The sequence below is a fragment of the Elgaria multicarinata genome, chromosome 4 (assembly GCF_023053635.1).
Source record: "Elgaria multicarinata webbii isolate HBS135686 ecotype San Diego chromosome 4, rElgMul1.1.pri, whole genome shotgun sequence".
NCBI lineage: Eukaryota > Metazoa > Chordata > Lepidosauria > Squamata > Anguidae > Elgaria > Elgaria multicarinata.
The window spans coordinates 67,649,982-67,754,842 of record NC_086174.1 but is presented as its reverse complement, the minus strand read 5'-3'; the positions used below and the strand labels follow the sequence as shown (position 1 = coordinate 67,754,842).

At 41.8% G+C, this 104,861-nt stretch overlaps 1 protein-coding gene across 1 annotated transcript; it reads right to left on the bottom strand.

Annotated features, from left to right (window-relative positions):
- Positions 1–9,184: 9,184 nt before the first annotated feature.
- On the bottom strand, positions 9,185–79,151 carry AGPAT4 (1-acylglycerol-3-phosphate O-acyltransferase 4). Its single transcript, XM_063125677.1, has 9 exons — positions 79,084–79,151; positions 68,744–68,977; positions 42,142–42,311; positions 32,065–32,226; positions 27,284–27,437; positions 23,477–23,579; positions 23,175–23,250; positions 20,969–21,167; positions 9,185–9,481 (listed from the first exon to the last, which is right to left on the bottom strand). Exons 2-9 carry the CDS (start codon positions 68,919–68,921, stop codon positions 9,390–9,392), a joined length of 1,134 nt encoding a protein of 377 aa, XP_062981747.1. The 5' UTR covers positions 68,922–68,977; positions 79,084–79,151; the 3' UTR covers positions 9,185–9,389.
- Between the last annotated feature and the right edge of the window lie 25,710 nt (positions 79,152–104,861).

Sequence of the window (104,861 nt, the reverse complement as noted above, 5' to 3'; positions counted from 1 at the left end):
TGTCACATCACAATATAATCACATGGTCATATAGTTTAATAGAAATTACAAACTCAACAATATTTTAATTTGTCTTTATTTTCATATAAACAAACTTACTTTAGTTAAGGCAATTTTAAAACATACACTTGCTCATGGGAAGTAAACACTGATACTTAACAAGACAATATGGAATTGCTTTAACACACCAAACCAGAGTTAAATCTAATTATTTTTGGCGAGTACTCTTTCACTCTTGGTTAATTTCTCCGTACACGCTCAATTTTGGAGGAGTTGCTCTTCAATTGGAGTTGGTGCTCTCGCAAAAGTGCCGGTCCAAATTTTTAAAATATTTCTACACTGGTAAAATAGGTATCAATGATCATACCAACCCCAGACAGTTTTCGTTCTTCCAACTCTCACTACAAGTGGAATGAATTGGGGTGGCATACAGAATGATGATTCAGGTATGAAAATATAATATATGTCTTTTGTAAATTGCTGTTCCAAAAGGATATACTAGAGCAGCCATGTTGAGTCAAACTAGATTGAATTTGTTTGTAATTGCCAGGTATTTTTTATATACAGTGCCATCCATTTACAAGGACTTTTATAGGGTGGTGGTGGTTTTGCAAAAAAGAAAAGAAAAGAGGTGTCGCTTTTAACAATGCAATCACTCCATTCTCGGCCATAATCTTCTAAATTATTAGAGACACTATCAATATTAGGATATTGATAGTGTCTACAATCCCAAGGGTTAGATCTGTAAGCGAATTGGTTGTTGAAACACCCGGGTTTTCCAAGGATTTGTGCCTGCACCTTTTGGTATCTATTATCAGCCGCCCTCTAGCTGTGTTGGACTTCAGCTCCCATCAGCCCCAGCCATCATGGCCAATTATCAGGAATGCTGGGAGCTATATTCCAAAACATCTAGAGGGCATTAGGTTGGGAAAGACTAAACTATATTCTTAGGAATTATCCAAAGGCCCGTGCCTTGCACCAACGTTTGTAAAGGTATTTTCCCATCAGCAGCTCTTTGGTACAATGCCAAACTGAAAATTAAATTATTTTAGGATCTTAGCAGAGGGAAATTGCAGATTGGAAAATAGCATGCAAAAAATGTTCATAGCAGCAGCTCCTGTGCCAGTTTATATTCAAACTTGGGTGACCTTGTGGCATGAGGTCGGAGGGGGTTGTCCTAAAAGGATAGAATCTGGTAATGCTTCGTACATGTATCCAGTGAGGACTCATGCTAGTGTCACTTGAGAACCATTCAAGTGCCTAGTCCACAGCAGATTTTATTTAGCCAAGCAGCTCCCCATACCTCAGTTATTTTTAAAGTGTCTATGCTGTCCTATTTTAAGGTAGCTAATTTCCTTAAGACTTCTTGAGCTATAGTATTTTCTACAATATGCCCCTTATGGATGCAGTAATATTCTAGGCCCCCAAATCACCTTGCTTTTCTGAATAAGATGCATCAATGAAGATTCAGGCTTCAAGTGGAGACGGTATAGTCAGCTTAACAGTGCAGTTTAAATGAAAGAGACACACATTTGCTTGTTACTGACTGGTGTCAAAGCATTATCTTGCAAGTATTAATATGCATCATTTGTAGCAGCTTTTCAAATTGTGTTCTCAAACATGGACTGAATAAACATTTCTCATACTGTTCACATATGGGATACATGCGTTTTCTAATCATACTTGTAATTTTACAGGAAAGTAATGCATAAAGCAGTCTTAATGGTTTTGAGCTGTAAGTAATTCTAAACATGCTGCATGTATGGAACTACCATCTGAGAGCGTTTGGAAACATGTATATTCTAGAAGTACACTCTTCAGGATCAGCTGTAGCTCCGGTTAGGTTCACTGTGTACAGCATTCGATTTCGCTACACTTCATGGCTAACTAATGGGTATGTCATCAGCCTCCAAATGGTGCTTTAGTAGATGTTGTGGACTACATTAGTTGTCTTGCTCCTCTCTTGTAAGCTGCAGTTCTCTTAAAGGGCAGCAAAGGGGTGGATTTTTCTTTCATGCTGCAATAGCTTTGGCTTTAACGCATGAAAGAAATCTGTAATCTGCATATTTGGGGAAAAGACCCTAACCCAGGATCAGTTTGGGCATGGTGACGTTTTGCCTCCTCCCTCTCGATAGCCACAGGGCAACATCCCGTGTCGTATGAGTAGACCTCCTTGCTTGCCAGGCCTTCTCCTCTCCCTGCACACCCTAAATCTGCTCTAGGGGTCCCCCAACCTCTGAAGCAGATTTGGCGGTATGCAGTAGGGAAGGGCAAAACTGTTCAGCCAACGGGTCCCATTCCGCCAGCAGATGGACGCTGTTGGATTTCATATGCAGTTCCTGGAGAGGTATTTGGCACAGTCTTCAAGTGAATACAACTCTCAATGTAAGACAACATTGATACCCACTGTGGCATGCAGAATTTAATGAGGGGAGCTTCTGGGTTTTATTTTATTTACTGCTTCTGGGGCTTTTAAGATAATATAGACTACCACTGATTGCCACATGAGCTATAGCACAATGCTTCCCCCCCCCCCATCTTGTAACGGGACTAAGAACATTATACAGTCAGCAGAAGTAGTAAACTACTTCCCAGATCATATCACTTCAGGCTGTAAGTAGGGAGGTATACATTCAAATGTTTTCCCATGACAATATTCTCTTCATAAGGAAAAGCAGATCCTTTATCCTCCCATGCTCATTTTCTATTTAATTTTTTTAAAAAATCTTCATCCAAATATCAATGAAAAAACAAACAAACAAAAACATAATAAAATGTTGGAGATAATAAAAACAGTTCAACCAGCTAAAGTGTACAATAAATTTAAATGTCTGGAAAAATAAAAATGTTTTCATCTCATGCCGAAAGGAGTACAATCTTGGTGCCAGTCTTACCTCCTTAGGGAGGGTATTCCAAAGTCGGGAACCACCACTAAAAAGGCCTTCATAGATGTGTGATATACCTCTCCTAAGGATGGAACTTGGAGAAGAGTCTCATCTGGTGACCTTAACACACAAGCAGTTCATCTAGGAGGCACTCCTTCTGGTATTTAAACCCCCAAGCCATTCTATGTACAGATAGAGTATGGGAGCATGGACGTTGCTCAGCCTTTAGTTTCCTTAAATACACAATCATCTCAAATAGTCACCAAGGGCCCTGCTTCCACAGGTGGTCCATCTCTAGAATATGTGCAGGTGAGGCGATGTCATGGCTGGTTTACTGCAAATGTACATGGTAGTTAACAGGAAAGTTCAAGAACCACTGATCTTAAAAGCTAGAGCCATGTGCACATCCTTGGAATGGACATTTTAAAAGAAAGTAAAATCTCTGAATGTTAATAACATTTCAAATCTGAGCATCAGCTGTTCTGCTCATGGAGTTTGGCAGCAAAAAGATAACGTGTCTCTAGCCAAATACGTTTATCGTTAATACAGAACTTGGATTAGCTCCAAAATCCCTAAAAAAGAATGAGTGACTGTTATATCACTGCATGTACACCAACTTTTCAATGTAGAAACAGACTGGCTATATTGTTGGTAAAAATGCTGTAGGGATAAGAATTCTAATTCTCTCTTTCATTAGCTCTCTTCCTTCTCTATTTCAGCTATGAAACATACGGGAAAAAGCATATCTGTAAAAGTGCCAAATACTTACTTTTAAGTGGATATGGATATTTAGGTCTAAATAACACAGCTATGTAATTTACTTGACTTCAACAAGCAACTGCTGCTACTTATCCCAGCCCAGCATCAGGCCACTCACTGCTATTAAAAAAAAAATAGGGGTGGGGGGAGAAATCCTAGCATAGCCTAACAATGATTTCTAACATAGAAATCCTAACGTCAAAAGTTTCTCATACACAAGATGATATTAAACCGATGCAGGGACAGGAAAAGTGACATGATAGTACATCAATATCAAGGACACAATCTAGCCAAAATTAAGTCCTTTTGAGTCCAATTGAATTCACGCACATGCTTAACTTCCTCGAATTGAAAATGCTTCACTTTGGGTTGATCATGTCCTTTGCACACAGAAATCTCTTGCGCCCAATTCAAGGCAGGCACAGCTTCTCTCCATACACCGGCCACCCTCCACAAAAGTTTCTAAAGGCAACTGGCAATGCTACTCTGCAATCCACCAACATTGGTAGGCTTACACGTAACACAAAGACGTTCAGCATTAGGGTTCAGAAAGCAGCCTTTCTAGCAGTTTGCATCACTTCATTCCTCAGTGCTAGTCCACTTTGTTAACGATATGACAAAGAGTACATTTATATCTTGACATTTGAACAGCTGCTATGGCAGTAGCCGAACTACACAAAGACATCACCCACAAAATCCTGAGTCCACACTGAAATGGAGCAGATCCTTTACCCTTTATACGGCAATTTTTTTTTTATGTCAACCAGTATGCTTTACCACAGGATGTCACCTCTGCCTCCCTACATACATTTTACAATGAAATTTTAGTGGAAAGCTCCTTAAACTGTGGCATCCTTTGGTAAAGCTTAACTTTCAAATTAATTTAACAGGGACATTTGTCACTTATCAAACATGAGTAACTATGTTTCACTTCTACTTTTTAAACATGGCTCTCCTAACCTAATTGGCTACAGCAGCTGTTGGGGGAAGCTAGCCAGGAGTATAAAAGTAAGGCAAGCTTGTGAGGGAACCCTGCTCTACAAGCAAGAGGAGAGCCCCAGCTGATGAACCATCTCAACCCCAATGATAAATCATCAAGGTAAAGCAGGCAGGTGAATTAAACACCTGTGAGTTTAGCCTCAGGGCCAGGAGGCCAGGGCAGTAAAGAAAAGGAAAGGAACCTCTCGTACAGGCACTGAGTCATTACTGACTCTTGGAGGGACACCAGCTTTCGCTACCGTTTTCTTGGCAGTCCTTATAGCGGGGTGGTTTGCCGTTGCCTTCCCCGGCCGTTATTACCTTTCCCCCAGCTAACTGGGTACTCATTTTACCAACCTCAGGAGGATGGAAGGCTGAGTCCACCCGAACCGGCTGCCTGAAACCAGCTTCCGCTGGGATCGAACTCAGGCCATGGGGAGAGTTTCAGCTGCAGAAACTGCTGCTTTACTGCTCTGCACCACACGAGGCTCTAGGGCAGTAAAGCCTCCCCTTTTTGAACGGACAGATTTGAACTTCCCAAGTAAACAAACTCACACAGTGATGAAGGTAGTGAGCCAGCGGGGGTGTAGGAGTTTGCCAACATCCTGCACAGTGTCACAGACACAACTGTCTGCTTGCAGGGCAGAAGTCACATGCGTTCAGTGCAGTGAGCTCCCCTGATGACCGCTACCATAGAAAAGCCAAGAGAGGTTTGGAGTGAAGGTCTTCAAGGACACGATAGTGGCATCCCATTCCCAGCGTTCAGCTCTTTTGCTGGGATAGAGAACAAGGGTCTTGGGTAAGGAGAGTGTCACACTGAGGGAAGAGTGACACAATCTCTTAGGAGGGAACCCCCTCCTTATGGAGTGAACTGTTACTCTCTCGTACCAAAGACACATTTCTGGGAGCTCCCAGCAGTGGGCAATTTGATCATTAGAAATGCCCATTGTGATGGGTGTGTCGATTGTACAGTGAGCTGCCTCCCTGATGCAAAGGTCATGAATGTCCTATTTTATCTAGATATGCTAGTATTGCTGGTAAGGAATCAGCAGTTATTGGTGCATGTTGGCAACAATGATGTAAAGTCCTGGAAACAAATTTTAGGTTGCTAGGTAAGAATTTAAAATCCAGCAAGTGGTAATCTCTGAAAATGCACAGTATCACTTTGGGTGGCAATTCAGGTCCTAAAAGTACTGAGGACATATAGCACTCAGACCAAAATACTTTGGGCGATTTTGAGAATGAAAGCAGAGAGGCATTCTCTGCTTGGTAAATGACTGGGTAAATGTATGTTCTGTTCATGACAAAGAGGCAAACTTTCTAGATAGCCTAAACAATGTTGCCCTTGAACAGGTAGTCATAGCCATTTAGGATTAATGCAAGACCACTTGCACTGATGATTTAGGATTAGGATAGCCATTTAGGAGTAATGAAAGACAAGTTGTTGAAGGAACAGTAACCACAGTGCTCTCAAAAGGTCTGACAATCACATTTGACTGCAGAAGGGGATATTTGTAGGGGATCAGGGGAAATGAAGTTGAAAGGGAAAGTTAAACTGGACAGGTCTTTTCAGAATGGGGTTTTTGCCTATTAAAAACCACAACAGATACTCAGCTAGAATGTATATTGCAGATAAAAAAGGTACCATTACTTCTAAGAATATGCCACTGTAATTACTGAGCCCAAGTCAAGTCATTAGAGGCAAGGAGGTTTCTTTCAGAAAATGAAAATCTAGCAAAATGAAGAGAACAAAATGGAAAACAAACATGTGTGTACACATGCTATGCAAGCAGTCAATTAAAGATACAAAAAATTAATAATTTGAGTATATCACTAAATGCATCTGATGCAGGAAGCCATCTAGGGAGATGGTTTGAATATTGGATGACATCAAACGGTGGGCTCAAGGAGGACAGAAAGATCGCAGGAAAGCAGAATGAATTATTTGCATTTGTCTTTGCTGCAAAAGATATAGGGCAGACAGTCCTGCCTGCTTATTGCAGGAAAGAAGTCTGAAGAACTGTGCTCAATAGTAGTGACAGGAGACTGATATTGTAGGCATTATCGCCAAATTAAAAAATTGACAGAAAACCAAACCTGAATGGTATCGGTTCAGAAGTTCTTAAATAACTCAAATGTGAAACTGCTGATCTTTTTTTTTTAAAAAAAGTAACTTTGACCTATGATCAGTATCTGTAATAGAGGATTGGAAAGCAGACAATTTAATACCAGTTTTTAAAGAGGGACTGTGGTGATCCAGGAAATTACAGGCCAGCTACCTAAAAGTCTATAACGATGAAAACATTATTAAAGATAGTTATCAAGCATATAGAAAAGGGGTGGGGAACATTTTTTAGTACAGAGAGCTGGATTTGTTTTTTGAGAGGATCTTGGGGGCTACATTCCAGTGGTGGGCAGAAGTGAGCGAGCCTGAAAATTCTAATTCTCACCAAATTCCATTGTTACCAATAGGAAGCATGCCTACTCAGAAATAAGCATAAGGATCCTACTAACAAGTAAGCAGGGCAAGCTTCTGGGAATAAGGCTCAGAAGGAAGCAGGGCAATCATTCAGAAGCTTCCTACCCCCCCTCTACCCCCATAAGGAAAAGCTCTCATCTCTGATCAGCAATTGACGGAGATAAAGAGTTTCTGCCCCCATGGCAAAGGGGCTGAGGCCAGGGGAAGAGGCTGCTGGGCCAGGTGGCAAATCCCCATAGGCCTTATCAGGACCATGGGCTAGAGGTTCTCCATCGCTGATATTTATTTATTTATTACATTTATATCCCACCTTTTTTCTTCCAAGGAACCCAAGGCAGCAGACATAATCCTCCTCCCCTTCATGTTATCCTCACAACAACCCTGTGAGGTAGGTTGGGCTGAGAGTCTGTGACTGGCCCAGTCACCCAGTGGGTTTCCATGGCCAAGTGGGGACTAGAACCCAGATCTCCCGGCTCCCAGTCCAACACCTTAGCCACTACACCACTGATATATAGACTAAGTCTTGAAGAAGAAGAATCAGCATGGCTTCTGCAAAGTTAACTCCTGTCTCACTGACCTTTTAGAGATTTTTGAGAGTGGTGATATGCATGTGGATAAGGATGATTCAGCAGAAAATTGTTTCCAAAAGCTTCGAGCAAAATATGTCAGCAAGGTCTCCTGCGTAAACTTGATGGGATAAGACGACAGGTAACTGGTTAGAGAACAGGAAGCAGAGAAAAGCATAAAGGGGCCTTTCTTACAACAGAGAGAAAGATATACGAAGTGGGGTTTGCAAAGGATCTGTATCGGTACAGGTGTGTTTTAATAGGTTCATACATAACCTAGAGTTAGAGGCAAGCAGTGAGGTGGCCACGTTTGTGGATAATACTAAAATTATACAAGATGGTTAAAAGAAAAAGAAAAAGGATTGTGAAGCACTCCAAAAGGATCTCCAAAATGAGTGGACAGGCAACAAACATGGCAAATGCTTTTCAAAGTAAGTGTAAAGTGATACAAAATGAGCAAAAATCCAAATTTCACACTGATGGGGTTTCAAGCTGGCAATGACTTGACTAGGAAAGGTGACTTGGGTTTGTGGTACAAAGCTTGATGAAAACAACATCCCAGGATGTGGCAGGTGTGAACAAGGTGCAATTCCATGTTAGGGATCATTAGGAAAGGGACTGAAAATAAAACTTCCAATATCATAAGTTTATATAAATCTATAGTGCAACTACATGTGGAATACTGTGAGCAGTTCTGGCTGCCACATTTCAAAAAGGGTATTCTGGAGCTGGAGAAGGTGCAGAATAGAGCAGTCAAGGGACTTGAGCCACCCAACCCTCCATAAGGAAAAGGGTACAATATCTGGGGCTTTTTCATGTCTTAAAAAAATAAAGTTGAGTCAGGTGGGACAGGTTAGACTTAGTAGAGGTTTATAAAAGTATGCAGGGTGTTAAGAAAGTGGATAGGAAGTAGCTTTTCCCCACCTTTCATGATGCTATAACCACAGGTCATCCAATCAAGTCTAAGGGTGGGACATTCCAGATAGAAGGAGCTATGTCTTCCCACATAGTTATACTATGGAATTCACTTCCACAAGATGTAGTGGTAGCCGCCAGTTTGGACAGCTTTAAAAGGGGAACAGGCAAATTCATAGAGGATAAGGCCATCAACGGCTACTAATAATGTTGGCTGTATATTACCTCCAGTATCGGAGTGGAACAACTGCAGGAGGGGGCTGTTGTCCCCATGTTCTGCTCATGAGCTTTCCAAAGCCATCTGCTGAGCTTTCTGTTTGGCCACTGTTCGAACAGAATGCTAGACTTGTTGTCCCTTTGGTCTGATCTAGCAGGGCTCTTATTTTCTTAGATACAGAATATCTATTTAGTCATCTTATCCGCCGCTGTTAACCCATAAAAGATTTGGAAGGGAGCAAGAGAAAAGAAATTAATTTCTTCAAATGCTTGCTACGGTGTCTTTGTGCGCATATCTATCTATCTATATATATATATATATATATTAATTTTTTTAAAAAGAGACACTTCCTGTGAAAAAAAGATTTTTTTAAAAAAATTGGATTGGAAAATAATGATCAAATCATGTGCAGAAGGGTGACTAATATCCCCAGCAGGAAGGGTTGGGGGAAGAAGAGAATGAATCCAGCTCATCTATGGCCATCTCTCCGTTAGGCTTCCTCGTCTTCGTATTTGAAGGAGAATGATGTGCACAACAGTTCGCAGCAGGTGTGTGTCTTCCCTTTGGGTATGAAGCAGTCTTTGGAGAGTTCACTTCCGTTTTCCCTTGTGACCGTGGTTGCCATAAGCCGAGCCTCTGTTAATTTCTGTAGCACCTATCATCCATCGAACACCAGCTGAAGCTGAAGTAAGAAAAAGGAGACATTTTTGTTAAGCACCATCCAAGAAAGAAGCCTAACCGACAGCAAATCTGCCTTCAAATAGCTAGAAAATAATATCAAAAACACTGTGTTGCCTTATTAATCATGGGCAACCTTAGAACATTATGCAAAAAAGAATGAACTTCCATGACCCTTTGGGTACACAAAATGGTTTTGTCTAAAGTTATACAAAAGTACAGCTAAGGATGTGGGGCTGCAATGTACAAAAGCAAAAGTGCAACCTGCTGGCTGTCAAATACTTTTTTTTTTTTTTTTTGGTGCACAAGAATACTTATTGCCTATTCTAGCTATGTCACTCATTCACAATCATTCATATACCCTCTACTGCTAGGGATGTGATCAGAGAAGTTATTCTCCAAAGCCTTCCTCCTTCTCTCAGTGTCAAGGTATCTTGTTCAGTGTTAAGCGGCCAACAACACTACTTTACAGCAATTTCCAGGAACAAGAGTATGCAGAACAAAGATTTTGAAACCAAATTACAAATTGCACTGTGGTTCTTTGTTTTTAAAAATAAAAAGGCAATTAACAGTACAATCCTATCCATGTCCATGCAGAAGTAAGACCCACTGAATTCAATGGGACTCGCTCCTAGGTAAGCAGGAATAGAATTGCAGCCTTTAAAATGTTGACTCCTGATTTAAAGTACAACTGATTATAGTTCTTAAATAGATAAATGGAAGACTACTACAGGTGTGGTTGTACGGCATGCTGGAGCACTGGTTAAATCCCAATAAAGGGCAAAAGGAAACCATTTCCCCATCTTTACCTGCAAAGATTTTACTTTTACTTTTTTTTTATTTAAGTCAGTTTTACTTTTACTTTATTTTATTTAAGTCAAGTTCTATCTCTTACTGAACTCATATTATGGAGCCTATAAGACATGATGAACTTACTTGTCTACTCTAGCAGGAATGACAGTGCAATGTTTAATGTTACGGTTCAACAGCAAAAATGCTAAAATGGCGTTGTGCATGGAGCAGAAATGTTTCAGTCAGTGTTACCATTAGGGCTGTGCATAGTTTCACGCCCACCCACCTGCCTCGGAGGCCATTTCAGAGTCTGGTATCGCCTTGTATTCAGGCCCGGACTGGACCACCTCACCTCAGATTTGGGGCTTTGGCCGGAGGCAGTGCACATCCCTAGTTACAATCCCTCTCTCATGACACTACAATTCCTCTCATAATACCAGAACACAATGGGGTCATCCCATGAAGCTGATTGGTGGGAGATTCAGGACAGATAAAAAGAAGTACTTCTTGACACTGCGCATATGGAACTCATTACCACAAAATGTAGTGATGACCACCAATTCAGATGGCTTTAAAGAGGAGTTTGATAAATTCCTGGAGGAGAAGGCTATGAATGGCTACTAGTCCTGTTGGTTGTGTACCACCTCCAGTATCAGAGGCAGTAAGCCTATATACACCAGTTGCTAAGGAACATGGGCGGGAGAGTGTTATTGAACCCGCATCCTGTTTATTGGTTCCTGGTTGCCAACTGGTTGGCCACTGTGTGAACAGAGTGCTGTACCAGATGGACCCTTGTTCTGATCTAGCATGGCTCTCCTTATATTCCTAATTTAAAAAAAAAAACATTTGTTATGAAGTCAACATAGGTTTCAAACTATAGAAAACCAATTAACTCAGAAAAACTTCATGCTTGCCCAGCAAGTCTGGCTTTACAGGCTTCACAGAATGGCACTGAGTGCTAGCGTTACACAGTTTCAGGAGCAGAACCAGCCATCAGAGGCAAGACAGCAGCTCTAGACAAGGAGACGGAAAGTGGTCTTAGTAGTGCCATTTGATTACAACAATAGAAAAAAGAATCCATCCCATGTGGTTCTCAAAGGACCAAAATAGGTTCAGATGACCAAACTCCAGCTTATTGGTCAGAAGCGTAAGAAAACATAGCTGTGCAGTTCCACAAATGACATGCAAGTCCTTGCACAAACCATGTAACCCTTCCCCAAGCTGGTGCCTTCCAGATATTTTGGACAGCAACTCCCAGAATTTCTGATCATTAGCTGTGCTGGTTGGGGCTGATGGGAGTTGAAGTCCACATCTACAGGAAGGCTGAGCTAGGTGTGAAGGCTGAAGCAAGCTTCCGCACGGAGCAGAGCCTGGCTGTAGCTCGACTGTGTGCAAAAGCCGTAAGTTAAGATAATTCGGAAAGAGGAGGTCACTGGATCCTGGCCATTAAGCCATATTGCAAATGGAAACTGCAGTTGCTGCTTGGGGCTGAATGAGTGGGCCATGGGAAGTATCTCTTTGGCAAGTCAATCTGTGACGTACAAGAAAACTAGTCAAGGATCTCTGCTGTGATTTTTGCCAGTCCTTGCATCTATGGCTACTAAAGCTGAAGCATCAGAAACCCAGGGCATAATCTAGCCCAAATCAAACACTTCAAAGCCAATAGGATAGATCTGAGCATGTCTCTACCCTCTTGAAAAAGCAAGGGGACTTAAAAGCACTCAATTTAATCATGCACCTAATCTATACAACACTAATCTCTACAAAGGTCAGCTCACTAGCAAACGGTAAAATCCAATAAGGATCCCAACAGGTATAGGAAAATGATTAGCACCTCTCAAGTGCACATCAATGCTGGCTATAGAGCTCTCATTTTTTTAAAAAAAGAAAAGCCCACATTAGATACACACTGCATTGGGCCTGCTCAGATTTGCAGAAAAATGGTTAGACCATGGTTATGTAGCCACCAGGATTAGGAATGGTTCACATGACACACTAAGCCATAATGTTTAGCTCAAAAAGCTTCACCACCATAGCTTAATGTGTCGTCTGAACAGCATCAATGACCAAAAGCAAAGCATTTCCCCACATTAGAATGCTCCGGTTGTATTTTGACTCACAGGGAAGGTCATAACAAAAACCCTGTGAAGTAGATGCCTTTTCAGTGCCATTTTCTTGGTAAAAATGTGGGTATAAATCAAACAAAACCAGGGTAAAATATAGTCAAATTGCTTCAGACCAAACACTCTAAATCCTGTAGTGTATCATGACACTCCAGAGGCAGGAAATGCAACAAATAATTTACTACAACCATTAGGATTATGTGTGTGCATGCGCGTGCACGCACACACACACACACACACAGTACATAGGAAGTACTATTTATTTGTATCACCCAGTTTTGGCTATTCTGACTGGAACTACCTCTCCAATGTGTCAGGCAAGCAAAACTCTTTCTGATGACCTACTTGACCCTTTTTACTGGAGATGCCAGGAATTGAACATCTGTGGAGAAAAAGTCTCCACTGATTTCAGTGGGAGCAATAACAAGAATGTGATGTATCAGCTGTTTTTTAAAATAGCTTGTCTAGGACGGAGGTGGAAAACCTCTGGCTAGTGGGGCCAATGTGGATCTCCAGGCCTTTCAATCCAGGTCTCCAGATCACCCCTGACCATGCCCCTGACCACCTCCACTCCACTCTGGAATATTGATGTTATTTACTGTGTCCCCCAACTGCAAACCTGAGGAAGGGAGGGAGGGAGGGAGAATGACAGGATGAAGAGCTCTCCTCCCTCCACTCCCCACACCCACCCCGCCCTGCATCCTGAACAAAGCTAATAGTCACCATCCATTATTCAGCTCAACTTTGGGCTCTGGCCACATCCACTGCAGGAATGTAGACCCCAACAAGGTTCCATCATCACCATCATCATCATGTCAACAAGAAGCCTCTTATCTGGGCTGTCCCGCTCAGCTTGCATTCCAAATCCCCGTAAAACATGATGACATCAACATATTCTCATCTGTATCCTGACTGGTGGCCACTTTGCAAATGGCAACCAAAAATGCAATTTTGTAGTCACCGGTTCTGCCCACATCTTATTCTTCTCAATGGATTCCCATATCAACTGCAATGAAATAAATGGAGAATATTCCCGAGGCAGTTCCTGGCCAGCCTCTAGCCTAGTTTTCAGACTGGGATACTGCTCTACCCACCTCTTGGCTGTTCTTTGTTACTGCGCATCTGCTAGATAAGTGATAGTTGCAGAATGCAGGAATGTTACTATAATTTTAAAACTTGAATTAATAAAACTTTAAAATATTCTTCCTTGCTAAAGATGAAACAAAGCAAGTCAGGGAAATCTTATTGTCCTGGATGTTTTACATAAAGGTTTACTTAAAAATAAAATAATTGGAATCCCAGCAGCAGCTTGGCAAAGAGGAAAACCACAGGTTCAAAGTTCTCATATCCAATCCCACTGCTATTGTTCTAATTTCCCTTGGAAACTCCTGGCTGCTGGATGAGCTCAAACAATTTCACTTACTAGCTTCAAGCCTTCTCCAAGGTCCTTAAACCAATAGTCACCTAGCAGAGTCCTAGAAAGAAGGAAGGGAGAGAGACAGAGAGAAAGAAAGAAAAGCACAGACACATCCACACACACACACACAGAAACACATGCACAATTCAATCAAAAATGCATGCTCATGCTCTTATGTAAAAGGCATTCTACTGGGGCCAACTCTGCTGTTGACGGCACTAAAAGGAGTTACACTACCCAGTAGGAGTCCAGGTACTGCCTTCCTAACAAGCTACTAACCCAAATTCCCACAGCTTCTCTTGTTTTAGCTTGAAACAGATCTTTCAGGTAGGAGGAAGGAAGAGAGGAAAGTGTTAACAGGAACCACAACAAAGAGTGACATACCAGGTAAGGGTGGAAGGGAAGGAGAGAAGGAAAGAGAACCCCCCCCCCTTTTTTTGACTGTGCTTCCTCTTCTGCCTTTCTCACAAGCCCACCTTCAGGCAATGAAGTCCCGCTCTAGTGGAGGTTAAGCACACATCCCATTGCTTCCAGGAAGGCTTGATTTCGTTGTAACTAACTTGATCCATTCATTTCAATGATATTTAGTCGTGACTACCTATAGTGGAATTGGGACCAAGGTGAACTGTAGACACATGGGGCTGTCACGATAGCTACAATTAAGCAGAACGGGGGAGCTTTTCCCCCCACTGATTCTTCAAAAGAGCACGCCAGCAAATTGAAGGGCTTAGCACAACCCTAAAGGTATTGGTGCCATTTTATAATGCCTAATGTAAAAAAAGCTGAGATTACACCTCGCTACCCACCATGGCCATGGAACTGGAAAGGTTTTGGTACTTACTGGCAGAGTGCATATCATTAGAGGAAAGCTTCACCACAGGGGAAAAAGTATTGCCATAAACGACAAGCACACATGACTTAATTCATGATAGTTTCAATGGTGATTAGGCTGACTTAAATCAACAGGCAAGTATGTTCACTGTTTGATCATAGAAAATGATTTTGACAATGTTATATTACACATTAACCCAGAGAGTTATGGTAGTTTTCCCAGTTTTGAAATATAAACAGTAGCAAATACTGTGATTCACTTCCTTTCCCAGATTGCTCAGCTGAAATTCACAAAAACGATTCAGGTATCAACCAGAGGAATTATTAACCACAAAACAACAGCTTAGGAGGGGTCAAAATAGGCAGTTGCATAGAAAATTAAAATCTTCTGGATATAAACTGGATAGAAAATAAATGTACTTGGCTTTCCTGATAGCAACAGCTACATTTTCTATTCAGAGACATCAGTGAATTAATTTGCTATAGAGAGGTTATTCCTTTGCTGGCCAGTAGATGGCTTCTTGCAACTTCCTCTGAAACACTTCATGGAGGAGATTCTGAGAAGAATAAAATTCCAGTCATGTGCGAGATAGAAGACCTGCCTCCCCCTCACCTGCTTTCCAAGCCTTACCATACCACCTAGTGCAGCGGTTCTCAACCTGTGGGTCGGGACCCCTTTGGGGGTCGAACGACGCTTTCACAGGGGTCGCCTAAGACCATTGGAAAACACATATTTCCGATGGTTTAGGAAACTGTATTGACTGAACTATGTCATGTATCATCTTTTGTATTATTAAAGCTATTGTTATGTATTATTTTCATTAGCAAACCATCCCATGACAATGGATCGTGTAGAGAAGAACGAAAATAATTTTATGGTTGGAGGTCACCACAACATGAGGAACTGTATTAAAGGGTCGCGGCATTAGGAAGGTTGAGAACCACTGACCTAGTGGGAGCTCAGATGGTGTGTCTGCAGAGGCAAAGGCTTCAAAAACATAGAGCGTTCTGTTAGGATCTTCATCTTACAATCCACGGAGAAGTATCATTACATTACTGACAGAAGATATCATTAACAACCTTTCCATTACAAAAATCAATGGATGCAGCCTCTACCTTCACACCAACCCAAATCATAATTGTGATCATGCAGTTTTATATCTCTCATCATTTTTCATGTTTATTTTTAAGACAAGCTCATTCTCTTGCCTGTAAAATGTATGATCTGGAAACAATCCATAACATCTCTGATGCTCTTAGCATTAAATACTCAGAAGCATCATCTTGATGTTTTGGGTCCCAGTATTAGGTAAAAGGTGGAATAATAATAATAATAATAATAATAATAATAATAATAATAATAATAATAATAGATCCCCACCTTAAAAAAACAGCACAGTCCTTCTGGCACTGAACATGGGACTACCACAATACTGTTAATAGCTCTGTAAACAATCACTGCTGATGCAACCTTGCCTCAAGACATAAGACAAGTTGCTCCTGTCTCTTATACGGGGAAAGAGACATGCAAATTTTTAAACAGAAGAGCTTCTATGACACTCACTGCACCAATCCTGCCCCCCCCCAAAAAAAACCCAGCCCTCTTGGCTTATTTCCATATAAAGGTGGCCGCCTTATATTAGGGACAGATTCACTTGGCCAGCCTGAGCCGTTTTTCTTCCAGTCTGGAGAATACTGCACCTCTGTTCAATGAAAGAATCCTCCATTTCACTTGCCATAAGGACAAGTGTCATGACACTTCACTGCCTGGTTAACTAACGTGGGTCAGTATGTGCAGGTGACATGCAAAGCTGTTCATAGGCAATTATTGGGATGACCCCCTCGCCATGCCCCCCCATGCAATAAAAGTGTACAACCTCATGTAGATCAGTCACTTGAACTGGTCCAGTGCCATCATCTCAGACTAGTATCACGTCTAGCCCAGTTCCTCTGCACTGTCTCAGACAGAAACCTTTCCAAACCCATGATTTCAAATGCCTTAACTGGTAAATACCAGGATCAATCTTCAGAAGTCTTCTGTAGGGGAGAAAGCACACACTCTATATCCTGCAATTGAAAGCAGGGCTGTAAGCGTTCTGGTCAAGAGTAAATGTTTGGAATTGGATGCATCTTTTCCCTTAAATACAAAACATCTCTATATGTACAACAATGTACATATGTACGACATATGTACATATGTAAAACAATGGAATCAGTTACCTAGGGAGGTGGTGGGCTCTCCCACACTAGAGGCATTCAAGAGGCAGCTGGACAACCATCTGTCAGGGATGCTTTAGGGTGGATTCCTGCATTGAGCAGGGGGTTGGACTCGATGGCCTTGTAGGCTCCTTCCAACTCTGCTATTCTATGATTCTATGTTATGGTTGTAAAAACAGACTTGAAAATGTGTGCATGATGCCTGCTGAGAATTCACAAGCCTGTGATGGGAGATGCAGGGAAAAAAATACAACAGGCAGCATTTTAGTGCCCTAAACATGGTTCTTATCCCTGCTCCCATCCCACACACACACACCCTGAGTAATTGTTAAGTAATTAGGCCATGTAAGAATGGAAGACATGAGAATAAGTACATCTCTGCCAAAACATTTGTGCCTTCCAGCTCCCCAGTTCTGTATCTAAATTATGAGGTTCTAAGAGAGCACGGGACGCATGAAGACAGATTTGGGGCAGGTGAGGGAGAAACAAAGGAGGAGGCCGTAGCAAGAATGGTGCCTCCATGAACCGCCCGGAGAGCTTCGGCTATTGGGCGGTATAAAAATGTAATAAATAAATAAAACAAATGAAATCATTGGCCCCACGCTCAAAATAGCGAAAAGGGAGATGAGAGAAGGAGACCAACACCTAATCCTGCCTCCCCTGCCTCATGTTATCTGTGCTTCTCCATTCTTAGGGCCTTATCTCCTTCCTGAAACGTATTACCAGTGCCCAAAACAAAGCCTTCCATCAAGCAGAACCTATCAACAACTAGGTCTCCCTGTTGCCCATTGATGACCTTCCATATTGTTCTAGATTTCCATGAATCAGTAAAACAGCATGTTCTGTTGCTAGGCAATGACCCCATATGCAATGACTTTAATGGTCTGGCCAGAAATGGTAGGAAGGAAGAGGAGAAAAAGAGAGAAACTGGTTTTTAAGGATAGGGGATGAGAAGGAAAGAAGCTGTGATGTCTGGTGGTGAGGAGGAGGAGGAGGAGGAGATTGGCTAGTTGAGAGGAGCAAGCAGTTCCCCCCTCCTGTGGTTCCCATATCCTAATGTATGCATGAAGGGATCCACTGGCAAAGCTAGTTGCCAGCTAGGGATTTAAATGATTTGTAAAAGAATATCTCCAGGATGTTATTTTTGTGGTTAGAGAAAATATACATCTGCAATCCATACCCCTATATTGAGTTTTTCTATTGCAAAGAAATAAATTGCTTTTGTATCTTCAGTTTATTCCAGTTCTAACATTAAGACATGAATTGATCTGATAATATTTCAGAAAGATTCATGATGGCTGAATCTGAGATCAAAAGCAAGGTGCAAAGTTTTCCAGAAGCGCCTGTTATTAACATGCATCCACAATATACAATACACATATATTCAATGTCATTTTTAAGTGTGAATGCACTGACTCTCAGTAGAAGAGAGTGTGTGTGTGTGTGTGTGTGTGTGTGTGTGTGTGTGTGTGTGTGTATCCTCTGAAGAGGATCTGGATGTTCAACATGAATTCCTTGAAACAGACTGAGGCTAATATGCAAAAATTCTATATCAAGGAGAAGCTTGGATTACTAAAGATCTGAGTTTCTCTGTACGTGACACATGAGCTTTAACCACAACTAAAGAGGAATGTTGGGTTAGCTGCAGCAGTCCTATAGCCCTTAATCTAAGCAATTATACTTTATTGCAGAAAAGCTCAACAATATGGAATATAAATAATTTCAAATATAAAGAAATGGAATCAAAAAGTTGGTGAATGTACTGCGATGTTCATAAGGGTTCAGAAAATTAATGGAATTTGGCAAACTGATATGCTGGCGGGTGGGGTGGGGTGGGGAGAAGTTTTCTTTGGTAGCCAGCAACACCAGCAGACCAAAAGCAGAAAGGGTGCTGACGTGGGGACTGAAGAGTTCTGCCACAAAGGTGCCTGGAACACATGCCGGGACCAAGCAGGAGGACTGAAGGGGGAAATATGCAGAGCACCCGATCTTCTACCAGGTTAGTGAGCAAAGAACCAACCCGTGCTGTCTTATTCTCAGGGTGGCTTAGCGTGTCAGGTAAACTAATTCAATGTCTTGATTGTATCACTAGGAGTCCTCCATTTGGAAATACCCTCATTCTGAGCCACCAGAGCTAAAAATTATACTCTCTTAATACACCCTGCCCTAAAGAAAGAAAGAAAGAAAGAACGCTCCTTATCAAAAAATATTTGCTTGAGTAATGCACAAGACTTTGTGGTATCTGGAAATCCATATCCTTCCAGACTGAAGGCTCCTAGTGATAATAAGAAAAAGGCATTGTGCAATTTCCTCCTTCACAAATTTCTATTCTGCTAAGAGAAAAGTCAGAAGCAGCTGCAGAAAAACACGGGAGGGCTCCAAAGTGAAGACAATGGGGCAGGGCAACTGCACATCATCATCATTATTATTATTATTTGTTATATTTATATATTGCCTTTCTTCCAAGGAGCCATGCATGTTCCCCCTCCTCCATTTTATCCTCACAACAACTCTGTGAGGTAGGTTAGGCTGAGAGTTACTGCCTGACTCAAAGTCACCCAACAGGCTTTGTGGCTGAGGGGGCCTAGAACTCAGATCACCAAAGTCCCAGCCGAACACGCTAACCACTACACCACACTGGCTCTCAATAAGCCTCATCTGCGAGCGCCCACAAGCTAATACCATATACTTCTCCTAACTGCTTTTGAAAAGGTTGCTCTGGGTGTGTTCTTTTACAACTGCAAAGTTTTAAAATCAGGCACGTCCTGTTGCGTACCGAAGGGGATCCTGCACTGTTATGTACCTAAAGGTTCGCTGTCTTGAATACTTTTTAACAAAAAACAAAAGAAAAGAAAAACCCGGGTTAGCCTGGTTCATTCTGAGACTCAAACATGAGAGCATTTCAAAACCTGCCAGCGTCAATGTGGTCCTTTCTACTTTTGCTCCCTGGCTGGAAGTAAAATCATTAGTTCTTCAGTTTGATTTTTTAAGAGGCACTTCCCAGTCCAGTTCTGCAGGTTTAAAAAGCAACAATAATTCACAGGGGAGGAAAAAAATACATTCCAGTGATCTATAATAGTGCAGTGACGTTTCAGTAATCATTAGTATAATAATGCAGTGAAACTTCAGAGCAGTCTATGGGGGAAGCTAATGCATGGTGTTCCTCTCCCACCCACCCCATTATCCCATGACTGAAAGCTTTATCATACCAGCCTTATAGTCTGCTGTCGCAGCGAACTGCTTGCAAAGGACTCAGATGATGCTAATGTTATAGTCTGCTGTCAGGGCAAAGGACTCCTATGATACCAACCATTTCCTGCTGTGATTGTGGTTCTCCCCCCTCCCCTTAGTGACATATTTTGGTGCACGGAAAGTCCGGTTCTTCTGGTAATGTGAAAACACACCACTCAAGCTGTAACATGTATTTGCATCCCTCGTTTTCAATCCGATGTTCTGTGGGCGGGTTTTCAAGGGGCAGTATTGCTGACGAAAGAGATTTACTCAAAAGTAAATCGCATTGATTTCAACTGTGCTTGGAGGGGAGAGAAATGGTGAGGGAGGGGGCTGGAAAGATTTCCCCTCTTTCCGCACCCAGGAGCTTTTCCTAAGGAGGAGCCATGGAGAGAGGGAGGGACGCCCTGCGTCACCCGGGCCTCTCTCTCTCTGCCGCCTCTGGAAGGCCGACCGCTTCGCCCCTCACTCCCGAGCGCATCATCCCAAGGGGACTTTCCTGTTGCCCTGTCGAGAACTGGCACCGCTGATGAGGCCCAGTATTGGGCAAAAGGCGTATGTTCAAGCTGTGCATCTTCAATGGGATTTACTTTCCTCAAAAGCAATGTGCTACAGGAGTGGTATAAAGAGGCTTGGGACGTACAAGCACACAGATGTAAGTTTGCAAACTTTCATACGCTATGGAAACAAAGTGGGATAATTTGAGGGAAAACCAGGAAAAATATGTAGGTGGGATGGAGCTCTGAGCCAAATACATATGCGTGCATCTAACTGCTGAATACATGTTCAAGAGAATGAACTACAGGCATAATGCAAAGAGAGCCTCTTTTCTTGTGAGGGTTCTTTTCCAGATGCACCTTTAAATTTGTGCATAACTCACTTGCCACGAAGACAAAGGCAAAAGTAGCAAGCGTCAGTGACGAGCCACTGCTGATCATGTCCATGAGCAGCTTGAACAGAGGAAAGAGCAGCAATAAGGCCCAGAAAAGCCAATTCAAGAGAGTCCATGGCCGCCGAGGTGGAACTATTGGAGTGCCCGGATATGCTCCTGTCCTGTAGTATTCCTCTTGAAAGGAGTCCTGATTGGGGCAAAAAGGAAAGACACAAGACATCAAGTGGTAGAAGGTACACTCATCTGTAGATCTACATCCTCCCACACCATTCTCTCAGCATGCAACGCAAAATCCTTGTTCCCATTAATACCCAATTTCCCACCTCACTATTCTCTCTTAACTTGGCCCAGAAACCCAAGAATGGAATTTATTTATTTATTTATTTATTTATTTATTTATTTATTTATTTATTACATTTCTATACCACCCAATAGCCGGAGCTCTTAAACACCGAGGGACAGAAATGCACATGTAACCTCAGCTTTCTATTCCCAAGTAGCTCCTACTATCCAAAGAGACAAACTACAGTACTGTTTTAAATTCTGCTGCCTATCTGGCCATGGAAACCGCTGCAGCAAGAAGTGAAAGCAAAGCACCAGCTATATGAACAGTTCTCTCCTTTCATGCATATATTCAACCTATGAATTCCAGGTCAGTCCTGAAAGAATATCTCTCTCTCTCTCTCTCTCTCTCTCTCTCTCAGGTGTGTCTCTTGGTGTGGAGGAATATCTCAGAGGAAACAAACTTCATAAACGTGCTATTTCCTACCTTTAGGCTGTCAGGCCCTGACTCACCAACTCTGCATTTTCAAAGAGCTCTCATCTCTAAGACAATTAAACCAAAACCAAAGAATGTTTCCAGGTATAGATCTTGGTATAGAATTTTTTTATCAACAGCACAGCTGGAGTGTCTTGAATTGCTATTACCAAAGAATAAACATGTAGCATAGAAAGGCTGATGGATTAATAGCACTGCCTCATAAATTGATTACATAAATTCATCCCAGTTTTTAAACAGTGGATTTAAAAAAGACACGCGCAATCAGATGTCACCAATCAGAGTTCAATGTGTCCCGTAAAATGATTTCTGGTGTCAGCAACACTTACGTAAACAATGTATGCACACTTAAGCTAATTTATGTACCTATAGCTATGTTCATGGCATGTATTAATGCTTATATGTGAATGTATGTTTTACACTTGATCCTTACCTTGTACAAAAGTCAATTCACTTAACTCCACATCTGCTTTTTTCTTTTATCTTGTGAGCTGAGACACTTCCTCCCCACCTCTCTTTGCTCCCTATTTTTGTTACTGGAAGTGTTCTAAAAAGACGCCAGAGAGCTGTACGTGTGATTTCCTCATTTTATCTTGGGACAGTATTGGCCCAAGATCACCTAATGCATTTTATGGCTGAACAGGGATTTGAATCCTTATATTCCTAGCATACATCCAAACCTTCTAACCACTAACCCATATTACCCCTCTAGAGAACTTGCCTGAATAATTATACTTTGAGAAGAGACATTAAAAGTACTTCTGGGGGGGGGGGGGAGAGTATGGTTAGCAAAATAATTGCATTTGTCACGTTTCTTTACAAAGCATTTTTTTCAGACTATAACAGTGAAGACAAGTGAGGGAAGAGCTTTGTGTACCACCACTTCTGGAGGTGGGATGGAAGAGTACACTTCCTCTCTTTGTAACACGATAGCTTCACAGTTTCTAATCAAATTGAAGCGCTGTCAGCCAATTGCCCAAGTAGACAGATTAATATAAACAAATGGATAGAGGATTTGAAGCAGGAGAGTAAAGAAAAAGTGAAAAGGGGTGTTGGATATAATGGCTTGTGCATGGTTTATGGCACACCTGATAATACTAGTTCCATTAGCAGGTGCATTTTGTGTGTGGCCATAGAAGAAAGCAGCAGATTCATTATGCTCGCAAGGCGGCCTCTCCTCTCCTTTGCTCTTCCGTCTGCTAGTTTATTTATTTATTTATTTATTACATTTCTATACCGCCCAATAGCCGGAGCTCTCTGGGCGGTTCACAAAAAGTTATGAGCAGTTGCTTTTTTAAAATGCATTAAGGAAATACAGCTCAACACAAGCATTGCAAGAGAAAATGGTGCCTAGAAAGAGGCTAAAATCCATGCAGAAACGTAAGCATTACAAGAGCTGCTAAATCTTAAACCAACCTTTTCTTGATAGAGTTTATGAAGCCAATGAGAACATTCCTCCTCATCTTCCGGGACTTCTTCTAATGGAATCCGCCTACAAACAGTAAAAGGGGAGCACTGATTGAAGAAGAAAAACCACTTGCTTTCATTTAGCATGGCATTTAAACAGTGTCAACTCGACAAAAAGGAGGTTGTGTGTGGACATATAGGTGGACATATTCCATTGTAAAGGCATACTACTGAGCCAAAACTGCAGTAAATGGCTACTAGTTTAATGTGCCACACCAGTGTATTACAGACAGAAACAGTAATATACTTGCCTGACATATAAGTCTGCATGGTATTTTTTCCCATTTAAAATTCCTAGTAAAGTTGGATTTTCATTATTTCTAAAGTTCAGTGTAGAATCGTACACAGCTGAAACTAGAAAGGAAAACAAAGGTACCACAATGTGAGTTGCTGTCACAGATCAATTTTTATAATTACTAGGTCACCTCAATGAACATTATTTAAAGTCCATGTTGGGGTCTTGTTTTGTACACTGCCCTGACACTTTTGGATGAAGGATAGTTTAAAAAACTTGCTGCCATCATCATCATCATCATCGCTCATTGGGTTTATCAAAGCGATAACAATGAAGACCTTCTTTAGTCAAGAGACAAGGGTGAAGTCTTATTAATTACTGACAGAATTGCTTCTGTCAATGGCACAGAGAGAGGGATGATTCCTCTTCGCACATACAGTTACCTAAGAGAATGGCAGGAAGAGGCATTTTATTTAAAGCACTCAGCAGTTTACAGACTTATTCAGAGTTCAAAGCCTAAGTGAACACAAAAGAAGGACTGCAACTCCAGAAACTAGGAGGATTTGAAATACTGCAAGTAAAATGAAAATGAAAAATGTCCTCTGGAGATTGCGCTTTCACTTTCTGGAAGCGACGGATAATCCAATAACAGCAGTATGCAAGGCTGTAATGCAAGAAGAACTGACAAAATGAATTAGGGATCTGAGGAAAGTGCGGAGAGAGGAGAGCCTTTCAAAAGAATGAACTGTAGTGCTTGTTCAGCTGCCAATAGAACTAATGATGTAAAGTCAATCTGCAATTAAACTTGCCAGTTCATATCAGCCTCCTACCATAGTCCAAAGGCCTAGTTGTTATCACAGAGGAAATTTTCAACTCTGATTTCAGGTTTACTTGAAGTTTTATTTTATTTTTTGATAAACATTTCATTCAGGGTGGATGTTGCTGACATTGTCTCACGGGAACAGCCAAGCTCCTAAATATCATGTCATTTACCTTGCTCTTTATTGTTTGGTCCAATTGTAAATAAGCCCCAATATGCAAATAAAAAATATGTCTGTGTATGAAAAAAGCTGTTTGGGGGACACACACAATGTAGAGCAAACCCCCACATCTTTCTGCCTACTGATGTTGCAAATCAAAAAGTGGGTTTGTTTGTTTAAATGCACAATATTTTTCAAGGCAAGGAAATACAAGATAGGAAGCATTATGCAGAAAAAATAGGCCCAAATTAAACATGTGAAGCTGCCCATCCCCAAGGCATGGATGGCAGAATTATTTCCCTCCAAAATCTGGTAATATTCCAAATTACTTCAGAAACAGGATAGGTAATGAGGAGATGAAAGATATTGCAAATATGGTGGCTAATGGCAGTGTACTCTCTCTGTGTTGAGAAACTGAACACAATCCACAATCCAATATAGAAGATCTCCAACAACTGTGGGAACAAACACAAGTCACAAAATATAGCTGCATTGGCATACTTGAAGAAGCCATTTTGTGCTTGCTCTCACCCACCCCCATACACAGTGGGCCTAGTATTTAGGGATACACCAGATTTACAGTCTGTGCCTTAGGTGATTCCAGACAGACAGCTCTTACTGCTACCAATCAAAAAACATTGTGCATCTATTCTTTCTTTCTCTTGTTAACATTTTTCTGTGATAGAACAAAGATGGGGAAAGTGGTGGGAAAACATGAAAGGATTAGAAATGGAAGACTACATCATCTTTGAGTCCTCGTTTAAATTCCATGAATGAGGCAGGGTGATTGCACAATTAAAGCCTCACCTGGAAGCCCCCTCGCTAAAAAGGACAAAAAATACACATGATGTTGTAGAACAAAAAGATGAGAACAGGAGAGGCCCATGAAACCCTCATCCCTTTGGAAGGTAAAAAACATCAGACAAATCTGAAAAGAAACTGAAAATAATTGAAATCCAGATTTCCCAACACCCACCATTCTCTCAAGAAATTATAGATCATCACATTACTGCTTAAGCTTGTGTATATGCAGCACTTTTAAAAATGCTTCCCTCATATATTGTTTTAAAGGATAACAAATGAGCAGAATTATTTGCTTTGCACCTGTAAACCTTTCTGTGATCACAGCGAACTAATTTCCAAGTTCAGCCATTATAGCTTAACAGAATTTACTTTTCATGCTAACAAAGAACATGACTACATATATTAAGTTCTCTATTACTAACCTAGCACTCTACATATCCTGTGAAAAGAGCCTGTAATGTACAATATCGTGTGCTCCTATCTTTCATGGAACACTTCGTTTCTTTGAATATGGTACTTAATATTAAATGGATTTAGAATACAATCTATGCATGTTTAGACAGACAGAACTCCTACAACTCCCAGCATTCCACAGCCAGCCATAATTTGCTGGGACAATCAGTTCAGGCAAGCTAAGGTGAACTAAAGCAGCCTCCAAACCATGGTTTGCTAACCCACTTCCAAACACAGTTTCAAAGCATGATCTGCAGACCATTGTGAGAGAGACGCCCGCAAGCCAATGGGGTGCTCAAGCCAACAGGATGCTCATGGTGGCCATGATGTTTGAACCAAGCAGGCATAACAACACTATTATTTTCGAAGCTTCATTTGAAGCAGCTTCTTTTTTCACACCCAAAATGGATAATTAAGGACACATCAAACGAGGGGGAATACTCCCCTCCCCCAAGAGAAGGTTTGCTTATTCACATTTGATATTAAGCAAAGTCAATGAAAATAGATGACTTCACTCTTCCAGCTCTGGCAGTCAACTCTTGCAGTTCTTTTCAAAAGCAAACAAAAATGAAGGGGGGGGGGGTGGAATCTAAGATGAGATTAATATAATGTGCGTTCACACCTCACTGTTTATACATCATGACTGCAAATATTGAAGCACCGCTTGGGCAATAAAGAACTGTCTATCATGGTTAAGCAATTTTATTGCATGCTTGCAGGGTTCCATCAATAGAGAGGTTGTGCAAGCTAAACAAATTGTTGCTTTTGTTCTATATGACATCAACATACACTGCACTTTAAAAGAGGTCCATAAGCCCCCCAAAAAGAGGGGGGGTTTAGATCTTTTGCTACTGGAGCACACAAACCAGGACATCTTCCATTAACTGCAGTTCCCTATTTTGTCCAAATCATGGAACAACCATTAACACCTTCAGAACAAGCAAGAGTATTAAGTTAACTTTAAACCATGGTTTAATATCCTAGCTTGTTTCAAAGTTGTTACCCACATTTTCCTGGTTTGGCCAAAATGATGGGAAACTATAAACAACTCAAATGATGGTTTGTTTTCTTCAAAGTGAGGAGCAAAGGATCTGTGGTGTGTGTGTGTGTGTGTGTTGGTGTATATACTGTATATAGACTCTAGAAGATAGCCTGAACTGGGTTTTCAGGAGGAATTTGAAGGAAGAACGATAGCATTGCTTTGAGATTATCACAAGCCAACAGTAAGTGAACAGAACTTTCTTATAACATCTGCAGAAAACTGGCTCATTTAGTTACTGATGTGAACAAGAGGCAACTGCTACTTCATAAGAACATAAGAAGTGCCCTGCTGGACCAAGGGTCCATCTAGTCCAGCACTCTGTTCACACAGTGGCCAACCAGCCATCAGCCAGGGATGAACAAGCAGGACATGGTGCAACAGCACCCTTCCACCCATGTTCCCCAGCAACTGGTGCACACAGGCTTACTGCCTCATATACTGGAGATAGCACAGTTTCTAGAAACCTATTTAATTGTGGAACACAGCTAACTATGAAAAGAAATTTAAAACAGTCTTAGAATTTGTTCTGTTTGTCATTTCTTACCTACATTTCTCAAACACTGGACGGTGACAGCAAATCCTTTTGTCCGTGGCAGGAGATGATGCTTGAGTTTGGGCAGGCCTTTGGCTTCTGCCACCTGCATGCTGATTTTGTGTTTTTGCTCTGTGAACCTTGTGCCTTCACAGTGAATCAGAAACTGAAAGGGGAAGGGGAAGAAAAAGAAGCAGCTAGATAAGGAAGATAAATGGGCTACAAAAAACCAACTGCAATAAATTCTTCATGTTTTATCATTTGCTGGCAGGTAGTTAGCATGGAAGAAAACAAACGACTATTGCTGATCCACATATTTTAAAGCAGCATTGCAGATAAATCACAAAAGTGCACCTGTTTCCCACGGCTTAAGCATTAAGGTGCTGAAAGCTGAACAGCTAAAACTAGGGAGCACCAGGTGGCAAAGAGCATTTCACAGCACTACTGCATGTTGGAATGACTTCAAACTATTTATTAAGGACCACTTGCTCATGAAAGTTCATCGGTACCGATCCAGAACACTTATCATAGAATCATACAGTAGCAAAGTTGGAAGGGGCCTACAAGGCCATCGAGTCCAACCCCCTGCTCAATGCAGGAATCCACCCTAAAGCATCCCTGACAGATGGTTGTCCACTTCAATCCAGTTCGGCAGTGATTTTCAAACTCCATTCTGAAAAAGCCCAGGATTCCTCAGAAATTCATTAGGGATCCCCTGGGAGAAGATCTGCATTGGTAAACCGGCCTCCCTGAAAGACATCTTGCTCAGCACCCCTAAACTGCCCACCCTACTCCACGAGTGTACAGCTGCAGAACAGTGTTGGTTGTGTTAAATGAGAAGTTCTGTAAATTACATAGAGTACAGCTCCCTCTCTACTTTTTATTTGAAACAAGCATATGGTCCATCCCAATCTGGATTGGGACCACCATATACAGGGAGGGGAGATTTAGTTGTTCTCACTTGAAAATTCAAACACACATTAGAAAGAAAAAGCCTTCATGAACACCAAACACACCAAGGGCCAAGCTAGACAGGACCTTAAAGGCACCTTTGCATCTAACCTGCAGAATTCTTCAAAATGCCACGTCACATCATCAGTGGAAGAGGGAGATAATTAATGGCATCATAGCAGGCACAAAAAGAGAATAAGGGGCCTTTTCTCCCCTGGAGTGGTCCTGAGGAAAAGCCCTCCCCTGAAACTGGTACTTGCATTGAATTCTAAAATGCTTGAGTTCTCTGGCAGGAACAGAGGGATTCCACAGAAGATCAATTGGCATGGAAACAATTCCCTGAAGGTAGGTAATAGGTACTAATCAGGCCTAACCCTGCTTAGCTTCCGAGATCAGACGAGATCGGGCGTGTTCAAGGTAGTATGGCCGTAGGCAGGTAGGTAATAGGCAGTATCCTATATTTCCCACAAGCTTTGATCCTTAACCAAAGGGAAAGGAGCAGAAACATCTGTTTCCAGATTGGGGCAGGTCAGCCAAACTCGTAGAAGGGAGCTCGGCTATCCTGTTGCAATCCGAAATGAGAGTTCCCACCTGTTTCCAGAATTTCTTAAGGATCTGCTAGCTTCCTATTGTACTAGCTGTGAGTCCTGCTGTAAAATAAAGTTTTCCTAGCACAATAGCATCCAAGCCATATTGTGCTATAGACTAGATCAGTAGCCCTTCAAGCCTTGCAGATCTGGGATCCATCTTTACGAACAAGCATACATTTGGGGACTAACTTAATTTTTACCATATATTTATGGTAGTGGTGGTATTGCTGTTGCAACCCATCTTAAATCATATCAGGACCCAATAGTAGACCCTGACCCACCAGTTGAAGACGATGTTCCAAACCAGAGACCTTTTAAGCTTCCATACTGCTCCTGAATAAATTTTTCTTCTATCTGCAATCAGGTTGTATTCGTTACTGAAGGTAAAACACTACAATGTTTTTCTCTTCTTATATGGCTGCTGAGACTGTAGAAGGAATTATAGCAGTGTTGTGTGGTAGTCTTAAAGACCAGCCCCAAGTCACTGAAATTAGTCAGTCAACCTTTACAGAAAGAAGGAAATCTAATATGTTTGGAAAATAGGATTCAATGCAATCCCATACACGCTTACCTGGGGGTAAGCCCCATTGAATTTCAAGGAACTTACTTATGAGTAGACATGTAAAAGATTGCACTGTAAATCTTGCTTAGACTAGATAGGGTTCTAAAGAATAGAATCATAGAATAGTAGAGATGGAAGGGGCCTGTAAGGCCATTGAGCCCAGAGAGCTTCGGCTATGGGGCGGTATATAAATGTAATAAATAAATAATCCCCCTGCCCAAGACTCTTTCAGTCTCTCCACATAGGGCTTTGGTTACAGACCCCTGATCATCCTCGTTGCCCTCCTCTGAACACGTTCCAGCTTGTCTGCATCCTTCTTGAAGTGTGATGCCCAGAACTGTATGCAATACTCAAGATGAGGCCTAACCGGTGCCAAACAGAGGGGAATCAGTACCTCTATTTGGTAGAATTCAAACAGTGGGTAAAAGGTGTTTGAAAAGCAATGGGTGTGAAGCACAGGAAAGTGGAGGCAGAAATAAGTATATAAAACAATATTTTGTTTGCTGATGTACATGTAAACATTGGGTGGGTTGTTGGTTTTTTTGGAATGTCCTTAAGTTTCAAATATTCTGAACCAATTCAATCCACCTCAATTTTCAGAGGATGAATAAATGATCACCCCACTTATCACTCCATTTGCTTTGCCCTTTAATGGAAAAATTAAAAGACCTAAAGACGGTAGTGCACGCGCTGGTAACTTCAAGGCTCGACTTCTGCAATGCGCTCTACATAGGGCTACCTTTGTGCCTAGTCCGGAAACTTCAGTTAGTTCAAAATATGGCAGCCAGGTTGGTCACTAGTACACCTAGGGGGGACCACATTACACCAGTTTTAAAATCTCTTCACTGGCTGCCAATTAGTTTCAGGGCGAAGTATAAAGTGTTGGTTATTACTTTTAAAACCATACGTGGTTTGGGTCCAGGCTACCTGCAGGATCGCCTTCTCCCATACAATCCGCCCTGCACACTCAGGTCCTCTGGGAAGAATCTACTTCAGTGTGCCAAAATTAGTCTGACAAATCCTGTCAGACTAATTTGATCTCATTTTTTGATAGGGTAACCTCCCTTCTGGACTGTGGGAATGCTGTGGACGTCATATATCTTGACTTCAGCAAAGCTTTTGACAAAGTACCACATGACATTCTGATTAACAAACTAGCTAAAAGTGGGCTAGATGGAACAACTATTAGGTGGATTCACAGTTGGCTACAGAATCGGACTCAAAGAGTACTTATCAATGGAACCTTCTCAAACTGGGGAGAGGCAACGAGTGGGGTACCGCAGGGCTCAGTCCTGGGCCCAGTGCTCTTCAACATTTTTATTAATGATTTGGACAAGGAGGTGCAGGGAATGCTTATCAAATTTGCAGATGACACAAAATTTGGTGGGATAGCTAATACCCTGGAAGACAGAAACAAACTTCAAAGTGATCTTGATAGGCTGGAGTGCTAGGCTGAAAACAACCGAATGAAATCTAATAGGGATAAATGCCAAGTTCTACATTTAGGAAATAGAAACCAAATGCACAGTTACAAGATGGGGGATACTTGGCTCAGCAATACTACAAACGAGAAGGATCTTGGAATTGTTGTAGATCACAAGCTGAATATGAGCCAACAGTGCGATATAGCTGCAAGAAAGGCAAATGCTATTTTGGGCTGCATTAATAGAAGTATAGCTTCCAAATCGCGTGAGGTACTGGTTCCTCTCTATTCGGCCCTGGTTAGGCCTTATCTAGAGTATTGCGTCCAGTTCTGGGCTCCACAATTTAAGAAGGACGCAGACAAGCTGGATCGTGTTCAGAGGAGGGCAACCAGGTGATCAGGGGTCTGGAAACAAAGCCCTATGAAGAGAGACTGAAAGAACTGGGCATGTTTAGCCTGGAGAAGAGAAGATTGAGGGGAGACATGATAGCACTCTTCAAATACTTAAAAGTTTGTCACGCAGAGGAGGGCCAGGATCTCTTCTCAATCCTCCCAGAGTGCAGGACACGGAATAACGGGCTCAAGTTAAAGGAAGCCAGATTCCAGCTGGACATCAGGAAAAACTTCCTGACTGTTAGAGCAGTACGACAATGGAACCAGTTACCTAGGGAGGTTGTGGGCTTTCCCACACTAGAGGCCTTCAAGAGGCAGCTGGACAACCATCTGTCAGGGATGCTTTAGGGTGGATTCCTGCATTGAGCAGGGGGTTGGACTCGATGGCCTTGTAGGCCCCTTCCAACTCTGCTATTCTATGATTCTATGATTCTAAGTATTACCCAGAGGACCTTTTCTTCTGCTGCTCCCAGACTGTGGAATGGCCTGTCAGAGGAGACTCGTCAACTTAATCATCTTTTAGTATTGAAGAAAGCTATAAAGACTGATCTATTCCGGCAGGCCTATCCAGTGGAATTTCAGGATGTTTTAATAATGTATACTATGTTTTTAATTCAGTTTTATGTATTTTATACTTACCGTTGTTCCCCACCTCGATTCAAATGGAGAGGCTGGTAAGAAATATTACTATTATTATTATTATTATTATTATTATTATTATTATTATTATAAAATGAAAGGGAAAACACTACTCTAGTTTTCCTTATTTATAGCACCTGCCACATAGCAAATAGAGGGTGTTCTACATTTTTATGATTTCTGTGCCAACTGCAAGTGTAATAGCGATCAGTTCTACTCGGCTGGCCATATTTACCCAGAAGATTTCAGGGTAGTCTCTGAGATTAAGCAGGCCTTGCATGACAGTTTTCCGATCCTCTTCCCACTTGCGCCTGCAGAAAACCATCTCAAGGAAATACCACATCCAGCCAATGATCGGCATATAGGAAAGTTCCTTCTTTGCAAGTACTTTGGAACTCTGCAAAAAAAAGAAGATCATGCAGAAAAAGGATTGTTGTTTTAAAAAAGAAGAGAAAAAAATTCTAAGGGGGACGGTAAGGGAGCCGTAACTAGAGATAAAATACCTGCACACCTATTCTTATGCATTTATGCCTCTAGTTGGAGGGAATGCTGCTGGCTTCAGATGAATTAGCTCTAGAGCAGGAATGTAATGATCATCATAAGGTTTGGTTTTAAGGATTTGCATGCAACACACAAGGCAGCCAGTCCCAGAAGTTAAACCTTTATCCCACAAAACAATGCAATATCCAAAGGAGTTAAATTACAACTTCCGTGCAATCCTCTTGGAAAATTTAAATTTCAGTTCACAACTAGATTTCCTGCACAAGGCAATGTTTGCCTTCCCTTCACGGTAAGATGACAAAGGGAGGGTTTGTGTTCAATATACAATGAGCATCTGCTGGTACCCAACATTTTTTTTAAAAAGGAATTGAGTGAATCAGCCATTGAATTCATGTTGCTTTCTGTTTTCTTGATCTTCATTGTCTGGATTGCATAGGTCAGTGGAGGATAATATAAGTACCATCTTTGGGGTTGTGGAGGTGGACGGTGACAGGATTATGACTTTTTCATGGGTAATTAATTGTGCCCATGAGAACATTATGGTGAAGCTGTACAAATGTTTTGAGTCGCATGACCTTGTCTTCAGGTGAGATCATCAGAGCAAGCTGAGGGCAGGTTAAAAAAAAAAAGCAACCAAACATGTTCTCCCAGAGTTAAGAGAGAAGAAACCAGAGAGGGAGGTTTTTCAGAAAGGGCAGATTGGGGGAAACTGCAACCAAACTGCCTTAATTTTGTGAGACATCATAAACCTGGCTGAAATTTCAAGAATGGGAAATGTGACAAGAATGGCATAAGCAAAGGACTTGAGAATTTTGCATGGGTGACAAGAGTGCATTGTATTTTTACTACTCACATAGCAAAAGCCTCCATTTCTTAAAAAGGAGACTAGTTCTCTGCATTTTTACTCAGAAGTAAATCCCATTTACAGACTAGGAACACTTTATATAATCAGACTATACATTTAATAGGATTAACTCCGGAGTTAAACTGCATATGTCTACAGCCTTAACCAAATGAGCACGTTGTATTACTAATAAAGTGTAGCACATTATCTTAAACCTGTGTGGAGGTGGTTTCAATTACCAGCAGAAGAGAGCCATTAAAGGTTTAGCTAGGCTCAATTACTATTCAAAGTGCCAAGATAATATGTCCTCTATGGTCAATCCTCTGTTTATTACACTTGCAAACACAGAGAATCAATGTTTAAAAACTTTAAAAATTATGAACCTCTACATTTCACATTTATATATCCACCAGAAGTCAACTTGTACACTTTTGGAGTTTCCATAAGTCACTTTACTGGCATAGGTTTTGTGGCTCTGTAGCATTAACCTGCAACTTCCAGAGAGCTGAAAAGGAAGGGATCAAATGTGTTTTTATAGACAAGGACAGTCGTAATGTAATCCTCAAATCATTATTCTTATTAGAAATGTTGCTCCTAAATTTTAGGGATAGAGGGTGCAGTCTTATGGAGATAGCTGTCAGCCCCAGAACTCAGAGGTTGATGACTATCCAATGTAGAATGGCTGGAGCACAGAGGCAATCCTCACCTCCATGCTCCAGGCGCACTGCATTTTTGGCTAGACAGGCGATTTTGCTTGTCTAGCCAGGAAGATTTGGAGGGAGAATGGGGAGGCCACGTGGTGCATAAGAGGCTGCGTAACAGGGCTTCCACAATCTCCTCTCCTCCATGCCCCCAGGACTGCCACCTTTTCCATTTCTGAGTGTGGGGATGGGGAAAAACCATGCTAGCTATGAGGGGGCGGGGAGTGTGGTTTCTGGGAACTGCAGTCAGAGCCCTGGCTCCAACCTTGGAAACCAAAAAATCCTATGTACATCTAGACATTGTCTAGTGGCCATAGGATTGTACCTGAAAAGTATTAAGAATTGCCACAAATAAGAAGTTATTTATCTGAATTTATAGCCAACCATATCATGAAGAATGGACAAAGTAAAGAGTAAATAACCAATTAAAGCCCAGAAAGCTAATAGTTTTAATTTATTTGCAGAAAAAACAGAGTGGCATGAGACAATGACTAACAAATTTATTATAACTATTCCATGGATTAGAGTCTACTTCATTAACTGCATGGTTTTGTTCTCTGTTGGTCAAGACTTCATGCATCTGATGGGAGTAGATTGTAGTCCAGAAAAACTTAGGCCGTAATACATTTATTAGTTTTTCCCACCCTTTGCTGTTTTTTTTCCATTTGTACCCAACTTGCCTAAAGTTACAGGAATCTTCAGCAGACACTTAAGCACTATTTAGATTTCCCAGGGCTGGCCCTACCATTAGACAGATTGAGGCAGATTGATTGCAAGTGGCAGATACTAAGCGGCGAGAAAGAGCTGCAAGATGTTGGAGGGAAGCACTGTATTGGCCAGATGGCTGCTTGTGCCCCCTAAGCCAGCCTCATGCCCTTACGTTTAGTGGAGAATGCTGCCCCATCACCAGTGAGGAAGTAAGACTGAGCTGCAGGTCTAGTTGGTTTCCTTACATGGAACTGGGGTGGGGAGCTTCTTGTCCTTCTTGGATAGCAAAATGTCTTGGGTTAGTCTTTCTTTCCACCCTCTAGGTTCTTTTTCAGGTTACCCTTGCATTACTTTTCTACAAACAAGCATGATCAGCCTCAGGCAAGTCCTACTAATCCAAAAGAAGAGTTAAATATGGGCTTAACGATCTCTAAATGAAATGAGTGAGATTCCTGTTTCAATTTAGTTGGAGTGTGCCCACCATATTTTTTATTACAATTGGCCAACTCTGAATAAAATGTAGCAACTTATCCATATTAACACTACTTCTAAAACCTGGGGAAGTGACAATATGTTCTTCCTGTAGGTGTACACAGCAGGCTTAAAGAGGGTCTGATTTATCAAACATCATCCATACACTGTAGCTTTCGCTGTACTGATTTTAAATTTCCTCTTTCATTCAGAAACAAAACACAGAGCCCTTAACTGCAACACTGTCATTCTGCTTTGAGCTGTTCTTTGTTGCTTTTCTTCTTTCATTCTAGTTTGTCAGCTTGAACTTTGTTATTAAGATGCCTTATTGAACTGTCAAGTGGAAACTAGATCTAAAAATTGTGTGAAATATTACTTCAGCAACAAGTGAAAAATAAATGCTTCTTGCACTGAATAAATGTGTCCGTTTCATTTATATTTCATTAGTTCAACCTTTAAAACACACTTCAATCACATACCACCACCCCCACAAAAGACTCATAGAAAATTATATCACACCAGCAACCATAGCATGTTTCAACATCTGGAATCATAGACATCAGCCAGATATATGGACTTTTGAGACCAATTTTGTAATATATAAAAGCAGTCAACGTGATGCAAAAGGCCTGCCTTGCCAGGCATTATAAATACCAATCCAGGAACTCATTCTAGACCACTTAATATTGTTGGCTACTGTTAAAAATGCATGACGGTCCTTTGTCAGCTGGATTACTAGAGCAAGAGGGAATTGCAAAATTTCCCTCCTCTTTACAAAAAAAGTATAAGAAGAATTGACAAAGAACTATATAAACTATAGCAATGAACAGCCATAAACCAGGAAGACATAAAAATGAGAAAAAAATCCCCTGCCCCCTCAAATCAGTTCTGCTCATAAGAATTCCAGCAGCTGTACTAGCATAACCAAGGACCCTGGCTTCTAATTCTCACCCCACTCCTAATATGCATTTACATCCAGATCAGTAAGAAAGGGAGTTCTAATGCCACTGAATTTGTCGTAAAACAGAAGTTGGAATCAGAGACACTAGTTATGAATGCTATGCTCATTCCCAGAAGTTAATGTCAGAGACTACATAAGAACGTAAGAAGTGCCATGATGGATCAGACCAAAGGTCCATCTAGTCCAGCACTCTGTTCACACAGTGGCCAACCAGATGTCAACCAGGGACTAATGAAACAGGATATGATGCACTTTGTTTTGGTTCACGATCAGGTGGACCAACACTGTCAGGGACTCAACTAGGAGATAAAGGGAAGTGTTATTTCACACAGCTAGAAAAGAGTTCAGAATTTTTAAAAATCCAGTTTGGAATTAGGAGCACAGACTGTCATGGTTTGCACGACACGATAAGCTACAGTGGGTTGTCACTGAACAGTTTCCTCAGCATGGTTTGTTAACCACGCACAAGCCACGCTAAGAAACCATGGCTTGTTTTCAGGGTGTCTTGTTGGGATGTCCAAACCCAGCAGGGCAACTTCATCATGGGTTATTGTGAATGGCTAGAAAGCTGCCCAGCAAGAGCAGCACAAACCTCTCCCACTCATGATCTCTCTAGCGCCACCGCCATCCTCCCTCATCCCTTTTCAGTGCCCTCCTCCCCATGCTGCTAAAAATTGAGAAGACAAGACACTGTGGTGTGTCTTAAATATGTTCGCAACCTTATTTTTTTCCCTTTTCAATCTTGCGCAAGCACACACATTCAACAGTCCGCTGCTACAAAATTTCCATAACGTCTCCCTCCACTTTTCTGCTCTGCCATGAAATTTGCGTACCTTTACTGATCCCCAGCACTGCTCTATAGCTTATATGCACATCTAACAGCTAACAATAGAGTAGTGGACAGAAGAGACGAGCGTGAAGGTTGTAGGAGATGGCTGTAGGAGACGGAGCTTTTCAGGGAGGTGTAATTAGTAGGGGAAGCAGCCTAGTGTGGCAACCCCCAAAGTGGTGGATGAAATTGACCAGAGGGGCCATTGCGTTATGCTGGGCTAAATAGCAGGCAGCCAGTCTTGCACTCGTGTGCAAGACCCCAGATAAAAAAACAAAACAAATATGTAATATGGGTATTTGAGCGTTCTAAGTTTTATATTTAGTCCTATTTTGGATTCGCTTCATAATTGATGTTTGCTAGAAGGTTTCTTATAAAACATTCTCTTAAGTGCTGGAGTGAGAAATTACTTTTAATACCCAAAGTGATACACACTGAGTGTAATGCTGTGTGCTTTTCGGCCAGAATTCTGCAGTACGTAAGAATAAGGTCTTCAACTACAATAAGTAACTATTGACTGCATATTCTCTGTAATCCATTGGCAAAATGCACTCTTACAGAAGGAATGCAGACCAATTACTTGAAATGAAGACTTGGCTGAGCTCTCGGCACTGTATTTTTCATTCTAAATCTCAAGCTGGCTTTGCAGTCAAGGATTCAGTTTCGTATACAACCCTGAGGACTCACAAATAAAGTTTTATGATAAGCCCATAACCTGCAATGTTTAAACTTGCCTAATACAGAAGAAATTGATAATTCTGTGATTCAGCTTATTCCCAGCAGTGCTTCCAATTCATTGGCTTCCAATTCACTTCAGAATCCAATATAAACTTCTCCTGTTAACCTTCAAAGCTTTTCACGGTCTAGCTCCTTCCTATCTCTCCTCTCTCATCTCACACTATTGCCCCGCTCGTGCTCTTCGCTCCTCTGATGCCATGTTTCTCGCCTGCCCAAGGGCCTCTACTTCCCTTGCTCGGCTTCGTCCATTTTCGTCTGCTGCCCCTTACGCCTGGAACGCTCTTCCAGAACATTTGAGAACTACAAGTTCAACCACAGCTTTTAAAGCTCAACTAAAAACTTTTCTTTTTCCTAAAGCTTTTAAAACTTGATGTTGTGCAGACTTCTACTGTTACTTTCTACTGTTAGTTTTTCCCTACCCTGTGCCTGCTTACCCTTCCCTGTACCTGTTTGCATTCTCTTCCCCTCATTGTTTTACTATGATTTTATTAGATTGTAAGCCTATGCGGCAGGGTCTTGCTATTTACTGTTTTACTCTGTACAGCACCATGTACATTGATGGTGCTATATAAATAATAATAATAATAATAATAATAATAATAATAATAATAAGTGCAATAAGTTGCAATTTTCTTATCACTTGGAAAACATGAGACCTGACCTTCATATCTGAATATATGGCATACACTAACCATTTCAGGAGAGATACTGAAACTCTGAATGGTCTCTCGTAAGAAAAGGCAACCTGCACTTGCAGAATTAGGATAGCAGGAGGAAAAGGTGCAAGCTAAGGTGGCTGCTTATGGATTGCCAAAAAAAAAAGAGGAATTCTATCACCAAACCAAGCACAGAAGAGAACACTAATCTGCATAACATTTGCATAAGCACATTTACATGTATGAGTACACATTTAGAAATAATAACTATATTGTAAAATAGAAATACAATGAATCTCACCACAGTGGAGAAGCCTGATCAGGTGACCTATGTGGCTGCTCAGTCTGCTGTGCAGGTGCTGACTGCTGATGCCCCCTCCCCCCGCTGCCATCCTTATGGTTCTTTGACTTTAAACCAGACTTGGACTGAACAGTCCATTAAACAGAGGACAAGTTAATATACAGGACTCTCCTCTGCCAGGTCTCCAAAACGGAGAACCTCTCATCTGCAAGAAGGATGCCTGATCTCTCTAGTGCTAGCCCATCCAGCTCCTTAATGTGCTACTTTTCTACATACAGAGAGGTTGGATTCCCCCCACCCAGTTTTTCTAAACATGTTGAAATATTCAAGCATGCAATCCCTCTCCTGCAATTCTGACAGTCCCAACAATTATGTCCTTGCTAAGATTACTTGGAATATATATCAGCCTTCTTCAACTTGATGCCCTCCACATGTGTTTGTCTACAGCTCCCATTATTCACAGAAGCATAGCTATTCTTATCCATCCATCCATCCATCCATCCATCATCTTATGCAAAGGCCATTGGCCAAAAGCAATAAACGTGTCTATCAATCTATCTATCGCCCTTGTTGCCTGTATGCCTGAGTGCGCTTGAAGGGATCTTTTAACATTGAGCACTGGGTGTCCCCAAAGCTAAGCACCTTACGGAGAAGTCTGAAGTTCGAAGACACAATTCTTTAACCCAGAAGTAATTTATTGGAAAGAATCAAAGACAGGCATTCAAGAGATTAGATCATAGCAATAGGAGTGTTAAGGGATTGCTATTCTTTTGTACAAATTCTAGTTCTGATGATTAAGACCGATGAATTGAAAGCAACAGTTTGGTGTAACTGACCATCAGAGGGGAGGAGAAGGTGTTTTGGGCTGTGGAGAGGTGGGGGGGGTGGAATGGATCTTGGGACTTACAGGGGAAGGAAATAGAGGCTGGTACTACAGTTACTGAATGGGGAGAGGCAGCTAGCAAGTTGTCTATCTCTGAAGGAAGAAGCAGAGAAAGTTGACTTAGTTCTCCGGCAAAGTGGGATGATGATGGAAGAGAAGGGGGGGGGGGAACCTGGTAAGATAGTAGACTTTTTGGAAAGAAGTTAGTAAGAGGCTGGTTATCTCTCCATATCTGCGCTGTCTGGGGTGCGATGACGTTGGAGGCAGTGGAGGGCCCCTTCAGTAATGAAGAAAGAAAGAAAGAAAGAGAGAGGTGGAAGGAGGAAGAAGAGGGAATTTCACAAGATTCCTCTTGTGAGAAAGAGTGAGGCTTCTCTTGGTTCAAAGAGACCCCCACTACCTATTGGGCTGCCCAGGAAGAGGTTATACGCCCCAAACTTTTTTTTAGTCCTTAAAACTAAAACAATCACTATAATCCTTAAACAATGGCTTATTGAAATAATATTTGGATATCAAACTTTTCCTTCCTCTGAGCTCAAACAGGTAAACACTAACACTCAATGAGTGGATTTCCTGATGACTCTCTTGGGATGACATTTTGGAGACTTAATGTAACTTGAAGATAGGATTAAAGGAGGGTAAGAGGTCAAGGAGTCAAATCCGAGGAATCATGGTCATGCTGGAGGAGGGGACTGATGGCTTTGCATCATGTACACCATTTAGCTTTGAGGGTCAGTCCTGGCCCTTAGAATGGCAGATTTCTCCTATGCTTTCTCAAGCTGGAATGAAACCTTCCTTTTCTTGCCAAAATCAGCAGAATATTAGCTTGTCTGGCAACAATGCACTCAGGCATACAGGCCACATCACCCACCCTTTCATTCTGGCAGGAATAAGACAAAAGTCAGAAAGGTTCAGTTTGTTCAAGGTGTACAAATAGCACCCTCCCATGAATTAATGGATCAGGCCATCAAAAGAGCACAGAAAGTGAGAATTTTCTTTTCCTCTTCTTCCTGCTATGAAGCTGACCCAAGTTGTCAGGGGCAGCATGAATAATAGTTTTTCATCAGTTTCTACTAGCTTGGGCAATTTTTGAAATGCCTGGGGATGGGGGACAAAAGCACAGTGGCTTCTTTCCCCCCCGTTGATCGTGCGAACCCTAGTTCATACAGACATGTACATGACTGGATTATTCAAGGTGACAACTCTTTGCTGACTGCTTGAGGCAGTCACTAATGAAAAGTGTTGCGTTCAAATTCATATTGGCTGGCAAACGACACTTGCAAGTTTAGCATTTACTTGGAGGAGCGTGTCATTTGCCCCAGGTGAGCAGCAAGGTAAATTCTAAGAGCTTTTTAATCCCGGGAAGCTAGAAACCATTGGATTTTTTAAAGTATTAACATTCCAATTTTACCATCCTCAGCAATAGCTGTTGTTGAACTATTTTATGGGAATATTTATATCTGTCTTTCTGCAATAAACTCAAGGAGAATGCTTCCAAAATCATAATTCGAAAGCAAATAATCAGCGACAACTGAAAACAGAAGCAACATTTTAACAAAGAACAGTTGAAGCATCCGATACACACACACACACAATTCCTGAGGCCATTCTAAATTAGCCCAGAGGCTTTCCTGAAAAGCCATGTTTTGGCTGCACACCAGAAGGGCAGTATATATGGTGTGTGTTTTTTTGGAAATGGCACTCCACAACCTCGAACTTGTTTACACTTACCTGTCAAAAATAAAGTGGCAACAGTAGAGATGCACAGATTTTACGAAACCCGTTCCGTCTTTCACAGATTGTCAGGTGCTTTCATTCTATCGTCCACTCATTGATAGAACCAGTTTTTTTTCCAATTTCCCAAATTTGTGCAAATCCCCCCTCCAAATGTGCATTTTCATACCATAACCTATTGGGGAAATGGGTATTTTTGGCTTTTTATTTTATTTTATGTATCTTTCTATGACTAAATTTGTAAAATTCCAGGATTTTGGTTTTTTTAAAAAAATGGTCTGCAATTCTGCAGAATCCATGCAATTCAGGAAAAACCAGTCAATTGTGGAATCCAAAAGTTGGATTCATAGAATTCTGTATTTGATTCCATTGTGGATTTCTCGAACATCCCTAGGCAGGATAGCTTATGCTGATGAACGAAGCATATAGTAGGCCAATTTATAAGGAAGAAGGCAGTCCTTGAGACAACACTTTGAATTGGGCCCATCAGCAAGTTGGCAACTAGTGCAGCAGATAGCTGGAGTAAGGTGATTAAATAATGCCCCCCCCACACACACACACACCAATAACAATCTGGAAGATATGTTCTGGACTATTACATATACCAGGACCGTACAGCTTGTGACTACCAAGCTGATCACAGTCCGCCAGCTATGTATGGCAACTCAGAAAGAATTGGATAAATGTTTGGTAGTGTGGCTTGCTTGGAACTACTAAATTAGGTTATTGTGAAGCACCTAGCAAGCCACTGTAAATGATTATTGGGTATGTTTGATAGTTCATGAGTTGTACATGCACCATGGTAATGCATCTTTTTTTCCAAATAAACATTTGCAAGCCAATAAAAGTAAACCTATTAGGGCTATAAACACACTCAAATCAAATGAAAACTGCCATAGGAACTGTCCAAATTCTGGGTGAAAGCAGATTTGCTATATATAGTTATGGTGAAAGATAACTGGTTGAAATACTAGTCAAAACTCACCCCTAAAACCCCAAATCTTTCACAAAAGTTCCAACCACAGAGAAAGTCGATTTCAAAGTTGTGATTAAGGATTACGATGGCATTCTCTTTCCCGTACTTGAGGTAATTCTGTGAGTCTGTGTAGAGGGTGCAAGTAGTGCCTGACCACCATTCCAGCAACATCACCAACTCTGGAACAAACAACAACAAATCAGTGAATATACAGAGTACATGTGTGCCAACATAACCAATTGTTTAGCTAGAGCATTTCTTTTTGATTCCTCAAAACTTGGTGAAAATGGCTGAAGTTTTTTCTAAACAAAATCCTGTACCACCAACTAACAAATAGACTTGTGCAAGAAGAAGCAGGGCCCTGCTGTAGAAAGGGCAGATAAGGAGAAAGAAAGCATTGGTTGAAGCAATTCTTAGGCACTGATTGAAGGATTTGAATCCGGCTTTTTATATTCTATGGACGTCTGTATTTTTAGCTGCCATTTAAGTTGTTATGACTAGTATACAAGTAGATGACTGATGTTTCCTTTAAAGGAAACCCAGGGAGAGGGGAGACGTGGGATTGACCTGTTACAACACACTCTACTGAAAACCATGCATACAGACAGGGCAACTTAAAACCTCCTGGTCCTAGCGTTACCATCCTACTACTGTCGGTGGAAACATAGCAGTATAAACAGAGTCTGTCTAATAAGAGAATTTTAAAAACACCATCCCAGCATTCCTAAACAAACTCTGTAGATTCCAAGATTTCTCATGAAACAAACTGATTCTTGGCAGGTTTGCCAAAAGCAGGTTGCCGTTCACTTTTTTTAATAGCTCAACTCTTTCCAAGAAGGCATACTATTTTCCTAGAACATAGTATTTCTTTTCCCAAGAGAATTACACATTTGGAAGGGGGCTAATCACAATATGTACCTCAGAACAAAAAACATTTTCACGCAGCTGTCATTCTGGGATAGGGTGCAATTTAAGGTGCAGGGTGGGGAAATGGATGCTGCCTGCTGCCTTTGCCCTCCCCCACCCCCAACATTCAATTGTGCTTTTTTTCAAGCTGGGCTGGCCTTGCTGCCACATAGTTGACACTGAGACTCGAAAGAAGAAACATGGGAGGCTGAATAAGCAGCTCATTTTTTCAATCTCAACTCTGCTTCAAAACTTGGCAGAGGAAGCAAAAAACAAAAACGAAGCCTCCTCTTTTATGTTAAACATCAGATCACCTCTATCCCTTTTAATTTTGTGGTGGTTTTGCACATGCCCACTGCTCATTGATCCAGTTTTCTCTTGAAGGCAGAAAAGTGACTGTATTCTGGACCACAGAGGGAGATGTTATTGAAATCCAAGCGACAACATTTCTCAGCAGGCTAATGGGAGGTATCCCTTGTCAGGTATACTGAGATCCCAAACTTCACTACAAGAGAGACACTCTGAATTTAACATACACATTATTCATTCCACCCTGTTGAATGAGAATCCACTTTTTAGAAACTCACTTTAGCTTTAGAACCCAGCAATGGCAGGGCAAATGCCATGTCCCAAAGGGCCTCATTATTTTTTATTATTATTATTTCCCTTCCCTGCTCCACTACACAACATAGAGCCCAAAAGCATTTGGGGGCAGTTCGGAGGGTGGCGGCACCTGCACCCACTTAATCCAGTGCTGGCCCCCAAACCCACTGCTGTGCACTGCTCTGCCCCCATGGAAGGCCTACTGACAGGAGGCACAAGGGGTTACTTGCCCAGGGCTGTCAAACCTGGCTCCAGCACAGGATTTGGCAAAACCTATATTCTGTTACTTTAACTGACAAGCTCTCACCTACTACTGAAGCCCTGGTTCAGCTTCTTCAGAAAAAAGTTTCTTGTTGAATAGATGCATTAAAGGAATTTTAAGAAGCATTTTTTTATTTCATAATAATTGTACTAATGTTATCAACACAGGACTGAATGCTTCTCACCCTTTAAAACAAAATGAGTTGCACCTTTACAGACCTCGTGGACGGGCCCATTTGAATGCGTAGTACAATTGTCATTCTATGTGCAGAACCATGGAGCTGCCCAAATACATCTGTGACCATCAGGCATAGTCACATACAGTCTGGCCTATGAACAAGGTTCTCCGAAGGCTGGCCTAAATTAGTGCATGCGCCGGAACCCCATCTGCCCCTCCTGCAAACTTCGTCATTTCCCTGTGAAAGAGGCAGTCATTTCTATGCCTCTTTCGTTGGGATGTTGACAATTTTGGAGAAGTTTATTGGGGCTTCCCTTATGTAAAGGAGATGGCTGAGGGCTTTCTGCATGCTCTTTCTTTTACCATTTCCCTGTTTGTGTCCTTACAGTGGCTGCGGCTGCTTGAGCTTCTTGGAAAACCCCTTAGAGCAGTGGTCCCCAACGTTTTTGGCACTAGGGACCGATTTCGTGGAAGACAATTTTTCCACGGACCGGGGGGGGGGGGTTGAGGGGATAGTTTTGGGATGATTCAAGCACAGTACAGTTATTGTGCACTTTATTTCTATTATTATTACCTTTGAAAAGGGAAGCTGGGGCCCCCTCCTGCCTTCGTTCCTTTCCCCTCACCCCAGCCCCGCCCCACCGCCTCCCCGGAGGTGTGGAGGAATGGAGAGGCAGAACATCCACACAAAAACAACAACAGCCCACCACAACCCATGGAGGCTGGTGGCTCCAATTTCAGTGGGGCTGTGAACCCATCCTGGGTTTCACTTAGAAACAGACAGAATGCTGAAGGCATTATTATTGCATTTATATCCCACCTTTTTTCCTGCAAGTAACCCAAGGTGGCATACATAATCCTCCTCTCCACTTTATCCTCACAACAGCAACCCTGAGAGGTGGGTTACGCGGAGTCTGTGACTGGCCCAAAGTCACCCAGAGGGTTTCAATGGCCAAGTGGGGACTAGAACCTGGATCTCCCAATTTCAGCGCCTTGGAGGATGACTCCTAGATTTCTGACTGAAACCCAGGATGGGTTCACAGCCCCACCGAAATCGGAGTCACCAGCCTCCAATGGCTTGCTTCTGAGTCGAACGCGCAGCACGGGATGGCCATAGGTGGGCTACCGAGGGCTTCACCGGGGGCGCCGGGGCTGCCCAATTCCCCCAGGAGTGACCTAACCCTTTCGCACCCTGTTTGATCCAACAGAAAGCCTTAAACCGGATCAGCCTCGCCCTGCTCGTTCCCCTTTACCGGGTTTCCCCCAGTGAGGCGCGAGGGGGTGGGGGGAGGCCACACTCGCTGCCAAGAACTGGCGAGAAAGTTGTTCAATTCAAGGGAAAGAAAAAGAAAAATGTCCCAGCGCCCTCGCCCCCCAAGGAGAGGGACGCGCCGCTGCCGCCGCCGCCCCCCAACCTGGGCTTCTGAGACGGCCAAAGAAAAGAAAGGGAAGTTTTGCGCCTCAACCAGGTTCAGGCAGTCGTAGTCGGAGGCCAAGGTCCACTTCGCCGGGCCCCCCAAATACCTGGTGCTTGCTTCACGGCATCGTCCCTCGTCCTCTTTTTCCTCCTCGCACGCACGGTCTGCTGCTGCTCTTCGCGCCGGCTGGACTGCGGCTGTGCTGCTCAGTCTAGTCAGCCAGCTGGAAAGCTGCCTGCACGCACGTGCAAGGGCGCCTGACCTGCCGCCGACACACAAGCCTCGGCGCGACGAGTAGGCCGTGGAGGTCGCCCGCCATCTCGCCCGCTCAGCTGAATCCTAGAGCCAGCCGGCTCAGCCCCATGCTGCCTGCCGGCCGCTGCCTACCAGCGCGACGCCCCTCTTACGTTGGCGCTATAGCGCCGGGCCTGCTGGTGAGAACGCGGCCCGGTTCCTAACAGGCCACAGACTGGTACCGGGTTGGGGACCCCTGCCTTAGAGGACTTAGCCAGGACTTCTTCCCTTGGAGCTTTCCGGTGCGGCTGCCTGCTGCCTGCCTGAAAGCTGAGCAAGGCATTTTTGGTTTTGTGTTGCTGTTATTAAAACCCTTTTTAACAACAATAACAACTCCTTGCTCAGCCTTCAGGCACGCAGCAGGCAGCTGCACCATAAAGCCCTAAGAAAGAAAGTCCGGGCTAAGTCTTCGAGGGGGTCTTTTCATGAAGCTCAAGCAGTTAGAGATGCTTCAAGGACAGAAGGGGGGGAAAGGTGAGGGAAAGAGCACACAGGAACTCCTCAGCCACCTTCGTTTACCAAGGGAAGCCCTGCACCCTGAGAAATTTCTCCAAAATTCTCACCCCTTCCCACAATTTTCGGCTGCAATTTTTTTTCAACCCCTCTCCCCCAAGAAATGGTTGAAAATAAACATCAAAAGTTTGGCACAGTGCTAGCCTAAATGGCAACCTTGAGATCTCCTTCAGCACCGCCAGGCTCAGTGTCAACACCTGACACACCCTTAGGAAACTGGCAGAGCTCGCTGGGAAGGATGCCTGGCTGGTGTTAAGCAGGCAGCTACAGCATCAACCAGCCATTTAAACTTCCCACAATGCCCCAAAGCAATGCTCTGAGGCATTGTGGGAAATTTAAATGGCTGCTGCCACCAGGTAAGTCTGAGCTGAGAGCCCACCAGCCTAGGAGGGAACCCAGCAGAGGGCACTTGGCTGAGGGCTCCCTGAAGGTTAGAGCCAGCCCTGAGAACCTCAACTAACAGATCAACAAGCACAGCACCGCTTCAATTCCTGTACAGAAACTTGGAGATGGGCTCCTGTTCTGCCTCATGGTCTAGCCATGATATTCACAAGGTCCACATTTCCGTTCAGTGTACCACAGACTGGCCTGCTCATGCCTCTGCAGGGAAGGCTGGCTTCACAGTTTAAGAGGCTTCCAACTGAAGTCATCTATTAAGAATCTTCTTTAGGTAACATAATGCATTAAACAAAACAGTATGATCTCAAAGCTGACTGCAACAAACTGATGAGAAACATCATTCATAACGGTTCTGTACTTGTTAAATTCAGAGGTATATCTGTAGTGTTTATCTAGACAGCAGCCTTTTAATAAAGCAACAGTAGTAACATTGTAAAGCAGCTTAATGCTAACAAGCTTTAGCATCACCTCTATGTGCAGCAACTGCAAATACTCTCACCCCACCCTCAGTTCTGGGAACAGACAGTTCCTATGTTGCAAAGCATAGCAGCAGCATTTAAAGCATAGGTGTGGGCAAGGGGTATGCCAGGTGTGCCCAGGCACACCCTAATGTCTCAAACCGCTGACTCAAGAGAGCACCATTGCTCCTGGCAGCAGGAACGAAAAGGAATCGCTCTGCTGGGAGCCTTTCTGCTGGGAGTTGTGCTTCAAAGAGGCCAGGAGGAGGGCCCCTGAACACTAATATCACCTCGTGATCTGCTGGGCTTAAGGAGCAGCTTCTCATTCCCTCCCCAACACCTGCACCAGCCCTCCTGCGGTCAGGCAAACCAAACGCAGAGTAGGGCATCAGTGTCTACAGTGTTTAATAAATGAATAAAAATAATGTCCTTTTTGAAAATGTTTGCCTTTTTTTTTAAAAAAAATCCCTATGTGTACACTCCAATGAAATTCGCTGTGCATACCTATGAATATAGGCTAAATAAACACATGATCAGGCACTTACTGGTCAACGTTTTCTTTAAGAATTAGAATCTAACTCTTTTTTGCCACCTTTAAGGATATATCACTGCTCCAAAAATGACCAGAAAAAAAATCTTTTCATTTGTGGGTTTGTATTTGCTAGGAAAAAGAAAAATTCATTAAAAATAACTGCCTAAGACCAGCAAACTATTGCTCAGAATTGAGCGCACCAATTATTAAACAATCACAATAATCCTTATGGCTACAATGGCACTGTAAGTACTTTGCTCTAGTATTGCAGCCGCATATTCAAGCACTAATACTTGGTAAGTTTTATGTCCAGTTGTACAGTTGACAGCATCTTTTAGAACTCAAAAACAGAACAAGAAATAAAGTTTTGTTTAGTGTGTGTGTTTGGAGAGTGGGGCAGGTAACAACTTGTTTGTTTATTGCTACTAAATTTACCACTTAGGAAATACACCTCATAGGAAACCATTGTTTCCTGATGATTGAATGAGCCCACATTTAAACTAAACTCATTGCAGTTCCCCCGGTAGACAAACTTTCAAATAGATTTAAAATATGGTTAGTGAGAACAAGCTGGGATATGAAACCACAGTTTAATCCTGGATTGTTTTCACTAAGCATAATTTAAATCCAGGTGGACAAACTGCAACCCTTGCTTGGATTTCGAAAACCCTCTCCAAGCAGTAAGTTTATTCTTTTAATTTACTGTTACATTTACATCCTGCCATTTTTCCTCTTGCAAGGAACCCAAGGAGGCTTACATACTCCTCCTCTTCGTTTTATCCTTACGACATCCCTGTGAGGTTGGTTAGCCAGTGACTGGCCCAAAGTCACCCAGTGAGCTTCATAGACAGCATGGTCTAGTGTTGGACTGAGACTAGGGAGATCCAGGTTGTAGTCCCCACTTGTTGGGTGACTATTGGCCAGTCACTGACTCTCTAAACCTAACCTACCTCACAGGATTGTTGTGAGGATAAAATGGAGAGCAGGAAGAATATATAAGCCTCCCTGGATTCCTTGCAAGAGGAAAAAATGTGGGATACAAATGCAAAAATAAATTAATCATAAATATCTGAGTGGGGGACTATAACCTGGATCTCTTGAGTCCTAGTCCAATACTTTAGTCCAATCACTATGCCACACTGGCTCTCAAGCTCAGACCTCTGGCAAAAATGACAAGGACAGTGGCATTACCCTGCCCATGGCTGGCTTTGGCCCTACCACCAACAGTATTCAGTCCCCGACAGATTACCCCCAAGGGAATGTGGAGAGTGACAGAAAAAATGTATCTTCACCCCTGGTTGAGACAAACCATAGCTCCATGAATTCAGACATCATGAGAAACTGTTATTAGTTTAAACATGGATGCTTTCCATCTCTTCCTCTGATGTGCAAAAGAGGGGAGTGTGCAAGCCTAGGAGTTGTGCATGCTTGTTCAAGTAGCATGAAGTCATAGCTTCCTGCTATGTCTGAACTGGCCAAAGAGAAAGAATAGTAAAGGACCTCCAATCACGTTTCATGAGGGTAAGCTCCTTTCCATCACGAGCATCCTATTTTAATCCTAGAGTCTTAATTTTAAGCACAAAACTGATTTGAGGAAATTAATAATGCACCAGGCTCTTGATTGCACAGAGAGATTCCTTGCAGAGAGATTTTCAATCATATGCTTCTTGCAGATTCACAACATTTCCATGAGATAACAACTACAGTTTGTGCAGTGAATTTTATTTATTGGGATAGTTGCCAGTGTACGGACGACGATAGAAGAACCTTTCACAATTTTACTCATTTATAGTCAGCTCTCTAGTGTAAAACCTAAAATACAAAACACGGGTTTTGTACAGGTAAATCACAAGATTTTTTTAAAGTCTCCCTACCATTTTCATTCCAACTCTGATGTTGTCAGGTGACCGTTGCCAGTGCACTATAATCCCAGTATCATGCTACCAGTTTACTCCCAGAGATTGCCACAGGAATTTATTAGCCAGCAACTCAGCATCATTCAAAACATATTCCTGCCAATTACCTCCCATGTACTAAAGGTGACCAGGACAGAACAATTATACATTCTTCCAGAGAAGCCCACATCCATTTGTGTTCCAACAGGCAATGTGATAGGCAAAAAATTAAAAGATGCCAGTTTTGAGCCCCTCTCCTTCAAAGTCAGCAAGATACACAATGTATAAAAATTCTGTTTGATTTTTTTTAAAAAAACCAACCAAACATAATAAAGCATAGAATTTTCCTACTTGTGAAAAGTTATTTGCATCCAGGCAATGCAAAGAGGCTACCATTGAGTATGGAGCACCATTGGCCATGCTGGCTGAGAATTATGGGAGCTTCCATCCAACATACCTCGTTGGCGTAGGTAGAGAGTTCATGGCAAAGATTCAAACAAAGCACTTCCTGATTCCTAACTCAGTGACCTGGTTAACATGTAACAACAATTTATGAGTTGTTCAATCCATGAATTGCCAAGGCCATGTGGGAGCGAGTAAGCACACTGCCTCCCAGCTGCTCACTACTTCCGCTGTGCATCCTCTCTCTCAAATAACCCAGGTATTCCCTATTCCTGGGTTTTTGATGTGACATCCAAACCCAGAACTCTGATGTGAGGAGGGACAAACAACTCAGAATTCTAATCCAACAACAAACCATGGGTCCAAACTCTGGGTTGTTTGTCCTTCAATATCCCAGAGTTCCTGGTTCAGACATTGTATCAAGAAAGCCAGGAATGGGGCGTTCCTGGGTTGTTTGAGTAATCGGATGCAAAGTGGAAGCAGCAGGTAGGCAGTAGGCATCATGCTCGCTCCCATGCAGCCCCAACAACCCATGGGTTGTTGTTACTTGTAAAATAGGATAGCCACTATGCTGCAGTAGCTCTTTTATATTATGGTACGGATTTTGAAAAATCAAAATAGTAGTGAGATATGAATCCATGAGATACAAAAATGCACTCTGTCAACAGTCAGTACGAGGTGGCTTCTACAGAACTAGGACATCGGAACTTAAAATGATGTTTGACTTTTAAGTTTCTAAAACAATCCTAAATTCAAAAATGCTTTCCCCAATTTAAGGATCAATGCCATGAGGAACATCAAGCCAGCTGGAAGCTCAAAATAGTTCTTTCAAGTGCACTTGAAAAGTGACATTTAAATCAGGTTATTATGCAGAATAGTAAAATGACTACATGATTATACACTTGTACATAATTTATTCGGGGGAGTATTAAAGATAGATATCACATTAGAATTGTGTTCAACTTGCCCATTTTTCTGTTGGATTATTGTGTTGTAAGTCACATATAAGCTTTAGTTCCATCCACAATGCTCAGATATCTACATAATACCCGCCTGGGGGTATTTTGTAGATAGGCGGGGTATAAATTGAATTAATAAAGAAATATTAATAAATAAATGCCAGCCATTGTCACACATGCACAAGTGTGAGCGCACACACACTTAGTATAAACAGGATATCATTCCCTCTACTTTTGATATTCAGGCTGAGAGTGTCGTTGCTTTGTAGTCAAAACAGCAGCACCCACGTGCGAAAGGGAGGCACCCACAGACTCAGGAGAGGCCCAAGAGTTGCAGAAATATTAAAACAGCCCAATGAGGCTGAGCATATTCAGTGGGCATGGAATGCTGACCAATTTTAATGGGGAAGGGTAGTGGTGAGATGACAGAAAACCTGATGGGAGAAGGAATGGAATGGAGTGACCAGAACCCTGAACAGAAGCACTCCACACTAGGACATTTTGTTGCAGATCCTACTTGTAAATAACTGTTTCAGTTTGGTATCCCACAAATTGACTATGCCAGATCAATGAAGCAAATGCTCCCAAATCATCGTTGATGCCCTCTACTGTTTTACCCAAAGGAGACAGCTCTGATTCAGAGCTCCTGATCTAGGAAGTCCACTCAGTGCTGGCAGTATGAGGTTCTCGATGGCATGACAGGAGGTGGAGCAAGAAGTTCAGGCAAAGTATTGACAGATAATCCAAGTTTATCTAGCAGCTTTGCCTGAATGAAAGAGGATGAGCAGCACTCTTATAAGAAGTCATCATAGGGGAAAGCAATGAATAAAAGAGAGTCCAATACAGCTAAGCCAGAATGCCAAACTAATTAGCTTACACAAAGGTATCAACTATGTTGAATAATGCTGATACATCTGACGAGCTGCCCTTGTTTTTTTCATATCTCCAGCCAGTATTAATGGAACCTCTCCACCGTGCCTGGGTCCAGCTCCAGTTGAGAGCCCCCTCCCTCCTGCTACCAACTGTCTCTGCAGAGGCCACCAGTGAGGGAGGAAGCAGCAGCCAGGCACCTCTCCACCGTGCCTGGGTCCAGCTCCAGCTGAGAGCCCCCTCCCTCCTGCTACCAACTGTCTCTGCAGAGGCCACCAGTGAGGGAGGAAGCAGCAGCCAGGCACCTCTCCACCGTGCCTGGGTCTAGCTCCAGCTGAGAGCCCCCTCCCTCCTGCTGTCAACTGTAACTGCTGAACTTTACAACTAAGACTGTAGTGCCTGAATTTGCTTTGCTTTCCCCCTCCTCCTCCCTCCCAATCCCCTTTCCTTTTGTGTCATGTCTTTTAGATTGTAAGCCTGTGGGCAGGGACTGTCAAGAAATACTTTTGTAAGCCGCCGTGAGAGCCTTTTTTGGCTGAATGGCAGCATAAAAATCCTTAAATAAAAAAAATAAAAAATAAACATAGCTGGATATTAAATATTAAAAGTTGCCTGATTTTTGCAGTTCTCTGCGTAGTGAATTTGAGGAGTACTTCAATTCAAAGTCATCATTAACAACACCGAGATGCTCTTTCTGATTTAAAAAAAAATGCTCAAGCCACACTACAACCTCCAGGTATAGGCAGACAAATTAACTTCTTTGTGGATTAGAAGGCTGTATCAATTCCTTTGCCTTAATACAAAACAGCCAGATATACTTGACATATTTCAGAAGAGGCAGAAAGTGCATCATACACTGGCTTCAGCAGCAAATATTAAAATCCCACAAACCTTTTCTTGCTACCTTAAGGAAGACTGGCTGAATTTTACTATTCTTCTGCTCAGCAACCCCAATGACACAAGTAGCAGCACTAGACGTAACATGTATAGTCATGCCTAACCTATTTCTTCAGCATGGATGGTTCTATGCCTACACAAAGAAGACATTTGCACTGAACAAATTTTCAGTCTGACTGTTCTGGTATATACCATGGAAGACCTTAATATGGGTTTTAGAGGACAAAAGGAAGATGCTGTTTGTGAATCTGTTTCCGTATTAGAAAAGGGGGGTGTTTTTCTGGGAAAGAGCTCCATATTTTATTAACCTGTTATGTCACTAAGATACATATTTTAAGTCTGCCACATTTCAGGCACACCTTTTCCATTCCCCACCGTTTCTTGAAATGTTTCAGATGGCTGACCGCAGAGGTAAGCATTGACTAAGTACATTCAAATGGAAAACCTTTCTAACAACAACCTTTAAAAATGGTTATTGCCAAAGGAATTAATGAGATGGTATGAGGCACACATGCTACAGAATCCAGAGTCTTTTCAAAACATGCACTATAATTGGGATAAAACACCATTTAGGAAGCCTCGCCATTTTCAGCAAAAACGATAACATTTTAAGTGATGTCATGTATTCAATACTTGCTTCAAAAATAAGGAATGCCCATTCGATTTTATGCCAAGCAAGAAACTTATGCTATAGATACCAGTCCAAGTTGTATTAGGACATCTAAAAGCTATGCACAATATACAGTTATTCAAACACTACCACCTTCAAAAGATCTTTCCCTTTCCACAATAGGAGATAGTTCTCTATATAAACAGCATGACCCTATACATGTCTAGTCAGAAGTGAGTCTCATTAAATTCAGAGTTAAGTTGGTATAAGAGTACAACCTAACTGAAGATTTCCATGGACAGAAAGAACAGGGCTATGCATTAAGATTTAAAAGTTACTACCTATTGTTATTGAGGAGCTCAGCTTAATTGTTATTTTTGAGGTGTGCCTTAGACCTTGACTTTAGAATCTCTATTTTGTCCCAGAAGGTTGGCTTAGGTCAATTGGAGCAAAAAACCTGTAATTTACGTTGGCAAACTTTAAGTCAGTGGTTGGCAACTTGTAGGCCAAAACATCTGGAGGGACACAACTCCCATCAGTCTTAGCCAGCATAATCAATGGTGAGGTATGATGGAAGGTGGGGCCAAAACATCTGGAGGGCTATAAGTTGTCCACCGCTGTGCTAATCTAATTAAATTGCTAGCAACAACTCTTGCTGGTATACCAAGGACAGGAACTCTGGAGACTGCAAGTGTCTCTCTAACAGCCAAGTTAAACACCTAGCCAAGCTATCCAAGGTACATGCTGAATTGGTCAGTTCAGAGCCCTGGCAGGAAAAACACTCCATTCATAAAGCACTACCAGGAAATGTCTTGGCAATCATTTACAGCCATTGACGACAGGAGTTTCCAGCCATTGGTTACACAGAGCAGCTATTGCAGCTAAGAACTTCTACACCACTGCGCACAGGGAACTCCCTATGAACTAATTACAAAGGGCCAACTCATTTTAGCTACCTCTTCTTCACACAGTACTTCTTTACACATTACATAGTTAAACTATGGAATTTACTACCACAAGACGTAGGGATGGCCACCAATTTGGATGGCTTTGAAAGGGGGTTAGATAAATTCCTGGAGAAGAGGGCTATCAATAGCTACTTGTCCTGATAGCTATGCGCTACCTCCAGTAACAGAGGCAGTAAGCTTGTATACACAGTTGCTGGAGAACATGGGTAGGTTGGTGCTGTCGCACATGTCCTGCTTGGGGGTTCGTGGTCAACAGCTGTTTGGCCACTATGTGAACATAATGCTGGATTAGATGGAGGCATAGTCTGATCTGATCCAGCATGGATCTTCTTATGTTCTTAACTATTCAAGTTGGCACACCAAAAGTTTGAGATCAACCTGGAACCCCTTTATGTTCTTGTAAAATTCCTCCACAGTGACCCAAGTTTTTAAAAACAGTTGCCCAACAGGGAATCAGTAAGTTCACTGGCTAACTTCTTCCAAATCAATTCAATTTCAGCCAAGTTAAACTGTCATGTCTAACTTTAAGCATTCAAAGGAAGCCCAGGTTTTATTTGTATGAGCCCTGCATGGTGCTGCAAAGAAACCTACATGGTATGGTGTCCCATCACAGTATTTGTCTTCATTGGAATGAAAACACACCAACTGTTTTCACAGAGGCAGGGTGATTTGTTCCATAACCCTGTAGTCCCGGTATCCCATCTCCCTTGATGAACTCCTGGATCCTTTCTCCTCTGAAACAGATAAATATTTAACTTCATCTTCTTTCTTTTTCTTCCCTGTTTCTATCAACTCTCTGTTCTGTCCCTCTTGTTTCCCAACCCTGTGGCATTTACATTCCAGATTTGACACATTGCATCTAGGCTCCCAACATTGCTGGCCAAACCCTTAGTGTCTTCCCCACTTAAAATTTGACCTGAAACCTGCATCCACCAAAGCCATGCATAAACCTTCCCCAGACTGACTAGGCACGCACGCAGACACATATGAGTTAATACTAATTCACTTCTTACACACAGGTACCCCAATGCTCTTGTATGACAGGTATGCACAGTCTCCCTTTAATTGTAATACATGCACATTGCCGCTTCCCTCCATCAGTATCACCTGTCACTCATAGTAATTTCCAACAACTTGGTATGCTTAGTGTAGCCACAATCCAGCCATGGAATCAGGATAACCAACCAGAAGTAACAAAGGCAAGTGGCACCTTTGCTGTGGTAAAAAGAACATGTTTTTCATTTACGTTTCTTTTTTATTACCAGGAGATGCTCACTTTAGACCATTATTTGTCTATCAAGCCCAAGAAATAAGTTGGAAGAGGATGACCTAATAATGGAATATACAGGAGGAGGGGGTGGTCAGCCAGTGAGATAGTGGTGTAAACGACCACCAAATCCTGGCAGCAGATATGTAGTTACTCTGACATAACCTTACTTGGGGGGGAGGGAATCAAGCCCTCCTGTTTATGCAGAAACTGATAGTCCAACTTACAAACTCACTTTTTATCATAACAAAAATATGTAGCCTAAGGGTATGAGAAAGGGGGTGGGTGAGGAGGAAGGCAAGGGAAAGGAAGGGTGAATGACGTGAAAGAAAAGACTGTGATGCTGAGAACATCGCTCCTTCCAAAATCTATCCTTGCAAACTGCCTGCTTTCCCCAACCTGGTCTCCTCCAGAAAGTTGGGTGACAAGGTAGCATATAGCCATCAGGAGTAGTTGCCATTGATAGCCTTCTCCTCTGGGAATTTATTATTATTATTATTATTTATTTATATAGCACCATCGATGTACATGGTGCTGTACAGATAACACAGTAAATAGCAAGACCCTGCCGCATAGGCTTACAATCTAATAAAGTTGTAGTAAACAATAAGAAGGGAAAGAGAATGCAAACAGGCACAGGGAAGTGTAAACAGGCACCGGGAAGGGTGAAGCTAACAGTATAGAGTCAGAACAAACTCAAAGTTTAAAAGCTATAGGGAAAAGAAAAGTTTTTAGCTGTGTTTTAAAAGCTGTGATTGAGTTGGTAGTTCTCAGGTGTTCTGGAAGAGCATTCCAGGCATGAGGGGCAGCAGAGGAAAATGGACGAAGCCGAGCAAGGGAAGTAGAGACCCTTGGGCAGGCAAGAAGCATGGCATCAGAGGAGCGAAGAGCACGAGCGGGGCAATAGTGTGAGATGAGAGAGGAGAGATAGGCAGGAGCTAGACCGTGAAAAGCTTTGAAGGTCAACAAGAGAAGTTTATATTGGATTCTGGAATGAATTGGGAGCCAATGAAGAGATTTCAGAAGCGGAGTGACATGGTCAGAGCGGCGGGCCAGGAAGATGATCTTAGCGGCAGAGTGGTGGACAGAGACCAGCGGACTGATGTGAGATGAGGGGAGGCCAGAGAGGAGGAGGTTGCAGTAGTCCAACCGAGAGATAACCAGTGCGTGAACGAGAGTCTTGGCAGAAGAGACAGACAAAAAAGCCATCCAAACTGGTGGCCATCACTACATCTTGTGGTAGCAAATTCCATAGTTTAACTATGTGCTGTGTGAAGAAGTACTTCATTTTATCCATCCTAAATCTCCTACATTCTCCACACCATGGATAATTTTGTACACATCTAGGTTCTTCATATTAATGAGGCAGCACCATAATTAACAACACAATTTGCCTGATTATTATTTTTTTTAAAGAGTGAATGATGAAAGAGGGCAACTAGCCACTGGAATAGAAAGATAGTCATTTCTGAATACTCTATGTAGAGTTATTAGAAGCTATATTAATTGCAAGTCTGTGTTGCTAGCCTCCACTTCTGGTTGTTTGTACCAAGTAGCTTAGCTGTTCTCCAGGGAATGAAAGAGTGGGACATGGCTTCACTGCAAACACCATTACATTCTAGTGAAAAATATGACCGGTGACTTGTGTAGCCTGAAAGAAATGATCTCACATTTCTTTTCAACCGTACTATACACATTGCACACATTCACCTGGATATATCCCCAGATTAGCCTGGAGATGTTTTTGCATGGATTGGCATTCAGCTGCCGTTTTTCCTGTAGATATCATTATACAAACCATTTCAGCTCAGAAATAGCTCCATGTGAGTGGATGGACTGGCCTAATGATGGATTCCCAAGGAACGTGAACACTCAACCGGCATAGCCATTTCATCAGGAAGGCTAACAATAAAAAAGCATACAAATATATACAAGGTGGCACGATCACATTCTACTCATACCAGGGAAAGCAGTATATAAATATAAATATTTGTGATGATAATCATGCTGATGGAGAAGAAACCATAATGAACTACACTGGAAACAGCCCAAGACACCAGATCTCATTTGTTGATTATTTCACTTCTATCCTCCCCCTAAAAAATTCACTTTCTTGACCAGTCTAAAACATTTTGCTGCCCATGGCAAAGCACACGATGGCACCCCTTCCCTATTCCATGTGCAAAAGAGAGCCAGACTGGCAGTTAAATTTTTAACACTAGTAGTGGGACAGCATCCTCCACCCTGAATGCAGCAAACTAGCTTAGAGGGCATAGGGCAGGTCACATGACCCCACAGCTCTCTCCTCTGGTACCTTGCTGCTACCTCCCAGCATCTGCCACCTGAAGTGACTGCTTCACTCTGCCTAATGGTAGGGCTGGCCCTGCTCTCAACATGAACATGCTGCCCTGAAAATGCCAAAATGCATTACAGCCTTTTCTCCCTATCCGAAAACCATGTGTTCAGCCTCCTACTAAAATCTTCTCTCAAATCCCACCCAACTCAGACGGAATGTTTTCAGCAGCTATAGCTATTGGCTGTGCTACCTCTTTGTCAAACATTCCACAGCATGTGGCCTTCATGTGGCAGGGCTCAGTGCAGCCATGCCAACTCCCGCTCACAAGCAAGTTGCGAAGCCACAGCTTCTGTACAAATAACTGGTTTTTGCAAAGAACAAACTAGGCATCTTAGGGGAGAAAAGGGGGGAAGTTGCCACTTGACTCCTGACTAAGGAGTAGTATTCTAACTAATCTAGTATAGGCAATAAAATAGTGACATAGTGCAGCTTCTCTTAGTCCTGTGTATTTGGGAAGAACATCTAGGGCAGGAGTGGGCAATTTGTGAGCCTCCAGAAGTTTTCAGTTACAACTCCCATCAACCCTAGCCAGGATAAGCAACAGTGAGGGATCATGGAAGTTGTAGGCCAAAATATCTGGAGGACCACAAGTTGCCCACACCCTGATATAGGGACAGAAGGAGCTGCCTGCTGTTGGAAAGAAACAGACAAGCAAGGGGGCTTTAGGATACTTTTAGAACGCTTTTAGGATGTTTTTTAACAGTGTATACGATGATTTTAATTAGTATTTTATGTATTTTATGCTTGCTGTTGTTCCCTGCCTTGATCCAATTGGAGAGCGGGTAAGAATAGTAGTAGTAGTAGTAGTGTTAGAATCACTGTGAGTCAGAAATGGGTTAGGATGAAGGCTATATCCCACAATAAATTGAACTGAATTATCAGAAGTTTGTCGCTGAACAGAAACTAACAATGCTCTGGCTATAGGTCTCAAGTACCCTGTGTTTGTAGATCCTGGAACTACATATATGAATCTATGATTTTTCACCCCTACATACATAACTTATGTTATATATGTACACAAAATTTCTGATACTTTTTGACTCTGGTAATATTCTTGAATTTGTCATTAATACTTAGATAATTACATGCCAATTATTATTAGAAATAAATATTCTGAATGCTTCAAATCTACTGAAAAGTCGAAGTTCAATTTGGGGAGTTTTTATTCTGTTAAATTATTGTTTTCAGTGTTACTCCTTTTACATTTTGTTGTTGTTTATTCGTTCAGTTGCTTCCAACTCTTCATGACTTCATGGACCAGCCCACGCCAGAGCAAAAACTAAGTATTCTTCATCTCTCTCCATCCCTTCTAATTTATTTATATATTTAACTTATATACAGCCCAACTGACATGTCCTAGGAGCAGTTTAGAACTCACGGGGGCGGGGGGATGGACCCAAAACAATAAATGCAAGAATGAAAATATAAAAATATCTTCATTTAAAGTATTTAAGAGCCATTTCATTTCTACACCCACTGGAGACTGATCTCATCAAATCCCTCCAGATAAAGTAACCCACACGTCATAATTTGTATACTGTAATTTTATCCAGAGCTGTTGTAAAATCCCTTTCAATCACACAAGAACAGTTATTAGCATTATCTTTATTTATTTATGAAGAAAACAAGGAGCCAAGACAACTAAAAATGAAGAAGCCCGTAGGCATTTGTTCAACACCAAGTATGTGTTGTTATTCTTTGGTTTTCTTTGAAAGCAAGTGCACCTGTCATCAAAGCAGTTTGTGGGCAAGACGAGTCACTCCTATGTAGATTCCACCCCCAGGGAGCCTGTTACGCAGCTGAGTCACAGAGAAAGGCCATTTCAACTAGAAGATTCCTTTGAGTTCAAGTTTTGAGTATGGAAGTTTCTGATAAACTGGGTAGTTACACAGACCTAATTTCTATTTAAAATACTAAACAGCCAAGGATTGGTGCAAATAGGACGTTGGCTGCCTTTTAACCAGATTTAAGAGACGGTGAGGCAGGCACAGGAACACAAACTCCCTCTTTGCCACCCCTTCCACCCAGGAGAAAATTTCTTGAAACCAATTTGCTGTTTCTAGGTAGAAATCATATGCAACCCAGCTAGTCTGGACATATAGGAGGGCCACATGGTCCCCAGTCAAGCCTAGTGCTCTATAATCTAAACACTGCCTACAAAGGGCTAAATTCTGTGTGGTCATGGGTAAGAATATTATTAGAAAAGAAAGAAAGAAATCCTCACCATCATCATCCCTGCTTTTGTGCAATCCATTCTTGGGAAGCTATAAAAGGCTTTGCCTGAACACAAATGAATTTTATAGGGTTTTCTCCATGAAAAGGTTGTGAGGGAACTGGCTGTCATTTCCGGTTATGACCTTAATGAAGGCCGTGCTCTTTGCGCATGCCTGAAGTCCGAGGCAGACATTCCTACCGAACAGGTTTGAACCGGTTGTGCTATGCTGCCAAGATGCGCACGCAATTCCTTTGTGTAAAAGTGTGTGCGTTGCCTTTGCATGAGGGGCGTGTATAAAAAGCCCCTCCTCCCAGTCCCCAGGGCAGCCGCCCGTGGACTCATCCCGTGCTGCTGTTTCGCTAGCGAATAAAGCTATCTGTTTGGACAAGAACTTTGGTGTGGACTCCAGTTTCTCTGTGTGGGCTCCAGTTTTTCCGTAACATTCCTGGCACCCGAACGTGGGGCTGCTTCCTTCAACAAGGAAACCTCACGGAGTACTGGACAGCCTGCCAGGGAGATTTCCCCCACTCCAGCTTGCCTCCTCGCAGCTCCCCCCCAGGCGTCCGCCGACACTCATCGGGAGCGCGCCGTCAGCTTGCCTTCGGCTTCGCTGATGCCTGGTGATCTGGGGACGGACCGACCTGAGGGGGCGGCATGGACGCAGCTGAACCTCTGTGGAAGTTTTGCTACAGATACCTTTCTAACCGGCGCCGGAGCTTCAGACAGGCGAGTAACAATGGGCTCTCTGTAATCTGTTTCTGTTCTGTTCAGCCAGCTCCCAGGAGCTGAAGGAGGGGCTGGATCAACCCCTCAGAAGCCGGAAGGTTTCTCTGTTTTCTGTTTCTCTGCTGGGCTGGATTTGGGGAGGAAGGGTGTTGTCTGTGTAATTGGTGTGTGAATGGCAGCCTGATTCCCATTGTTGACCGTTGGATCCATCAGTCCTCTGGCGCCATTTTGTGCCTGGAAATTCCGGCAACGTGGGCTGGCAGCGTGTGATTGTGAACCTATTGTTTCACCAACTGACTCCCCCACTACCGATAGCCAGTTGGTTCCCCGTCTACCCACCTGATTTGTCTGTCTGTCTGGTGAGTTTAGAAAGTTAGGATGGGGGGAGGTTCTTCCACTCCATTAGATTCATGGTAGAGCTTTTTTGCAGAAGTTTTTTTTTGACACTGCCCAGTGTAATGTACAAAGGCGAAGAAAGATAAAAGAATCCAGCCCCACCGCCTGAGGCAGCTCACTTACAGTGCTTCAAAGGACAAACCAATCATACCTTGTCCTCAGGAAGAACTGCCGCCGCCTTATATTTTGCCTACGGCGCCCCAGATGAGGCCCCCACCAACGGTGCCCACTGTTCCAGTTCCGCTACTACAGAAAAGTTGGTGTTGTGTTAAAGTGAAAGAAATTTTTTTTTTGTCAGTTTATGTTTTCCACCCGGCCCAAGTGAAAAGAGAATGTTTTTTTGTTTCCCTCCTACGCATCCCCCTTGCAGCCTCCTCCTCCCTAGTGTTTTTTTTTTTTTTGCTTCTCCTATGCTTAGCAGCTAGAGATAAGCAGTTTTGTTTCAGTGAAAGTTTTGTTCTCAGTGGAAGTAGTCCAAAGATTTTGAAGACTTTCTGTATTTTGTCTTTCACTAACCTCAGATAATTAGAAATGTAGAACCCCATTTCACGGAAGAAATGTCTTCCATAGCTTTGAAGATTCACTGCCTGAGTTAAAAAGCTCCTTGTAAGCACAAATAGTTTTGCCAACCGTTGTGCCAAGATGGGAGAAAGGAAAAGTATGTTGCTAAATGTCAGAAGTATGTAAAGTATGTGAATAGAAGTGGTGAAGAAGATAAGAAGTTGAAACATAGGGGAGGAAGAAAAAGAGAGAGAGAAAAAAAGGAAAGTGCTTGAAGGTTAGTGTACGTGGCATGGTTTTTGACCAGAAGGAGAAGGGGGGTAAAAGACCCCTGCCTTGAAAAAGTTAGTGAATGGACAATCTTGCGTCCTCTGCTGACGAAGATTGGAAATACTGAATTGCTATATTTTTGTGTGTGTTTTGAACGTTGTGTTCTGAAAATTGCCCAGCCCTAAATGCAACTACAATTGAAGTCTAAAAGCACCCCTGTGTTCTTGCATCAGTATCCTTTGAAATTAGAAGCCAGAAGAAGAATACAGCTATTGCTTTTTAAAAAAATGGACTTGTGAAATGATTAAAGCAATTAAAAACTCCAGCTTGCATTACTGTGTTTGCACTACCAGCCTCAAGTGTGCTGTGCCAAAAACGTGGCACAGACCAGTGGAGTACAGTGGAAGAAGCTGACACCTGAACCCTGCCTGCCAGTCCAGATATGAGATCAACCTCCTCGTGGACCCAAGGCTTGCCTCATTGAATCCTGCCACGTTGATACCTGAACTACAAAGAAGAAGTTCCAGAGCATGAATGCCTTGAAGTCTTGCAACTTGGCACCAAACCTCGCCCAGACCCATATGATGACCTTGAGTTGTTTACTGATGGATCCAGCTACAATTGTACAACAAGCAGCTGAACTCGTAGTATGCACAGAAGCCCTGATGCTTGTTTCAGGCAAAAGACTATATTTACTGATTCAAAGTATCACATGGACAGATTTGGAAAGAAAGAAGATTTGTGACTGCCCATGGAGCAGTGACCCATGGAGAATTAACAGTTGATCTGTTAGATGCCCTGATGTTGCCAAAAGAATTGGCTAATTTGTCTACAAACAGCTGCCATAATTGGAGCTAGCCCATTTCTCAGTATTTGAATCCACCTTATGAAAAAGAAGACTTGGAATTAGCACAATAACTCAAAGTTTTCAAGAACCCAGAAAGATGGGATTTGTTACCCCTGATGTGCCAAGAATCATCATGACCTCCCTGTTTAAAGATCAGGTGTTTAATGACTGAAAGACTTTTTGAGAACCATGATCAATAAATGCTCAGTGAATTGTTTTTACTGGCTTCATTTGTAAATGCATCAAAAGAAAAGCCCCTGCAGACATGGACTTGTTATCTTTTTTTTTTTAAGAATCCAGAACACCATCGCCCTGCTCAGACATCTGGAGACTGCAGGTTACCGTGCTAGTCAAGCCAAAGCCCAAATCTGCAAACAAGAAGTGACATATCTGGGCTTTATCATCAAGAAGAACACTCGACTTTTAGCTGCCAGCAGGACCCAGGCAATCAATTGTATACCCCAGCCCCGGAACAAAAAGAATTACGAGTTTTCCTGGGCATGGCAGGGTACTGCCGGATCTGGATCCTGAACTACGCCGCCCTGACACAGTCCCTCTATGAACTCTTGAAACAGAAAGTCCCTGAATCCGGGACCCTAGACTGGACATCTAAAGCAAAAGAGAGCCTCCGGAATCTTAAATCAGCCCTTACCAGTCCACCCGCTCTAGGACTACCTGATATCAGCAAGCCCTTCCACCTCTATGTAGACGAAAGGAAGGGCACAGCCGTGGGCGTTCTGACCCAGAGAGTGGGTTCGTGGAATCGGCCTGTAGCATACCTAAGCAAGAATACTGATCCTATGAGCAGAAGTTGGCCAGGATGTCTCCGATGTGTCGCCGCCGCATGCCTGCTCTTAACTGAAGCCATTAAACTTACCTATGGGAAGCACATAGAAATCAGTTTAATGGCTTCGCTGCACTAGAATGGGGAAGAGAAAAGAAGATCACGGTCTATGCAGAGTTACAAAGAAAGCCTGTTAGGGAAGACGTGGGACGGGCCATACACCATTATACTGACTACGCCTACTGCTTTAAAGGTCCAAGGGAATTCCAGTTGGATTCATTGGAGCCGAGCAAAATTAGCCGCACCCGAGAGATGGCAGGCCACGAAAGGTGCGGGCCTAAAGCTCACCCTGAGGAAACAGCCCTCACCGCTGGACGCAACGGGAGAAGACTCCTCGGGACCGGCAACCGAGGGAGCGAAATAACTGGGGGCGCTGCATCCCCTCTCAACCTGGAAAGAAGAGGTGGACACCGCCCGAAGCATGTTTTGCCTATTTTGCTCTTCCTGCTGACCCTGAGCATATCATCCCAGAAGTCAAAACTTGATCTCTGCTCCTCTTGTATACAAACAGTGAAACTGCATAACCAAATCAAACAGACTATTATATATCAGAGTAAATTGCAGTGTACTGAGACCAAAACGTCTTGCACTTTCCGTAATGTTTCTTTCTCAGCATGTTCTCTGAATGACAAAGTCACATGTTTTGATCCCAGAGAAAATCCTGTTAAATGGCACCTAGAGGTCAGAGATGCTAACCAGCAAGGTACACTATTGCAGAAAATACCCCTTAGAACCCCAAATTCTCCAGCTTCTGTGATCATAGACCCTTGTAAGATCTCCCACTGGCCAGATCAGTGTGGGGATCTCAGCTGGGAGAAGACATACATACACAAAGACAAATATATATGCCCCTCCACAGACCCGATGCAGACTACCATCCCCAAACAAGCCAATTGCGATAACAGCTGTCCTTATTAGAACTGTGTATGGTGGGCCACTTATCCAACAACACCCCCCCCTTAGTAAAATCCACGCCTCTTTAACCAAAGTGCCAGTCCTCAGTAACTGCAAAGCACAACAGTGCAACTTAGTGAATTTTACCGTTTTTAACCCACAACAGTTTGTGACCACTTTTGGGAACCAATTCGGGCTCCGCATTCATGGACGGGGAGCAGATCCCCTGGGGCGGATTTATCTGAAGCTCACTCAGCTTGTAGAAACAGGCCACACCATACAAGAGCACTTCTTCCAAGACTTTTGGAAAGAAGTCGAACAGCCTTTTGAAGTGCCAGAGATAGCGCGCAACCTTTTTGTCACTTTTGCAGAAACTGTCGCTGCGACTCTGAATGTATCTAATTGTTATGTATGCGGAGGAACCAACCTAGGAGACCAATGGCCTTAGGAAGCCCAAGAATACAATGTCAGCCAGCCGTATAATGAGACCACTGACCCCAATCCCCATAGTCAGTGGATGCTGACAAACACCCTAATTGGAAGGTGGTGCATCCAAAGAATATCTTCCGGGGGCCCCAAGATCGGAGAAACCCTGTGTCAGACCATTACCACGCTGAATCAAACTATCTTGTCCTATTGACCAAATCAAACCGTCATACCTCCTAATCGCCCATGGCCAAGCTCACTTCAGGCCAGGGCTTAGGCTCATGGTTCAATTAGTTTGGTGGGCTAAAAGAGATGATCAGTATTGTTGTTTTAAGAATTATGTTATGCTTGCTGTTACCCTGTCTTATGCCAATGATTATACAAAGTTTGAAGGACATGATAGAGCAAATTGCAGATAAACGTACTGCAGTGCATCTAATGGCCTTGCAGGATTACAGGCCAGTCCCTGTCAATGATGACAATCTGGGATAATGATAGCACTCTGTGCCTTCGCTAAGAGTGTATCAAAGGGGGGAATGTGAGGGAACTGGCTGTCATTTCCAGTTATGACCTTAATGAAGGCCGTGCTCTTTGCGCATGCCTGAAGTCCGAGGCAGACATTCCTACCGAACAGGTTTGAACCGGTTGTGCTATGCTGCCAAGATGCGCACGCAATTCCTTTGTGTAAAAGTGTGTGCGTTGCCTTTGCATGAGGGGCGTGTATAAAAAGCCCCTCCTCCCAGTCCCCAGGGCAGCCGCCCGTGGACTCATCCCGTGCTGCTGTTTCGCTAGCGAATAAAGCTATCTGTTTGGACAAGAACTTTGGTGTGGACTCCAGTTTCTCTGTGTGGGCTCCAGTTTTTCCGTAACAAGGTGACATTTTGGTGAGTGCTAAATTTTGTCCAAAAGAAAAGAGGTCTCCTAAGATGGTAGTGGAGAAACAGTATGTAGTGGAAAACTAAGATACCTCCCTTTCTCTTGGGAGAGATTGAGTTGCAGATTACCCCCTTTGAAAATGAGGCAATCAGCAGCAATATTCAGTAGGAATGAATGAGGTACACATACTAGCAGCTCAGGAATTCTGGCTTATCATTCTGTGCAAATGCAGTCAATATGTTTGAAAGATGACCATGGGTACACGTCTACTCAGAAATAAGCCTCTTTGAGTTAAATGGTGCTTACTCCCAGGTGAGTGGGTAGAGGACTGCAGCCCAAATATACTTATATCCAGGTATCATTTTAAAACAGAGTTTCATCCGACATAATATAAGTATTTTCTTTTATAAAAACAATCCATTTTTTTAAAAAACACATTGCTTGTTATCTATCCTGCAATTTATTATGGACAGATTTGTCACTCTTGGCATAATCTCTTTTTAAAAGAAATAAGAATTTGAAGTATAGTAGCAAATGCTGAGTGTCCCCTCTGGGTGCAGTTTTAGCATAAAGAACATTCCATCCGACAATTTCTCTTCATTTGTATTTCTTCTCATTAATAAAGCCTCCTAATTAATAAGCACAAGTCTCTAGAAAATCCTTGCTTGCCTGGGTAGTCAATGCAACTAAAAGGTTGGATTCAAGGAAGAAAAAAAAACAGCCATATGGCTAATATTTTCCCATTTTCTTCTTTAGGCCTCACACTAATTTGGGGTGGGCTGTGGTGGGGAGATTATTTAACAACACTGTCCTTTTTAGTGTATGTTCACCCTTGTTTTGCTTCATTGTAAGGGTGTAGATATAACAAGGTTCTGACCTCATATGGCAGATCCAATTGTGGCACTAGCCAAGCCAAGGGAAGCAGACGTGTGTTTAAGGCCTCACCCTTCAAAAATTAGGCAAAGGCTTAACATTTCATTTTTCTAATCCAATTAAGTCTGAAGCATAGAAAGGAAAGAGTCGTCTGAAAAGCCCTTGTTGTAAAAACCTATTATTTTAACTTAGGGCTCATCTACACCAAGCAGATATTCCACTAAAGGCAGGAGCCACACTACTGCTTTATAACGGCATTGAAGTGCACAGACAACTGTTGGGGCCCATGACACATACCATATACTGCTTTCATATCACTTTCATAATGTTATATCCTGTGTGGTATAGATGTGTCATGAGCCCCAACAGTTGTCAGTGCACTTCATTACCACTATAAAGCAGCAGTATAGATCCTGCAGTGCACTTCAATATCACTATAAAGCAGTAGTGTGGCTCCTGCCTTTTATATGCCGCTTTCATATTGGAATATCCTGCTTGGTGTAGAAGAGCCCTTAGACTCTTGTCACTTACTTCGTTTTTAAAAGCACTTTAGCTGAGCATATACACACAAAACAAAGAAAGATGCACATGTTTGGGTTCCTATCAGCTTTAGAAAGTGAGAGTGCATGATATCTCATCATACAGGTGCTGATCTTTTAGACTCTAAAGCTACTTCTTCACCACCATCTGTCCCTTCCAAATTTCAAACCAATGACCACAGGTCTCTCTTGAGGTATGGCTACCATTCACTCACTGCAGCCTCACCTACACATTTTATATGCCTTTTTTCTTCACCTTCCATACAGCAGAGGTTCACTAAACCTTAACCTGGTCTCTTACCATCACATATGAGCCTTGGACCTTTAGTGAAATTGCAAAAGCCCAACATCCCCTTCCACATTCTGCAAGTAAGGCCACATCAATCACCCAGAAACCAGGCAGGCAAATTTCAACAGGGTCACCACTGGACCTTGGATTAGGATGGATCATTTTCTCATTGAGAGTACTTTAGTCTACTCAGTGTTGCAAAACCTCCCAACTGAGGACCACATTGCCATCCAGTACCTGCACAATGCTCCACTGCAGCTAGCCAATCGCATTGCCCTGGGGCTGCTCCCCCACAACAGCTAATAGGCCAATTACGTCTGTGTTCTTCCCCTGCCACTTTACAGCTGAGTGGCAGGTCTCCTGACTCCCCACCCCCCAAACCTCCTCCAATCGCCTGGATCACAGCAACCAGCCCATTGCTAAAGCAAACAAGGCAAAGCCCTGTTCATCCATTTGAGAAAAAGTCCAAAACCAATGGAAATGTAACTGCTTAAGGCAGGGTTGGCGTCAAGGGTAGACATGGTCGGGCAACTGCTGAGAGCTCACGCCTCAACAGGGGGGCTTTGACAAGATCCCCCTGGCATTGCTCGCCATTGCAACTGGCTTGTTCATCTGTTTCTTGCTCTGGCCTCGACAATAGTGCTAGTGAGAAGGAGGAGAAGTAGATGCCACGACCTAATTGTTCAAGAGCTCTCTGCCTCTCAAGCAAGTAAGCAGTAGCAATGATGATAAAGAAGATGAGGAGCAACAGCCAGCTGTATAGTGACAATGGTGAGGAGCAGATAGACTCACTGAAGGGGACCCATTAAACGTGTCTTGCCTAAAGCCCTAAAAAAAACCTGGAGCCAGAACTGGCTTAGAGCTTTCTGACGTTTTAGTTGGCCTTTATAAAAAGTTATTGAACTCAATCTATTATAAAACACCTATGTTTAATGAAAGAAAGCACTTTCAAATAAGTAAAAAAAAAAGTTATACCACTTATGCTTTCTTTCAGTGACTATTGTCAAAACATTTTAGGCAAAAATTTGACAAAAGCAACAGGAAATATTTTACACATTTAAAATCCACCCATCCCACCCCCAATACAAATCTTTATTAAAACAGAAAGAAAAGTATAAAAGCAACTTACGGCTTGAAATGCAGTAAGCCAACTTGCAATTGACCTTCCTGAAAAGTTGCTTGTTGAATGGCCAAATAATTAGCGTGAAGAGTTGAATGATGTTGATTATCAGACCCGACACGATAAATATGTAACTCATAAGGAGGTGGCAAATAAATTGAGACTTCAGAAACCCAATGATGTCCATGGTTTAAGGCAGCAATGCAAATCTCCAGAAAGCAGAGAACAATCCAGGAAAGGTAACTGTAAAAAAGAAGAGAAGAGAACTCAATCATTAGAAAACATTGGTTTTAAAAATGTTACACTTCCTTCATTGTGATGAATCAATCTCTTTTCTACCAGGATTCAACAAAATATTTACATGTCATCCCTGTAAATATTTTTACAGATGGATTCACTTTCTACGTCCTTGGCAAATCCCACAGAACTACATAACAACCTCAATATTCTGGCCATCTTTGGAATGAAACACTAATACTCTTCATATAGTTTCCTTTGATCCTAAGATTGCCCTCTGCTGGAGTGTACTTAAGTTTCAGTTTAAATCGGTTTTCTCTAGGAGGAGAGACACACACAAACCAAACACACACATGCAAACAGGAATATGGGGAACAAAGAATAAGCAAGAGGGAGATCTAGGAGTGTAAAAAGCAGCGACAGCTATATTTTTAGACTTTTTATTGTTGCAGCAGGCTAGAAATTTCAGTTTCGGAAAATGTGACATTTTTCACAATTTGAAAACAAATTCCTTCTATTCACACCTGTAATGGGTACAGGCCCTGTAAGAGAACACACCAACCTTTTTGGAACATCTCTTAGTTGCCACTGGAACTGCAACATGACACAAGAGCAACATAACTTGAAAAAGCACTTTAAGAGGTCACCTCTAGAGACTCTAAAATCCTGGATAAGAAATATATGAATTATTTAAACAAAGTCTATTCCTACTCTTTAGACCCTAAAAAGCCCACTTTAGAAACTTCAACCACTTCCAAGACATAAATGTTAAGAATTTCATGTTCCTTTTCTACTTGAACACCAGCAAGTCCTCAAGAGCTTATGTTTACTTTCTGAATCGGCTACAGAAAACAATGGGTAATGCCAATATTAGCTCTTCATTTCTCTTTCAAGGTCAATATTATTAATGCTATACTTCTTTCTCTTTCCCCTCTGCTGGTATGCCTGAAAAAAGAAATAACCCTACTTGACAGATATCACCAACAGAAAGTTATAGCACAGAAAAGCTATTTCTACATGTACAAACCCAGGAAGTTACAATAAAATTGATAAAGGCTTATTTAAGAGTGCTATTGTGTCTGCCTGTGGGTGGGAAATTGATTTGGCACCAGTTATCACACTGAAAGGTCATCTCAAGCTAAGGAGATGCAACCAGCATATGTGTTTTTCTTTAGTTATATGCAATCACAATTATGGTAAGTGCTATCAAGGCAAAAGAAACTTAGGCTACCATAATTTCATAATATCAACATGTTAAAAACACAATGTGATGAGTCTTTAAATAAACCTAGAATTCATGCTTTTGAAAGTCAAGGTTGTTGCCATATATTGCCATACAATATATTCATAAACATGAATGCTTTATGCTAACATTTTGTGGAAGTTAAAGCAATCACCACTGACTTGAACACAAAGCAATACACAATGGGCCAGTTTGCATTCAACAATATCAGAATTGAGCAAACATGCGGTTGCAACCACCTGGGACCTCCTGCCAGCAGGAGTGACCAAACAAGTCAGGTACTCTCCATCTATTATGTATAACTGAACCAGGAACTCCAGTTTGTTGCTCTCCTAACAAGCCAGAGTCATAAGCCAAGAGCAAAACCTAAAGGGCTTGAAGAAGAATAAAACCTGAAAAAGCAGTCCAAGAGAGACCAGACGTTCCGATCCTAATGAGAGGATCATTCACAATTTCTGTGATCTATTGGCTACTCCATGAAGAAAAGAAGGGGAAAAAGACAAGAAACATCTAGATTTCTCAAACTGTTTTGTACTATATTTTGCAAATGTACTTCTTAGAGGAGCCAGACAAATTTCTGGATAGTAATGGCTTTCCTCTCTTTTATTCAGTAGTTTAAAAGGAGAAGATACCAAAATTCCAGTCTAGCTTCTGGTGCCAACAAAAACATGATGAAGCAAAACTAATGCTAAGCAAATCAATGAAGAAAGCGGGTTTAAGTTGGCAAGAAATTAAGCCATCTAAATCTTCAATAATAAAATAATAATAATAATAATTCACATACAGGAGTATAGAACACAGTTCCTAGTGCACTTATACTGGGTGAAGGGGATGTGTGATACATCTCTTTCTCATAAGCAACATGGATGCTTTTTTGGGAGCAAAAGAGCTGGTAACTGTACCGTCCAGAATAAGTGATAGACAGATTATGCGTCAAATGAACTGTAAAGTGGTAGAACATAATAACAAATACATAAAAAGAAAGTTTAAGACGGTGTCAAAAAGTAATGCTTTCCAGAGGCATTGCAGCAAAAACGTCAAAGGGTCTTGTGGCATCTTAACAACCAATAAATTCATGAGATGGACTTCAGTCCATCTCATCAGATGCAACAAGTGTTACAGTCATAGGTAAATGCATACATTAATGTGTAAACAGTAAGGTCAATGGAAAATGAAATGTAGAAAGTATCTACTGTGATCATTGTTAACAGCAGCCATTCACAATGCATTCAGGAGTAATGCATGAAAGGTGTTTTTTTAAAGAAAAATCAGTGCATACTTAAAAGCATCACTGATACCATGTTCTTGAGATCTATTTGCACCACATCAAGTACTTCTTTGGAACATTAAGGCTGGCTTCCTTCCAAGAATGATAGAACACCCTCTTTTCTCCACCTGTCACATGGAGGCTACTGTAAAACATGCTCTTTCACTGATAGGCGATAAACTCTTCAGATAGAATTTTATCACGCAGTTTAGATACTTGTGTTGGTGTAGAGAAATCTGTCTCAAAAGAAAGTTTTATAGATTTTGGAAATCCCAAGTGTATGGCGAGCCTGCTCTTAAGTAATCAGCCTATCACATAACAGCTGACACATGGAGCTATTTAAAAGAGCCCATGTGTATTTGCAAACTTCACACCAGTCTTCATATCATTCTTGTTGCCACTCCAAGATGAGGATATATTGTTAATATCATTTCCTTTCATGTTGCATGAGGATCAAGGGAATTGTTTGTTGCAGAACACCTCTCCCAAGTAAAAAAGAAAGAAAAGGGAATAGTTTGAGCACTCCCCAAAATAGCCAAGACAAAACAGAAGGTAGAATCCCATTTGACGCTAGCACTAATGTAAATTATGTTGCACTAACATAAGCAACCCCTAGTACAATGCTGCCAATACCATTTGCTAGAGCAGTGGGTTTTCTGGGGGAAATTGTCATGCCACCAAATGCTGTTGGCATTGTGCTAGAGGTAGCTTATGCTAGTGCAACATAATTTACATTAGTGCTACTGTTGAATAGAATACAGCCCAGAGACACCACATGATGAAACAAGCACGTGTCTATTGCACCATGAAATCAATGGCGGAAGTAATCAGCTGCAGTTTCACATCTGTGATTCATGCTGCAAAAACAAACATGCACATTGCCATGTCATGAACAGATTATTTGTACATGCCTTTTCTTTTCCATAGAAGTAATACCACAGCAGAAAAACTGTCACACGTGAAGCGTTCCTTGAGCAGCAAAGTCCATTTCTGCCATATGCAGGGAATGAGGCATACCATCCTAACACAAGAGTTGAATAAACTAATGTAAAGTAATGATAATGGTCCACCTTGCTTAGAAAGAGAAAGGAGGATTAATGTCTTTCTTCTCCCACAGATTTTATACAACATTCTTTGTAAGTACTAAAATGGTGCCCAGAAATACATTTTTTAAAAATATAGCAGTATAGCTCATGAATCAAGCATTACACAACTTAAATATAAAAAGAGACATAACCATCATCCTCACCTACAATAATGAATAGTACATTCTATGCAAAGTTTTAAAATAAAGAAAACTCAGCACCTCTTTCCTTTCCCTGGTTCATTCTTAGATAACTTTTTTTAAAAAAAATTTAGAGTGGAATTGTACTACTAAGCATTAATATTAGGAAATGTTCTCAGGACATGGTCTCATCCCCTATTACTTAAAAGCTAATATCACCCCCACCCACCCCCACTTTGCTGGTTAACATTATACATTTAATAGTGAATACTGAACGCTTTTCAGTGCCATACGGACCCCTGCTTTAATCCCCCTTTCTGCTGACAGTAGAGCAACAACTTGTCATCAGCATAGGAAGGTCCTAGTGAGAAAGCAGCCCAGGTCAGATCCACCCTAAATCTTACTCATTCCTTACATTCCCTCCCCACACCCCTGTAAAAGACCAACAAAACAAAACAAAAGCAAAAAACTCCTTAAAGGCGTTTCTGTTCAGGTAAGCCGTTGGCATGTATGCTATCTGTTACCGAAAGAAGTCCTGTTGGATTGGGTGCTGTTTATTACTTTTATTATTGTGTTTTGAATTGTTTTTATGATTGTTTTAATCACATTTTTGTTTTAATCCTGGTTTAATTATTGTCAGCTGCCTTGAACATCACTTTTAGGTGGAAAGGCAGGATATAAATAAATTAAATACAGAAATAAATTGGCAACATCTTGCTACTACCTTAAGTTCCAAAATTCACTGCATAATCTTAGACATTTTTAAAAAAATCTCATTGACTGCAACGGAGCTTACCCCCAAGTAAGCAGTTACAGGTTTCCAGCCCTGATTTCCCATATCGTGGCAGCCGAATCACTGTACACGAATGACCTTCATTTTTCTTTGCCTAGAAGGCTGGTTGTTTCAGAGAGACATCACAAGACACTTGTATTTACAGTGGTCATGAGACAAAGTCATCTGTGGATATGACAGTTTGCTTTAAAACCTTCCTCAAAGATCCAGTCACCTGCATAATACCACATTTATATTTTCTGGACTTGCAAGGCTGTGTTCTTAGTCATTTCTGGCAGTCTTTCCTGAACATTTGCCAGGAAGCTGGCCTTTTACTTCATTTAATGAGAAAAAAGGGTAAATACATATTTTCCTAGTAAGTAATCAGAATTGTCCAATATGGCACCTTGTGACAATTAACATGGGATTTATATTAGGAATAAGTAAAGCCAAATAGAACATTTTTGCCCATTTCTATTCAGTTCATTTCTCGCAACATATCCCTGGAAACCCTTATATTACATAGATTTGCTGGCACAACATGTAAGAGGATGGGAATGGAAAATCTCCTTCAGTCATGTACCTAAGACATATCCCAAGTATTCTTGCTGTTCCTACTGGTGCACAAAAGAAGACATGACCCCCTTGCTCCGGCACTGGGAGAACAGCATCAGATAATTTGTTCTGTTGTTGATAGCAGCACTTTACCTCTGAGCTGGTCTAGACATATATACCACAGGAACCAGCATCTCCATGGGGAATTACTCACTCTCTAGGGCACATGGGGCATATAGATCAGAGATAACAGTGGGGATTCTCCAGGGGAGGAATTCATGTAGGTTCTGCAGAACGGGTAAGGGAAGTTCTGTAGGTTGGATTAGGCCCATGGATGAGGGGTTCCCCATCCATGTGCTAGGCATTATCCCCAAAATTAACTGCATGGGATGAGGCCATCACATACCAAGTGTCCCTGTTCACAATCCAATATCAATAGCAGTCACTGGTATCAAGGGATAGGCGAATTTATCACAAAGGTTGATTTTTTGTGATGAATGTAACAAATGTAGACAAGGACACATTGTTCCTCTTGTGGGCAGGTTCTTACTGGTTCTTCTGCATGCCAAAAAGGAAACTTAAAAAGGCCTCTGGTTGTAAGAACAGGAATGCTAGTCAACCCAAATGGCTGGTTATCACTGAACCCTCTCCTCATGGTGGTGCCTCACTCTCGCATTGGTTTTTGAAAGAGGTTCCAGCAGCTTCTTATTGCCATTGCCACATCCTACAGAGGTTCTGTAGAAAGGGGATTTTTGTATTATACATGTAGGACAAGGGTGCTCAAAGCCTTGTCCCCTCCGAGAAGGAAGAGGAGACAGGAAAGAGACTGTGCTCCCCAAATCCACAGCTCACTCCATTTCAGTCATGGTCCATTTTCTACTTGACACCCTTGCCGATATTTGAAGCCTGCTACGACGTCTCACCATCTTATCTTCTCCAGGCTAAACATGCTCAGTTCTTTTAATTGTTCTTCATAGGATTTGGTTTTTACATGCTAATAAGGCCATAGAGTACTCCAGTCAAGGCCAGCCCTGCCTTACAGCAGGATGATGAGACCTGCTTCAGGAAGGGTGGCCAGATATTCTCTTTTACAGTCCACTATCTGAATGGCTGCCAGAAGACCATGCACCATTTGACAGCCTCCTCTAGTTGGAGCTCTGTCCGGTCCAATTTAAATATAAATATAATGAACCATACGAACTCTTGCCCATCAACAGTTAACACCTGAATAAGCAGGTCATTCCTGGTCAGTATGGTGAGATGTACAGTATTTCTATTTAGATTATAATACTAATTTCTAAATTTGCATCTATATATAGCACAACATATGCAAATGTTATGCAAACAACTGTTCTTTTGTGCTCTTTAAGATGATGTATTTCTTCCTTTCTGTCAATTCATAAGTGCCCCCGCCCCCAGGTTCAGGTAGCAAGCACCATAAAAGGGGTGTGTGAGATAAATGAAAGCAGAAATCAATATCTGAATGGTGCAGCAATATTTTGCTTCTTGAGTGTTGTCACTAATATCGGGAAGGGTAGCATTTGGACTCTGTGTCAGGAAGCAAAAATTGTCTAATTGCAGTAGACCATTTCACATCCCTAGATGCACATGTAAGCTTTACCCCTCTGATGTTAGCATCGTCTGCAGTCAAGAGTCAGGAACAGTGTAAATGCAATTTGTGCAAAGTCCTTCCATATAAGCTGAATAGAACAGAGCCTTTCCCCAAATTACTGACAATACATTTGCACAGTTACTTTCTGCACTTCCAATTTGTTACTGTAGCAGTGTTAAACAATAAGAGTTCTTGCTTGAAATCAAATTATTTATGAATTGTGTTATTTTTATGGTGAGGTTATTTTCTTATACATTATGAAGCTACTTTGTATCATTTCATATAAATATTGATGTGTTCGGGTGTTTGTCATGCTTTTGCTGCTTTTGTTCAGGTAAAAGCAGTATACAAATACAATGACGGGGGTGGGTGGCAGATCTGAAACCCCACGCTCCCTCCTTGGCATGGGGATTACCTGATGCCACCCTGGGTAAGTGAAAACACATTTAGGAGGGGCACCGTGAAGACAACCCCCAGCATACCTCCTGGCAGAGCCCAGTTTGAATATCTGTAGCCCCTCCTCCTTCAAAGTCTCCCCCTCCCCTGTTTCCTCCACCAACCCCCCCCCTTTTTTTTTAACATCTTGCCTAATGAAGAGGTATGGAGATCTCGAAGGCTAGTACATTTTTTGTTATCTTTGATTGGCATAATAAAAATATTATATGGCTTTTGGCTTTTTTCTTGCGGCCAACACAGCTGACTATTTGTTTTTGGTATGGATATTTGTGCTTCAGCAGCTGCTCCCACTACAATCCAGGCAGTCTGGGCATAATCATATTTTGAAAACCTAGTGCTTGCGGGCTGAAGGAATTGTTTTAGATGCACACCTGTCTTTCATAAAATCAATGACTGTGCAACTGTGCCATGAAAGGCAGCTATAAACTCAATTTTATGGAAATTTCTCAAACAACTTAAACCAGCATAGCTGAACATCAGTCAGTGTACTGGCTGGTCTAATGCAGTTAGGCACACATAAGCCTAGTTAAGTGGCTTAAACCCACTTAATTCTGCACAGGACCATAATTAAGAGAAAAATGACATCCCCATTGATTTGAATGGAGATGAACTAATTCCCTGGAACTATAGATTCCAGTGCAATTCTATGCATGTCTACTCAGAAGTTCAATGGACCTTACTCCTTCATAAGTATGTATAAGATTGCAGCCTGAATCACCTCTACAAGCAGAGATGAGGAAGAAATTCACAGTATTATTCTTCCTTCTTGCAGAAAGAATTTAGGAATGAGTACATTTACCAATGCTTAGGCAACCCTTGCCTTGGCAGAATACATCACATCCTGAACTCTTAACATCAGACTAAAGACCATGAACACTTAATAAGCCAAACAAAACGAAGGCCCCAGTACAGCAAAAGATACAGTACATATCCTACACCTTTTCATATTTATTTTTCTTTCATCATAAAGAAAGCAGCCTGGGCTAGGATACAGTGACTTGTAATCTGCACCCAGTCAATTACCAAGGAAAAAAAGTTAAAATACCAATTGAGCCTGAGCACTGTTATGTGTCCTGTGTTTACTCAGATCAGTGTGGCAAGTAACAAAGTATTTGAAATGGTCTATCTGTCAGGAGGATGCGGGCTGTGCAGCACAAGCCAAATCATTTTGAATTAAAGGCATTGTTCTTACAGTCCAGTGCACCTTTCCCTGGGAGTAACTACTGAACACAGCAGGACTAACTACTAAGTATTCCATTTGTTTATTTCAGTTAATTTCTTCTCCGCTATTCTATGCTAGATATTCAAAGCCACTTACCAAACACAGAGCAGCAATAAAATATACATACTAAAAAAAAATGTAGCAGCATGGAATTTATGTAACTAAAGCAGGAGAGCGTTCTAGATAAATCAGAAGATTCCACTTGGGGCAAGATGCCAGGTCCATTTAACATTCAGACTTCTCATCTCTGCAAACAGGCCAGGTAAGGGCTTTGGGGGAAGCATTCCAGGAACACAACTAAAGTTTAGCTGTGTCAGGCATCATCATTGCCTATGTGTCAAGTGCAATAAATTATCTTCATTTGTACTCCTATGCATGCCAAAGTCAGATTCTGTCACACATTTGCATAGATGATGTATTGAGAAGAACGATTCTATGGACACCTTGGAGTCCTTTCAGGGATCAAAAGCCAGCTCACACTGAACAGCCTTCTACAGTGCAACCCTGCACACATTTACTCAGAAGCAAGTCCCTCTGTATTTAATGGGGCTTACTCATTTGTAAATGCATTGAGGACTGCAGCCTTAGCGCTACATTAGTTCTCACAAACACTTCGGTACATCTAAGCAACAAATGCTGCCAGCAGAAACAATTCACACTTTTAAAAATAAGGCTCGTTTCAAGAGTGTACAATAAACCGTTTTCAGCGCTGGTTTGTCCATCAGGGAACGTCCACTTGTTGAAGCTCATTTTATTCCGTGCAACTACAAAGCCAAACGGACTCTGCCTGGAACATCTGCTTGAACAGATGTGCAACTTGCCTTGATCCAGCTAGTAATACTAGCTATCAGCAACAGACCACATATATGCAAGAGAAACAACTTCTTCCAAGCCCAACTTTCGATAGTTTAACAAGTAGTGTTCACTGGCATCACTTTTTCTTAATCCCGAAGTAGCCTTAGTAGCGTCTCCAGATCTAGATGGAAAAAACAGGCTGCGTCCATTTAAGCACCTCGTTGGAGTTCATTAGCAAATGCTAATTATTTGGGGCTACAACATCGTCCTCACGGTGAGTAAAGCATATACAGGAAAGTGGCTGTAAATAGAATGTCACAAATGTCTGTTTCCTAGGCAACCCGTGCCCTTTGTGGTTGGGGAAAAGCCAAAACGGAACGTGAGGGGAAGAAGCCACAAACGCGCGTGCTGGAACCGTGCACGAATCCATCCATCCAAACACACACCACGCCTTTGCTAAATGTAATGTAGGATAACAGAAACAACAAGCCGAGAAGTAAGTGTGTGTGTGGGGGGGGGGGGGGGGTTTGTATGATTTTTTTACTGTCTCCATGGAAACAGCGAAGGAAAGCAAGAAGATGTTGCATGGCACAAGAGGGAACCAACATGCAGCAGGAAAATTCTCGTTGGCTTCAGCTTTCCCGCCTGCCTCCCCGCCCTTAGACTAAATGAATTAAGGAACTGAGACTGAAAGGGGAAGAAGAAGGCAGCAAATTACATTAAATCAAAGAAGTTCTTTCCAAGGAGACGACACGCTTCGAGTCCATCCACACATGCGAATCTCCCCCCGCCCCGCATTGTATACTATCATCGAGTACTCTAGATACTTCCGGGCTTTTAAAGGGCTACAACCCAACCGAGGAAAGGGTGAGCGGGTGGGGTGAAGGATGGAGAGGTGGGAAACAGAACACCAGTCATGCAAATGCAAAGTTCTCGAGAAGTCAGGGCAAGAAAATCGCGCCTACCTCGTGCGAGCCGCCCTTCACGGAGGTGCAGCGGAGAGCACACCGAGAGGCTCGGAGCTCGCGAACGGCCCCTTACTTGGCAGGAGCGGGAAGTCAGCCAACACTGTGAAAGAAACCCAGACTCCACCCGAGGGGTGGGGCCTTAAATAATAATTTAAAAAAGGCCTCCCCCTCGGCTGACGTTTGCCCGCCCCACCGAATGTCATTTCCTTTTCAAGCCGCGGTTCAGCGGTCGAGGGGAGAGAGGGCAACTTTCCTCGTGTAACTCGACCCGGCCTCTCGACAGAGCCCCGCCAATTAGCCGGAGGAGGAAGGCATCCCTTCGCTCGCCCCCTTTACTTTCAGCTGTTATAGAAACCAACCTTCAAACAAAAGCCCTTTGTGTGGCATCTTTTTCTTCCCCTCTTAATCCTTCTTGCTTCCTTTCATGCAAAAAAAAAGGAAAAGGTGGGGGGGGGGGAAGCCACCCTTGTTTGTGCCCTCCAGACTGACACTGGTGTCATGACCCAAGCACGTTCTCCAAATTAAATCATTATTAATTAAAAAGAAACATGACCGATGAGTAGTATCAAAGGGAAACTATCACCTACGCTCCCACACAGTTCCTTGCAAATGTGTTAATTTGCAGAAAACAGATTTAGAATTCGGCCGTAAGTCGCTGTTATGTTGAAGCTTTGGGTTTTGTATGCAGGATGCAGCCCAAGCCTCCTTATGTTTACTTGTAAGTAAGTCTTGTGGTGTTCCCTGGGAGTAACACCCAAAGGAAGCATACAAAAGATGAGTACTTTAAAAGCGAGACCTACCAAGCAGTTAAAATTACACACTCACAAAGAACGTAACCCTTTTGATAGCACGCTTGTTGTGCTCCTATCTTTTAACTGGGCAACACTGCCATTGACGTACACCGTTCCACTTAAAATCAGAGGGTACGTATGAACAGCGGTTCTCAAATTGTGAGGTGGGCACACAATAGCTGAAGAGGGAGGCACGAAGTTTCAGGGAGGGAGAGAATGTGGCAGCAGTCAGAGCCACTTTCCGCCCTACGGCTGTTAATACTGCTGTGCTAACCACAATGAAGGATTCATGACACACATAGGAGGACTCAGAAGAGTTCATACCACAAATAGGGACTCATAAGGATTCATAAGACAGGGACTCATGGCACTTATAGGGACTTCTGCCCATGCCAGTTGCTCCCTGTCCTACCTCCTTCATAAGGAGAACTTATAAAGTAGTGAGATGGCTGTACACATGTAGGCTCCCTGCTGCAGGAGTTCCCCTTCCAGCACGTGGGAGGGCAGTGAAGCTACAATGAAGGGGGCCAACCGGTGAGTGTGCTCCCACTCACCCTCCTCACATGATTTGGCTTGGATGTGCATAAATGCCCAAACAGGACTTATGGCTTCTAAAATTAATGCATGAATCTTTGATAATAAATCTTTATTTTATCTCTTCCATAATTGTATGTGCAACTGTGGTCTCTGCTCTTAGCCTTTGACCTCTAAGTTTTCATAAGACCCAACTCCTTAATATGAAAGACCTGGAAAAACTGAAATGTTTATCACTCAGAAATGGAAACAACTGGACACAGCAACAATCTTGCAATGGGAATTGAAATGATGGGTAATATGAAGAAGTTTGGAAAGAACTGATATTATCTGATATAGCAAAGTAAGATTTGGAAGCACTGGAAACATTGAAATGATAAATATTTTCAATATTGAGGACGAAATGGGGAATTATATATAACAAGATTGATGTCATCATGTAAATTTTCTGATGACTGATGTCATGATGTAATTTTTTTTATTTGAGAGTTCTATTGTATGGGAATTATTTAGTAATGGATTTCAGAAACCTCATTAATAAACATTTAGGTCTGGTTTTTATACGTTAAGACATGTTTTAAAAATATATGATTAGCTAATAAATTTTGTAGTTATAATTATGTAATTATGATCCTGGGCCACTCACTCTATCTCTCAGCCCAACCTACTCACAGTGTTGTTGTAAGGATAACACGGGTTGGAGAGTAATGTACGCTCAGGAAAGATGTATTCTCAATGGGAAGGAGAGCAATGTTGAACTCAGGCCCAGGACAAAATCTGCCCCACCTAAAGTCCCAATTGGATCCTCCGAGATTCCCCAGATGACCACGCCCGCTTTCCTTTCCCCCAATCACCAATAGTTTGGTGGTTTTTGAAGTTTTTTCCCCATTCTAAAAGGAAGAAATGCCTCTTCTAAGGCTTAGTTTCTGGCAGAAAGAGCTTTATGCTAAAATATGCTGATAGATAGATATAGATATAGATTTGCCTCAGCCACTTTTGCCTTCAGCTCCTCTCACCACTGGAATTTGGACCCTGTGAGCTTTCTCATAATTGAATTCGGCTTTCAGGATGAAAGAGATTCAACATCCCAGCTGAAAGAAAGGGTTGAAATGTATAAATAACATTCTCTAGAAATCTGTCTCTTTTCTGGTTTTGCATGGTAATGTGTTATTTTGATACCAAAACCAACCTACTTGGATGGTTAATGATTTATATTAAATGTAGAGCTTTTACATTCATATCAGTTGAGACAAAAGGCAGATGACCGTAGTGCTAATACTAGCTTCTTATGGGAGACATAAAGCATACAGCCGGGATATTGGTTATCATTCAAGTGGGGCCAAGAGACTGTCCTGACTAGTTGAATTAATATCAAAAAGTGTAAAAGGCAATATATATTTCCAAATGCCTTCTTGACCAGCTTGGAGTATTCTGACACAGAGCTTTCATCTGTAAAGCCAGAACATTTACTGTCATTGGCTGGCTGTCGAGTGAAAAACAATATTTATGAATGAACAGAATAAGAACTACCCAGATGATGAGCTTGTGTATTATACAAAGAATTCATGGTTTGAATCCTGATTATGTTCCAAGAAGTTTGAAGTCTGAAGCAGGTGACGTGAAAGACTTCAAGACTCTGAAGAGTTACTGCCAGTCAGTACTGGGTTTTATGGAATCAATGCTCTAACTCAATACAAGGCAGCTTTATATGTTCCTAGCCTTGTCCCTGACAGGCAAGCATTCCATAGCAGGGAGCTTTTTGTTGCTGCTGCTGCAGGGTGCATTCAGACACGAGATCTCTCACTGATGTCCTGAAGTAGTACAGTCCCAGGAGGGCTCTACCATGGTATTTTTCTGAATGGGTTGCTTGGCTCTCAAGTATGAAGCCCTGCATGTCAATGTAATTATAACACACAAACAATGCTGAACTATAAAACGTATACATATGGAACCATTTGCTGGGGCACTACAAAGACATTAATCCATATGCCACCTTTTCCCCTTTTCCTCTATTTACGTAAACACACGTCAAGATGACATATCTTGGGTTGGGCCCAAGTTACTTGAAGGACCGCCTTCTCCTTGCCTACCAACTTGCCTACACTCTGAAGTCATCAATAGAGGCTCTTCTTGCTTGCCCAGCCTAAATGCAGTTAGGCTGGTGAGTAAAAGAAAGAGGACCTTCTCAGTGGTGGCCCCACTCATCTGGAATCAGTTTCCATTCAAAGTTTGTTAGGTCCCTTCTTTGCAGGTCTTCAGAAAACCTCTGAAGACTCACCTGTTTTCACTGACCTTGCTGTAGTGTCTTGGGCTGTTGTTTGTTAGTTAGTTTTTACAGTAATAACTTTTTAAAATTGATTTTTAAAATTGGCCATCAGTTTTATGGAACTTTTATTGAATATTAATTTATTGATTGATTTACATTTATTGCACCTGCTCTGTATGGTTTTTATCTTGTACACCATATTGGGGGGGGGTTTCCACCCTTGGATTATGTCACAGCAGGGCATGAGTTGAAGCAGTCACCTGATTGTTTCACTTTGCATTTAGACTGATAGCGAGCATACAATGAGCTGAATAAAAAATATTATTGAATTCTTCACCACCTGAGCAATCCAAATCTGATGAACCAATCATTTACACCCAACTTTGTAAGTTCACCACAAATGTCAGAAATGTTAAGAAAGCCATTTTCCTCTCTCCCTCATATCTAGTTAAACCAAACAATCCATTATTCATCGTTCATTGATCTCATATCAAGGCTAATCTTTTGTTCATAGAATACCATTACTTGAATATGTCTAATATTGGCATTACCTATATTTTGCTAGCATGGGATCTTCTGTACTGCATGTTTGAGTATTTTCTTTTCTTTTATTTCCTTCTCTCCACCTTCCATTTATCCATATTTGGCTGTCTTTTTCCCTAGCGTGAGGTGTACTACCTCGTATACTTTGTGACATTAGTTACTAAAAGAGATTTGGCAACCCAAGGCACACCAAATAAAAACTACTCTTTTATTTTACATTGACTAGACAATTGGATTATTTTGTTTTTTTCTTCATTGATTTCCTGCTTCCCTGTATTTGTTCTGTGCTAATACCACTTTTCTCCTCTTAATTTAAAGTCTTCCACTTCTCTTTGCCTTGCCACACTTTGATAGATCTTTGTTAGATGATGTCTAATTATTATAATATGTACAGGTCAATGCTCACTGAATACAAAGATATCAATTCTCTCTAACCCGAAATTATTACTTCAATACAAAATAAAAGACTGCCATTTAGAAAAAAATAAAGAGTTTGTATAGCTTACCCATGACTTTTATATATCATCTCAGTTAGTTTAGCCATACATGCAACTCCTAATACTTTAAATAACCATTCTCTTACAAATTGAATTGTTGGATTTTTCTAGTATCAAGCATGGAATTTTTTTGCAACAATGAAAGGGTTAATTATCAAACCTCCATTGTCTTTGTTTGACACATTTTGTATGTGATTCAGCGCTGTATTAAAACATACCATTCTAATCTAACAACGAAATGTCCACTTTATTTGTTTGACTCATTTGTACATGATTCAGCAACAAATTTAATGCACCAAATTCTAATCTAATTTCGTTTACCTTGTTGATTATTTGAGAAACCTGCATCTTTGGACATTCTATAATACATGTTATAAAGCTGATTGGAGATAAGAGCTTTTCCCTACTAGGAGATGGATTTGAGGGTCTGGGAAAAAGGATGTGATGGGCGGATAGGGAACTCCCACAGGCCTGGTATAAATTTACATTTAATAAGAATATATTTTTAAGCAAAGGGGGTCATGTTGGCCATAAGAAAAAAGAAAAAAAAGACCCAAATCCATATTAAAGCTATATAATTTTTAGGCCAATTCAAAGGTGACAATTCAAGGTGTTGTTTTTAGGATGTTTTAATAATGTATAGTATGTTTTTAATTCAGTTTTATGTATTTTATACTTATTATTGCTCCCAGCCCTGATCCAAATGGAGAGGCAGGTAAGAATTATTATTATTATTATTGTTATTATTATTATTTCCTCTCTGCAGCCCGAGCTGCTTTTTGTAACATCTTTCCTGATGAAGAGATTTCAAATGATGAAAGCTTGTACAGCATTTTTTTTTACTTTTGAATTGGCCTAACAAAGGTATTGCCTTAACATGAATTTTGGGTTTGTTTGTTTTTAAATGTCCATATAATTTGATAAATGCAGGAATATAATTTCTGATCCTTTTGCAACACTCATTTCAAAAGGAATCAATTGTCTGAGTTGCATTTACCCCAATTCCTGTAATAAAAAGTCTGATCAGGTATTGATACCTAACGGCACAATTCTATACATCCTACACAGAAGTAAGTGCCATTGAACTCAAGGAAAGTGGGTATAGGCTTGCAGCCTAAGTTTCTTACTAGATGTTTGGCTGAAATACTCCCTGAGCCCAAAACCAAATCCTAAAATCTGTAATAGTTATTCTTTTCCCATTGTTCAAAGTCTCTCCCTAAATTACAAAATGTATTATGTCTAATGGACAAGGGTACTGGGGAAATATCAGACATTATTTTCTTGTTAATCCATGTTTTCATTATCTATCCTAGAATTAATTTTAATCCATTTATATTCCCTGTTCCATCTTTAAAAAAACCCAACCCAAAACAAGACACCTACAAATGCATCTTTGTTTTAGATCAATTCAAATGACTCAAAATTGCATTGCATGGGAAACACAAAGCACAGTACAAGAAGCCACTCAGGTCAGCTTGTGTTGAGGTGAGTAGAGAGTTGTGTGACTCTCATCATGAACTGCAAATTGATCTGGATGTGATACGGAACAGTCAAATTAATGTTTAGCTGAACAGCCAGATGTAATGTGCTTTGACTTTAAAACAATATTTGCTAGATGGTTAGTGCAGTGTGGAGCTGAAGTAACCCTTTGCCTAGGTTCCTGCAGCTGATTATGCAGGATTGAAGAAGATATAAATCTGATTTAATGCTTCCCCCCTTCATCATAGGGTTTCCCTTTTTTATCTGGTGCACTGACATGCCCATCTGAAAGAGTGAAGTTGTTAGTTACCCACTAAAATTCATGGGAGTCTTGCCATTCATTTAAATAAAGCTAGGATTTCATTAATAAATAAGAATTAGGAGACATTGTTCCTGAAACGATTTATAGCCACAATGAGTTTTAAGTAGTGGCTTCTCTGTATCTTGTGGTTTCCGGGTTGCAGTACTGTTGTTCAGCCTGCACTTTAAAATTGACTCATGTAACCTGTAATGAAATTGTAGAATAAGAATGGAAGAACTCTGAAGCATCCACAACAGCTTGTGCATATCTCCCGCACCACAACGTGCTAGAACCAAGGATCAAGGCAGAACATGTTCTATGCTAGAGATGCCTCTACCATTGGGGAAAAAGTACATCTAATAAAACAAAAGCAGATGGCTGAAGCACGGCAGCTACACCACCTGCCAGTAAGGTAAATGAAAACCCTAGAATCACAATCCAATCTGATCTGGGTAGGGGCTGGAGGAAATCTAAAATATTGTTTTGGATATATGTTGTAACTGGGTATGCTACCTATTTATACCTCATTTATGGTTTTGCACTTTGCATAATGTATTTTAATGGTTTTTAATTTTTGTGTACCGCCCAGAGAGCTTCAGTTATAGGGTAGTATAGAAATATAATAAATGAAATGAATCATTTGCTGTTGAAAATATATTTCATTCTTCTGATCCCAAACAATTTAAGAAAACTTGAACAATTTTCATCCCCAAAATCAACAACACAGATTTCCCCTCACACTTGTTTCTACTACAAACATTTATTATAGTTTTCAGTATAATGTTTATTTAGGTAGAGAGAAAGAGAATTAGCTGCAAACCATAGGGTTTTTTAAAATCATGGTTAGAACTGCTTCTGAGCTAATTGGGGTTTGTATTTAGACCTGCATATGCAATACTAACCATGCAATGCTAACCATAGTTAGTACAGGGAAGGGAAGAATTTGCCTGAAAAGCAGGAGGATGAAGTGGGGGAAGGAGTGCAGGAGTCCATGGGACATTCTTGATCTGCACTGAGCCTGGACTATAACACATGCTTCTACTGAATGTGTAGATTGGCTGTAAGATAAGCAATAAACACACTTACATTTGCAACTAACCTCAATGTGTGAAAAGAGTTACCCAAATCTACCACAAACAGTAGTACCATTCATTTTTAATGCAGCAAGCTTCAATGCTAGCAATACTATTGCATTAGTATAAACATCATGCTATGGATATTTGAATGTTTCCCATTAAGGAACTGTAGTTCAGCAATAAGATTATGAGTATCCTGACCTAGCTTTCTTTATGCCCCGGAAATGGCCCTTCTACACAGTCCTCATTCACCTTTATGTGTCCTCTGTTTAAGAAGTGGAGTACAGCAGCAAAATCAATATTAATTTTGAGGGAAATAGTATATCTAATATCCATAGCAGAAAACCTTTGTCATCTGCTAATGTCATTAGGTGATCTCTACCAAACACACAAGAGGCACACAACAGCAATTTTTAAATTAAATTTGGGAAACTGAAATAACCAAGGTAGCCAGGTGTCCTCTTTACGGAGGACAGTCCTCTATTTGGAGGTGTTCTTTATTGGAAGGGTTGCCTTATCCAATCCCAAGTTAAAGATAAAGAACCATACAGAAGACTGAACAGAACAATGAACAGGCAGGCATGGAGTTCACCTAGGCACAGTCTTCCATACTATGGTGCATTTCACTTTAAATTATAATTATTTCATAATTTGCTTCTATTCATATAAATTAGCATATCCAACTTTTATGCAAATAGCCACCCTCTTTCGCCCTTTTTTTTGGGGGGGGGGTGATGCATTTCCGCCTTTTGGGTGACACATAGGTGGCCACCCTATTCTTAAGTGGGGTCTTGAAAGAAGGAACATTCTATCCCCTTGGGAAACTGGGTAGTGCCCTATACTGCTGCTTTGCCTCTGCTCGTGGAACCCAGTACTAGTGTAACAAGAACTAGTGCTTCCAAAAGGAATCCCAGAAATGAGTGGAAATGTTTGCTTCCGAAATGGGACAGGACAGCAGAGCATTTCTGCCTGTTTCCAATTGCTTCCATTAAGTTCCCATTGTGCAAGTGGTAGGTCCTGCTATTATGCAGACTGTATTAGATACTGCCCTCTGTAAAAGGTTACAATTCTGCTATTTCTATACCTGCACGTACAACCACAGTAAAGCAAGAACTAAACATGCATAGGCTAGCACCCTATGTGCATTTACACCTGTATCGGATTATTGTCCATATGCCTTCACTGTTCCATCCCTCCTAACTGGAAAGTGAGCTAACAAAGGCTACTTACTGGACCGATCCTGTGAAGGCTGTTTTGAAGATGTTAACTAGGAAAATGTAATAGATAGAGTGGCAGATGTGGACAAGGAGACCAGAGTTCAAACACAGATAGCCTACAAGCTATGAAGGCCTGTGAAAAGCTAGGATCTTTGATAAAAGCACAGCATATGGATGTGGCCTTGCTGTGTCCAACAGGGGTTAGATCAGCAAGAGTACAGGACCAGAACTTTTTCTTTTGTCATGTCCACTCTGGAATTCTCTGCCTAGAGAAAGAACACCCCTCAACATAATCTGTCAGCTGGTAAAGCCCTTTTTAAAAAAATCTGAAGGCTTTCTCCAATCACAAATGTCATATATGCTTCCTCTATATTTTGTTTATACAATTCTCATTTGTTTTGTTTTTCAATAATATTGCCTTCCATCCTATTCCCAGAAGAAAAATCCCCTTCCCTCCTCCCCAGTGCACGCCCAGCACCCCCAGAAAATCCTTTCCAGATGGTTGTGTGTGTGTGCTTCTGAACAATGTGAAATGGGATGTGTATGGCTGGTAAGAGAGAGGGAGAATTGCCCCTAAATTCAGCTAGAATCTTATGATAAGCTAAATCAAATCAAATCAAGGAAATTCACAGAAGGAGCCCAGTAACTCCACAAACACCCTCACATTGTTCAAGATGGCCCCTCCACCCTACAGAGCAGCCTTTTAAAGAGTGCACATGGCTGCAGAGGGGAGGGAAGCCGAGGGGAAACTTTCCTTCTGCAAACTTTCTTAAGGGTGCAATCCTATGCATGTTTAAATGGGGAAAAGTCCTACAACTACCAGCATTCCTAGGGCCCGCTGGGAGTTGTAGGGCTTTTTTCTGTCTAAACATGCATAGGATTGAGCCCTAACTTAACTTAGTTTAACCATTTTTAAAATCTGATGATATGTTTCCATGATTATTATTATTTCTTATACTTGTAAGTATACTTCAACATTAACTTTGTTGTTGTTGTTTATTCGTTCAGTCGTTTCTGACTCTTCGTGACTTCATGGACCAGCCCACGCCAGAGCTTTCTGTCGGCTGTCGCCACCCCCAGCTTCCCCAAGGTCAAGTCTGTCACCTCCAGAATATCATCCATCCATCCATCTTGCCCTTGGTCGGCCCCTCTTTCTTTTGCCTTCCACTTTCCCTAGCATCAGCCTCTTCTCCATGGTATCCTGTCTTCTCATTATGTGGCCAAAGTACTTCAGTTTTGCCTTTAATACCATTCCCTCAAGGGAGCAGTCTGGCTTTATTTCCTGGAGTATGGACTGGTTTGATCTTCTTGCAGTCCACGGCACTCTCAGAATTTTCCTCCAACACCACAGTTCAAAAGCATCTATCTTCCTTCGCTCAGCCTTCCTTATGGTCCAGCTCTCGCAGCCATAGGTTACTACGGGGAATACCATTGCTTTAACTATGCGGACCTTTGTTGTCAGTGTGGTGTCTCTGCTCTTAACTATTTTATCAAGATTTGTCATTGCTCTCCTCCCAAGAAATAAACGTCTTCTGATTTCCTGGCTGCAGTCAGCGTCTGTAGTAATCTTTGCGCCCAGAAATACAAAGTCTGTCACTGCCTCCACGTTTTCTCCCTCTATTTGCCAGTTATCAATCAAGCTAGTTGCCATAATCTTGGTTTTTTTGGGGGTTTAACTGCAACCCGGCTTTTGCACTTTCTTCTTTTACCTTTGTCATAAGGCTCCTCAGCTCCTCCTCGCTTTCAGCCATCAAAGTGGTGTCATCTGCATATCTGAGGTTGTTAATGTTTCTTCCTGCAATTTTAACTCCAGCCTTGGATTCGTCAAGCCCAGCACGTCGCATGATGTGTTCTGCATACAAGCTAAATAGATAAGGTGAGAGTATAGGAGAGAGTATACAACCCTGCCGTACTTAAATCCACAGATATCACCTTAAAAGGAGGGAAAACTTGCAATGAACAAGAAAAAGACAGTGGGGAAGGAGAGGAAATGACAATGATGTTTAAATCCTACCTCCCAATCACATAAGATGAGGAATAACACTGACTATCCATTATGGTATTGGTAATATTTTTATCCAGGGCATCTTAAGCACAAAGGATAGCTCGATGAAAATGTCAACCTAGTGTGCAGCCGCTGTAAAGAAGGCAAACTCCGTGTTAGGCATTATAAGAAAAGGAATTGAGAATAAAACTGCTAGTATCATACTGCCTTTATACAAATCTGTAGTGTGACCACACTTAGAATACGGTGTACAGTTCTGGTCACCACACCTAAAAAGGATATCACAGAGCTGGGAAAAGTGCAGAAAAGGGCAACTAAAATGATTAAGGGGCTGGAGCATCTCCCCTGTGAGTAAAGATTACAACAACCGGGATTATTTAGCTTGAAAAAAGGAGGCTAAGGGAAGACATAATAGAGGTGATAGGGAGACATTTTTCTCCTTCTCTCAAAGTGCTAGAACCCAGGGTCATCCCATGAAGCTGACTGGTGGGAGATTCAGGACAAATAAGCCTGTGTGCACTAGTTGTGGGAACATGGGTGGGAGGGTGCTGTTGCACCATGTCCTGCTTATTGGTCCCTGGCCGATGGCTGGTTGGCCACAGTGTGAACAGAGTGCTGGACTAGATGGACCCTTGGTCTGATCCAGCATCAGGGCACTTCTTAGGTTCTTATGTTCTTAAACCTATGCATAACTCTTCCCCCTCTTTTAAAAAATAATAGTATATTTGATGGTAAAACGATGAATATAATATATATATATATATATATATATATATACAGTTTCTAGTCTTTTCTTTTCCACAATTTATTTTTTGTTCTGTTTTCTAAATATTCACAACAAAAAATTGGGGAAAAAACCCCCACCACCACTGTCTTGACCTGGAATGCGGGAGGATGTGCCTCTCAAGATGCGAGATGGATAAATAGATGATTCCAGGGCTACTGGGACAATAAATAAAAAAAAAATGGATGCCCCACACCCTGCATTTTTAAGAATATAAAACAATTAAGTAAAAACAATAGTCTGGTGATACTTAAAAGACTTAGGGTCAAACTACACTTTATGTTAATTTATGTAGATGACTCTTATCTCACCCCACCCCTGTAGATTAGATGCACATGGCCCTGATTCAGATTCAGTCTACCATGCACCATGAAGGGAGATGTAAATCTCCCCCCCCAGCCATTTGTTTCTCAAACTCCCCCCCCCCCCCACGTATAGGAGTTTAAACAAAGGAGTCATTCGCCATCTGTGTCTCTAGAGACACCCCACCTTTTGAAAAACCCTGCACAGGGGTGGGGAATTTTGAGAAGCAAATGTGTGTGTGGAAGGTTCATTCCTCCCTTCACAGTGAGCAGTGACTGAGTTCTGAATTGGAGGAGCACTTACCTACTGTAGAGTAAAATGAAAGATAAGGCTCAGCTACCCACTTCATAATTAAAATAAAGTGAAATTTGACCCTTACACATTTATTATTGCACAAGCTTTTGTGGACCATAGATGACTTCATCATGTGAATCCAATTATGCATCTGATGAAGTAATTTCTAGTCCACAAAAGCTTATCATGTGATAATTTTTTAGTCTTTAAGGTGACACAAGATTCTGTAATTCTTTACTGAAGCAGGCCAACAAAAGTAGCCCTCTGGGAAAAAAATCAAGTAGTTACTCAGTTCTGTCTTAAGCTGTAATCGGAGCATTTAGTTTCCCTGGGAGGTAAAGAACAAACAAAGCACAATATGGTAGTTTTAAAGTTGCTAAATTGGAGATTTAGAGCCAAATTGAATTTTATTACCTAGTGGTTGCAGGGCATGTAACCCCAAAAGGAAAGTCCATCTTCAGGTGGTAGAAAATCATTTCCCTTCAATTTCAGGATCACTCTCCTAGATGACTAAATTCAGTATGCTTCAAAAGCACAGTCCATAATAATAATAATAATAATAATAATAATAATAATAATAATAATAATAATAATTCTTCACAGTATGGTACAAAATAATGAACAAGCTTTCAAGTTCTCCAGCACTTGTCACCAGGCAGGATATTAATACTATGAATAATACTATGACACACCTATTATGGCATATGCTATAACATAATAACAACATGCATAATTATAAATAATACACCAAATGCTATGTTTTACATTGCTTTTATCTTTTGGCCTCATTTTTCTGTTTGTAATCTGAAACGTAAAGAAAAAGTGATTAAGACTTATGATATCTATATCTATATCTACATATCTATATATCTATATAGATATAAGACTTATGATATCTATATCTATATATATCTATATCTATATATCTCCCTCTCTCTATAAATATATATCTTCTCGTTGTATCCAGGCCTACTTAGGTGAGCATCTGATAAAGTGGGCTTTGGCCATCGGTGGCTTATGTCACAACAGGTTTGTTAGTCTTTAAGGTGCCATTGGGTTGGATCCTAAGATGCTCCTCCATTCATAAATGGAAAGGGAGAATTTCTTCCAACTCCCCTTTCTATCTCTACCCCCCCCCCCCCGCACCATATCTGACAGCTTTCCAAGAGTCCCTCAATGCCCCAGAAGCAGATATTCAAGAGTTGCAGGAAGGTGCAGAGAGGAGTGGGAAATCCATATCCCTCTGTGAAGTCTATTCCGTTCCCAGAAGGAAAGTTTGGATTCAAGCCTTTGGTATCTATGCAAATCATTTCCTCTTACTTTTTGGGCTGAGCTCTCCTGCAAGTAAACCAAGCCCATGGGAAAGGAGAGAGAATACGGATATCTTATTGCTCTTGTTAATTATTTCCTGCTTGTTGTTATCCTACGAAGTGCCGATGACATTGCACTTTGTACGCAGAGTCAATATTGTGATCTGGAGAGATATGGTAGTGACTGTGCTCATGATTGAATTGCAGGTAGTAGATAGTGGACTCCAAGTATCTCCAGAGCTTCCTCACCTTTTCCAGCTCTTTGCAAACATTTGCTCTGAGATGGACATTTTCTGAATATGCTTTCTGCCTGAGGATAAATACTTTGGGAAATTCTTTAAAAGGTATTTGACCAATGGCCCAAAGCCAACATTCCTACCATACCTAGGCTAGGCATCCCACTGGCAAGAACAATGATTTCACTGCTCTCTCTCAGTTCCTGCATACAGAACAATTGCATTTCAAAAACCTAGTGTTGCCATAGAAGGCCCCAGCTCAGTGGTCAAGAACCTGCTTTGCATGCAGAAAGCCCCAGGTTCAATCCCTGGCATCTCCAGCTAGGATTGGGAAAGACCCCTGCCTGAAACCCTTGGGAGCTGCTGCCGGTCAGGGAAGGCAATACTGAGCTAGATGGAACAATGGTCTAAGGCAACTTCCTACATCTCTTTCTATGCCATCCGGTTCTAGCCAAAATGAGAAGGCAGCAGCAGTTTTGGTGGTCCAGACAGACAGAGTTTCAGACTGACAGTGTATCACAGTGTCTATAGGCCTACAGATCTCTCCAGGCTTTGGAAGAGTCCGTTAAGCCAGTTACATCTCTAGCACATCTACTATAGCATCTAGATGCCTCCAGGCAAGCTGCAGCCTGCATGATAGGCACTGGGCCCTCCCTCCTGCCCTGCCCTCTCCTTGAAGTGATCTGGCGGGTAGGAGCAGCAGCACGAACCTTGTCCATGCCATGTGGCCAGCAGCCTGCATAGATGTCTCTGGTACAGAACCTCTTTCAGTCCAAGGGCCTAATTCCATTTTTAGAGAAATCTCAGGGGGCACATTCCAGTGGTGGGTGGGGCAAAAGGGGTGGGGTCAAAATTCCAAAAATACCAGCATATTTTAGCTGAAAGCTCTTACTGCCAGTAACTAAATCTTAGGAGAAGCATTTCAACCTTTTAGTGTGTGTGTGTGTGCGCAGGGCCGGTGCTACCATTAGGCCAACTAGGCAGCCGCCTAGGGCGTAGATCTCAGAGGGGCGCAATAGCTCGGTAAACCCATAGTTAGCTCTTCTATTGCAATCAATGGGACTCCAGCTTTTGTTGGATTATGCACAGAAGCTCCAATTTTCCCGTAGGCGCACGCCGCCAGTGGGTTGCTGGAGAGGGAGCAGTGTGGCTGCACAAGGGGGAGGCAACACGAGTTGGACTCCCTGCGCAGAGTTCGGGTTTGTGCACGTGTGTGTATGCATCTCTCTCTCTCTCTCTTTCTCTCTCTCTCTTTATGCATGCTGGGGACACTTTGGGTTGAAAGATCAGTGAGGAGGGCTGCTGGGCATTAGGGCTGCTCACTCTGCGGACGCTTGGCTGCTGGACCAGGGAAGAGGAGGCGTGTCCTTTGGTTTTGTGCCTTCGCTCGAGATTGGGTCCAAGGATTGCGGAGCATAGAATAGACTCCCCGCGGGTAGCTGAGCTTAGGCAGAGGGTGCTGGGAAGCTGTTTTGTCCCCCTCAACCCCTCAAGGTGTTCCTTTAAAGATATCTCCCATTGATTTCGATGTTGACAATTTTGGGGGGGGGGTGTCTGCCAGTAGCTCGCCTTGCCTAGGTTGCAAAATAGTCTGGCACCGGCCGTGTGTGTGTGTGTGTGTGTGTGTGTGTGAGAGAGAGAGAGAGAGAGAGAGAGAGAGAGAGAGTTAGTTGCACAAATGCTGAGAAATTATTTATTTTAAAAAAATGATGGTTGGGGGAAAGAAGTGGAACCTTCTGGGGAAACCTGGAGGGATGGATTGGACCCTTGGGACTGTGATTCTGTACTTCTGCTCCAGTCATTGGCACACACCAATGACACTATTGGTCCAGCAGTGCTCAGAGGCTTAGCAAATTCTAAAAAGCTAGGAAATAGGTCCCCCACCTTGGAAACCACCCATTTGTCTATTTCTGCAGAAGTCATCTGCCCCCACCCACATATTAACTTATTTTACATGAATATTTAATATCAACCTGTAATAACGCATACCTTTATTGGATATTAATATTTAATCACTCATAAGCTAGGTGCATGGGAATCCAGGCTTATGGTTTTTATATATAGCTCCCTTTTCTGATGCTTCCTTTAAACTCCTTAACAACCAGGTCAGTCTGTTTGCTAATTATTCCAGCGCATGGATAAGGCCAATTTCCCAGCTTGGCAAGACAATTGAATTAACTCCAGTTTCCAATCAAAATATTGATTAAAGAATCAATGCGAGTGGAGTTGAGAAATAGTTATTTGCTTTTAAAAATGAAGGAAACATCAAACTAGCTCACCAAACCTTACTTGTTTCAAGACCCTAAGAGTGACTTCCCAAAGCAGCTTACGGGGTGGCGGCTCTCTGGGCCTCCAGAGTGTGGAAACATTTTGCCTTTACTTGTTACCAACCACCAGAAAGACAAAGAAAAGATTTCGCCATACAGGCAATTCTATGGGGCTGGGCATCTGGCAAAGAGGGAAATCAAGAGCCTGGGAGGACCTGATGATGCTACTTGCAGTACTTAAGTAGCATATGCGGAGTCAGCCTGGAATGTGTATCCAAATGCAGATGTTGGCATCTTTCAGAACATGGCCATGCTTTGAATATTCTTCGTTAGAAGATGGTTACAGGAAATGGTGGGAGGTTTGGTTCATCACATGGAGCTTAACTCGTTTCATCAGATTCTGGGCAAAGAGTTCTAGACTTTTTCTGGAGAGAAATCCTATTATTTCCAAGACAGAAAATAATCTTAGTACTATGTACTAAAAAACAGATATACATTTAAAAACAAAACAAAACATAAAAACGTAAAAAACCCAGACTGCATACAAAGAAAGATCCAGGGTCAATTATTACAGAGATAGATAGAGGAGACCATTAAGAAGCATCAAATACTGTGCCTGGTGGTAAAATTTAAATGTATACTTAAATATGGGATGATGAAAAGTCTAATGAAATGCCAATGTTGCTGTTGAATAACAAGGTTTAATTTGAAAGTAAGGATAAATATCTGCTTCAATTTATGGTGTTTTTTCATGTTGTATTTATTCTAATTGTGCTAATTAGAAATATAATATTTTCTGTCTTGGTGGCAAAGATCCTACGAGCCTCTGCTGCTTTCAAGATTTTATCTTGAATGTTTTCTAGTGACTTTTTATATATGAATCTTGTCTTGGACTCCTACACTAGGATGAGCAGGCTTTCATGGGAGCTAGAATAGGGGATTAAAGCCACAGTCATGGTGATTCAGTTTAGAAGTGAAGTGTTCATAGCTGAAGGCCTTCCAGAATAAGTGGGTGTATACGTTTATTTTCCCCCTCCCCCATTTCCTATATTACAAGAGAACAAATTGCCCATGATTTGTAGGTTTTGTTTTTTAAAGAAGGGTACAAATTATGTAAGGAATTTATGTAAGGAATAAGGGAGTGCTGAGAACTCGAGAAACATTAAATCCACTTTGGGCACAATGATCTCTGACAGGCATTTGATTTCTAAATGGAGGATGGATGCCCAGAGACTAATTCCTCATGAATGTTGACAGCAGTAAGGCTATATCAAATATTTGCCTGTTTGAATTTTCGGGACATATATTTTCTTGTGGGGAGGGAGGATATTCTGCTAGAAAATCCAGAGCTATTAGGGGTTAAACAACCCAGTGGTTAACCCAACAACAAACCATGGTTAATCCCTCTGTTGTTCAGCCCCTAAATAACCTAGTACTCTGGGTTCACATGTCACATGTCACAACGAACAACCTACAATCCAGCCGATCGTAGGTTGTTGATTAAAAGCAGAAGTGAGGAGCACATGGGAGCAGCAAGCTCTCTCCTTTCTGCTTGTGCATGGCAAATTGTGTGTTAATTAACCCTTGATTTGCCATTACATGGAACTGGGTGAATAAGTACAACAATTTACCCTCGCATACGTAAGCTCTGAGACAGCTGAACCAACCTGTGTTAAGATGTTACCTAGGTAAGCTGATTGCCAATGGAATCCATATACCAAGGTCTCAAAACCCCTCCAAGTACCAAACGGTAGCAATTCTCATCAGGAAAAAGCAGGGAAAGCAGTGGCTGACAAACGTACCTGACCAAGGCCACCAAGGCCTTAATCAGTGATTGAAATTAAGTTGGATTGAGGAAAGTTGTAGGAGTTAGAAATTGTAGGAGAGATTTGATGACACAATACGGTGGGAACTGAAGAGTAAAATTATTCTTCTATAAAGGAAACCTTTAAGAAATTAAAATCTTTCTACTTTCACATTTGGCTTCCATTAAAAGCTTTCAGAGCGTCTATTTGTGGCTGGTTAGGAGGAACTGGTGGCTTACAGCCCTGCTGGAGAGAATTCTAGTAGCTTTCAGACTTTTCCAAGCAAGTTTTCATATTGATAACAACTGGGGCCAAGAGGCCTCAGTTGCTGCTCTCTCTGAATGATGCTCTCCACCTTGTGAAGAGCAGAGGACTGTACCTCTGACACATTATGGTGTCATCCATTCCAGTACTGGATGTGAACATCCCAGGACTTCTCCACTGTTGGTTTCCATGTCTTTATCTTTCATACACGCACATCACACATATCCCTGATCTTGGGACTACTATTTTTTTTCTGTCGCCAGACCATGCCCTTCATGCTAGGATTTCTTCAGTCACTCCTATTCTACTTAGGGCCCACTTTAAGCCTGACAGATTTCTGCAGTGTTTCCAGTCGTGCAAGTGGGGGTAGGCTGTCCTGGTTTTTTGGGGTGGGCGGGGGTGGGGAGGGATTCAGAGAAAATTTTGTGCAAAAGGCAGCCTCAAGCAAATGATTCTTTACACAAAAAGTCAGCCTTGTGCAAATTGTCCGTTTTATTCTCTACACACATTTATTCCATCAGAGTCTTACTCTATATGCTGGGAAATGAAACTGGCAAGGATATTTATAAGAGGGGGATATGCCTCCATAGTGCTACATAGCAGACAGGAAACCCTGCAATTGTATGCAGTTGTGCAAGTTCAGCAATGTGTTTTTTTTTAAAAAAAAGTCATTTATCCACATTTCAAGATGGCCCCCCAGCCCAAATTTGCACCAATAACAAATTGGTCAGGCTGCTTTTTCCGCAAATTGCTGTCATTTCAAAAAACCTGAAAACTTATGAATTGGCTCGATCTATGAGCCAGTGGCAGCAGAAACAGAATGAAATTTGGGTTGGGGGTGGAGCTGGGGAAAATCTGTTGAGCTGCAACCCCCACCCCAAATGGAATCTCTAATCCTTCTGAAACCTCTAATTCCACTTCACAGTTGGAAGAGCACTGACATGGATCCATAAGGCTATGCTGATCGAGCATTATGCTGACATGCTTAGAAGCAGTTAGTTCTCCCACACCACTGGTTATAAAGCAAGACCACCAGTCTTACATGGAGCTATGAATCATAGAATCATAGAATAGCAGAGTTGGAAGGGGCCTACAAGGCCATTGAGTCCAACCCCCTTGCTCAATGCAGGAATCCACCCTAAAGCATCCCTGACAGATGGTTGTCCAGCTGCCTCTTGAATGCTTCTAGTGTGGGAGAGCCCACAACCTCCCTAGGTCGTACTGCTCTAACAGTCAGGAAGTTTTTTCCTGATTACCAGCTGAAATCTGGCTTCCTTTAACTTGAACCCATTATTCCGTGTCCTGCACTCTGGGAGGATCGAGAAGAGAACCTGGCCCTCCTCTGTGTGACAACCTTTTAAGTATTTGAAGAGTGCTATCATGTCTCCCCTCAATCTTCTGTTCTCCAGGCTAAACATGCCCAGTTCTTTCAGTCTCTCTTCATAGGGCTTTGTTTCCAGACCCCTGATCATCCCACTTTTAGCTAGTTCGTTAATCAGAATGTCATGTGGTACTTTGTCAAAAGCTTTGTTGAAGTCAAGATATATGACATCCACAGCATTCCCACAGTCCACAAGGGAGGTTACCCTATCAAAAAATGAGATCAAATTAGTCTGACAGGACTTGTTCTTGACAAATCCATGTTGGCTTCTAGTGATCACCGCATTGATTTCAAGGTGTTTACAGATTGACTTCTTTATATTCTGCTCCAGAATTTTCCCAGGGATGGATGTCAGACTGACTGGTCTGTAGTTCCCAGGTTCCTCCTTTTTGCCCTTTTTGAAGATAGGGACAACGTTAGCCCTCCTCCAGTCGTCTGGCACCTCACCCATCTTCCATGATTTTGCAAAGATAATAGACAAAGGTTCTGAGAGTTCTTCTGCTAGCTCCTTCATTACTCTAGGATGCAGTTCATCGGGCCCTGGAGATTTGAACTCATTCAAGGAAATTAGCTGTTCTTTGAACATTTGTTTATCAATCTCACTGTAATCCTGCCCCCTCAACTTCTGCTTCACTTTTTCCAGGGGGGTCATAGACCCGCTTTTGGGAGAAGACTGAGGCAAAGTAGGAATTGAGCACTTCAGCCTTTTCTTTGTCATCTGTTATCAATTTGCCATCCTCATTAAGCAGTTGAACCACCATTTCTTTCCTCTGTCTTTTACTACTCACGTATCTGAAGAAATCCTTTTTATTGCTTTTAGCATCCCTCGCTAATCTCAGCTCATTCACAGCTTTAGCCTTCCTGACACCATTTCGGCACTTCTGCGCCACCTGTCTGTACTCTTCTTTTGTAGCCTGGCCTTCCTTCCACTTCCTATATGTATCCTTTTTTGTTTTCAGGTCATCTCTAAGCTTTTTATGGAGCCACATTGGTTTCCTCTGTTGTCTTCTATCTTTTCTCCTTGTTGGAATTGTTTGTAATTGAGCCTTAAAAATTTCCTTTTTTAAATACTCCCACCCATCCTGCACTCCTTTTTTCATTAGGCTCATTTGCCATGGGACCTTACTTATCATAGTTCTGAGTTTATTGAAATCAGCTTTCCTAAAATCCAGAGTACGTGTATGGCTACACTCAACTTTTGTCTCCTTCATAATCAAGAATTCAAGTATGACATGGTCACTTTCCCCCAGAGTTCCCGTAACTGCCACTTTATCCACTAAGTCATCCCTATTGGTCAATATCAAGTCAAGGATTGCTGATCCTCTAGTTCCTTCCTCCACTTTCTGTAGGAGAAAATTATCACCCACACATGTCAGGAATTTCTTGGAAGGGCCGCTTTTGGCAGTATTGGTCTCCCAACAGATATCAGGGTAATTGAAGTCCCCCATCACTACTCCATCCCACTTCCTTGAAACACTGGCAATTTGTTTCTCAAAAGTTTCGTCCTCGTCTTCTCCTTGATTGGGTGGTTGGTAGTAGACTCCGATTATCATATTCTTTTTATTCCTAGCCCCATTTATTTTAATCCAGACGCTCTCGACGGGGCTCCCAATCTCATCCGCCTGTATTTCTGTGCAGGGATAGGTATTTTTAACATATAGTGCAACTCCACCTCCCTTTCTATTTCTTCTGTTCTTTTTGAACAAGTTATATCCTTCAATTGCTATATGGGAGTCATCCCACCAAGTTTCAGTTATACCTATCAAGTTGTATTTGCCTTCATGTAATAAGAGTTCAAGTTCATTCTGTTTGTTTCCCATGCTCTGGGCATTAGTATATAGACATCGAAGACCATGTGTTTTATAGTCTGGCTTTGTTCCTACCTTGTTGCAGACACTATTTTGGGGCACTATTGGAGCTGTTCTCTGTACTGTGGTGCATTGGCCTTCATCCATTGTTGCCTCAAAATTTACGTCTCCCGCCCCCGTAAGATTCAGTTTAAAGCCCTCCTGATCAAGTTCTTCATGCTGTGGCCAAACACATTCTTTCCAGCCCTTGTGAGGTGCAACCCATCCCTCGCCAGCAGTCCATGTTCCAAGTAGCGTACCCCATGGTCCCAGAATCCAAAACTCTCACGACGGCACCACCTTCGTAGCCAGTTGTTCTGTTGACTTTACTCCCTTAGCAATGTTGACTTTACTCCCTTGGCACACATCATGGCACAATGTATTGAACATTCTCATCTTGCCTTGTATTTTTTCTCAAAAACAAAGCACCTTCAGAGTTTCAGAATATTATTTTACTGAGATTGTTCCAAGCTATTAGCCCCGGAAGATTCTCCCTCCCTTCCGCCTGCCCTTATTTACACTAAGCCACAATACCAGAGACCAAAACATGCTGTTGCTATAGGAAACAATAGATGGTGGAAGTGATAAGAGATGGGAGTGCATCCTATTAATAAAGCATGGCATTACTATAGAATGCAAGCAAATATCCTCCAAAATGGTTAGTAGAGTATTTTCCAGAGAACTTGGGATTTGAGGACCAACTAAAATGTTGAGCTGATGCCTTTAAAATCCAGACCATCCCTTGAAAAACAGGAGAGCATCTCTCATAGGCCAACCTCCCCATATCCGTGGAAATCAAGGTGCTGTGAAAATCAGAAAGAGAAGGGAGAGACATCCTCATTAAAGCATAACTATAATGGCCAAATGTGAGATAATCAGGAGTGTTTTTCTATCAGGTTTTAACTAAGGTTACAATGTTTAACTAATTAATTTGTTAGATTACTTGATTATAAAACCCTTTGAATCAATTAAGACGTGCTCCTGGTTAACCAGAGAGCAGATGTGTTAAATACAAGTATGTATAACATCTGCAGAGAGGGTTGTGTGGTGCAGAGCGCTAAAGCAGCAGTTTCTGCAGCTGAATCTCTCCCCACGGCCTGAGTTCGATCCCAGCAGAAGCTGGTTTCAGGCAGCCGGCTCGGGTCGACTTAGCCTTCCATCCTCCCGAGGTCGGTAAAATAAGTACCCAGTTAGCTGGGGGAAAGGTAATAACGGCTGGGGAAGGCAACGGCAAACCACCCCGCTATAAGGCCTGCCAAGAAAACATCAGCAAAAGCTGGCGTCCCTCCAAGAATCAGTAATGACTCAGTGCTTGCACGAGAGGTTCCTTTCCTTTCCCTATAAAATCTGCAGAAGGCAAGCAGCATTTTAAGAGGCTCCTCTGCCCCTTTCTCCCACAAAGGAAGAAACACCTCTTCTTCTCATAAGGAGCCTGCTATGACACAAGAGTATATCATCTAAAAACAAAACAAATTAAATCAATAGATACATCAGTGGACCAAAACTCATCCAGTTAAACAAATAAGATTTATTTTATCGAGTGACAACCCTCATTTTAACAAGAACATTTGACCCCATTAAAAGTGCTGAAGCTCCCGATCTACACCAAGCAGGATATAACACTTTTAAAACGGTATGAAAACAGTATATGTAATGTGTCCTGGGCCTGAACAGTTGTCATAACCATTATAAACCGTTATAAACAGTAGTGTAGATCCTGCCACAGTTGCAAACTTTTCAGTTTTATCCAAACACCTTAGATTTTGTTATCAGTACAGAAGATGCTGATCAGCTGCTGGCTTAATCAACATCAACTTGGCCTTGAGCTACAGTAAACTCGTTATATGGGCATGCCTTAATCAGCTTCATGGCCAAATTTATTGGAATTAAATATTGCATTATATATTAGTTCTGCTGTTGCGGGGTTGCATTATGCCAAGGTCTAACTAAATTTAAAACAGCAATGATTATTGAGAGTATGTTTTATTGATTCAGGTTTCAATATCCTCTAAGTAATTTGTGTAGCACAAAGAAATCAATCACTGGGATTCACTTGTTTTATATCTTTAAATAGAACTGTAATTTGGAACCCAATATATCAGAAACATTTGAATATTGCTGAAACATTCCCCCCCTTCATTTCAGTTTGTGTAATATTGGACTAGGTTCTCCCCCACCTGCAACACACCCACACACAAACACAATATGCACACTCAGTAGGTAGTATTACAGACAAAAGTCTTTTGAAGGAACTCATTCTACATGAATAGCAAGATGAAAAATATTTTTATGACTGTTAGAGGTAGTATGATAGAGGCATCTCTGACCTTGCTATACATACAATTTTTTTTTATCATCTCTGGTTAATTAAGTCTTGGAACTTTTGGTGGAGCACTTTGAGTAGAGGGCAGGTCCAGATTAAGGCCAGTTGATGCTCTAAGCACAGCCCAATAATGGTGCCCCCCTGGCCCTTCCATTGCTTAGCTGGCAAGACATTAAGACTCAATAAGTGCTGGAGGTGAAATAAGATATTAAAAACTCAGTTTTCTTCAAGGCCATCCCCCATGCCACAACTATATTAAATATAATCTGGTTTTTTAAATATTTATTTAACAATAAATAGCAGCAAGCAATATAAGCCAATTAATTATAACTAGGGCAACAGGAAAAAAAATACAAATTTTCATCACTGTTTTATGCATTTGTTTAAAAAATAAAACTGTTATAAGGGGAAAATGCAAATGCAAAAATTGATTGAAACCCATTTTTAATATGGAATTCCTTAAAATTAGATTGCTACAGCTATGGTACCGGTATTCTGTGGTGCCCTTTTCCCTTGGATACAATACTTCACGTGCTTATATTGCTTAAAGGTTAATCCAGGGCTGGCAGAGGGGCTAACTGCATATTACAGCTGTCTTTTTCCTTTCCTTAAAAACAGCTTCGGGATACAGGAATTTGAACGCAGCAGAGAAGCACCACAGAAGAACAGGAGGTACTTCACTCTTTCCCCTGCCAGCCATGTCTGTTCCAAATGGACACCTGCCCACACTGCTTTCCCCCATACAGAGTTTAAAATGTACCTTTGACTGCATTTTGAAACCTGTGCGTGTGAGAGCTTAAAGTAGCTATAGAAATTATTTGGAGCAGAGAAGTTGTGTGTTGGGAAAGGATTAAGCAGCCTTCTCTCCACTGCTTCCAATTCTCCTCTCTGCAAGGTACTTTTAACAACAACCAGCACCCCCAAAATCCTAGTGTTGGAACTCCAATGCACATTTACTCTTCATGTATACCTAGGCAAATGAAGCTTTGTAGTTCCCAGGCTGGGTGTGTGTACATAAGCAAGCCAAGTAATGTGAAGTAACCTTCCTTACGACATTATAAAAACAACCAATGTTCTGTATTTACTTGACTGGTGCCACTATAAAAACAGCTACTCGTAAGAATTAATCTATAACAAATGCAACCATTTATGACAAAACATCTCACCTGCCTTTTTAAATGACTCAAGTTCTAGCAGGTTTGAATCTAAAAATAAAATGTGAGTGATTGCCACATTAACTTGGATGTTAACACGTCTCCATTCAAAAAATGTCTTGGCATTGGAATGTAAAAGTTTTTTTTCTCATGAAAGATATGCCCCTAAATTTAGCTTCTTGCTATCTAAGCATTTGTAGATAGTGGAAATTTGAGATTTCAATATGCTTTAATATTCTCTTTTGCATAGAGAAGACTAAGAATAAGTGGATAGGCAAAGAATTTCTTTACATGAGTGATTTATTGCATGCTCATGATTGGCCACTCACGGAAGGTTGTGGGTCCTTTACATGATGCTCTCAATCTCCAGGATGTCTCCTGTGCTTTTCTCTGGTAATCTCACTTAAAAAAACAATGGACAGAATGCAATATTTAAATAATCATTATTAATTCCACCACTAGATGGCACTGTTTCATTGAACATTATGAAGAAGCTCATAGGGAAAATGTGGAAAGATCTGAGAGGGAAAAAATGCCTGGTAAGGATGCAGGTTTTCCCCTTAATGCCCACAGTCATAACAAATTATGATGGAAACTGTCAGCAGAATCCTCCTCTTTAGTTTGTAAATGTTTGGAAATACCATCCAGTTTTAGAGAATCCATCCTGCCTTTGCAATTCTTAAAGTCCAAATCCAGCATCAAAGTATTGGAGATAAAAATGGGACCTTGATGAGGATTTTTCTACATTGGCCTTAGGGCAAGTTGAAAGATCCATGTTTGCCACATCAAGTAAAAATTTGCATGTTGGAAACAGCCAACACAAATCCAACTCCTCAGACAGAGCTTCTATATCAGCTCTCCTCACTTCAAACACAATGACCAGGTTCTTAAGATCACAGAGGGAAAATAAACCACAAGGGCATTGCAATCTGCCTAATTAGTAAAATTACCCTTACTGGGCACAGGTTGTTGTAACGTCCAAACCCGGTGAAGGCAGGTGGCTGAAATCTTAGAGCACGCCATGCTTTCCAGTTGAGGCCTGTATTTGCTCAGCTGCAAACCACTGCTTCCAAATTCCACAACAAAAGCACCGAATCA

Bases quoted from the DNA above. Each gene is read 5' to 3' on its own strand.
- AGPAT4 (XM_063125677.1), bottom strand. From the start codon at position 68,921: ATGGACATCATTGGGTTTCTGAAGTCTCAATTTATTTGCCACCTCCTT. The intron at 32,227-42,141 runs GTGAGTTTTGAC...TTTTTTTTGCAG, and splicing joins AAAGATTTGGGGTTTTAGGG to AGTTCCAAAGTACTTGCAAA. The intron at 21,168-23,174 runs GTTGGTTTAAGA...TGCCCCAATCAG, and splicing joins ATAAACTCTATCAAGAAAAG to GACTCCTTTCAAGAGGAATA.